Source organism: Panicum virgatum, chromosome 1K (assembly GCF_016808335.1).
Source record: "Panicum virgatum strain AP13 chromosome 1K, P.virgatum_v5, whole genome shotgun sequence".
Lineage (NCBI taxonomy): Eukaryota > Viridiplantae > Streptophyta > Magnoliopsida > Poales > Poaceae > Panicum > Panicum virgatum.
Window position 1 is genome coordinate 38974681 of NC_053136.1, and position 128943 is coordinate 39103623.

At 44.0% G+C, this 128943-nt stretch overlaps 12 protein-coding genes, 2 long non-coding RNA genes and 1 other non-coding gene across 22 annotated transcripts; 8 read left to right on the forward strand and 7 right to left on the reverse strand.

The window, feature by feature from the left end:
• Positions 1 to 4209: 4209 nt before the first annotated feature.
• LOC120655157 (protein FAR1-RELATED SEQUENCE 5-like) lies at positions 4210 to 6853 on the forward strand. Its single transcript, XM_039932897.1, has 3 exons — positions 4210 to 4653; positions 4780 to 5058; positions 6356 to 6853. The coding sequence occupies exons 1-3, from the start codon at positions 4210 to 4212 to the stop codon at positions 6851 to 6853; spliced, it is 1221 nt and encodes a 406-aa protein (XP_039788831.1).
• Positions 6854 to 7396: 543 nt separating this feature from the next.
• LOC120656979 lies at positions 7397 to 10127 on the reverse strand. Its single transcript, XR_005668048.1, has 3 exons — positions 9661 to 10127; positions 8094 to 8663; positions 7397 to 7996 (listed from the first exon to the last, which is right to left on the reverse strand). It is a non-coding gene; the product is annotated as an uncharacterized LOC120656979 (long non-coding RNA).
• Positions 10128 to 12299: 2172 nt separating this feature from the next.
• Positions 12300 to 12373, forward strand: TRNAI-AAU. Its single transcript has one exon. It is a non-coding gene; the product is annotated as a tRNA-Ile (tRNA).
• A 711-nt stretch (positions 12374 to 13084) lies between these two features.
• On the reverse strand, positions 13085 to 16136 carry LOC120655163 (nitrate reductase [NADH]-like). Its single transcript, XM_039932906.1, has 4 exons — positions 15110 to 16136; positions 14857 to 14997; positions 14517 to 14749; positions 13085 to 14431 (listed from the first exon to the last, which is right to left on the reverse strand). Exons 1-4 carry the CDS (start codon positions 16134 to 16136, stop codon positions 13106 to 13108), a joined length of 2727 nt encoding a protein of 908 aa, XP_039788840.1. The 3' UTR covers positions 13085 to 13105.
• A 5636-nt stretch (positions 16137 to 21772) lies between these two features.
• Positions 21773 to 24885, forward strand: LOC120706679 (ras-related protein Rab-2-B-like). Its single transcript, XM_039991376.1, has 6 exons — positions 21773 to 22107; positions 22331 to 22470; positions 23046 to 23128; positions 23218 to 23422; positions 23510 to 23578; positions 24523 to 24885. Exons 1-6 carry the CDS (start codon positions 22062 to 22064, stop codon positions 24610 to 24612), a joined length of 633 nt encoding a protein of 210 aa, XP_039847310.1. The 5' UTR covers positions 21773 to 22061; the 3' UTR covers positions 24613 to 24885.
• A 269-nt stretch (positions 24886 to 25154) lies between these two features.
• Positions 25155 to 28162, reverse strand: LOC120706688 (small nuclear ribonucleoprotein SmD1a-like). Of its 3 annotated transcripts, XR_005688399.1 has the most exons (5): positions 28000 to 28130; positions 27805 to 27913; positions 25611 to 25802; positions 25286 to 25524; positions 25155 to 25248 (listed from the first exon to the last, which is right to left on the reverse strand). XR_005688399.1 is itself a non-coding variant. In XM_039991396.1 (4 exons), the coding sequence occupies exons 1-4, from the start codon at positions 28011 to 28013 to the stop codon at positions 25463 to 25465; spliced, it is 345 nt and encodes a 114-aa protein (XP_039847330.1). In that variant the 5' UTR covers positions 28014 to 28162; the 3' UTR covers positions 25198 to 25462. The 3 variants fall into 3 exon arrangements, 2 of the variants coding, with proteins under 2 accessions (XP_039847330.1, XP_039847322.1); XM_039991396.1 differs by having other exon boundaries at positions 25198 to 25524; positions 27805 to 27881; positions 28000 to 28162; XM_039991388.1 differs by having other exon boundaries at positions 25198 to 25524.
• A 15983-nt stretch (positions 28163 to 44145) lies between these two features.
• Positions 44146 to 50607, forward strand: LOC120706699. 3 transcript variants are annotated; one of them, XM_039991409.1, is made up of 4 exons: positions 44146 to 44451; positions 44638 to 44781; positions 45649 to 45817; positions 47267 to 50607. In XM_039991409.1, exons 2-4 carry the CDS (start codon positions 44668 to 44670, stop codon positions 50311 to 50313), a joined length of 3330 nt encoding a protein of 1109 aa, XP_039847343.1. In that variant the 5' UTR covers positions 44146 to 44451; positions 44638 to 44667; the 3' UTR covers positions 50314 to 50607. The 3 variants fall into 3 exon arrangements, with proteins under 3 accessions (XP_039847343.1, XP_039847356.1, XP_039847350.1); XM_039991422.1 differs by having other exon boundaries at positions 44146 to 44376; XM_039991416.1 differs by lacking the exon at positions 44146 to 44451 and having other exon boundaries at positions 44461 to 44781; positions 47267 to 50548.
• A 169-nt stretch (positions 50608 to 50776) lies between these two features.
• On the forward strand, positions 50777 to 53990 carry LOC120706718 (protein FLUORESCENT IN BLUE LIGHT, chloroplastic-like). 3 transcript variants are annotated; one of them, XM_039991430.1, is made up of 5 exons: positions 50777 to 50986; positions 51065 to 51213; positions 51824 to 51983; positions 52085 to 52402; positions 53555 to 53990. In XM_039991430.1, the coding sequence occupies exons 1-5, from the start codon at positions 50878 to 50880 to the stop codon at positions 53758 to 53760; spliced, it is 942 nt and encodes a 313-aa protein (XP_039847364.1). In that variant the 5' UTR covers positions 50777 to 50877; the 3' UTR covers positions 53761 to 53990. The 3 variants fall into 3 exon arrangements, with proteins under 3 accessions (XP_039847364.1, XP_039847370.1, XP_039847380.1); XM_039991436.1 differs by lacking the exon at positions 51065 to 51213 and having other exon boundaries at positions 50778 to 50994; XM_039991446.1 differs by lacking the exon at positions 51065 to 51213 and having other exon boundaries at positions 50867 to 50986.
• Positions 53991 to 54460: 470 nt separating this feature from the next.
• LOC120706756 (glycine-rich cell wall structural protein-like) lies at positions 54461 to 55317 on the forward strand. Its single transcript, XM_039991474.1, has 2 exons — positions 54461 to 54630; positions 54780 to 55317. Exons 1-2 carry the CDS (start codon positions 54543 to 54545, stop codon positions 54971 to 54973), a joined length of 282 nt encoding a protein of 93 aa, XP_039847408.1. The 5' UTR covers positions 54461 to 54542; the 3' UTR covers positions 54974 to 55317.
• Positions 55318 to 59618: 4301 nt separating this feature from the next.
• LOC120706765 lies at positions 59619 to 61850 on the reverse strand. Its single transcript, XR_005688425.1, has 3 exons — positions 60679 to 61850; positions 60175 to 60277; positions 59619 to 59922 (listed from the first exon to the last, which is right to left on the reverse strand). It is a non-coding gene; the product is annotated as an uncharacterized LOC120706765 (long non-coding RNA).
• A 2290-nt stretch (positions 61851 to 64140) lies between these two features.
• LOC120706748 (glycine-rich cell wall structural protein-like) lies at positions 64141 to 64964 on the forward strand. The gene is made up of 2 exons (XM_039991464.1): positions 64141 to 64320; positions 64432 to 64964. Exons 1-2 carry the CDS (start codon positions 64239 to 64241, stop codon positions 64698 to 64700), a joined length of 351 nt encoding a protein of 116 aa, XP_039847398.1. The 5' UTR covers positions 64141 to 64238; the 3' UTR covers positions 64701 to 64964.
• A 7009-nt stretch (positions 64965 to 71973) lies between these two features.
• Positions 71974 to 73794, reverse strand: LOC120706739. Its single transcript, XM_039991456.1, has 7 exons — positions 73780 to 73794; positions 73607 to 73690; positions 73229 to 73344; positions 72485 to 73140; positions 72325 to 72384; positions 72118 to 72228; positions 71974 to 72015 (listed from the first exon to the last, which is right to left on the reverse strand). Exons 4-6 carry the CDS (start codon positions 73127 to 73129, stop codon positions 72202 to 72204), a joined length of 732 nt encoding a protein of 243 aa, XP_039847390.1. The 5' UTR covers positions 73130 to 73140; positions 73229 to 73344; positions 73607 to 73690; positions 73780 to 73794; the 3' UTR covers positions 71974 to 72015; positions 72118 to 72201.
• A 25362-nt stretch (positions 73795 to 99156) lies between these two features.
• Positions 99157 to 104097, reverse strand: LOC120656987 (fimbrin-5-like). Its single transcript, XM_039935231.1, has 14 exons — positions 104011 to 104097; positions 103743 to 103916; positions 103397 to 103644; positions 103109 to 103280; positions 102778 to 102816; positions 102580 to 102654; positions 102349 to 102465; positions 101959 to 102170; positions 101084 to 101233; positions 100806 to 101005; positions 100295 to 100452; positions 100110 to 100206; positions 99911 to 100002; positions 99157 to 99717 (listed from the first exon to the last, which is right to left on the reverse strand). The coding sequence occupies exons 1-14, from the start codon at positions 104095 to 104097 to the stop codon at positions 99532 to 99534; spliced, it is 2007 nt and encodes a 668-aa protein (XP_039791165.1). The 3' UTR covers positions 99157 to 99531.
• Positions 104098 to 113139: 9042 nt separating this feature from the next.
• LOC120706769 (glycerophosphodiester phosphodiesterase GDPDL3-like) lies at positions 113140 to 121065 on the forward strand. Of its 2 annotated transcripts, XM_039991502.1 has the most exons (12): positions 113153 to 113481; positions 114222 to 114515; positions 114711 to 114823; positions 114906 to 115404; positions 115632 to 115670; positions 115756 to 116043; positions 116175 to 116314; positions 116479 to 116965; positions 117078 to 117250; positions 119829 to 120182; positions 120277 to 120357; positions 120696 to 121065. In XM_039991502.1, exons 1-11 carry the CDS (start codon positions 113370 to 113372, stop codon positions 120292 to 120294), a joined length of 2517 nt encoding a protein of 838 aa, XP_039847436.1. In that variant the 5' UTR covers positions 113153 to 113369; the 3' UTR covers positions 120295 to 120357; positions 120696 to 121065. The 2 variants fall into 2 exon arrangements, with proteins under 2 accessions (XP_039847427.1, XP_039847436.1); XM_039991493.1 differs by lacking the exons at positions 119829 to 120182; positions 120277 to 120357; positions 120696 to 121065 and having other exon boundaries at positions 113140 to 113481; positions 117078 to 117631.
• A 2041-nt stretch (positions 121066 to 123106) lies between these two features.
• Positions 123107 to 124280, reverse strand: LOC120706782. The gene has a single exon (XM_039991514.1). It carries the CDS (start codon positions 123678 to 123680, stop codon positions 123366 to 123368), a length of 315 nt encoding a protein of 104 aa, XP_039847448.1. The 5' UTR covers positions 123681 to 124280; the 3' UTR covers positions 123107 to 123365.
• Between the last annotated feature and the right edge of the window lie 4663 nt (positions 124281 to 128943).

Below are 128943 nucleotides of genomic sequence, written 5' to 3' on the forward strand. Positions count from 1 at the left end.
TACGCAAAGGCCCCGTCGGACCTCACGCACCAACCTTTCCCCTCCCCGCCTCGAACTACAGGAACCAGCCCAACGACATATGGTCAGCCGAGCTCAACGTAAGACCACCAAAAGTAAACATATGCATCCCCAATTCTCCGCGACTACTCGACTCGCCCCAGGAGTTGGGTGCGGGTTCCTGTACTTTCGAAGCAAAGCAGTACTCGGGCTTACCGGTTTCGACTACCTCCTACTCCCGGTATGCGGCTAGTACAATTCAAATATGATCACAGGGCCAGACAACGAACGGTCCTTAACCGACACAGACGGGGCTAACCTCTCCCCGCCCGGTCTTCCAAATTCTTTTCCTTTCCTACATATGACAATATTCCATATATTCACAATAATGAGATAACCTACATCTCGCGAGTGACCAGAAATCATTCGACTTCTACCGAGATCTAGTAAGCATAGCGTGTCTATCGTCCTATTCATACTAGTATTCTCAAGGAAATCTAGGGATCATGCAACTAGGGTTCCAATCAATTCCTAAACCTAATGCACAAGTATTAGAAACACATATATAGGTGTCATAAATTTAAAATAATAGGGCATGCACCGGGGCTTGCCTTCGAGCTGCTGCTCAGAACTGGGGTGAGCTGAGCCTTGGGCCGGGGTCTCACGCCGCTCCTCCTACTGGGCCTGCTCTAGCGGCTCCGATGGCTCCACAATCACCTCGTACACAACATGCTCTGCCGCGGCTGCTACACGAGTGCATATGCATATGACATGAGAAGTGCAATTATAATTTGTAATGATAGATTAGTCATCAAACGAGTATAGATACTAATAATCTACATAAAAATACGCCCATACTAGTTGACAACATTTCCAGAGACCCGGAATATCCGGACCACTACCCGGAGTGTCCGGACCCCCAAGTCCGGAGTTTCCGGGCCTATAACCGGAGTTTCCCCCGGAGTGTCCCAAACCCGGAGTATCCGGGCTTATACCCGGAGTTTCGCCCGGAGTGTTCCAAACCCGGAGTATCCGAGCTTATACCCGGAGTCTCCGGGCCCGACAGCATTTTCGTCCCAAAAACTGAAATCTTGATTTTTGGCAAAACCAACCCACCAAAAATTAAAACCCTTTTAGATCCTAGTTGAGGGATGCATATAGAGGTGATTGACCAAAAGAAATCACTTAGAACCTCCTAGAAACATAGATCGGGCCGGCACAAGTTGGAGTACTTTGAACGAGTTTTTCCCCGCGCGAAGAACTTGAAACCCAAGGCTTCCCGGGCAGGAACATGTGGCGGAGAAGGTGCTCCTCGCCGTCTTGAAGCCTTCTTGGCCTTGAGCTCAAATTGGGGTGGAGGATTTGGGGTTTAGGGCTATAGGGAGAGGGAGAGCACTTGAGGGAGAGAGTGAGGGAGGGAGTGGATGTGAGAGAGTGAGAGAGTGACGTGAGAGAGTGAGGGTGAGCGTGAGGGGGAGAGAAATAAAGTGGTTATAATGTTTGTGGGTCACACATGTCATACAGGTTCGACCGGTCAGACCGGTTGTTCCGACCGGTCAGACCGGTCCGGCCCAAGCTGACAAAAAAACAAACTTTGGTTTAGTGATTTTGTCGCGTGGGTTTGAAACTAATGGCCGTGATTAATTTAATTACAAAGAATTAACACCTGGGGTGTTACAAGTTCCGCCAACATCTTCAAGCAATTTGAGTTAATTCAGTACTGATTGGTTTGGCCATGGAGAAGATGAATGCAGGTCCTCTGCAGCAGGTTTGGCCTGACTTATGAATATGTAGGTCCTCGTCAGCCAGGCCTGTGAATCCTTGCGGAGGCGGAGGCGGAGGCGATAACCTCCGACTTCTGCGCTGCACCTTGGCTGCGCCACGATGGCTCGCTTCCGCTACTCCCGGCGGCAGCAGGCATCCACACCTTGGGTGACTTGCCTCTCTGGCGTGAGCAGCCCGGGGATAGCAGCGCAACGCGGATTTTGTACCGCCCGGCGGGACGTACCACCCTCGATGGACGGTATCGAACTAGCCACATCTGCGCTGAGATTCGTTTACCGTTTGGGCGATTAACCAACGTGGACAAGATAACTAGATCAATTTGCCAGCGTGGCCAGTGTGCTTTCACGCAACGGTCAACACAGCACTGACAGAACTCATTCCCGATTCACACGTATCCAGTTCATCGGGGTTGGCTTCCAATGGAAGCATCCTAGACCGCCGTATAGACAAGAATAGATCGGGATTTGTTCATCCCTCTCATCCGCCTCCGGGGTTGGCTTCCAATGGAAGCATCCTAGACCATATACGCAAGAACGAGATCAGGATTTGTTCATCCTCATCCGCCATGGATCCAATTCAGAGCAGCCTAGCTCAGGGCACTTCGAGAGACCAGCAGTGCAGTAAGCGGATAGCCGCTGACTTCATCCCGGCCGCCGGCGAACCTACCATTACCTGGCAACAAGGGGATGCACAGGTCGCCATTGTTGCTGCGATTGCTGAGAAAGACCCTCTCCAAGTTCAGCAAGGCGATTGCCAAGCTCTGGACTGCAGTACAAGGACGGGAACACCTACCAATTCCACTAGCTCCCCAACGACAGGACCAAAAAGGTAAGATTCGTCACCACACTCTATGAAGCAAAAAAAAGAACTCATCTGCATGAGATTTCCCACTCAAACAAAGCATAATTCTTGGTAAATTCGAGTGCAACAGAGTGCCTGCTATTTGAACCCATAATACTCTAATGTGCTGAATTATTGCATACTATTTTGCAAGAATACGGCTGTAGTATAGTAAATGGCACCATCACAATAACACCTATATTTCCCCACTCATGCCACTACACCAATTATCAACACCAAGTTAGTCCAATTGAATTAAGTAGCATGGTCCTAGTTTCATTTTTCTAATCTTGCATTCAGACGGGCGCGAAGGGAGGGGCCAGATTACAGAATTGCTCCAGCAGAAGAAACAGCAATGATAAAGGCCCTGCGCCGTGCAAGCATGTCACCGGGTGAAGCGATCTTCTTTCCACATGAGGGTACAATATTTAACAGTCGTGAAGAAGCGAGGGATTTCTACAACCTCTACTCATGGGAAAAAGGGTTTGGAGTTCGATTTGGCAGAGGAAGGAAAAATGACAGCAAGTACCAAACAAAACTAGATATTGTTTGCTCATGCGAGGTAAACATGATACTGATATTCAACCTAGCACTCATACTCACTAAGAAAAATGTCATATGTGGGAAATAACATACATTGAATTGTCTATGAAATACGACTTGCAGGGACTCAACAAGAACAAGAGGTCAGCATCGATTAGAACAGATTGCAAGGCAATGATTAGACTGCACAGGCGAAGCGATCATTCCTGGTACATAAGCAGAGTGAATGACACCCACAACCATCGCCTCACAAAAGCTTACGGTGAGAACAAGCATTGGAAATCTCACAGCTATATAGACCCTAGCACAAAGGATCTCATAAAGAAGTTATGGGAGAACAACATCAGCCTTGGAAGAATATGCAATATATTAGGAGCAACAGATGGGGTCTCAAGATCAGGAATGAGGAAGGAATCTGTGAGATCAATTTGTGCAAAGATGGCTCAGGAGAACATGCGAGATGACATAGGCAAAACACTGAAGCTCCTAGACACCATGAAGGAGACTGACCCAGGGTTGGAGGTCAGATTTCAACTCGACGAAGATGGAAGGCTAAAATCAATGTTGTGGTGCACAGGGAAGAATAGGATAGACTACTCTAGTTTTGGTGATGCCATAACCTTTGACACCACATACCGCACAAACCTGTACAGCCTACCATTTGGTCTATTCATGGGCATTAACAATCACTTCCAATCTATCGTTCTTGGTGGGTTGCTCCTAACATCAGAGAAGACAGCAGACTTCGAGTGGGCATTTGCCAATTTCATCTCCATAATGGGCGGCAAGGCACCAATTACCATGTTAACAGGTAAACCAGGCTGAAACACCCTTCATGCATTCGCACCACTGCACACACCACTTGAATAATAAAAATGGTAAATTGGTCCATTTCAGCTTAATCTTGATCATTCTTCTATTTGCATGAAACCCATAATCCATCTATAGCCTGGCACGATTCATTTATACCTTTGTTCAAACTAAATAAACATATAAATCTAACCAAGTTTTCCTTCACTACTCCATCCAGACCAATGCGCAGCAATGGCTAAGGCGATGAAATCAACAATGAAAGAGACAAGACATAGATGGTGCCGGTGGCATGTTCTGAAAAATGCTAAGGACAGGCTAGGAAAGGTGTACTCAAAGCACAAAGGGTTCAAGCATGAATTCAACAAATTGGTAACTGATGAGATAGATATAACCAAGTTTGAAAGGACATGGGATACTCTGGTGAAAAAATACAGGCTGTCAAAGAACAAGTTCTTAAAGCGGCTATTCAAGTACCGAGAAAAATGGGCAAAACCATACTTCATGGGTATCTTTTGTGCAGGAATGACAAGCACACAGAGGAGTGAGAGTGCCAACCATATGTTGAAAAGATTCATCCAGCGAGCCGCGCCAATGCACCTATTTGTTTCCAAGTTCAATGAATTTCAAGGTGATCGAAATGACCAGGAATCAAAGGAGTCATTTGTCACAAACCAGGTAATGCCTAAAAATGATGGAACCACCAGTCTTATTAGCAGTGATCTACACACAAAAAAAAATCAATCTAGTGTTTTGTAGCCTTAAAAAGCATGCATGTTTATTTTTTCTTATGATCATGATTAGGTACCCCGCAAACTGAGAGTCGGTGTTCCAATAGAAAATCATGCTAACACAATTTATACAAGGGCTATGTATGAGAAATTCTACGATGAGCTCTTTGAATCAGGGAGATTTGCCATAACCTCAAAGATTAGTGAATCTGAATATCTCGTGACTGATACAAAACAAGACACTGAGGAAGCTACAACCCAATTCACCCTCACATTGCAAGGCACATCCAAGATAACATGCCAATGTGGCCTGTTTGAGCATATGGGGATGCTTTGCCGTCATGCACTTAAGGTAATGAGTAAAGTCCATTTTTGGCCATCCAACTCTTGCCTCGGTTTGGTTTTAGCCATCGAACTCCAAAACCGGGTATCTTTGACCACTGAACTATTAAAACCGTTCACATTTGGCCATCCAGCTGTTTTGGTGGCCAGTTTCGCTGACGTGGACGCCACGTGGCAGTGGGGCCCACTTGTCAGCATTACAACCCCTCTCTCTTCTCTCTATCTCCCTCTTTCTCTCTCCTATCTCATCTCCTTCCTCCTCTCTCTCCTTCCTGCTCGCCGGCGGAGGCCATGGCGCGGCGTCCTCGGAGCTCCGCCGGTCTCTCTCTCTCTCTGTCCCTCCTCCTCGTGCCCGGCGACCCAATTCCGACCTCAGCCGGCGGCGCCTCCCTCTCCCCCCTCTCCCTCTGTTGCAGCGCGCGGCGGGCGAGCTCGGATGGAGCTAGCGAGCGCCGTTGCTGGTCCAGTCGGCGGCGGCGGCGGCCATGGCGCGTGAGGGGCGCAGCCACTCGGGCCTCGCCGACGTGCTGCAGCAAGGGGATGGCACCACCTGCGGACGGAGTCGCTACAGGAAGCTCGCCGACGTCGTCGCGGAGAAGGCGGCAGCTCCCGAGATCGGTTCGTGCCGAGGCGGCCGAGAAGAGGGAGGCGATGGTCGCCTAGGCATGCGAGGCGGCCGGGCGAGCTCGAGCTCCGCCTCGGGCCTGCACCGCCGGCTTGGCGAGCTCGAGCGCCGCCGCGGGCCAGCGCCGCCAGGCAAGCGAGCTGCAGCCCCACCATGGGCCAGCGCCACCGGAGGCCCGCCGAGGCTCCCCGCCGTTCCTCACGAGGCCGGCCGCCGCTCCCGCATCGGCCTTCATGCCCGCGCCGCGCAGGCCACCAGCCGTGGGAGCAAGGGAGGGGGCCGGAGAGGAGGGAGGGGGTGGAGGGCCGCACACGCCGGAGAGGAGGGAGGGCCCTGCACGCGGCGGAGAGAGAAATAGGAGAGAGAGGGGGAAGAAAGAGAGAAATATGAGAGAGATAAAAAAATGACAGGTGGGTCCCACCAACATGTGGTGGCCACGTCAGCAAAACCACACCCAAAACCACCGGGATGGCTAAATGTGAACGGTTTTGAGAGTTCGATGGCCAAGGATACCCGGTTTTGGAGTTCGATGGCTAAAACCAAACCGAGGCAAGAGTTGGATGGCCAAAAATGGACTTTACTCTAAGGTAATTAATCCATTTGAAAATTCAATCATCTGCAAAGTGATTTGTCCATTAAAGATAAGCAAATACATTATCATTGCTTCCCAAAAAATTGGTAGGTACTTGTACACCTAGACAGGCCGGAGATACCTGCTGGAAACATAATGAGAAGATGGACAAAGGATGGCTTAGAACATTCGCTCTCAGTAGACACGAAGGCGACCATGGCTGCTCATAACGACAATATGCGCAAGAAACTCCTACTCACTAGAGTTTTCGAAATTGCCAACAAGGAAGCCACGTTGAGCGAGACAGCATTCCATCAAGCTATGGAAGCAATGAAAGACTCTACGAATCCACCTTTGGAACCAGCCCTTGCAGATATCACAAATACATCAACACCAGCCATCACCGAAGTGCGCCCAACAGCATGCCCACCTCGGACCATGCTTGGCGGCAGGCCGCCAAACACTGGCCTACAATCTTGGCTCGCAAGCAGAAAAAGATCCAGCAATAAAACAGCAAACTCCGCATCAGCTTTAGTTGCGGACTGGCTAGATGAAGAGAACCCTCCCACTAAGAGGCGGCGGTCAATTTCAGACATTCTATGCACGTGACCTGTCCCACTTATATCAGTATAAATGGAAGATCAGACATAACAAGGCCCAAAATACTGTCTATCAGAACCATATTTATGTTATTGACTAGCCCATCAACATTATGCAAGTACATGTGTTGATTAACCTTTAGGACTGCTATGCATGTACTTGACTTGTACTGTCCGCCATTCTACTCAATTCGACATTGCTGTATCGTGAATGAAACTTGTTCTGTTAGGATTTGCTATCATGTTGCAGTTTATTTGATACATTCCTGACCGATGTAGAATCAATTGTATATATGGCATAACACGGGGAATGATCCAATCATTCAATTGACAATTGGATAGCAAAACTTCTCAAAAACCACGCTACAAAATAATTAAAAAGCATGTATACGTGTTGTCAACCATTGACAAATCTATGTACATCTGCCAATACCAATTATTATGTACCACCAAAACATGATCGTGTAAGTTACTGCTTTTTCATGGACATATAAGGATATCACATTCAAATACCAGTTCCATTGGTCACAACCACATGGTGAGCTAACTTTAGAATATATTAAACTGAATACATATACAAGTTTACACAGGTTCACCTTCTTGTCATGATAAAATATAAACTTACATTTCCTCGATACGACTAGTGTTAATACAACGCTGCAACACAGCCTCTCCATAAGAACAAAACCAAATCCCATAACCTGCTCACAAATGTCCCATCTCCATCACCACGCACCCCCCCCAAACCAGCAACAATCACCGGCAAATGTAGACCCCAATGCAACAAAACTGCAATCTTTTCGATGCCTGCTTCACCAGTGGTGACCCATTGTTACAGTCCAGCATTTGAGTCATTCCCGCATCAGGTAGCATAGGCAGACCATCAGACAATCTAACCTCTGCATTGCACACATATAGTTCGTCACTCCTAGAGAACCCACAATCATAAGTTCCCTTGTCAGCATGGCCATAGATACATGCAGAAAAACAATCCTTCCCTGCAGCAAGATCAGACACATGCACTAATCCTCCATCAATGATACCCTAAGGCTGCCACTTCATACTGCTAGCAAATGAAGATTTCCCCAGGATGGAAACATTTCCCTTTCCTACTTCCTCCAACTCCAAAGATCACTCGACTCCATGAAACCACCTAGACAGCAAAAAAAAAACAAAATACTGACCCTCATATGTGAAACAAAATTTAAAAGCAGCTGCTTAAAATCTGAGGTGCACATTAACACAGTTACCTGGTTCAGTTAGATCAGAGCAAACAAAACTTCTCCTTTGCTACTTCCAACATACATACAACAATGGAGTTCACATCAAATATAATACTAATAATGCCACTGTCAAAGGTAACACCCACTAATCTCATTATACAGTGACCCAACCGCCTACAGCATTTAAAAAACCTCTTAATAAAGAACACCATATATATATATGCAATTTTAAAAAGAAATGAGCCATGAAACATAGGACAAATGCTGATGGTGTTGCAGGATGCATGAGTATGATGATTACACGAGAGTAACTAGGACTGGGTAGCCATGAAACTCAGGATAAAGGATGGAAATATAAAGTGCAATGTTTCTGAAATCAGAAAAAAATGCAAATGTATAAGACAACAGAGAGGCAGGGTTTGATTTTAGAAGCATCATATAAAACAAAAATATCTTAAAATAACAGTTACCAATAGCCCACTGCATTTTGAAGTAGATGACAAGGTGAAGATACTCACTGTAAGTGCAAGGAGGTGGACATTTGGATTTTTGTGTCCAATTCATTTTTTTAGCACCTTCACAACATCTTTTGATTCCCTGTTACAAAGAATGACATGAAGCATCAATAATTAACAGATAGTAGAACACCAACGGAAATAAATGAATTCTATTGTTTTTATGAGAAAAAAAAGTACATGTATGTATGCTAGAATCCTACATGTCAGATTATTTATTTGAGTCAGGTGTACTATTTGACACGGAGTCACAATCACTCACCACAAACCAAATAAAACAAATTACACTCATATATGGTTAAATTGCTTGGCAGCAGATTTCTAGCCTCAAAATAGACATATAAAAAATTTCGTATGTCGACCAAACCATTTGACTTGTACAGGACCACAAACGGTTTCCTGACTAGCGACTAACGACAGCCACTAGCTAATTACTAACTTTGGTCATTGTAAAATTGACAGTTTGGTTCATTTTGCTGCCTGTACATCGACAATTGACGGGATAAAAACGAGTCAATGTTTATACCAGTCTGGCAAATCAAAGCTACATAGGATGCAAAGGGCCCCCTCTACTTCAGAACAGTATAAATGTATAAGGTGGTCTTGTTGCCTCACCCAATCAAGCAATGAAGAACAAGGCATGAACGAGCAGCGACCGGTAATTCTAAATTCTCTAATTGTCATTCAACACTGACACAGGAGAAACTACTCTAATCGTCCTTAGGGGATTAGAATGGTAATTGATCGTAGATAGAAACCAGATTCAGCGCCCGCGACCCATGATCCTGGCAGGCAGCCGTCCTGATTACATCCTAATAATTGAAGCATTCAACAGTTTGGCATCATCAACCTCAAATTAGCCTGTCACCATTTCCGGAATGGCGAAATCATGCCTTCTCGCGATACAAAAATACATTTAACCACGAAAACAAGGCCACATGAAGACGGCCGTCACAACCCCCTCGCCGGGAAGATCAGGCACCGAATGCATCAAATCTGACAGCACGACAACATCGAATCCTCGGCCGTAATGGGCGGAATCTGGGTAGGATTGGGGTGAGAGAAGAGAGGGAGGGTACCCGGGGTCGCGGTTGCAGATGGCTCTCCATGTTCTTGGCCCAGCATGGAGCTCCGGGCGGATGAGCATGTCGCTTGTGGCCGTGCACCTTGGAGACCGTCATGGCGAGGGGTGGCTCCGACAGGGGCAACGGCGGCCGCTGGCTGCTCGGGACCGGCGCCGCAGCGGCTGCCGGGAACCACCTCCACCACCACCATCACTGCTGCAGCAGGTTCCTTGTTTTACCCCTTTTTTTTCTCTGGTGTGCCGTAGAAGGAAGAGCCGAAGAGCGGAAGAGGGAAGATGATGAAAATGGGAACGTAGTGTGAACACGGATCCTAGTATATGTTTGACTGGCAGCTTTAATCACTCAACGTCCAGCCATGTCAGCGTTGTTTAACACTCTCTCTCCGGCCACGCAAGCAAACATCACTTATCTCGAGGCGTGTATCTACGGTCGCCGAAATGGGTGGTACCTGCCATCCAGCGGCACCAGAACATTGCCGGACCGCCGCCGGCTGCGAGAAGCCTGGCATGTACGGCGGCAAGGACGATGACGTGGCGGCGCGCGGCGAGCGGCACGCGGGCGGGCGGCCGAGCGGCATGCGGGCTGGCGGTCGAGTGGGTGGCTGCCACGACGCCCGCGCCGGCGGCGCCCCCACGCGGCTGCGACGGCAGCCCCCCGCGAGGCAGCGAGGCATGATTCGATTGGGATGGAGGGGGTAAGGGCAATATAGACATTTTTCGATCCTAGATCCCAGCTGTTAGTGTTAGAGCTCTTCCACTGTTAATGGACGGAAGGACATAGAAGGAAAAAAAAACTTGACGGCAGCACATACAGGTAGTGAATTTTTTAAATATATAGAGGTCAAAAGCAATTTTGATAAGGACATATACATTAAAGTCTCAAGAGATGAAGATGAGGCAATATGTTATTTTTTTCATTTACACGCAACAGTTATTATTTATGAATAAAATTGGTAGCCGCCGGTGTTTCTTCATCTTTACAGTATCTCACAACGGATCACAAAGGTGTAAAAGATTTTGAAAGAGTTCAACTTTTAACAAAAAAAAAGAGTTGACAAGGGGGCACCATTTCTAGTTAGCTCATGAGAAGCAGAGGTGCTGATGGCACCCCCGGCTCCATGAGAGCAAACCTGAACATCCCCCTCCAGCCAACCCTGCCCCCCGAAGTGTGGGGTAACCAGAGTTAACCGAACCGACCGGTCCGGTCAAACCGCCGCCCTCCGGTAGCGGTTTACCGGACCGGTTTGACCGGTAACTGGTGGAAATCGGTTGAATTCAAATCCAAATTCAAATAAATTCAAAAAATCCCGTGCAACCGGTTCCGACCGGTTTACCGGCCGGTTTGACCGGTTTACCGGCCGGTTTTACCGGTTTACCGGTCGGTTTGACCGGTTTGAATTCAAATTCAAATTCAATAGCTCCCGTGCAACCGGTTTACCGGCCGGTTTTACCGGTTTACCGACCGGTTTGACCGGTTTACCGGCCGGTTTGACCGGTGGGCTTTAATGGGCCGGCCCATTTTTTTCTTTTTTCTTTTTGATTTAACTTTAAATCCCCGCAAACTATACTAAATGAACGAATTTTTGAGAAAATTTGACACTATTAGATTCATTGCACCTTGAAGTATTTTTAGGAATTTTTTGGGAATTTTTTATTTTTTGAATTTAAATTTAAATTTTGAATTTTGGCCGGTTGGGTACCAGACCAAACCGGAACCGGGCCGGACCGGTTTGACCGGTAACCGGTCAAACCGGACCGGTTCCCACCGGTTTGGTGAACCTTGGGGGTAACCAAGGTTAAAAAAACCAACCGAAACCGGTTCGAAAACTGCGGTTACCGGTCAAACCGGTCCGGACCGGTTCCAGTTTTAGTCGGTTTCAAACCGACCTAAATTTAAAATTCAAATTTGAATTTAACAAAATGAAAAAAAATTCCAAAAAAATTCTAAAAATACTTCAAGTTGCGACGAATCTAATGGTGTCAAATTTTTTCAAATATTCGTTCATTTAGTATACTTTGCGAGCATTTGAAGTTAAACAAAAAAATATGCATACAAAAGTATACAAATACAATGTAAAACATGTTATACATTGTATTAATGTAAAAGTAGTACAAAAGAGGATTGGAGGCTTCATTTAGGCTAAAATATATTATACAAACATTCATTTAGTATACTTTGCGGGCATTTGAATTTAAACAAAAAAAATTGAATTTGGCCGGTTACCACTCAAACCGACCGGTTACCACTCAAACCGGACCGATTTGAGTGCCAAACTGGCCGGCTAACCGGTCCAAACTGTTTGAACTGCCCAATTTAAATTTAACCGGTTTTTATTGGTAACCGGTCAAACTGGTCCGGTTTATCGAAACCGGTGGCCGGCGATTTGAACCGACCAGTCGGTAAGAAAAACCTTGGGAGTAACAGGCCTGCGCCACCAGGCCCGGGGTGAGAAGGGACAGCACGTCCTCTTTCATTCAGGTCTCAACGTGGCAGAATTTTCGGTTTGGCACTAAGAATCGTTGTGCCGTTCGTCTAGGAAGTACACGACCTCCGCTCCAAACAATTTGTATCAAAGAGGACTCGTGATGATAGTGCAGATTTATTGGTCATATTTCGTCGAACAAACAAACAGGGGCCTATTAGCTGAGTTGGTTAGAGCGTCGTGCTAATAACGCGAAGGTCGCAGGTTCGAGACCTGCATGGGCCATTTACTTTTGTTTTCTCTCTCTTGCTCTCTGTTTTTTACCCCCTCGAACGTCCGCCTCCCATGAACTGGACTGCAAATAGGCCGCATTTTTCCAACCAGCTGGGATCAGATACCCTGCCGACAAGTAGGAGGTCGACGACGTTTCATTCGAACATCGTCTCATTGCACATCTGTGTCTGCAGCAACGATCCAGAACCAGCTGATGAGCACCGATCCCCACCGGCCCTCGCTCCCTCTATTCTAAGCTACTACACTAACTAATTTGCGAACTCATCATCCATGTTGATGTTCGCACGCATCGATCTACTTGTGAGTTCAGTTTTTATGGTCCCTGTGTTGCCACTTTGACCATTGATGCAGTATGATGTATGTTTGGGTAATAAAAATAGGGTCTATTTTCACACACACGTATTAAAAGACTATGAAAGTACTCTTTAAGAGAAATATACACATATGAGTTTTATGTTTACAAACAAAATATTGACAGAGAGCTAGCTAGCTTTCAACAGTCAAAGATTTAAAAGTTTTATCAATTTTTGGTGAAGCATTAAGTATTTACAATCCACGGTAGTATATTACTTTGAGCACAATGCAGCACAATACTCAACACTATATTCCAAATTCTATAACAAAAATACATTGCAATATCCACATTTATTCGTCATTTTTCGGATTTATTAGTAGATGGATCGGAGATCCCTTTATCCAGCGGCACGGCACTTGTACACAAACTTAAAAGACGACGACGGAACTGGACGTGTATCCCATCTTCTCCAGGTTCGGCGAGACGGCGAGCTGGATCATGAGCGGCGGCCCGCAGGCGAGGGCCAGCGCGCCGTCGCCGCCCTCCGGCAGGTGCTCCCGCAGGATGTCCTCCGTCACGATCCCGACGCTGTACTCCCACCCCTCCTCCGGGCGCCTCACCTGGCTGACCACGTACCACACCTTGAACCTGCCGGGGAACTCCGCCGCCCACCGGTCCAGCTCGCCGCGCAGGAGGATGTCGTCCTCCGTCCGGTTGGCGTACACCAGGTGCATCACCGTCTCGTCCTCCGGCTGGCCGCGCAGCGCCGCCTGGATCACCTGGTACATCGGCGTGATCCCGCTCCCGCCGGCGACCATCGCGAGGCGGCGCGCCCTGCGCAGCTCGCCGCCGACCACGAAGCCGCCGCGGCCGAGGTACTCGACGCGGCCGAGGGGGCCCTTGACGCCGACGTAGGAGCCGACCGTGAGCGAGTCCAGGTGCTGGGACATGCGGCCGCCGCGGGGAAACTCGGGGTGCTGGTCCCGGAAGTACACCTTCACGAGGAGGTCGAAGTGGCCGGCCTCGTCCGCGGAGCTCGTCGGAGTGTACGCGCGCGCGCACAGCTTCCCGTCGATGTCGGCGCACACGAGGAGGTGCTTGCCGACGGGGAGGCCGAGCGCCTGGTCCGGCGCCGGCAGCGCGAAGCGGAGCAGGCGCACGTCGCGGGACAGCTCCTTCCTGCCGACGAGGCGGCAGATGACCTTCTCGCGCGGGTTGGAGAGTGCGACGGGCGCCCGCAGCGGCGGGGACCTGATCACGGCGGCCTCCTGGACGGGGGTGTCGCCGCCACCGCTGGCGGCGACGAGCTCGCCGATGCGGTACGCGCCGAGGAGCGCCTTGGCCTTGTCGGAGTGGATGGCGTCGAACTCCTCGGTGCAGTCGGCGCCGGCGTTGATGAGGATGCTGTCGGCGCCGCCCGGGTGGTCCTTGAGGTACGCGGTGCAGTCGTAGACGTGGCCGTGGACGACGATCCACGCTGAGTCCCGCGACGCGTGCTCGCGCACCTCTGCCATGGTGATCAACTTGCTGGTGGCGGTGTCCGCCAGCGTGGCCGACGTGCTCCGGCGGATCCCCGGCGCGGCGGCGGCGGCGGCGGCGGGGGCCTCCGCGACCTCGAGGTGCTTCTGCCGCGCCATCCACCCGCCCGGCTGGTTGCCCGGCTGCACCGGGTGGTCGAACACCATACCGATCTCCCCCTTGCGCGGCCGGCACACGTTGATCCTCACCCTGAACCAGCAGTTGGTCATCATTCCCTGCCAGCCAAATCGTGCGTGATCGTGATCAGAGATTCAGTCGGACACGGAGATGACAATGAGGCTAGCTAGCTGATCTGATTACCATGAGGTTCCAGGTGAGGTTCTCGGGCTGGGTGTTGAGCGACTGGTCCCAGGCGCGGACGGCGATCTCCCTGGAGGCGAGGAGGTCGGCGACCTCGACGTCGACGGACCAGAAGCACCAGCACCAGTACTTGCCGAACTTGGTGGGCTTCTCCGGGTGGTCGAGTGCGCAGAGGAGCCATGTCTCGCCGCCGTCCAGCGTCACCTCCACCCGCGTCACCTTCTTGCCGGCACCTACACGTACGAAAACAGAATGAATAATTAATCTGATTTTATTACTACAAAAAAAAGATGCACTTGATTCGAAAATTCGAAAATCAGACGGTGTAAAGCTAGCTCACCCGAGTAGGCGAACCCTCTGACGGTGTAGGCGCTCTGCGTGGTGGCGGCGTTGATGGGCAGGATGTCGCCGTGCGCCGGCGTCGTGATCACCGAGTTTGTGTTCATCTCGTTGATGACGTACTCGGGCTTGTACCACCACCCTGCTTTGTTTGTTGAAATAAACAGCAACCTAGCTCTTAATATGCATGTCCAATTGTCCATGAATGAAATTACTTGGTGGATCCAAGTGTGTTTCATTATGGTAATCCTGACCTTCGGCGTCGGCGAGCTTGGCGTCGACGTGGGACGGCAGGAAGCGGTTGTCCCGGTAATGGTAGTAGTTGTCGGACTCGGCGGCGGTGACGACAATGCGGCGGAGCCACTTGACCATGCGGCCGGCCGTGCAGCCGGGCACGATGACGCGCACCGGGAAGCCGTGGTCCGGCAGCAGCGGCGCGCCGTTCTGCATGTAGGCGAGCATGACGTCCATGGTCGGGTCCATGGCCTGCTTGAGCGCGATGCTGGTGCCGTACACGCACCCCCCGCCGCCGGCGCCGGGGAGGTCGTCGGCGCCCTCGAAGCACACGTAGCGCGCGCCGCGCTCGACGCCGCCGCACCGGCGCAGCACGTCGCGGAGCGGCGCGCCGCGCCACACGGAGGTGGACACGGCGCCGGGCCCCCAGTTGAAGCCTAGCGTCTGCCGCGCCATGTTCTGCTCCTTGCGCCGGCCGCTGGAGCAGGCGAGCGTCACGGGGAGCTCCAGCGCGCGGAAGTTGCCCCCGGCGAGGTCCGCCACGGTGAGCCGCGCGGGGCGCCGGACGAGGCCCGTCACCTCGGCGGTCCAGGTCTCCCAGTCCGCCGCCGCCCGCGGCACGGCGCCGTGGTTGCGCACGTAGTGGAGCGGGGCCGGGGTGACGAAGCCGTGCCGCGCGAGCAGCGGCAGCGGGGGCTCGCCGTTGAACGGGTGCCGCCCCGTGAGCCGGAGCAGCGACGGGCTGCGCTCGACCCACGCGTCCGCGGTGCCCTCGTCGCTGGGGTCGCGCACCGGCGGCTCCTCCACCGCCCGGAGATGGCGGAGGTAGTAGTGCGAGCCGCCGGAGAGCTCGTGGCGGCGACCCGGATGCTCGCCGTCGTCGCCGCCAGCCGCCTTATGGGGCGACGAGACGAGACGCACGGGGGAGCCACCAGCAGGTGGGTACGCCATGGCGGCGGCGTCGACGTCCGTGGCGAGCAGAGGCGGCGGGGAGCCCAGGTCGAGGCTGGTGGCCAAGTGATGCGTTGGCTCAACACAAGCTCCCATGATGGTGGATCGGCCGCAGCTGCAAGTGTAGAGCGTTGTAACGGTGATGACAAGGGAAGGCCGTTGGTGTCGCGTATATATACACATACACACCGCGCGTGAGCCGATGGAGCTCCCACAATCCGGCCAGCAGGTTGGGAGCCGCCATGGCAGAGGCTGACGTTGATCAACTGGGGCCTGGGGGACAGCGCCCAACCAAAACCAAAACAGCAAGTGGGTCGAGCGAGTTTCCTTTGAACTTTTGAAGAGATCAACTAAGATACTGTATATGGTTACAAACTAACTTACAGTATACTATGCCAGAAAATATATAAGGAACATATTAGGTACAAACCAACTTCTTCGTACAAACTATAAAAATTTCAATCTGGATCATCGGATCAACATCCACTTAATCTCCCTTGACTGGCAATTAAGTGATGACCGTTCCTGATGTAGCTACTGCATGCCGTGATGATGATCATCGTTTATTTTAGGGATGCAAACCACAGATAAATTATGTCTATGCTATATGCAACAAGAAACACCATTCACAAAAAAAAAATGCCAATGCAAGTGCCTGGTCAGCAAGGCGAGAATGCGTGCATGTTCTATCTCTTCCTCCTATCGTATGAGCTAATTAAATGAGGTGGGAACTAGTAAGTTCTTAACCATGTTTAGTTCCCAACAAATTTTCAACAGTACCCGTCACATCGAATGTTCGGATACATACATGGAGCATTAAATATAGTTGAAAAATAACTAATTACACAGTCTAACTGATTAGTACAAGATGAATCTTTTAAACCTAATTAGTCAATGATTAGACATTAATTGTCAAATAACAACGAAAATGCTACAGTATCATTGCAGGTTTTTACTTCTAATCGCGATTAAATCATTTTTGACCCCCCATAGCTTCTCCGCAGTTCCTAGGCTCACAAATTTGAACTCCTAAGACCATCATGTAAAGGCACGCCACTATATTTTTTTTTCTCGAGTACGCAATAGAATTGTGCATCTTTGTATTGAGAAGATAAAGTTGAACAATTAATAATAACACAAGCCCACGGTGAATGAGCCAGCCATCGTCGAGTTATACACGTAGGAGCAACCAAGAGCTAATAAGCTAATCGCATGATGTTATACTCCGCGCAATCCAAAACCTTCTCAATATATGCTAATACGGAGCCTTCAGAAGACGTTCATAGCTAGGGATCAGTGTAGGTGCATGTATCTGATGAACATATGCGTATGAGTTCCGTGAAAAGACAAACAATAAACATCCTCACATCATTATCACCATGAGGTTACACACTTGCAACAATTGGGGACTAGGTTTTCCCTTGACTTTGCCCTTGTCAACAAACAAATGAAAACATCTAGCTAGACTCTCTCTCAGAATGGGTCCAAGTAAAACACTCTGGATCAATTCTTTTTTTTCTCACACTACTTGGGAAATTAACCTAATTAAGAATCGTTGGCTACATACGGCACGTATATATACTATTTAGTCAAAGCATCTGCACCCAAAGCGCATGAGCACGTGTATGTTGCATTCGAAGTTTGAAGCTTGAACCCCCATTAGATGCTCTTGCACGTGGCGATATATACGTAGTGACGCACTAATGATAAAACGATGAGCCTTTTTACGGTGCACAATACTACCATTTAGTAGTATAGAGTGTATTGTGCACCGTAAAAGTCCTCTAAAATGATAGCGTTGATCTCTAGTTATCCAGATGTGAAATGCCTATTTATTGGGCAGCGCGTGTCCGCCTTGTATTCGCTTTGTCCATATCAACAAATAACTCGAATACCTTAGACTTTTCCGAACACAGCTCCAAGAACTCTCCAAAGTCAGACAGCTGTAGTTCGAATATATTTCAAAAAATTCGTATGGATATTTCAATCGATCCAAGAAGTTTTCACAAGCTGACTGCACCGTATTTATCTAGAGATCTACCCAGGAAATCTTTAGAGAAACAAAGGACACGCATCCACCCAGCTAAGATCCAGATCAAGATCCACATTGACTACATACTTTGAAGTAACAACATGCTATATTCCATCACACCAACAACAGCACACGTGTAGCGTTGACCGTGTACACAACTACACATTCTCTTATGCTGTACGGTGGTAAATTATAATCCAACAAAATGTGTAATATAATACTCCCTTTGTTCTAAAATGTAGATCATTTTGAATTTTCTAGATTCATAGGTTTTACTAATAGAGATACACCATCAACTCAAGCCGTGGTATTGTTTATAGTGACTAATTTGCAGGGAGATGAGCCAACTAATGCCGCCAGCGATTAAACTTGCGTGCTGTTACTATCACCGTAGTCACACACCTTATCGAAGGATTAATGTTGCCAAATAGATAAGTTAAGTTGGTCCACTAGGCCGGCGGCTACTTTTAATTGAATAAATGGGACCAAAGTTAGTAAGAGATCAACTTACAAGTTTTGTTCATGTACGTCGAGTGAGCTAAATCCATATGGAAGAGATGGGTACATATTCTTTTGATTGGAAATGATCCAAGAGAGGGGACAGATCGAGGTCTACAAGCAATATACTAAGTAATAAAGCAGGTCAGGGATATAGACACTTTCATTCATTCATTACGTGCAAACACTAGATTTAAGATTGACTATAGAACAGAGCCAGGTGTGCATGTGGCAGAACCAAATTTCCCTTTGACATAAAAGATGCCTCTTTGTAAAAATCTTTTGGAGGCAATTTCGATTCAATGAGTGGGAAAAACATGCACTAGGATTTGAACAGTTCTTGTGATGATGGAATGGTTTTTATTGGTTATTACAAGTTTCATACCTAGGTTGGAATGCCAACAAACACTAAGCAAAAAGACTACTAGTAATTGACAACAACCCATGTTTGAAAGATCTCACGAATGGCTGTTATCTACTTATCTCTAGGACATAACATGGCTTTCGAGAATTTAAACACTAAAGAGTGAAAACTGTTCGGCTTGAATGTAACCGTCTGAGTGACAGCAATAAACAATCAAGTAAGAGCATCTAGAATGGTCAAAGTGGACGATCTAGTAGGTCAACTCAGCATGGCCATGAATAGAGTTAGGATTAGGTTATGACACTTCCCAGCGGGCCATTGGCTATGCTTGGGCCGAGCTGGAGAGTTGTCAGGCTGGTACAGCATGGCACAACACAACTAGACCAGTGTGCTGACAAAACACAAAACGATGATGCAGAATGAAGTATGAAAATTTTTTGGTCGGCATTTGCTCGTAATTTGGCAAACTGCACAAATCATGAGAAGTTGGTTAGAAGAGCTACTTCATTATTTTGTTTTGGTTGGCATTTGCTGGTAGCCTAAGTGATGTTTTTTGTTACTTTGGCTATATAGACATTCACCTTCGAGTAATGTCCGAGGCGGAACTCTTTCCTTGATTAAAAGAAATGGCAGCCCCTTATGGCATTGGAAGCCGACTCACCCCATGCCTGCCGGGCATCCTCGTCCGATCAGGATAGGATATGGAGTAGGTTTCCCCTTTACTTTGTCTTTGTCAATGAAGAAACTTCAAACTGCATTGAGTTTGCAAACCAAGTCCCTGGGTCAAATAGCTCCTACTTCTGCTTAGCTTGAAACCATTTCTCTTAGCAACCAGGCAGAGTCCGATGACGTGGCACTAGCTCGCAAAAAGTGCTCAAAACTTGCCAGCTCTTGCCCCCCTGATCTGGGTCAATTCGCTGGACCCAATCTGCTGCTACCACTATCATATAGTTCTAATCCGATCCTCTCCCATCACTAGCATATAGTTCTATCTTCTCTGTCTCGCATATAGTTCTAAACTTTTAATAAAAACATTAGGCTAGTTTCGAGATTTTTGTGGGGGTTTAGAGAGGTTGCTAGGACGGTGAACGACCAAAGTGTATATGCTGGGGGAAGTTATTAAAGATGAAAAGGCTGGTAGAGTGAGAGAAAATGCATCTCGGAATGCTCGATGGACATGAAAAAGATAGTTGCCGCTTAATGAAGACATGAAGACAGTGTGATAAACACTCTTAGTCTGTCACTCGATTTAGTGAAATCTCTCTTAGTGAAATCGCAAAACCTTGTTGCGAAAACTGACTTTACATGTCAAAAGTCATTCTCGTTCCAAATTCCACTTCTCTCCCACTATTTGCTCCTCCAATTCAACCTGCACCATTGGAGCATGAGGTAAATCAGGAGGAGGAGGAGGAGGAGGAGAAAGGAAGAAGGAGAAGAAAGAGAGGAAAAAATAGATGATATTGAGGAGGAATATGAGAGCCTCCTAGCATGGAAGGCTGCATCCGCCTCTGCTCACCTTCATCTCTAAGGTCCTATTTGGTTGGGGAGCCGAGCGGGATGGAGCGCCTTCATTCTTTGTTTGTTGCATATAGTTGAACTGAGTCGTCCCAACGAGTGAATATTCGCTCAATATCCAGGACGGGCTCTTTCCGGAAGAAAGACCGAACGAGTTCATCCTAGTTCATCAACGTCGTCTCTTACCATCTCCACTTCCTCACGGTGTTGTCCATCTCCCTAAGATCATCTACTCCTTGCGACTCTTGCCAGCCCGGAGCCTAAGCGTCGAGCAGTTACTAGCCCAAACTCCGGCTCCCACAGGTAGGCAGTAGTGAATCGAGAGACGTAGCTTCGATTTGGGTGGCAGCATGACAAACTGATCTGGCCTGCGATGGACCAATTTTGAGAGGTGAGTGACAACCCCGATGGCGGCGGCATGATGAATCCAGTGGCATTGCAGGTGGCCAACGGGGCGACGAAAGCAGCGGTGCAGGCCGGCGGCAACGCGACATAGCCCGAGCAGCAGGCTACAGCGACGGGGTGGCAGAGCCCACACCAGCGGCAGGTAGTGCATGGGGGCCTGTGTCGGCTCTCAAGAAGGAAAGAGGGGAGGGAGAAGAGAGGTGCATGACAAATGGAACCCACAAAACAAACGGGAGTTAACAAAATAAGAGCCGACCAAATAAAAAGTGAAGATGTTCCATCCCTCGAACAAGACAAAAAGTTGTAGCCGTTCCATCCCTCTAATGTGGAATGAAATTGTTCCATCCTTACTCGCTCTCTAACCAAACGCTATATAAACTCCTCATCCCATTATTTTCTCCTATTCGGTTTGTAGGCCAGCGCACTCACCTTCGTCTTAGAACCTTCTCCTAAGACAGTGGCGAATTTAGGATTTCTAGTTAGAGTGGTCCAATAGAAGACGTTTTAGATATTTTAGTGAATAAGTCTATTTAATCTTAGAAATAATATAATTTGTTATTTTTCACCTTCTTAATTCAATTATAATTGTTGTAAAACAATAACCAGCATCTATTTTTTTTTTCTTTGAGTAATAAGGAAACATAAGAGAAAAGGAGAGCCAAATTTTAAGTTGGGACGGGGAATAAGAGTGCTTGGGCCAAATTTTAGAGTGGGGCCCACCCCATGCATTTCCAAACTTAACTTGAGATTTTTGCTTGTATGCTTTTATTTCACAACAGTTATCTCTACACGTGTGAAATGTGATTGTAACTTGTACTATAAACATGTGTTTAAAAGAAGTTTTTCCTAGTTCCATAAAATGGGTTCCACACTTACCCTGCATATCGGAACGAGTTCCTTGGCCGCGAAGGCTGGTAGGCAAACCGCACCCCGGCACCCCCGTTTGAGCACGCGCCCATCCAGCGAGGCGCACCCCCGTTGGAATCCTGGCTGTGGCTGGCCTCCGAGGCTGGGAGTCGGGACGCGTACCCATTAGCTGTCGCGTCGGTTACGTTTCGCTGCCCCCCTTCCCCGTTCGGCCTTCACAGCCCCGCACCCGGCAGCACCAGGGTCGAACCGAATCGAATCCTCCGGAACTCGCCGCCGCTTCTCCTCGCAGCCCGGGAGCCTCCGCACCGCCGCCGCCGGCCGATCCGATCGACCGACGATGTCGTACGCCTACCTCTTCAAGTACATCATCATCGGCGACACAGGTCCGTCGCGCTCGCCCCTCCCGCTCCCGAACCCCCCGCTGATCCTCCGATCCCCGCGCGGCCCGCGCCCCGGGGGGGGGGGGGGGGGGGGGGGCGAGATTGGGTGGGATCCGCGCGGCCGGGGGATCCGCTGCTCGGGGTGCCGCGTTGGCCGCCGGTGCCGGTGGATTTATGCGCGCGGCGGTGATTTGACGGGTCGGGTCGGTTTGTTTGTGCTTCGCAGGCGTGGGGAAGTCGTGCCTGCTGCTGCAGTTCACGGACAAGCGCTTCCAGCCCGTGCACGACCTCACCATCGGCGTCGAGTTTGGCGCCCGCATGATCACCATCGACAACAAGCCCATCAAGCTCCAGATTTGGGACACGGTCCGTCCTGTGCTCCTCTAGCCTCTCGCCCCTTCTGTTTCGTTTTCTTCCATCATCTGTGCCGTTTTGTGCTGTGCGAGCAGCTTGAAGATATATTCTCAATCTATCCTTAAACAATGAACAAATCATTGATTCAGAACATTTGTCCTGGACATCATTTATTTAAGGATGGAGGGACTGAGGGAGTGGAGATTGTACTTATATCATTTTTATTCTATGTGATTGCAATGCAATCTCTTCCTTTAGTCAAATGTTCTGATGGTCCGTTTGATATATTTCCAAGAACTGACTCTTGTGACTACAGCATGTTTAAAGCCTCTCTTATTACCATTTCCCACATAATTTGGATTTTCAGTTCATGTTTATCTTTGTGATCAGTTGTTTTGTTGTTCATGATATCATCATGTTGGCTTTGCTTATTTACATGACATGAGTTTGTGGTGGTGATTGCATAATTTGCTGCAACATGGTTTATGCTTGGAAGTGCCTGTTTCTGGAGTTCAGTATGTACCTTTCTTGTTGAGTTTGATTTCATGAAGCACGATAATCTCATTTGATTGTCAGTGAAATTACAGGCTGGCCAAGAATCATTTAGATCCATTACTAGATCGTACTACAGAGGGGCTGCTGGTGCCCTTTTGGTTTATGATATCACCAGGTACTTGTGGTTTTGGGGGTTACTTAATACTTATCTTATTTGTGCACATATAACCACTGGTGATGCTTACATTTGACACACAACTTTAGGAGGGAGACCTTCAATCACCTCGCAAGCTGGCTAGAAGATGCAAGACAGCATGCAAATGCCAACATGACAGTTATGCTGATTGGAAACAAATGTGATCTGTCTCATAGGCGTGCTGTAAGCTACGAAGAAGGTGAACAGTTTGCCAAGGAACATGGTCTGGTTTTTATGGAGGCGTCTGCGAAAACTGCACAGAACGTCGAGGAGGTAATCTTTTATGCCCTACACATTTTAACTACGATTGCCCAGCTCATGTTTTTGTCTGACCGTTTTAACATCATTTTTCTGATGTAGGCATTCATTAAGACAGCTGGAACTATATACAAGAAAATCCAAGATGGCATATTTGATGTATCAAACGAGGTCAGTTCTTAGCTGCTTGCTTTCCTTTAGCGTTTGTTCAAGGTTGGGCTAACCATAGATTACTGAGATTTGCAAGTTTAAAGTGCAGTAATGATTGATTTTAATGTGGGATTGGTCTTAAATCTCGTTGCTGCTATGAGTTATTTTTGCTAGCTTGCCACTAGAAAATTGCAAAAATGCTACCAGAACTGTGATTTGATTTAAGTAGTTTTGCAAAATAAATGAATAAGTGACAATTTTGCAAATGCCTCTAAACCCTTTCATCTGTGACTGTACAAGTCTACAGAAATGTTGAAATCTTTGTAGAAATATGCTGGAGACTGAAAATATTTGTGGGGTACCTGATGCATTTGTTTACTATGTAGTTCTTGTTCTTTTGTGTAGGATTCCCAGAATTCAGAAACATTTTATGATGCAAGAAACATCTTACAACTCGTCAAATTAAAACATTTTCTATTAGCAGTAGGAAGTGTTGCTATGCAATTCTAGATTTCAAGAATGATCATAGCATTAGCTTATGACTCAAGATCTTAAAGTTGTACTCCTAATTTATTGTTTCATATAATATTGAGTTCTTTCTTATCTACATGTGAAGTATGAATGTGTAATAATAGGCTTCCTTTAAGTTTTGTATTGATGATGTTCGAGAAAAGGAGGTTTTGTAATGATGATATTGCTGGTGTGATCTCAATTTAGAGTACTATAACATTTATCAAATACATGAACCAAGAATTTGAATATTCTTTTCGTATCTTTTGGGTAGGAGAAATTTTCTGTCACTAATGTGAATGTCAGGATGCAGGCTGGCACACCTTAGAATTCTCTTTATTTTTGTCGTTGGAAAGATGCAGGCTGGCACACCTTAGAATTCTCTTTATTTTTGTCGTTGGAACACTGGATCTTATATATTTTGCATTATATAATGCCTTCTCTAATTGCTGCAGTCCAATGGAATCAAAGTTGGCTACGCTGTCCCCAACTCGTCTGGAGGTGCTGCTGGCTCGTCCTCTCAGGCAGGTGGCTGCTGCAGCTGAGGGGGTGGCGACAGATCATACCATTGCTCAAGATTCTCCCTGCAAATATCTTGATGGAGCCTATAGCTGGCACCGGATGATTTGTTCTTTCAGCAAACCGTAAACAAACCTTAAATCAGTGTTAGCTGTCGTTTATACTGTGCAATCTTTCTGTAAATCCAAAACATTCACGATGTCTACCCTTTAGTGTCTGCTGTAACAAAATTGAAATCGGTTTATGGTATTCATTTGTTCAAAATGTAAATATGCTTCTCTGGCCTACCATTTTGTTTATCTTGGCTGATTTCCGCTATGTAATCTGATGATGCTAATGTTGTGCCTCGAGGATCTGGCAGACAATTTAGTAGAATCTCACCCGGATTGCATCAGCGGAATCTAACTATGATTACTTAAGAAAAAAAACAATTTCCCCGCAAAACACTGCATGAGTGATTCTGCATTTTCTTCAGAATACCTGCGGTGGAGGCATAGAACACCTGCGGCGAATAGATAGGTAACCATGGCCGTTGTTCTAAAGTCAACGGTACCGTTGTTGAAAAGAATCGAAGCTGTCTACCTTACTTTGACCTATTACACCAGTGACAGTGATCAGAAAGGTTGCATGGTTGACTTCACATGAATTTAGTCATCACGCAGCAAGAACATACTGATATGAAAGCAGATTACATTGCAAAGAAGTTCAGGGGAAGAGCGTATGGCGTGTAACATCTAACCATCAACTCAATCCACAGCAAGAACAGACGGCACCAACACCATTGCCTTAACAAAAGTGATACTCCGTACATACTGATATGAAAGCAGATTACATTGCAAAGAAGTCCACAATGCAATTTCCAAATGGGCAGCAAGCTCAACGTCCCCGACCCCGACCGCGCCCACGACCACGGCCACGCCCACGTCCCAAAGGCTTCCCTGGTTTCACATGAATGTTGGATCAGACACTGTTGCTGGCAGTAATCAAGTCTAAAAGATTCAAGGGAAGAAAAATAATTGCTGACCTGAAGTTGGCTTCTTAGGTTTGACCCTTGGTGTTTCCTCAACCAGCAAAGTCTCCAAGTTTAAGCTGTCAGGAAGGATATAATAGCGGATGTTGTTTCCTCTCACACTGAGGTGATCAAGGGTAACAGGATTTTTCCCTTTCAGTGTGAGCTTCACAGTCTTCAGATGAGTATTCATGCTGATATCAACGCCTACAAAGTGATCAGAAATTTAGAACACAGCACCAAATAATCTTATTTCTAGCTCAGTCTCAGGAGAGAATGACAGAGAACATTAATGCAATGTTAAATAAATAATTACAATAACATGGCCCCAAAGATGCTATCATATGGCTGTAAGGCCAGTAAAGACTGTCAGTGACATTTGCTGCCAAATCCTACTGAAAGGTCTAATTTTCATGTGGATTTGGACCCCATACGAACACAAATAAATCCCACAATGGAATTTCCTGCGCTGTTTCTAGAAAGTATTAATACATTCAACAACAGCCGGATAGCAAACTTCAAAGTTCTACCCAATTGAGGTTTTGCATCTAAATTTCACTAGTAATTTCCTTTTTCAACAGGGACACACCAATTCTACCAAAGAAGAAAAGTCCAAAAAATTTCGAGCATTTGAGGGGTGAATTCAGTGATACATTCTTATAAATCACAAATGAATGACAAAATGTTGTTTACTTTCAGGTGTTAATTACTGGATAGTGTAGTAAGTGCTAAATGTCACCAAAACAACTTACTACCTAAATTTAGTTGCTCGTATATTGTGTCAGAATCGATCGACAAGATGCAATTCAATTAAAATAAAGGCTGATAACTTGTGAAACATTACACTATGACCATGAGCAATTGATCCTAAGTAGCATTAGCGCAGTAGATAAAGAGCATTTGCATATGGCAAATATAAGTCCTTTAGGACATCAATACGGTCTCCTTTATGGCAAATAACAATATCTATAAAAATATCGTTTCAAATAGAAAATTTTCCAGGACGAATATAGTATTATCAATTTAATGCTGCCAATCTATACATTATTGATGGTACAAGTTAAAATGTGTTTGACTCAGGACAAACCTAAATGGACTTATATTTAGAATCGGATGTAACTCTTTATCCGATACCTTAAAAACCTGATAGCATGGATTTCTTGAAAGATTCAACAAGACAAGGACAGTAAAAATTACTCTTCAAGATTAAAATAAGTGCACTATTACACACTCAATAAGCCAGCATAACATGAAAAATGAAAGTTGAAACCTAAATTTGAACACCTATTTGAAAAGAAAAAAAAAGGTCTTTGAAGCCAAAAATAGATGCTTGGTTCACCAACCATTTTCGAGCATCTACCATAGGACAGATTTGTTTTAGGTTTAATTTTGCAGAGTCTTTCATTTTTCTTTCAACCTCATTTGGTTCTTAAGATCAAAAACCACCTAAAAAGTTGTCCTATCTCCGCATAACTTTTCTTTCAACCCCATTTGGTTCTTCAGATCAAAACCACCTTAAAAGTTGTCCTATCTCCGCATAACTTATGAAAACAGGAGAAGGCTTTATCTGACTAGAAGAAGAAGAGCAACATCATCCAATATAATGAGGCATTAGAAAACATGAGATCAACAAAAAATGATCAACACTTCCCATCAGACTTGGGTTGCATTTGACATTGTCTTCCATTTCGGCATTGGGCTTTTCAGACTGAAGTGACATCGGCAGTTTACAATATCTTATGAATGGAAGAGCAACATTACTCAGTGAAATCAAGCTTTAGCAACAATGCAACCAACTGAAACTAATCAATACTTCCCACTGAAACTAATCAATACTTCTCACTAGACTTTCCAACCCTCCATATTGTTAAAAGCTAGCAGCAATCAGCATGGACTACAGCAACATGACAAACCAACGTGTGTTACACAAAATGCTAACAAATTATTTCAAATCACACAAACAGAACAGCTATGAAAGGAAATTATCCGAATATAGAGATGGCTAAAATCCACTATTCGGACCAGGCAGCAACTGGAAAACAGCAAAAGATCAACCATTGCCTCTGCTAGTCACAAGGTCCTGATTTGCGTCATAAGCACAATACTAAGCCTATAATTTTCTAAAGCCCACACACCCAAAGTGCCCCCGTTAAAAAGAAGAAAAAAAGCAACCTAGTTCTCGCAGCAGTAAAACTGCAGGACGTCATACCGATGATGGTTCCGTGGACGACGGTGCCGTTCTTGAGCTCGATGGTCACCGTCTCGTTGTTCAGCTTCATCAGGAACCTACGAAAGCGCAATCCCCGCCCAAATCCGCACCGATTCGTGCGAAATTGCACCAAACAGATTCAGCGAAGTGAAGCGAATCGAGGGAAAAGAGAACCAACGGAGGATGCTGGCTTACCTGACAAGCTTCATCTTGGAGGCGCTTGGTGGGGGACGACGGGGCGGAGGTAAAGCTAGGGTTTTTGCGGGGGAGCTGCTGCCTCGAGCTGATTCGGAGCGGGGGAGGAGACATAAAACCCCTTCCCGATCTGCTGTGAAGGTGCGAGATGGGCTTAAATGGGCCGTGGTTGGTCCTATGATGGGTTTGCATGGGCTTCAACAACCTATTTCGGGCCGGCTACGAAACCCACATAGGAGACTTAGATACTTCCCACTTTTAACCCCTGATGCATTCAGATTGCATCAGGACCGAAGGGTTTCAGTTTACAGTACATGAATTGCGCTTCGAGTGAAGCTTCCACGAAGCCATAGAAGATGCCAAAATCAGCGGCCAACTGCATTCCTTAGCTTCAGAGTTTGGGCTGAGAAACGTAACTGGAAAAAAAGCTACTTTTCAATCACTTTCATAGCAGATAATCATTTTAGTTCACAGTTCACACCACACTGCATGTTGGCACCCCCCGACTTTCTGTTTGGAAGATCACGTGATGGTGAGGTCGTCACCATAGAACACGGAAAGGAAACAAGCTATGGATATGCTGGAAGAACTACAGTTTTACCGCCATGTCCTGTCCATAACTCGATAACATGATGATCTGTGACCCATGAATTCTCCCGGTAGGAGCAAGAAGAACCCAGTATCCCAGGAAGCTCCTCCCATTAGTGCCAGCAAGGCAAGTATAGGCAACCCCAGCATATATATATCTCAAACCTGCAAAGCTGCCATCGTTGCATATCTGAAACCCGATGACAAACTGCAAAAGAGGGTGAAGTGGATGGAGTACTTTATGATGCATGGTTGGTCTTGGTACGATCCTACTATTTATTGTACAAGATTTTTGAGGTTCTTGTATTCACTATTCAGACGATAGCATGCTGCGCCTGAAAATACATAAAGTTCCATGATGCATCTTGATTGCCTCCAGATAGCAAAAAGAAGTCCATATCTCAACTCTCACTACAAGTCAAGGGTTTCAGACAATTAATGTGTAAGCATTCTGTTTTACTATTTCCAGGAACATGGCAAAGTTAGGTCTGCATATTTTCTTGCTGAAAATTAATAATTGGTTGAGTTTTTTTCACCAAGGAGAGAAAAACGAGCTTTACATACTGTACCTGAACAAGAGATGGCAGCAGCGCAAGAAGATGATGTGCGAGAACAGCCTCACTAACTGATTAGAAAGTGTGATTGGACAGTAACCACATAACACTTCACCTACTCAGTTGCCTTGTCATATGAAAATGGATAGAAAATAAAGTCAATCCATCTTAGATGGTTAGTGTGGAAATCCACTAGGGATAAACTCCGACCCAGGTTTTGGCACTGCATGCATGTGTCTTGTTAATACGGCCATTTCTTTCAATGGCAGAGATGTGCACATGAACAACAAACAAAAGAACTCCAAAGAGATATAGTCTAATGTCTACATATGTGATCATTGAAGGATATACACTACAACTGATGCAGATCGATACAGTACAATATATACAGATCACTCACCGATGGATCACTCGATTGTCAAATCCTTAATTAATGGTTGTTCCTAAAAATTTTCACATAACTGTAATTATGTTTGACATGCTAAAGTCATATAACATCAAGAAGGCAACTTTTAATACGCACTATTACTATAAGAAAAATAAAAAAGAAGAAGGTCTAGGGGAGAAGACAATTGTAAAGGCACTTGTTACAAGTTAGCTATAGACTATAGTTGTCTTGTGTATCATTTAGTGATATAGAGGACAAAACAAGAGAGGAGATATCACGAAGGGATGCAGCGCCACATGACCTCTATCAGTGGCGAAGCACCCAGTAGGGCGAGGTACGGCGGCAGCCATACCTCAGATTTTGCTAGGAGTACACATGCTCTACTTTGGGCTAAGTTATTATGTTTGAGGAAGATTTTATCCTTTTAGACATTAGAACAAGTGTTATACTTGCTTCATCAGTTCAGTTGTGCGCCATACCTCAATTTTGACGCGCCCTCCGCCACTAACCTCTATGCCTTCACTTTTTCCTACTATAGAGTCGGATTTTGTATATCTAATTGTTTTAAGTCTTTTCATTTGTTCATTGATATATGAATTATTGAATTATCTTGTAGATATGGTAGATATGATGACATGTGTACATGTGTAACATGGCCGGGACCCATGTGACGGCGCGGCCGAGGCGGAGGTTGGCCGAGGGAAAGGGCAGCAGATCTGGCCGAGGAGCGGCGGCGCGGCCGTGGATGGGCTCGGCAGGCCGTGAATGGATTTTCTTTTTTTATTATTTTCCTATTCGATTAATGGAGACGGGCAGTCTAGCCACCTTCTAGCTCAAGGATTAACAGTGGCCTTTCATTGGAGGTGGTTGTCCATCTTAAAAAGATTTTTGTAGTAGTGTGACCTATAAAATTGATACGATATAATCTAATAAAACCTAAGGAATTTGTGTACGTAGATAGTCCCTCCGTTCTAAATTATAAGTCATTCCAAGAATCTTGGAGAGTCAAAGTTTTTCAAATTTGACCAAATTTATATGATAAGATAATAACATTTATGATACTAATTAAGTATCATTAGATTCTTTGTTAGCTATATTTTCATAGTGAACCTATTTGATGTCATATTTTTTTATATTTCTCTCTATAATTTTGGTCAAACTTTGAGATGGTTTGACTTTCCAAGATTCTTGGAATGACTTATAATTTGGAATGGAGGGAGTAACAATGCTCTTATTTTTTCCTTTGAAAATGTATAAATTAAAGTTTTATTTTGCTATATGTTGGAGCACCCCACAAGATATTGTTTGGGAGGACGGTGGTGGACCCAAACATGATCTCTAGTGTGGCGGGACATTTGGCTTCTTTTTCCAATTGCAGCTAGCTAAAGCATTTGCATAGCTCTCAAGCTATATGAATTTTCAACTGTGGTGTAAAAGAACTAAAATTTGTTAGAAAACTTAGAGCATATATATATATATATATATAAGGCAACATAGTTTTATAAAAATTATCTAATTTGTTTTGCCCTCACGGCACACCCTCACTCTTCCCCCATTTCATTTTTTGGCTGGCACGTGAGGTGCATGCCCCCTCCTTGTCGCTTCCATCCCCGCAGTCCACAAAGCAGGCTGCAGGCGGCGCAATTCCTCCCTCCGGGCTGCGCCGGAACGCGATTCCAACTCGGGCGCGGCGGCGCTCCCTTCTCCTCCTCCTTAAGTAGGGGAGGCGCGCGGGCACCACCATTCGGCATTCGCTGCTCTTCTCCACCTCCGCCTCCGGTGATCTGTCCGTGCCAAGTCGCGGAGGGAGCAGGCCGCCGCGGGACAGCGACCGTTTCCGGACGGAGGCGGCGGCCGGGGCCTGCGCGCGGGCGACGGCGAGATGGCCCAAGAGCTGGCCGTCCGCGGCGTCCGCTTCGAGGGGTGCCCCGCGCCCGCGAGGAAGGGCGTCCTGGTGAGGCGCGGCGCGTTCGGCGTCAGAAGGGAGGTCTTCGCGGTCGGCAAGATGTCCGTCCCGGCGCGGCGGTTGCTCCGGGAGCGGCTGGAATCCGAGCTCGGCGCCGTCCGCGACGCCCTCAGGAAGGCGGAGGTCTTGTCCTCCTATGGTGCCGGCGCAACCGGCGCGGCTGCACCCGCCGCCCGCAAGGACGGCCCGCTCGTGGCCGCCAAGGCTCCGGTGGGGGAGGATGGCGGCGGCAGGGCGGCGAAGAGGAGAAAGGTGGCTTTTTTCGAGGAGCAGGGAACGGGGAGGCCGAAGCGGATGAGGCAGGATGGTAGTAGGGAGCGGCTGGCCGGCCGCCTGGCCTCGCTGGCGGCGGCGCTGCCAGATCACGTCGTCGCGTTCCTGCTGAACCAGAGCGTTGGGGACGGCGATTCTTGTGGCGATGACGGCGGAATCAAGGACGAGTACGTGCAATCCATGAAAGGCGGTGCCCTGTTCCAGCTCAAGATGTTGCTGAACAAGTTCGCGCCGGAGAGCACACCAGAGAATCGCGGAGCACCGGTGGTCGCCTCCGGCGGCAGCTGCCTGCCGCGGCATCAAGGAGCCGGTGGCAAGACGGCCACGGTGCAAGAGGAGGAGGAGGTGGGCGTGAACATCTGCGGCGGCGTCTCTCGCATAGCGATCCGGGACATCGCCGAGGAGTACGGCGAGCTCGTGGAAGACATCGGAGTTGAGCTCCTGTCGCCGCTCCAGCGCAAGTACGTCGATCTCGCCGAGCAGGGCGAGTACGTTGACATCTGCGGCGACGCCTCGCCCGTCGTGTTCCCCACCAAGGCCGACGATACCAGCAGCAGCCCAAGCTTGAGCAGCAGCAGTGACTCCGATGCATCGTCGAGTGATTCCGACTCGAGCAGCAGCAGCTCGGACAGCGACTCCAAGAGTGATCCCGACAAGACCGTCGTCCCCAAGGAGAAATACACCTCTGCACAGCAGCCACCGGTGCCTGCGCCGGAGGCGGTGCACGCTGCAGAGCCAGATGATGTCCAGGACAAGCGCGCGCCACCCGTGCCCACGGTGCTCCAGATCACCAGAAGCCCACCGGCACCCGCAGTTCTTCTCCCCAAGGTGAACGACACCTATGCGCCGCCATCGGAGCCGGCGCCAGAGACGGTGCAGATCCCGCAGCAAGGGGAGCTCCAGGACCAGTGCGCGCCGCCCGCGCCGACGGGACACCCGGTCACCAGCATCACACCACGGCCGGCGGCGGCCGTTCCTAAGGTGAACGACGACACCTATGAGCAGCCACCGGAGCCGGCACCTGAGGCTGTCCGGATCGCGGAGCCGGAGGAGCTCCAGGACCAGCGCGTGGCGCCCGCGGCGACGGGGCTCCCGATCACCGGTAGCGCACCTCCGCCGGCGGTTCTTCCCGAGGAGAATGGCGCCTCTTCTCAGCCGCCTGAGTTGGCGCCGGTGGCGGTAGCGGCGCGGATTGCAGAGCCAGAGGAGGTCCACGGCGAGGGCGCCGCGCCCGCTCCCGCGGCGACCAACGACCTCAGCGACTTGGTCACCATGGCGAAGGATGAGGCGGAGCGGCGGCGGCAGCTGGCGAAGGAGCGCGCCAAGGCGAAGGCCCGCCAGATGCTTCTCGAGGTAGAGAAGGCCGCGCCGCCGGACGAGCGCGTCCACCCGCGGGACATGGAGCTGCTGGGCATCGCCGCGTTCGAGTACGTGGCGAGCACCGTGCAGGGCGCGCGCACGGCGGCGCCACCCCGGGTGAACGGCGGCGGCGGCGGCCTCCGTGTCTCGCCCGGTGGCCCCAGCGTTCTGCAGCAGTTGGGGTACTTCCTGAAGGCCGACGATGGCAGCGAGGAGGACGAGGAGGAGGAGGAGCAGCAGCAGCTGCAGCTCGCTTCTCATGGCGACGACATGGAGGTAGAGGACGGGGAGATTCGCTAGGAACGTAGGCACCATGCATGCATCAACGCAGCAGTGTAATTGGCTTTGTATACCCCCTGATTCCCTAACCATGGAATCATCAACCCTTAGTATAGCATGCCATTCTCAAGGGCTAGGAGTTTTGCAGAATTTCGGTTAACAGGCAGGATAACATGTTTGTTCAATCAAGTACTTGTTATGAGTGATTGTTTTTTACAAACTCCCACTTCGGATTGAATCATCTTGAAACTAGCAAGGTGGCCCGCGCTAATAGCGCGGGTAGCTAGTTTTTTATTTAATTCTTTAAAAATATTTACATTGACAGAAGAGATGTATTTTATAATTTATTTACCTCTCATTTGCTCTTGTTGAATATTATACTACTTGCAGCTTTCTATGCATAGGAGTTCATATCAATCATCACTTTTTATGTTGCTTTATTCTATATTATAGTTGCATATTTTAGTACTTAAACCTGCAAAATCTAAATTTGATGATTGAATTCAATTTTAGATCACCTTGAATACGGAGCAAATTGTACATAATTATATTCATATAAAGTTTTTTATAATTATGAAATACATTTATATGTATTTGATAGTTATGTTTGCCAACAATCTGTAACTTAGATGTTGGAGTTCGATTTGTATCTTGCAATATTTTGATTAATATTTAGCGAAAATATATCTAGTGTAGTTGTTAGAGCACTTAAGTAGCATCTAGCAGATCTAGACCTGACTCATCATCGGAGCGAAATAAAAATGATCATGGTTTAGACAAAAAAAGTTATGTTAAAAAATAAGTTGAGGCCTCCTGCTGGCTTTGGTAAATAAATGTTATGCAAAACTTATATATATGTGTGCTATGTTAATGCATATATGTTTTAAATTTTTTATTTAACCGAACCTATTATTATTTTCCCACTTTGGTTACTGCACAATTTATTTGTTTTTAGCCCATATGACTGCATATATTGGTCTACTTTAGAGTTTTGTTATCTCGGTGATAGATAGTTCCATATATATCTTTGTTGTTGTTTCTAACTCTTTTCTTTATTTTTCATTTTCTCTAGCAATTTTTATTGATTTCTCTATCTTTTATTTTGTTCCTCGGTATATTTGAAATCGATTAGTGTGTATCGCATGCGATGCATCTAATGGAGAAGTTTCCTGTTTAGTATTGTGCCTCAGGGTTTTTTTTTCTGAGCGGAGGAGCATCGACAACGTACATTTGTTTGAATCATTTGATTTTGTACTGTAGGCAATCGACTTTGAGATAGATTAGCAGGGCTTCAGGCCTGTATCTGTGGCTAAAATAATTTCAGTTGTGGCTTCTTTGATGGAGCAGCTTTTTTATGGATATAGAGCTGTTTTGAAAACCGTTCGGTAGAACCACTTCTTCTATTTTTTCATGAATATATGAAAGATGTCAAATGTCCAACAGGACATGGCTATAATTTAATATTTTTCTCATTCTAATGATATTATTTATAGACTAAACCAATAAATTCATTTCTGTCCTTTTCTTTTGCCCTCATTTTCTCATTTTTCCTGCCTTCTTTTTCTATTCTCCCTTTTCTACTTTCCTTATCCGTTCAATCTTGGTGCTTCTTTATCTTTTTCTCTTCTCTTTCTCTATACTTCTTTAGAGGTATCGATCACATTTGTGTTCCATGCCTAGTGTGTACTTATAGAAAATTAGATGGGGATAATAATGTTAATAATTATCTATGCTATTTGATTCCTCATATGACTAACTCCCAAATTTTTCCCATGCATCTATTTAGATTGAGCTAATAATAGTCACATTTATTTGTAGGTTTCGGTGCTTTACCCTTTTATCCCAGTGATTATTGCTTGTATGGAACTATTATATGCCCATAGAATCATAATTCTTTGTTGACCACCATCAGATTAGTTTGTATAACTAAAGTTGTTCAAGAATATGCAATATTTATGATGATAATTCTTGTTTGGAGAAAGCATTGGTTCTTTAGCGGATATTTCTCTTACATTAATTCGTCTGCGTATTCATTGGCCCACACTTACAATCATAAGATGCCAATGGTCTTGCAATAGATTGCAATATGTGAAACTCTGCGCATCATCATTATTTTTTCGTCCCTATCTTGATGTTTGGTTGCTCCAGAAGAAATGGATTGATTGAGTTCGGCAATAATTTTGAGTAGAATCCAGTGTGCTTCATGCAGCTGCATGTATTGCATGACGTTCTTGAGACTCAAAAAGTTGTGATTCAGAATATCGGGCAAAGACTATGGTCGCGTCGTAGTGCAGGGCGTTCCAAAAAATTTTCAAAGCAATTATCTCTTTCAATAGTACCAATACAATACAACTGTGGTCGTGTTGTCATGCTTATGCTGCTGCCATTTTTTTGCATCTTTATGGAAGGTTAATGCGAGACATAGATGGTAACATGAGTTTTTATGTCATGCAAACCCTGTATTTAACTTTAATTGGATACAGACACTTTTTGGTAGTTTAAAATATTGCATCTCATTAAATTGGACATGGACTCTTTTGTCCAATTTAGATCGTTAGATCGTCATTAAATCGAATGGTGTAAATCCTATACACAAATACTATTTAGATCTTCGTTAATTTGGAGTATTTGTTAACTTTATTTGCCATGAAACTCAAACTTGGATTTTTATTATTGCATTTGATACTATTTATTTAGCTATTTTTCTTCTTAATATGATTCATAATCACTACACATATCAACAATAATTTTTTTATTCTAGTTCTTGCATTTATCTATTTATTAATCATATTTGATGCCAATTTTTTTTATACTTTTAATTTTTAATTTAGCCATTTGGCTAATAATAATTTTTTTGTCGTGTGCCAATGCTAATTTTTTTAATTTTATAATTCCGAATTTGCTTATTTAGTAATTGTATTCAACATAGACTCTTTAGTTAAGTTCTAATTTCCTTATTTTTTAATTCCAAATTAAACTATATTTACTAATCGTATTTGGTATGGACTCTTTGTCATGTCTTTTTTTTATTTTTTAAATTTGAAATTAGCTATTTATTAATCGTATTTGACATCTCATCGCGTTTCTTTACTCCATCATCATCACGAAATCGTCCGTCCATCCATCTTCGACATCCCTTCACGTCGGGGCAGTGCCACGACACCGGGGGCACATCGCGTCGGAGGCTCCCTCTGCCAGCCTGTTGCCAGCGACCACCGTGCTGCTAGCTACCAGTAGTTGCTAGGAATTCAAGTCAACATTATCTCTTCTTCAATCGTCCAGAACGCATAATCCGTTTGCAAAACTTTTAACAGGTACTAACAATATGACATACTAAAAAATTAGTCAACTGACAACAGTTGGACAGTCATAGAATAACGTAGGAATTTCTAGACCCTCTCGACGAACGTGGTGGTTTGTTTTAACACTCCCTTAATAATATAATAGAATTTATACTTTTAATTTTAAATTTAGCTATTCAGCTAATATTAATTTTTATCTAGTGGTAAAGCTATTTTTTTAATTTGATAATTCAGAATTTTCCTATTTAGTAATTGTATTCAACATGGACTCTTTGATTAAGCCCTAATTTCCTTATTTTTTTAATTCCGAATTAAACTATTTACTAATAGTATTCAGCATGGACTCTTTGCCATGTCTTAATTTTCCTTAATTTTTAAAATCCAAAATTAGCTATTTATTAATCGTATTTGATATGAATTCTTGAGTTAGTTTGAACCGTTAGATTTTCATAAAATCCAACGGTGCAAATTCTTCTCTTTTTTAGATTAATGTGGGAATTTCTAGACCCTCTCGGCGAACGTGGTGGCTTCTTTTAACACTCCTTAGAATAACGTAGGAATTTCTAGACCCTCTCGACGAACGTGGTGGTTTGTTTTAACACTCCCTTAATAATATAATAGAATTTATACTTTTAATTTTAAATTTAGCTATTCAGCTAATATTAATTTTTATCTAGTGGTAATGCTATTTTTTTAATTTGATAATTCAGAATTTTCCTATTTAGTAATTGTATTCAACATGGACTCTTTGATTAAGCCCTAATTTTCTTATTTTTTTAATTCCGAATTAAACTATTTACTAATAGTATTCAGCATGGACTCTTTGTCATGTCTTAATTTTCCTTAATTTTTTAAATCCAAAATTAGCTATTTATTAATCGTATTTGATATGAATTCTTGAGTTAGTTTGAACCGTTAGATCTTCATAAAATCCAACGGTGCAAATTCTTCTCTTTTTTAGATTAATGTGAGAATTTCTAGACCCTCTCGGCGAACGTGGTGGCTTCTTTTAACACTCTTTTAATAATATAATAGATAGAATTTATACTTTTAATTTTAAATTTAGCTATTCAGCTAATATTAATTTTTATCTTGTGGTAATGCTATTTTTTAATTTGATAATTCAGAATTTTCCTATTTAGTAATTGTATTCAACATGGACTCTTTGATTAAGCCCTAATTTCCTTATTTTTTTAATTCCGAATTAAACTATTTACACTAATAGTATTCAGCATGTACTATTTGCCATGTCTTAATTTTCCTTAATTTTTTAAATCCGAAATTAGCTATTTATTAATCGTATTTGATATGAATTCTTGAGTTAGTTTGAACCGTTAGATCTTCATAAAATCCAACGGTGCAAATTCTTCTCTTTTTTAGATTAATGTGGGAATTTCTAGATCCTTTCGGCGAACGTGGTGGCTTCTTTTAACACTCCTTTAATAATATAATAGATAGAATTTATACTTTTAATTTTAAATTTAGCTATTCAGCTAATATTAATTTTTATCTAGTGGTAATGCTATTTTTTAATTTGATAATTCAGAATTTTCCTATTTAGTAATTGTATTCAACATGAACTCTTTGATTAAGCCCTAATTTCCTTATTTTTTTAATTCCGAATTAAACTATTTACTAATAGTATTCAGCATGGACTCTTTGCCATGTCTTAATTTTCCTTAATTTTTAAAATCCGAAATTAGCTATTTATTAATCGTATTTGATATGAATTCTTGAGTTAGTTTGAACCGTTAGATCTTCATAAAATACAACGGTGCAAATTCTGCTCTTTTTTAGATTAATGTGGGAATTTCTAGACCCTCTCGGCGAACGTGGTGGCTTCTTTTAACACTCCTTTAATAATATAATAGATTTGGATTTCTTTTGGCAGGAAAAGGCTGATTCCATTTATTTTGAAGTAGAATCCACACTCCTCGGGCGTACTGATTAGTGAGAATGTACAATCATGTTTAACTGACAGGAAGAAATCCACACAGCTGATACAGTGAGTTGTCTTTTCTATGGAAATAAGGCCGTGTTTAGATGTTTTGCAAAAAAAATTTGCGATGTAATTTTGCTAATTTGAAGTACTAAATGAAGTATATTTACAAAACTTTTTGTACAGATGGGTTGTAAATCGCGAGACGAATCTAATAATGCTAATTAATCCATAATTAATCAATAATTAGCGGATGGTTACTGTAGCATCACTGTTGCAAAATCATGGATTAAGTAGGCTCGTTAGATTCGTCTCGCGATTTACAGCTCATCCATGCAAAAAGTTTTGTAAATAGACTTCATTTAGTACTCCATGCATGTGTCGAAACATTCGATGTGACGTTTTTTTTGCGTTTACGGGGTTTATGGGGTGGGAACTAAACAAGGCCTAAGTGACTGAAGTACTGAAGTTAGACTAGGTAATAATGGAATCTCATCTGCTTCCACTTGGACAAGGATACAGTATCTTGGTGTAATCATATATAATGTTGATTTTCCCTGCTGTTGGGTGAGGATTTGAATGCCAACATTATTGATGCTATTTCTTCTTCCTTTTTAACCACCCTCTCCGGTCAAAAATACTTCACATTTTGGACAATGATACAGTCTCCAGCAGGCTCACTAGACCGTTCTGGCATTCTTTACATAACAAGTCGTCGCAAATGCTTGGTTTCTATAGTCCTAACAAATAAATCGAAAATAATCAATTGTCAACATATTCTTTTCTAATGAACACAATATTTGACTTATCTCTACTTCTGTGTCAAATGCTTGTTGAGATGCGTATAATTCTACAAGGATTTCGAGACATAGTTCATTCCTTCATTTGTACCCACAGCTATACCTCTGAATTCAGCTTCTTTTGTTTAGGACATCTGTGAGCAACCAATATTGCTGTCTTCATTACTATCTTGGAAATTCATTACCAGCCTACAAGGGAAGCAGAACTTTGTAACAATTGGTGGAGTTCAAGACGCTACCCTTGATTTTAAGCACTTGATCCATCACAGACTGCTTCTTCCACCTAATCACGTCAAGTCCATAGTGAAAGCTTCCTACTCCACTTATGCTCTCTAAATTTAGTATTAAATCTCTAGATGCGAATTGTTCATCTGAGATATATGCACTCATTTTCCTTTTATTTATGTTCAACCTTTGAGTTGAGAAAGATGTAGGAATTTGGATTCGCATAGGCTGGAAACTATTTTCCTTTTCTAAAAAGATATGAATTTTCCGGGCGTTGTTCCCTTCTGACAGCAAAAACTACCTGGCCAAACCAGCTACTCCAATAAAAACAAAACCAGAAAGTGGATAAGTGGAAATTGGACAGGAAAACTGTGCAATAGTGGAAGCTCAACTAATATTTGAGAACAAAATCAAAAGTAGATAGTGAAAACATGTGATACATAAATGTATAAGAAAAATAACTAATAAATGACAATGCAAATAGTGAAAGGTATGTATCGAGAGGAGCCACAATCAATTCCCACGAAGGGGCTTATCCAAGAATTTAACTTTGGGAGGGCTTTATTTCTCTTCTTCTTCCTCCTTCCTCTCATTTTCTTCTTCTTTCTCCTCCTTTTCCTTTTCCTCCTCCTCATCCATGGCTAAAAAATGTTGGGGGGATCCATGGGATGCATGGGGTAGGGGGTTGACCCCCCGGCCCCACGCTGGATCCGCCCCTGTTCCCACATGTAATGTTGTAGATTTTTCATGTATTATTATTCAGACTAAACTATTCTAGCTTCTAGATACATAAGCAGACAACTACGTGTGCATTATCAAATATTCAATGATGATATAACAGAGAAAGACATCCTTAATCTCTTCGATAATAAGTACTTCCTGCATCCACAAAAGGATGCAATTATAGGATCAGTGCTGGTCAAACTACTTCAAGTTTGACTAAATTTATAGTATATAGTATTATAGGATCAGTACTTCCAATATTTTAGCTCCAATTGTGTTGATAACTAGAAACTAGGTTTGCCTAGTTCTCTAGAGCATACATGGTTAATCATATTATCTTTTCAAGAACATCCACATAAAATCATCTTTTCTCTTTCTGTCCTTTCAATCCTTACTACGATGCGACACATTGACCAAGGCTCTCATATCCGCGAGTCACGGCGAATCGATCCGATTTAACCTTGCAAGGTGGACCTAACTCACACGACACGTGAAAACCCCATCGGGCCACACACGTCAACTGTTCCCATAATTACCCCGAAGTCTGAATCAAGCCCGCAAACACCCGGATGATGAGCCCCGCACGTGCGAACACCCGGTGAACCCGTGGGCCACTTCACCATCCGTCAACCCTACCCAGCACCGCAGGTCGAGACTCAGACCCATGGGTAGGGTAGGTAGGGTTGACCTGCGGTGCTGGGTAGGGTTGACGGATGGTGAAGTGGCCCACGGGTTCACCGGGTGTTCGCACGTGCGGGGCTCATCATCCGGGTGTTTGCGGGCTTGATTCAGACTTCAGGGTAATTATGGGAACAGTTGACGTGTGTGGCCCGACGGGGTTTTCACGTGTCGTGTGAGTTAGGTCCACCTTGCAAGGTTAAATCGGATCGATTCGCCGTGACTCGCGGATATGAGAGCCTTGGTCAATGCGTCGCATCGTAGTAAGGATTGAAAGGACAGAAAGAGAAAAGATGGTTTTATGTGGATGTTCTTGAAAAGATAATATGATTAACCATGTATGCTCTAGAGAACTAGGCAAACCTAGTTTCTAGTTATCAACACAATTGGAGCTAAAATATTGAAAGTAAGGATCCAGTATTAGTAGCTTTTCCGCAAAATAAATCCAGAGCCAGAGAGCTGTGCATGTCTAGATAATGGGCTAAGTATACCCATAGACGGGTAAGCCTTGCTGAGTATTAGAGTACTCAGGGTTTGGTTGTAACCCTTCTGAGCAGGCTGTATTCCGGAAGACTTCGAAGAGATCGGTGCGTCCTGGATTGGTCAGCCTCTTCCTCCAGGTTGGACGGTCGAGTGGGTTCCGTCTTCTCCATGAAGTGCAAGCAGGTGAGCCTCACATCAGTGGGCAAGATGTGAAGCTCTTCTTTGTCGTCGACGTTATCTACCGTATTGTATTTTGAAGTTTGTTTCAAACTGATCGTATTTTTCCGCTGCGTTTGAACTCTGTATACGTAATGTAACCCTGGCTTGTAAAACTTTATTGTAAATTAATTTGGAGACTTTTGTTTAACTCTGGTTGTGAGATAAGTTTGAAAACTTTTGTTGCTTGTAATCACCTGTGCTCGTCTTTTGGCGAGAGTTCCCGTGTAATCGATCCTGGTTATAGCAGGCAGTCTGGGTGTACTGGTGAAGTGCAGTATCGGAGGATTAAGTTAAATGGTTGATTAGTGCACTTGATCGGTATTATTTGGACTGCTCTGTGACAATATGTTATCACTTTTTTATATAACTTTATTTAAGGTTCAAACTGTTTGACTTATTGAAAAACGAAAATTGCATTCTTTTGTGGACGGAGGGAGTACATGATATTGATATTGGTTTGCGTGCATTCTACTATGCTCCGAGGGGATTCTCTGATGCTCGTAGATGAAGGCATATGATACCTCCATTGGTAGGAAACAAATTTAAAAAAGCTTTTTCTAGAAAAAAACACTACCTCGGCTATTATTGGTCTATATATATCTTGGATGCTCTGCAACTTCTGAATTACCAAAAATTCTAAAGTAAAAAAAAGCAATCAGTACCATCCTAATAATCACACATAAGGATACTCTTGTTCCTATACATGCCAAATAAATAAGGAAATTGCAATTGTAGTGGGACTTTCAGTACCGAACATTCCAGAATAGAGTTTATTTAACTTGAAAAATAGTGGTAATAAATGGTGTTTTAGTTGTGAAAACCTTTCATAAATTATAAAATCCTTTGATAAAAGAAACCTTAATAGCGGACAGATGGAGATTGGACATAAACCACATGATGGTGGAAGTTCAGATAATATTTGAAAACGGAATCAGAAGTAGAGAGTGAGAACTCCTATTACATAAATGCATATAAGAAATGTGAATAATAAATGACAATGTAAAGAGTACAAGATATTAGATATGTATTGAGAGGAGCGGCAATCAATTGAAAGTTGACATGTAATGTTGTAGAAGCAGAAATCTTTTCTAAATTATTATCTGAACCGAACTACTTTAGCTTCTAGATATGCAATGTCGAACTCATTATCAACTGACAAGATTACAAAGGAAGACATCACTCAATATCTTCGTAATAAGTACATGATATCCTTGAGCCTGGTTTATGCCTCTTCTACTATGCATCTATCCTCCGGAATTCTCCAAGAAGATAATCATACATCAATAGGGAGGAAAAGAAACATAGGACAACTATTTAGAGAAAACACTATCTACGCATTATCAGAGATTTATATTCTGTATGAAAATGTTGAACAGAGAATATATCAGAAAATTATTTTTTTATAGTTACATTTTTCTAATCACACAATAAAATACAACTCAGACGCTCACAGTATTGAACCGCACCGTGCCAGCGATGCTGCTGCTGAGGTGACGAGTCCACTGGGCCGCGGCGGGCCTGTGGCCCAATCTTAGGAACGACCTTCTTTTCCCAAATCGTTACCCTTTTTCCCCGAAAATCCTATACATCTTCCACTAGATTTGTAGTCCATATATCTTCCAGTGTTGGAGATTCGTGCTACGGATATAATTACATCCGAGATAGCGCTGCACGTGGGCGCCAGTCATATATCTACACACAGCAGCATGCGCTTGGAGCAGGGGGCAATGATAGAATATCCACATGTCACGATCCAAAGAGAGAGGATGGGAAGTTTAACAGATTCCCAAATTTCAATCGACGTTTTCTTTTCAACCATAGATCTAATTAAACATCTGTTTGAACCATAGTATTCGTTGGAATTAATCCAATAAAATGAGATCCAATATGCTATTTTTATTTTTTTAATTGAACAGTTTAACATTTTAATATACTAGTTCAACAATTTAATATATAATTATAACATTTGCAACATACTGTTTCAATATTTTTCTAAGAAATGTTGAATTAATTTTTCCAAAGTGTCAAATTATTTTATCTAAAATGTTGAATTGGCTTGACAATATTGTTGAATCCATTAAAAGAGTTAAGTAAAAGGACAAAGTACTAGACTAGTCTAGGTTCCGTGCTCGATGATAATATCATCACTGTTTGTTGGCTGCTGCTTTACCGTTGTAATGCCTTCTCTCCCCTCTCTCATTATTCTGTTGTTCTCGATACATGCACAAGAAGACTTTCTGTTGTTCTCGATACATGCACAAGAAGACTGAGTTGGGCTGGGCCGTGCGGACAGGTGAGCCGATCTGGACTGTGCGAAAGTCGATTAGATATCTTCCGGACGACACACCCCGCTTTTTCCCTTTTCCGTTTCCCCTTCCCGTCTCCCCTCTCGGCTCGCTTCCCAGTTCCCCCACACGGCCTGACGGCAACCGCCGTGGGGTCGCCGCAGTAAGCCGCGCCCTGCCCTGCCCCCGTGAGATAGCCGCTGCCTCAACGCAACTCTTCTGCTACCGCGGCGACCCATTCCCTGCCGCCGCCGCCGCCGCCGCCGGCACCCCGAAGTCTCCGCCGCCAGTCGGAGTGGCGGCGTGATTCCCACTGGTGCGCGGGGGGGGGGGGGGGGGGGGGGGTGTTGAGATCCGTCCGGCTTGGATCGATTAGCCTGTTCATCTGTTGGTAATTAGCAGCTCTGCCCTGCTTGGATGCCTGGCTCTCAGAGTCGGCTATCTCCTGCAGCATCTTTTCCGCGTCGTGATCGGTCAAATCCGAATCCGTTCCGCGCGATCCCTTTCTTTTCTTGCCGTGATTTATTAAATCTGATTCTTTGGCGGTGAAATTCACGCTGCAAGGTTTTGATTGCAGGGAGGAGAGGGTTTATTCGCGCTAGCAGCCATGCTGGAGAAGATCGGGTTGCCGCCGAAGCCGTCAATGCGAGGCGCCACCTGGGTGGTGGACGCATCCCACTGCCAGGGTTGTTCTGTCCAGTTCTCCTTGTTCACTAGGAAGGTGATCTCATGTTTCCTTTTCCTTCTTCTCCCTTGCGGCTGGGGTAATCATTTGTTTCGTGGGGATTTAATGATGTTTTGGTTCGCTTATGCTACTTGGTTTCGATCACTTTCTCCTTGAGCAGCATAACTAACGATGTCTAGGAATACAGATCAGATCCATTGAATAAAATTGTTGATTAATGCAACCAACTGCTGGCAGATAATGGCCTTGATGCTCCCGTCTCATCACAAAAGACCTTAACCCTACCTGTACCAGAACCATGGGTCCATGACCTTGCCACTCCAGACTTTATCCTCGTGCTCAGACACTCATGACTTATCCCTTGCAAGTCTCAAATTGATTGCTGCTGGCCATGGAAATCACAATTTTACTAGAGCTCAATTTATTTTTTCTTGAAGGCTCCGTTGTGTATGGGAATCAAGATATGTTGTTTAAATGTGATGTTATCCATGCTGATATATATCGTTTTGATCTGAATCTGGAGTGTGAGAGAGTCTAGTGCTAAGGTAAAATTAAGTGCACTGGTGGTAGTGTATTAGATGCTAAACTTTAATCATTGTCTTCAGTGAATATTATCCATTTTTTTCCTTCGTCATTTACTGCTTGTAAATATGGTGTATCATGAAGTTATGAAGCATGATTCTACTTCTCATCACTTGTTTGTTTCAATAAGTGAAATTCTTGCATTTACCATTTTCATGGTGCTTCTGAATTTACCATTCAATTATCACTTGTTTCAATAAATTAAATTCTTGCATTCACCATTTTCATGGTGCTTCTGAATTTACCATTTGATTACAAGGTGAAATTTTATTGTAAGGTCTCAGCAGGAGTTATGTTAACTTTTATGTATTTGATATGTAGCACCATTGCCAGAGATGCGGGGGCTTGTTCTGCAGCAGCTGCACCCAGCAGAGGATGGTTTTACGTGGACAGGGTGACTCACCTGTTAGAATTTGTGATCCTTGCAAAAAGCTTGAGGAAGCAGCACGCTATGAGTTGAGATATGGACACAAAAACAGAGCTCAAAAAGGTTTTATTTTTTCTTTTGCTGGCCCTTTTCTACAGTTATTTCTGCGAAGAACTACGATTTGGGTTATACTTGATACTCTGAAATATATCAAATTACTGTATATATGGAAAATTGTAATAGATCAGAAACAATGAACGCCTTGTTGATTAATAGTCTTATTGTCACTAGGGTTTTTTTTCCCAACCGGACACCCCAAACCGGAGCACTCCGGTTCCGGTAAACCGGACCGGTTTCACCGGAAACCGGTAGAAATCGGTCAAATCCCAGTGCAAATTCAAATCGTCCGGCGCATTTGGGAACCGACCGGTTTGGCCGGTATACCGGTCGGTTTGACTAGTAACCGGTCAAATTCAATTTTTTTTCTTTTTTGGTTTAAATTCAAATGCCCGCAAAGTATACTAAATAAATGTTTGTATAACATATTTTAGTCTAAATGAACCTTCCAACCCTCTTTTGTACTACTTTTACATTGTATTTGTATACTTTTGTATGCATGCTTTTTTTTGTTTAACTTCAAATCCCCGCAAACTATACTAAATGAACAAATTTTTGAGAAAATTTGACACCATTAGATTTGTCGCACCTTGAAGTATTTTTAGGAATTTTTTCATTTTTTTGAATTTAAATTTAAATTTTGAATTTGGGCCGGTTTGGTACCGGCCCAAACCGGAACCGGGCCGGACTGGTTTGACCGGTAACCGGTCAAACCGGACCGGTTCCCACCGGTTAGGTGAACCCTGATTGTCACCATGGAACCCATTGAAGATGCAATTTACATGTAAATTTGACTATCATCATAGTTAAAGCACATTTGAATATTTCAGCACTCTTACAAGTTTGAGTTGCAAGTCTATACTATTTGAAAATTGTTTGCTTTATCTTTATGGGAAGTGTATCCATATGGTCAGAAGCACAGAAGCTTAAGGACACTAGATCCTAACAACGATGCTTGCTGCCTCTCAATAGTGAAGAGTTAAACACTTCTAACATGTTCTGTGTTAGGGAAATTATATTATTTTATTCTATGATTTTTTTAGCTAAAACTTAAGTGCCTGACAACCTAACCAGTTGCGATAAAATAATTTTGGTCTTTGACCTGATATATATACAATTCTTTGTAGATCCACATATGTAAAGCTGTACTTTTTTCATAGTTCAGTACCATGTGCAGTATTTTTCTTATCATTATATTGCAAATGCAAATTTGTCAAAATACAATCTATGGGAGCTAACATCTCTAGTGGAAGTATGCATAAAAATAGTGGGTTATGCTTGCATGAGACTGTTCTATGATAAATGGTGCACAATCAAAATCCAGAAAACTTGTTGGTCTTGCCATGCTACAGACTTTACGTTTTTGGCTTCCAACTGTAGGTGTCATCTATGATTACTCATATTTTTTTGATAGATATTTAACTTAAAAAAATCTTTTCTACACTATTTCCACAGCTATCACAAAAGCAGCTTCAAAACCAGAGGATGAAATTCTAAGTGAAATTCTTGGAGGTGGAGTGCAGACTGAGTATTCTCACAAGGCATCTCTGGATTCTGAACTTCCTGGGAGAACCGCAAGCAGTGCCAGTGCCTCCAGTTCCAGTTCCAGAAGAACTTCTACTAATTTCAGTATGGATGCAAATGTTGACGATAGCCTTTCTGCTGAAGCACACAATTATGAACTCAACAACACTGCATCTATTTTTACCCCGGATGAGTTGCGCCAACAAGCTGTTGAAGAGAAGAAAAGGTACAAAACTCTGAAATCAGAAGGTAAACCAGAGGAAGCATTGCGGGCTTTCAAGCATGGTAAAGAACTTGAGAGGCAAGCTGCAGCACTGGAATTAGAATTGAGAAGGAGCAGGAGAATGGCTTCAAAAACTCCTAATGTAGGTGCTGTCAGTAGTGCCCCGACGACTGATATTTCTGAAGAGCCTGAAACAAAAAGGTCTTCAGCTGGTAAAAGGGTTAAGAAAGAAAATGATCTTGCTTCTGAGCTAAGAGAACTAGGCTGGTCAGATGCAGACCTTCGTGATGAAACAAAGACAGCCCCTGTGAGTGTGGAAGGAGAGCTGTCGCAGCTTCTTAGAGAGGTGGCCCCTAAATCATCGGATGGCAAGAAAACTGGTGGTATCGATAAATCTCAGGTTAATTCTCTGAAGAGGCAAGCCTTACTTCTGAAGCGAGAGGGTAGGCTGGCTGAAGCAAAGGAAGAGCTGAAGAAGGCTAAGATTTTGGAAAAGAAACTAGAGGAACAGGAGATTCTGGGTGAAACAGAAGACTCCGATGATGATTTGGCTGCAATTATTAGGAACATGGACGATGATAATGATGACATATTGATGGACGATCCAAAATTCCCTGCTTTCAACTTTGAACAAATTCTGGGTGCCTCTAATGATCTTGCCATTGATGGCCAATTTGATGTTACAGATGATGACATGAATGACCCAGATATGGCTGCTGCCCTAAAATCATTTGGCTGGAGTGAGGATGATGACAAACAATTGGAAAACCAGGAACCTGTTTCTTCTTTGTCAAATCAAGAGGCAATAAAGGAGCAAGTGCTTGCTCTGAAAAGAGAGGCTGTCGCAAACAGAAGGTCTGGTAATGTTGCAGAAGCCATGTCATTGCTTAAAAAGGCAAAGTTACTTGAGAAAGAAGTGGAAACTGAAGAGGCGGACTCTAAGGTTCCTTCTCCAGAAGGACAGAAAACTGCAAATGCAGAAGATGTCACTTTTGCTGGGACAAATGCACGACCTGTATCAGCGCCAAAAAGTAAGCTTGCAATCCAGAGAGAACTATTGGCTCTGAAAAAGAAGGCCTTAGCTTTGAGGAGGGAAGGGAAGGTGGACGAGTCTGAGGAAGAGCTGAAGAAAGGTAGTATTCTTGAGAAGCAGCTTGAAGAGCTTGAGAATTCTTCCAAACCACCTGCAGCCAAGGAAACCAGGAGTATTGCATCTAATCCCCCATACAAGGTTGAACCCCCAAGTCTCAATCTTGCTGATGAAGGATTTGAACCTGAGGTTACAGACAATGACATGCAGGATCCAGCGTTGCTATCTGTGCTGAAAAATATGGGATGGGAAGATGTTGATACCGATTCTGCGAAAACAACTGACAAACCATCAATTGCTTCACATGTGGTTCCTCAGAAGTCATCGAAAACTAAGGGTCAGCTTCAGAAGGAACTGCTTGGTATAAAAAGGAAGGCTCTTGCTCTCAGACGGGAAGGGAAAAACATTGAAGCTGAGGAGGAACTTGAGAAGGCGAAGGTCTTGGAGCAGCAACTGGCTGAGATTGAAGAATCAAGTAGCTTGACTGCTAGTCAACAAGGTGTTTCTACTGCTGGGCATCAGATTACTGAAAGTAAATATGGTATTCAACATCTCCCTAGTGTTGATGCAACTGTACCCCCATCTTCAGTAAGAAAACTAATGAAGGGGGACGATATCATGCCAGGGCTTGCATGCGAACCTGGTACGACAGTGGATACTCTAGGTGGTTCTCCAAGCAAACCGCAGACTGAGACAACTGGTTCTAAACAAGGCAATGTGGCAAAAGAAATTAGTGGCGGAACATCTTCAGCCTTGCCGCCGCCAGCTTTTGCTGATACCTTGGGGTTTGAAAAAGGGTCGCATTCGCCTTCTGAAGTACTTGATCATAAAGATCCTCAGCAAACTCATGGAGATTATACTCTAAAAGATGAGATCTTACTTCATAAGAGAAAAGCAGTTGCCTTTAAGAGAGAAGGGAAGATGGCAGAAGCTAAAGAAGAATTGAAACTGGCAAAACTATTAGAAAAACGCCTTGAAGGTGTTCAACAAGATAGTGTGGAAGGTGGTTATGAATCAACTACTGCTGTGCTACCTGCTAGCTCCAGCAACCACATTGATGCTAGCTCCAGCAACCACATTGATGCTGTGGCCTCTGCCCCTCCTGCACAAGCAAGCAAGTCGACGCAACCTCAGAAAGCATTGTCCAGCCGAGACCGTCTCAAAATCCAACGTGAGTCCCTTGCTCACAAGCGCAATGCCCTGAAGTTGCGGAGAGAAGGAAAGACTGCAGAAGCAGATGCAGAATTTGAACTGGCGAAGGAGCTAGAGAGCCAACTGGAAGAGTCAGACAGCCAAGGTTCAAGTTCTGGAGGCAGGTCGGGCGAACCAAATGATGCTGTCGTGGAGGATCTTCTTGATCCACAGATCATGTCCGCCTTAAAATCCATCGGGTGGAGCGACATGGATTTATCCATGCAGTCTTCTAGTTTGCAGCCTCCGAATCACACGCAGTCTTCTAACGCACAACCTCCAAAGAAAGTGGAAGTGAAACCAGCCATCGCAGCGACCAGCAAGCCTCATAGTGAGAGGAGCCAGCTGGAAGAAGAGATCAAGGCCGAGAAACTGAAGGCACTCAGCTTGAAGCGGGAAGGGAAGCAGGCAGAGGCCCTGGAGGCCCTACGCGCGGCAAAGCGACTGGAGAAGAAGTTGGCCTCACTTAGCTAATCTTGTCTTACCCTCCCAGATTGATTGTGCTCATCGTCAATTGTATGATTTCGTTACCTGATGTCCCAGCTATAACTTAGAAGCGTATTGCCACATTGAGAGGCTATGTCTCGTGAGCTATGAGCACAGAACTTCAAGGCCCTTTCTTGTTGTATAAATAAAAGATGATGGGCGACGATTCTTTTCACGAATTGGTGTGTACAATCATGCAGCTAGGATTAAAAAAAATAACTCACTCTAATCATGTAACTTACTGTACTCTTTTCTTGGGGTTTTGAATAAATATGCTTTTCAGTGTGTTTTTTTTTATCTGAACAAATGGTCATGGAAAAAATTGTCCTGGCACACAAAAAGAACTTCACAAACAAAATCCCTAGGGCCGAGCTGATCGTTATCTCCATAGGCTGACCAAAGACCCCACAGGCCCAGTCAAAACCTGCGTGCGGCCCGTCCCATCATCCATTCCCACGGGCCACCCACCACCGCACGCGCGCAGCACGTGAGGCCGACCGCCGTTACCCGACGCGACCGCGTCCCACTCCCACACCCCGCCCGACGCCGGCGATGCAGGCGGGAGTCGGCCACCGCGCCGCCAACGTGGGCTCCCCGTCACGCTCCATCTTTCGGGGTCGGAGTGGCTTCCTTCTCCCCGGCCGCGCCCGCTTCTTCTCCGGTAAGCCGGTAAACCCCCGAGGCCCCAGCCACCTTTGCTGCGTCGATTCACTCTCGTTCCGCGTTGATGCGAGAATAGAAGGCGCGGCGGCGGCGCCACTCCGCGTTGGCTCCTTGCCCCAGCCGCGGGCCCATGGCGGCGGCGGTTTCGCGCACCTCCAGGCCGTGGATGGAGAGGCGGCGCCGCGGCTGCCGCGCGTCCTCCGGGGAATCCTTCTCGATCATAGGGTGCGTACGTTTAACCTCTCGATTGCTGAAATGAGAAGCGAATCGATTCGAAACATGAACCAACTGCACGGCTATTTGCGTTTCGCGTGCTGCGGGGTACAGTAAATTTATTCCTGCGTCCTCGTCTTTGAGGTGACAAGCTGACATTCCAATTCCTCTAAAAAAAAAGCTGACATTCCAATTGAAAAATAAAAACCATGTGGATGTGGCTCTACGTACAATCTTAGATTAGATAGAATTTCCAGTTGCAGTCATTTGTGTTTTGCTTGTTCCTTGGTAATCTGTTTGATTCTTTTGCCGGCCACCTATAACTAGTTCTGTGAACCAGTGGTGCACTGAATCCAGCAGAAATTTTCCTGCACACCTGTGAGGAAGTGAGGCTTCTTGTGGAGTTCAATCTGGCAGTCTATGGGCACAAACTACATGATTTTCTGCAGTAAATTTGAAAAACTGAAGAGATAGGGAGAAGAGAGGGGAGGGGTTCTGCATTTGCATTTCACCAGTGGAGCATTTTCCTTCCCACCTTCGCTTTAGTGTGCTGTTCTGTTCCCTATCAGTTGTGTGTTGATATTGACCCTGCATTTCTCTGAACTAAAATTTACCCCCGCAGAAAATGGGTTGTCCTGACCTTCTAAAAGCTGCTCTACTTTCGACCATGTCATTACTTGCTGTACCACTTGAGGCATCAGCCGAGACGTGCCAGCCACCGAATTCTTTTGCCAATATGCCAATTTTTATTGCTGTGGCTCTAATTGGAGCTGCTGTTGGTGGTAAGACAATCGGACCTACGTGCTCGCTAGCATAATTGATGAAGAGGCACGTTTCTTAGTATTGATTATATTTTTTTTGCTCTGTGTTTTTTCACTTGTAGGATTGTTAGCACGCCAAAGAAAGGAAGAATTGAAGCGACTGAATAATCAACTTCGCCAGATCAATACAGCACTTAGAAGGCAGGCACAGATTGAGTCATTTGCGCCTGGCCTTACTTATGCACCTGTTGGGAGAACAACAGAAACTGATGTTGTTGTTGACCCAAGGAAGCAGCAGCTGGTCACAAACCTGAGAAATGGGAAGAATTACATGAGGAATCAAGAACTTGATAAGGCAGTAGCGGAGTTCAGGACAGCTCTGGAGCTTGCAGAGAGCATTGGCGATCGTTTCGAAGAAAAGAAAGCTGCGCGAGGATTAGGTTCTTTTCTCCTTGATAACCTCTGTTATTTATGTTTTTGTTATCAAAGTGGATGAAAGGTACAAAGTGATATTACCTTGCTGATCTTTTTAAAAAAAATCCGCTTATGCTTTCCTACCGCCTATATAAATGGACCATGGTCAGTTAGGCCACATAATCACCAAAGTGTAGTTAGACTGATACGATACCAGCTCTGCTGTCCTCAGTTTTGCGACAAGCATTAGCTAAGTGTAGTGGATAACAGTATTATTAGAACTTCTGAAAATGACTGGATGTTTTGTGCTATTTCATGCTGTCCCTGTATCTTAGTTTCTCCTGCAACAAATGTACTTCCGTTCCCTGTTTGAAATTTAAATGATTCCTTTAGTTAATCTTCTAGGAGAATTATTGCCAGGTAAAGATCTTATCTGCCATCCTTGCTTTAGAACTTGAGATTTGCATATCTAACATGAGATGAAGTAAACTGACAGCATGCGGAATGTTATTGATCAGCATATGGTTAAGTTTATTTGTTGTGAAAATTTTAATTTTTCTTCCGACCTTCTCCAAGTTGCCTCCAATGAACAAAATTCTGTGATTTGTTGAGGTTGCATTAGTTTAAAGTAGTATTTTGTTTGGGTCAACCTTCTTTATTGTTTCACTGTTTCAGTGAAAGCTTATGGTCTGGCCACGCAAAGCGTCATAGTTGAATCTTCTTTAGTTATCTGCACACTGAATACATACTTCAGATTTCTATTTTGATGTGTGCTTACTGCTTAGTCAGTAACTTTGGAGATTTGCATGTAGGACATTACCTGAAGCAAATTCTGTTGTGACAAGTAGTGGAGACTGTTAGTGCTCAGGATAAGATAAATTTAATTTTATCTCAAACCTCTGGTTGAGTCGTTCTAATGAACAAACTTATGTAATTTTTTTTGAAAAGACAAACTTATGTAATTTGGTCTGGCTGTATTAGCACATAGTGGTGGTTTAATTTTTTCAGTAGACAGAATATTTTGTCGAACTTCTTTATCACCCCCTAGAAGAATTCTAGTTTGAAGCTTCAGTCACTTGCACAGGCAGACACAAAGCATCGGTAGGCTGATTAATTTCTTACGAAGCGAATCTGTGACCTGAGAAGTTTCCTCACTGGGTACATGGCTTTTTGGTCAGGTGCGTCGCTGCAAAGGCAGGGAAAATACAGGGAAGCAATGAGGCAGTACGCCAGGGTCCTGGAGCTGTCCAGGGAGACTGGCGAGGACTCCGGCTGCACGGAGGCGTACGGCGCCATAGCCGACTGCTACGCCGAGCTGGGGGACCTGGAGCGAGCGGCCAAGGTGTACGACAAGTACATATCGCGGCTGCAGCCCGGCGAGTAATAAAGCGGCCGCGGCCACACCCCAAAACTCTTTGCAGGCGAGACTGTGGGTTCCTTTTTCTGCCGGTTGAGTTTTGCTCGGCGCAAACGCGAGTAGTGAGTTTTTGTCCGTCTGTTGAAGAACTTCACTGCATGGTTTCGATTGTTCTGAGAATGGCTTTGGTTCATCTCCGTTTGTACATGTACGGTTGAATTTTTGCTAAAGAAAGTTTTCAGGGATTGGATTGCTCATTTGCTCGGTTCGTTCGTGCGTGTGCGTATGTCTGTACACTGAACCTCGAGCAGCCAGCCCTTGCAGCGTCACAGTCTCACAGACACAGACACGGGAAGGCGACGGATGCGACGATGACGCGGGGTGGCGGCAGATGAGGGAAAACGAATGGGGCGTTCTTGGGTCAGAGCCCCGAGGTGTGCAACCAGGCAGACGACGTCACGTGCTGTCTCGTACGTGGCGCGGCAGCGGCCGCCCACAACCTCCAGCCGATTGCGCCGCTCGACACATGCACGCTGCTAGCTACGCATAGCACAGCAGGGACGACGAGCGACCTGCCCGGCGGCCGTTCGCCGCCGCCGTAGCGGAATAAAGAGAGCGCACGCACACCAACCGCCTCCGCCGCCGTCTCCTCCTCCCGTCGCCCACGTAGACGTCCTTATCTGCGCCGCCGTGCTCCGCTCCGACTCCGCGGCCGGTATAAATTGACGCCACCTCAACCTGCTACATGATCGCGCCATCCTCCTCTTCGTTACGTTTGCGCCCGATCGACGACGACACAGCTAGTAGCAATGGCGGCGGCGTCCAAGGGCCTCCTCCTGCTCGCGCTCCTCGCGGCGGCCGCCGTGCTCGCCACCGCCGCGGCGGAGCAACGAACCCGTGCGTGCGCCAGATTATTCTCGACCGTCTTTATAATTTGTTTTCCTTCTCTTCTCACACACGATCGATCGAGATGACGCTGATGTCTTTTTCCGCCCCCCCCCCCCCCCCCCCCCCCCTCTGCTGTTATTACCCACCACACCAACCAGATGACAGAAAGGAGAAGATGGCGAACGGCGCCGCCGGCGTGGAGCACTGGCACGGCGGTGGCGGCGGCCACGGCGGCGGGTCAGGTGATGAGCACAGCCACGGCTGCGAGTACGGCTGCTGCCGCCGCGTATACCACGGCGGCTGCCAGAAGTGCTGCCCGCCTCCCGGCGGCCGGCCGGAGGTGGGGAACTAGCAAGACCTCGTCCTACGCTGAGCAGGATCGGAGATCGATGCCCGGCGAGGTGTTCTTCAAGTTCATACTCGTTACGTACCCAACACGGGTGTAGCTTAGTATTAGCTTGGTTGTGCGTGGTAGCATCCTTACGAGTGAATAACGTGCGACGTGCACGTACGGATAGGCCCGTACGTGTATGGACGTACGCACACATGTACGTCTTCCTCTCCTTCCTGCCTCCTGCTGCTGCGGAATAACTGTGTGTGTTGTGCTGTACCTGTACTGGTACTGCGGTAGCAAGAGCTCATGTTGGTGCGCTTGAAATCTCAATGAAACTGCAACAAGTATAGTATCCTCTGCGATAACAGTGGCGTATTTGTAATTTTTAAACACAATATAGATGCGGACGCTCATGTAGATGCGAAGTTAAAAGATACTATTAAAGTTGATAATTAAATACAATACAGATGCAGACGCTCATTGTATGGAATGTAAAAGCCAAGAGTTTGCATTTTTTTTTGTTGAGGAATCAAGAGTTTGCTCTTTGAAGTGGTGAGCATGAGCGCAGGGGCGGATCCAGGAACGATTTTTAATCATGAATGAAGAAGAAGAAGAAGAAGAAGAAGAAGAAGAAGAAGAAGAGAAGGAAAATAAACTCTTGAGATTGATCCTCCGCTATTATTTAAGCAACTTTAATTTATTGCTGGTTCACCGTATACCAGTATTCCAGTACTACATCTCGTCATATTTGATAATGCCAATGTCGCCCGTCCTAGGGGGCAGCTTCTTCGGTTAAGTTTTGAGAAAATCTCGTTGAAATAACCCTTCGAGAATTCTTTTTTTTTCAAAATACTCGGTTCACATAATTTTTCTTTGAACTTAGTTTCACACCTGCATCCAGCTACTCTCCTGGAGACCTGCATCCCAGTAATTCGAATGTCCAGGTGTGCGGGCTCATGTGGGCCTGATCCAGCGGGTACAACGTTAATACGCACTGAAGCAATGCCTGTGGGACTCTTTTTTTTTTTTTTGAAAAACACTTGTGGAACTCTTAAGGATGAATTGAAGTGATATGAACTCAGCACGCGACACACCTTCCTTCCCATCTCCATCTCCATCTCTATAGACCTAAAGTTGGTGAAATTTTGGAGCTCTGATTGGGCCACGTCGCATCATTTTCATGGCCGTCGGATTTTGATGGAGCTGACCAGCGGTCACGTCCCGATCTTTTGCGAGCGCTGGACTCTCGCCGCCCTCGCCTCCGCGGTCTTACGCAACAGAAGCGCCCCCCCCCCCCCCCCCCCCCCCGGGGTGGGCTTCTCTTCCTCGCAAGGCACCATGAATCTCCACCGCGGCCATGGAGCCTCAATAGCTGCAGATCGACGTGACGGCGGGGACAAGAGAACCTCCTTGCTTCCCTCTCGATAAAAGCTGCAGTGCAGAGACGGAAGGTGAGCTCGACGAGCAACTCAAAGTCTCGAACAACTGCAAGTCGACGCCAAGACGGTGCGAGCAGCAGCTCCAGCCACAAGCTCCTTCGCCTGCGCCATCCGCCCACATCTCCAGTTCAGCAGTTGTCGTAGCCTCCACTGCCTACAAGATGTTAGGCAAAATGCCAAGCTTTCAGGCGTATAGCAACTTTAATTTATGAAGGTATCTCCTCCTCTATTCCCGTTCTGTGCCTTTGGTGGGTATACACTAAAGGATAGGCTGACAGAGAGTAGAATTTTTGTTTGCCATGAAAATTCCATCCGGTATTTTTACGGGGACCGAGTCTCTTTCTACCGGTGGTTCCTCATCCCTCTGACAACTTCAGCAGAAGATATCTTATCCATACCAGGGACTCAGGGAGCTCGCTAGATCGGTCGAGATCTAACAGGCCGGAGCCCACAATCTTGCCGTGTTAATGAACATGCACGAGTCAAACTTGACAAGCGTGTCTTCCACGGAGCAACATTATTTTTCAATCCCCATACGTGGATGGCGGATCGGACAGGCAGATCAACACAGATCACGCACGTTGCTGTTGCGCCTATGAAGGCGAAGGTGTACGTTAATGCGAGCTACCAATCCCGTAACCGATTTCATTTCCTGTATTAGGAAACTGTTTCCGATCGTCTTCATTTTTAGCAAAACATAAAAATTGTTATTTTTAACTAATTTTATGGTAGCGGAATTTACATTTATTCATTAGATAAAAGGAAGAAAGAACCAGACGGTTTCACTTTCGTTTTTCTATATTGTCGTCGTGCCATTTCCGATCGTTTCGGACTGTTTTCATCCTACGTCTTCATCTCACAGACTCACAAGAATAATTATTTATTATAGTTTCTAACCGATTATTTGTGAAAAGAAGATGATAATGGCATCAAGAGATATGCACGGCGGTTTGTCCGTTTTCAGTGAAATTGGAGCTGGGCACATAATACGAGCCAACAACCATGAGTCCCCAAATGTTATCTACCATTGAGATTTGAGAATAACTCCAAAACTATTCGTAGTGCCTCTTATTGTGAAAAAAAAAGAAAACATAATGTGGCAGGCCTAGATTTACCACGTGTCTATTGTGGGGCACTAGTGAGGAAAAGAAGCACAAGGTAAGGTAGTATACAAATTCATGATAAAATTAAGATTACAAAATAGTACATAGGACGGGGATTGAATTTGGACCCTTAATAAATGCTCCACAAAGCTAGGAAAACTTGTATCAATCTGTATATATCTAAATGTGCTTTAGACTTATCTAGTGTGTCTGCTTATAACGCCGAAGGAGACCCGTAACCTAGCGCCATTCCTACCCGCAAAAAAAAGAAAAGAAAAAAAACTAGTGCCATTCCTATCAACTACACATGACAAATATAAGAAAATAAACACCGTAGCAACAAGGCAAATAAGTAAATACAGCAAGTGAGCTAAATGAACACAACACAAAAAAAGTTGTCACATGGTATGAATGGTCAGTACGTGGACCATTTATCGTCCTAATTCACGTTACCCGCTAAGAGTTGTACGCTCACATGTCCGTCATCCACCACATGCCATGCCTCCTTCTCATTATGATAGAGACCGGGACATGTAGGTAAGAACCTTTATATATCTCCATACAAAACACTGGACACCCGCTCTAGACCAAGTCAAATGGTCCTCAAGCAAGAGTCATGAAGGTGTCCATGAGCGAGCCGTCAATGTTCCAAGGTATCAAGGAAGCACTAATAAGGATATAGTGATTACTCGTTGATCACTCCTCTAGGTCTTCCTGACCTTTTTTGGATTATTGAAAAAGTTTCGATCTTGATCATTCTCATGCCAATGACTACAACCAAAAGAGTTATAAGTTTAAGTCTTAAACGCGGGATTTCACAAATACAAGAAAGAAAGTTGTAAAACAAAGAAAGAAAGATGGAAGACTAAGCTCCAATATTCTTCTTCGTTCCTGCTTCAAACTTGCAATATATTCACGCGGGATCAATCAATCACATCTCTTGTCTGGTTAGAAACTTGATATCCAGATTATTTGTTGCTTGCAGAATCATTCCCGTAAATCTCCGCCCACCGCATGGGTGCGAGGAGATATCAACATCGCCTCTACGGAGATAGTGGCATCAAGAGATGTCACCAATGTCAGCACAAATGTAATGCCAGATAAGATTCCTCAAACAGTTTCTTGTAACACTCGACATCAACACGGACCTGCAATGCATCGGCAACACCTCCAAAGAGGAAAGCGGTGCAAGAAGCATCGCCTCTGTTGGCGGATTTCTCCCTACACTCCCTGGAGCCACTTTCGCACGACTGGACCCACCAGAAGCACCTACCACCAGTCTGTCTCCGGGGCCGACCCTCCCCAGCGCATGTTGATGCCACCGCCACCTCCCATCCCACCGTCTCCCAGGCGAGTCCAGACTCGGCTTCACCAGCCCTAGATCAGGGGCCTGGGCGCGTGCCCACGGTGGCGACGCTCCCCAGCACCGGATGCCGAATCTGGCCGCCACAATCACCACCAAGAGCTAGCCATCGGGTTGGGGGCAAGAGGAAAAAGAAAGGAGGAGAGTGCCCCGCCGCCTCACGGACTTCCAGCGTCCGGCTCTGGTGTCGGCGCAACAAGGGAGAGGGTGGAGGGGCCCCTGGTGGTGGCGGCTAGGGTTCCGTAGTGCCACTCGAGAGGGACGATGCGGGGCCCTTGTGGTGTTTTCACTGCAACACATATAGGCTTCCGCGACGTTTCATTTATGTCACTGAAAGTAGTATTTTCGTCATCTTTCCTAATCTGTGACACTTACGTGACGAAAATCGGTTCGTCGCCTATACCATGTTATAAAAGCTCTTCCCGACGAAAACATATTTTTTCGTCATAAATCTTATGATGATTAGTCTATCGTCACTAATTTGTGATGCTCATTTTTTGTCATAATTAATACTAAAAAACATCACAAAATTGTGTGCTTGGATGACTATACATGTGCCACGTAGGATAAAAAACGTCATAAATTTTTATCTCATGCAATGGGGCGATGACTAGGATATGACGTGGCACCTCCATTATGACAATTTAATTCATCATAAAATATTTAAATTATTAATTTCAGCCTATTTTTCAATCTTATTATTTGATTTAGATTGAGATCAATTCAAAACAATATATTCATTCAAAACACCATGTCACTTTACAAAATATTTATTATAGCCTGATATCACTTGCCCAAAAACCAACAAATTCATATGCATATTTCAGCCCACCATCACTTGTCAAGTCACTCCATAAACAGCCCAAAAAACAAAAAAAAGACAAGTCACTCGATAACAGGACAACCAAGACAACTCTACGAACTCAGAGCCAAAAAGTCTCTCCCCATGCTTCTTCAAACTTTCAATCTCTCCCCTTTGATTCTTCCTTGCTGCTTAGCTTCAAGTCTTCTAGCTCACTTTGTTAGTCATCCATTTTCTCATTTTGTTGCTGAACCTGCTCACTGGTAAAAAAAAGCAACGATTATAAGTATCGTAACACAATCATTAACCAAATATCAAACATACATATGTTTGTAACTTCTAGTCACACAAGTGCACATGCTAAGTTATAGTATGAATTTAAGTACCATAACACAACCATTAACCAAAAATTTCCACTAATTAGTAATCACTCTAATGAATGTAAGAATAACAGCAGTACCAACTAGAGATCCAACCCAATGTGCTGTAGCAATCAGGAAAGGTAGACCTACCTTACAATGTTCTATAGATCCACATCAGAAGGCAGCAGTTTACAATCTAAAACCTTAGTTCTTCCTAAAGGCAGCAGTTCACAATCTGAAACCTTAGTTCTTCCTAAAAGAAAAGGCAATGTCAGAAGCAGCATTTTACATTTTCATATTAGGTCTGTGTCTTCATATAACATCTGATTGCTCTAATAAACTAAAAAATACTAATTGCTTTAGTAAAGTAACAACTAACAATCAACCCTCTTCTATCAACCAAAGCTTGCTCAAGTCGTGTGCAAGAAAAACTAACATGTCAAGTAATGCTAAAGCACAAGTATTATTTGCTACCACTTGAGTTAGTGTATCACTTTGTACTTAACCAATAGATGCTTTAGCTTTTCAAGAGCCTAAGTATACGTGCAATTAGTTAAGAACTGCACAGGAGTGTAGAACAGCTAAGGATGCCTGCCCACAAGAAGGTCATTCAGCAAACAGGACTAGTAACAGAGTAGAGCATTAATTAGGTACCTGGTGGCTTGTTTCTCGCTGCTGGTGGAAAGAGATGGAGGTGGCCTTTGCTGCTCAAGGGAGGATGGCCACTTCTGCTCAAGGGAGGTCAATCTTTTTAAAGAGTGAATCACACTGACATTTTATACGACAGAAATTCGCTCTGTCACACAGTGAAGCATACACATCAGCAGCAAAATGTAGATCTGTACTCTAATCAAGTGTGTTCAGCTGTAGGCCTCTACACGAAAAAATATGGAGCAACACAAAGTACTCACTGCTCTTCTCAGTCAAGCACTATTAGTGCACTAGTGCTATACAAGCCTTTAGGTTTGGTTGAATGTACAGTCAGTAATCAGAATCGAGTAGTGCATTAGTAATCCTTCAAATAGATAAACTATTGCTCTTACATGAACATAATGTAAATGGATAGAATCACACTATCTTTGGTACTATCCAATCACATACTCATAAACAAGGAGACCTAAAAAAATAAAGAGAATGTTATCTCTGTACATGCTCAATCGATATCCCACCTTGAATCTAGGATGAGCTCATTTGCTAAAAACACATACCATTCACATTCATAGGCAAAGGCTGACATATGTAATGGTATGCAGGCACATTAATCTAGTCCTACAGAAATAAGCAGGGCACTTTACAGGAAAAAATTAGACCAAAACCAAATAGTAGGCATGAAAACTAAGTTACCCAATAGAACTGTGAAATCAACTTTCATGTGTTTGTCTAGCTTTAATATGTAGCCCCACTGTAGTCCTGTATGATTCAGCTGAGATTTGTGTTTCCTGTCAGCTGGTATTGTCTAAAGCTTATTCTAGTGGCAAAATTTTTAAATAGTGAGATAAATTGTTCCCGATCCTGTTTCTGGTGTTCTCTCTGTTTCTACTTACAGCTATGATTCTCTGCATGTTTATTCAGCACCAGTGAGTTCAGAACTAGAGCATATTTATTCAACAGAAGTGAGATGCAAAATCGAGCCATATGAACAGATATTGAGTTGTTATTTCGAAGCAGCCACGCACAGCCACACCAACACCTCATACTATCTTGCAGATTTCAACAAGAGAAGTTCAGAAACAAAAATTAGCATCCATGATCCTGAACCTAGCTAACTCTAGAACTGATTCTGACTACTAGTTCAGATATTTAGTTGTCGCAACTACTACTAATTAATTACTAATAGATCGAGAACTAATAGATCAAGAATTAACAAAACAAGACCTAACAGATCAAGTCCTAAGAGATCAAGAACAGACCAGGAATGCATAGATCGAGCACTAACAAATCACCGTTACTCAGGGAGCCACCAACCACGTTTGCCTCCAGGTCAGGCTACGCCGCCAGCTCCTCAGGAAGAGGCCTCGCTTGTCTAAGGGTTGTTGGAGTAGGGTTAGCCGGCTCCCTTTTTTAACTTTTTTTTTTATTTTAGCTCCTTCATACTTCATATCTTTTAGAATATTTTTAGCGGCAGAATTATAATAAAATGCACTATTAGTATAATTGTTGGTCCTTTGCTTCTATAGGGAGGTTGCAGGATTATTTATATAAAAAATTAACGGCAAAAATTAGAGTTAATGAAATACAATAGGAGCATAGTTGTTAAGTCAGGAATCAGGATGAGGTTAGAACCTTGTTAACAATTTCTTGTACTTTGTTATTGATTATTTTTCTCATCCGATCTCTAAGTTAAGAAAAATTCAAATCCATCTATCTTATTTTATTTACGATTAGATTTTTCACTTAACTTACATCGAATGGTTAGTGGGTCACACTTACTTTTAAATAAATACATGTGTACGTGTAGAGCCTAGTAGTGCGTGTCGGTCCCACATAATCAAATGACAATTTGGACTCGCCCCGCAGGTGAGCTGCGCTTGCTAATAGAGACGACATAAGTATTTATTTTAGAAATAATTATGACGAACCAGGATTGTCGTAAATTTTGTCACAAATGTAGCAATGGAATTGGTTATGACAATCTCTGATTGGTCTTAGTGACGCACACTATATTTTCGTCGCTAAATTGTATAGACTCCTACAAAATGTCGCAAATATAAGTATTCAATGATGAATAGCTCTATTGTCACGAGAAATTCATCACAGAAGGTCATCTATGTTGTAGTGTTTAGAGAGGTCTGTTGCTGTCTGTTGTGTTTTATTAGGTTTTCCAGACCTAGCACATGTATAGTCTTTAAACCTAAAATGGCGCTAATATTGTGTTAACTGACTTGGATCAATATTTTTAGCACTTGAGTGGCTTGGATGTTTTCACAAGTGTATGAGAGCTTATCTGAAATCCAGCACCATAAAATGGCCAAAGTGGGGGTGTATATAAGCTCGACCCTTTAACTACACACATACAAGCCGCCCATCCATAGTGCGCATAATTTCCCTGTGACTTATCTAATTCTCAATCCAATCCATGAGAGTAACCATAGTCCCATTTTTTTTTTGAAAAAGGTTCAACCCTGCTTTTATAGAAAGCAATAACGTTTGTAGCGTACATGAAACGCTGGGGATGCCAGCACAATTTGAAGACCATCAGAGGCACGCAGGCCTCGAACAAACAAAAGCAAAACCAACAATCCAGGCTAGGAAAACACACCCCTCTCATCTAATGTTCCAGGGCCTAACACCACCCAGAAAGGATCATCGACGTAACAGCCACCAAAACATGAAGTAGCAGCTTCACATGAAGAAGTCATCCTGAGGTCTATTGCGCAGCCTCTCCAGGAACATCTGCACCCAACTTTTAGCTTGATCAGTCCAGGCTTCGACCTTGCTTTGCTCGCCTTCGCGTAGCAGGGCCTTCCATTTCTGCAGAAACGAGTTACAATTGTACAAGAGTTCAGTAGGGGATCGAGGGAACTTACCCTCAATCATCCGTTTGTTTCTTGAAGTCCAAATCGACCACAAAATAATCACGAAGGTAAACAGCTTGGAACCATAGTCCCATTGACTATACGTGCTCGTTATTTAACACTAAAAAACCATGCATTATGCCGAAATTAAACTACGGCCATATATATTTACTGCACATGAACACTTAAATTATCATACTACAGTACGCAAATATTGCACAGTCGCCGGCCATCCCATGAGGTCAAACTTGGTATGCTGCATGCATGCAGGGACCCATGTTTAATTTCCTCAGAGAGAGAGAGAGAGAGAGAGGGAGAGAGCCATCCCATGCGGTCAAACTTGGTATGCTGCATGCATGGAGGGACCCATGTTTAATTTCCTGAGAGAGAGAGAGAGAGAGAGAGAGAGAGAGAGAGATTTCAACGGGCACTCTGGCAGATCGATCCCTGCACCCTGCAGCAACTGGCTGCGCTGCTACTTGCAAGCACGATCGAGGGCATCGTTAATGTCGTTCATCTCCCAACTCCGAACGCCTCATTCAAGCATCCATGGGGCCAGCCAAACAGGCACTGGTCTAGCCTGCAATCCCTATCCCCTTCCTTGTGCCCTATAAATACGCTTGGTTCGTAGCTTCTCATCACACACTCGCAGCTGATTCACCGCTTAAGTAATTTGCAGATCGAGAGAGAAGCGAAACCATGGCGTCCAAGGCGCTCCTAGTGCTCGCGCTCCTGCTCGCTGCTGCTTTCCTTGTCGCCTCAGCTAACAACGAGCACACCCGTGAGTCCATGCACACGCACTCTAATAAAATAAGTCTCCAACAAGCTAAGTAGCTAGCTAGCTAGCTTTCATTTCGAAGCTGCTCGGCTCACAATAATATTTTCTGTGCAGAGCCGAAGGAGGAGGAGAGCAAGCAGGCCGGCGTGCAGGACTACCACCGCGGCGGCGGCTACCCCGGCGGCGGCTGGCGCGGAGGAGGCGGCTACCCCGGCGGCGGCCGGCGCGGGGGCGGTGGCTACCCTGGCCACGGCGGCGGCGGCGGGTACTGCCGGTGGGGGTGCTGCAACCGCGGCTACTACGGCGGCTGCCGCTGCTGCTCGCGCCCCGACGAGATCCCGGAGCCCATGTACCGCCCGGAGTTCGTCGAGGTCCACGACTGAATGAACAATCTAGCTGCACGTACGGCCTCGTTGCCATGTACTACTACTACTACTAAGACTACGTACACGACCTACCTAGCTAATAAAGTAATAATAAGCAGTCGATCGGTAAAAGTATGGGTTCAACAATAAAGGATGCATGTATGCAATTGTGCGTGTGATGAATGTATGTCCGTGTGTGCTTGATGCAGTAGAATGTAACTCTCATGCATGTATAATCATGCATGCCGTCGAATAAAGAATAAGAGAGTCGTTGTTGCTATAGTGAAGTTGTTGGAATTGATCTCCACCAGTTGGCCCAACGGCCAACTGGCCCCTTGACCTTGCGCCCTGATCGGGGGCCCAGCCCAAGACGAGGCTGGTGGGCCCCCGTCGCGCAGCCTATAAAGAGGAGGTGGGGACTGATGGCTCTAGACACGAGGTTCGCCTGTCGCCGCTATTCCCCACCTCAAAACCCTAACCCGATCAGAGAGGGAGGCTGCAGCGGCGGGAAGCGCCACCATGCCATCGCCGGAGCGCCGTCACCACCACGTCGCGTCTCCACTGCACCGGCCGTCGCCGCCCCTGAGCGGATCTTCAGTGCGGGACACGCCATGGAGGGGCTACGAGCAAGGTGATTTCACCAACAGAGAACACTTTAACCACTCGATCTACGCCCTAGTCGATCCAATAGTTTTAGCAATGGCATCAAGAGCCGATCTAGTGATGTAGATTGAGATCGAAAAAAAAAGAGGATTCGTTCATGAATCGAAAGAAACAAAGACAAAAGAAAGAAAACCTCGATTCAAATCGAAGAACACAGAACGGGTCTTGCCTAACCCTAACCCTAGCAAAGCGAAAGGGGCCCAGATCCTACCTGGATCTTGCCAGCCACCATCACCACCGTTGTGCGGCACAGACCGCCGCCGCCGCCGCTTGCCGGGGCGCGGTACAAAGTACAGGTGCTGCTCGCCGCTGGGGGCGCGTGCGCGCGGACTCCGCAAAGGGCACCACCGCCAAGCCGCTCGACGGCAGCGCGCTCGCACATAGGTGAGCGCGCGCGCCGGCGAGGGGGTCGGTGGCGGCGCCGCCACCGACTCTGACGAGTCCCCAAAGGACGGCCACGACTCGGTGCGCTGTGCAACAGAGAGAAAGGGGGAGGATGAAAGAAAGAAGAAAGAAAGGTCCGGCCATGCGTGCGGCCATGGCGTGGCGGCCGGCCTGCCGCGGCATGACGGCGCAGGCCGACGGCGGCGCCACTACTCCTCCGGCCAGAGGCCACCGCTCGCTGTGCACAAGGAAGATAGAGAAAAGAGAGACGCTCGCTCCGAGGTCGCCGGCCTTGGACAGGTGCCCGGACCTGGCGGCATACCGGCGTTGCACGCGCTGGTCCGCCGGGGGGAGGAAGCAGAAAGGCCAGCCGCCGCTCGGTGGCAACAGAGAGAGAGGAGAGGGAAAGAGTGGTCTAGGGTTTTGGGAGGAGTCGGTCGGCTGGAGGTGTTTTTGATCCAGCGAAATCAACGCTCGGCCGTCGGATGGCAGTCAACGGCGCACGCGCTGAAAGCCTAGGCGAGCTGTGCTGCGCTTCTACTGGGCCGAGCCAAGCTGAGAGCAGCAGACTGGGCCGCCAGGTGCTGCGTGTGAGCAGCTGAGTGGGCCACGAGCGTTGGCTGGGCTGCGTGCACGCAAAAGAAAGTGGAGAGCCGAGCCCGAGCTGTGCAGAGGCATACAAGCTGAGCGAACACGGTTTTGGGATGCTGTAGCGCTGCACGCTGCTGGGCCAAATATGTGCACAGTGAGACTTGTGAATTAAGTCTAGTTTTGATGGTTATCTCTAATTTTTTGGAACCAACGGGAAAATCAATTAGAGAAAAGTAAAGCCAAAAGAATACTTCTAAAAAGAAAGAAAAGTTTTCCACTACCATAAAGAAATGAAAAGATTTCCGCTGTTATACAGTTGCTATCTTCCAATTAAATCAGAACCAACGAGAAGATTTAATTGGATGAATGGTCTAAAAGTCTTAAATGAGTTTTTCCCTGTGGGTATAAGATAGAAAAGCTTTCGCTGTTTAAAGTCAAAGTTCAGTTTAAGCATTGTTCTGTCATTTGAAGTCTCAAAGTTGAGCATCATTGGAATCATAAAGATAATTCTCAAAGGAGAGAAATCTAAAGTTAATTATAGTATTGTTATTTTCTGACCAACGTTGATGGTAACAATATTATAAGTTTTTTTTATGAGTTATAGCTTAAAGTTTAAAGTCTCTGGTTAAATATTGCACCAAAATGACCACTTTCAGAGAATAGCTAAAGAACTGCTCTCAAACTAGAGAAATGTATTTTCTAGTTTGCGATACAATAAAGTTGATTATCCTCTAATTAAATTCGAACCAATGGGAGGATTTAATTTTGAGGAGCAGATATATGGTTTTAAAGTTTATTTGAGTTTTTCATATGTTAATTTCGTATCTGCCCAACGGTGATATGAAATTAATGTAAAATAAAGATGTTTGATTCTATTTCTGCCCAACGGTGATATAGAATAGAACTTAAAGTTTTAATTATTGTCTTTTCAGACAAAGTTTTGCGTGTAGTCCTTCTTGAAGGGATAAAAGAACATGAACTGATTACCTGTGACTCAAAAAGAAAGAAGACCATCGCATGAGAAAGTGTATTCTTTTTAAAGAATGGCTTGAAAAGAAAAGTAATTATACATGTTGATCCAAGAAAAGAAGATAGAGCAATAAGAGATCGTATTGAGAAATATCTCTTATGTACTCTCTATCAAGTAGGATTTATTTTGAGTTTATTCAAAGTTGTGATAACTCATACATGTTTAATTTGACCAACGTCGGATTAAGCATGTGTGTTATGGAATATTCAGATTTATTTCTGAATTTGATATGAGCCAATTCTGACATTTATGTCTGGAAAAGTATGAAATAATACCCGCATGACGGGGTAAAGTTGGCATAGTGCCAATCCTGTATGGCAGGAGAAAGTTGTGATGACTCATGTGCTGGTTTATCTCATACTGGAAGAAAAGTTAGGAGTAGCTTTGCTATTCTAGAATTGATTGGGCACTTCCATTGTGTCACAGTGATTAAGCACTCAATGAGTTTAAAAAGAATGAAAAGTTACATACGAACCTCAAGATAAGAGTGATATGCGAGCGTGACTTGCAAAAGGTCTTAAAGTGAAACGAGGAAAAAGAACTGTCATATGAAATAAATGACTATGTTGAGTTCTTAAAGTGAAATGAGTTAAAAGTACTCCCATACGAACTAAGAATTACTTTGTTCTACATGACGTAATCATGTGAATGAAGTAAGTAATTGAAATTTACTCATTCACAAAAGTTGTAAATAGTTTTCGAAATTGTGGCAGAAAAGTTCAAGCCACATTTCGAGGGGGAGATGAGTCAGTTAATACAGATACTCCCCTGTAATGTGCATTGAAAGCAAGAGATGATCTATTAAAGAATGAATGTGACCGTCAGGGGGAGTGTAATGGTCACTATACTGATACCCCTATATAAAGAAATAGCTAAATTTTAGTATTCATACTGGATAACCCTCAAAGATAGTAAGACGGTGCTTCAGAGCATATATAAAGTCTTTAACAGATGGAACCCAAACAAGAGATTTACTGATATGCCATCTTTACAGAAGATGGAATAGTCTGGGGGAGCATGGTATGTAGAGACCTAAGCCTTGAAGAGAAGTAGGAATGTGTGTCCACTTCGATGATTCAGGAGCAATAAGTTTCTCATACTTGTTGATGTTGTATACAACACATGTTGTTAGCTTTTTAAATAAAATGAATAAAGTAAAGAAGGGTCTTGTTATGCAAGAGCCTATAGAGTCCATTGTTTTTTTGGCAAAGAGCAACAACAGCCCTATACATAAAACAATGTGCCAAGAAAAGAAATGGAGGTTGATTCCACCTCATTTGAAGAAGTCACGAGAATTCTATGGGCTAAGTCCATGGAAAAGGAAAATGATTCCTAAAAGAGTCATCACAGTTGGTTGTAATGGACCTACAAAGAGAAATGTGACTCTAGAGGGAATGGTGAAAGATATAACGTAAGGCTTGTGACAAAAGTTTCACACAAAGAGAAAAAATGTTTACATGACACTACTTGACGTTTTGTCATGGAAAGAAAGAATATATGAGATACCACAATAAGAAACCCATTTAAAGCCTTGAGATGGTGGTGTCTAAAGTTCATAAAAATAGTAAGAAAATTTGGGTTTAAAGAGATTGAGGAGGACAATAGTTTTAAGGAAAATTTTAAAGAAAGTTAAAGAATGGGAAATTTTATTTCCACAACTTAAAGATAACACCCTACCCAATAGTAGTGGTGTTAATATGCTATTTCAGATAAAGAATTCTTGTCCTCAAGTTTTGATCTCGGTGGTTGGTTTTCGTTCTAAGAATTGAAACTCATTGAGATAAAAAGAAAGGGGTATTGTGGTTACAACAAATGCATACTTAGAAAAGATTCTAAAGAGATGAAGTATGCATATGAGTAATCCTACGCCTGTTCCTATCGTCAAGGGTAATAGTTTTGGAAATGTTAGTGTTCCAGGAACCAATGAGAGACGGAAATGGTTCCATAAGCTTTAGCTGTTGGAAGTTTTATGAGCGCGCAAGTAAAGAATTTACCCTGACATAGTTCATGTATCCGGGTTATTTTGGCAAAAGGTCAATCCAGATATAGATCACTGGAATGAAATTGAGAATATCGGCCTCATGCTAAGAAAGAAATAACTAGTGCTCTCAAAGGGTTGTGAGTACAAAAATAGAGCTTGTGAAATATATAGCGAAATCCACAATTGTCGCTAACTTTCACACTTGGAGTTTTTGTGTGGAAAATCTCCAAAATTAATCAATTAACATCAATGTGATGCAAAAACATGGTATAGCATGATACGAGGCCGAGGGACAGGCAAAATGGTTAAAGGAACATGTACCCGGAGTTTTGATAATGGTTGACAATAGCGATAACCATTTAAGTAGTTTGCTCCTATGACAACGAGTCAAGTGTGGTGCCAAACACATTGACACAAAGTTATACGTTGTAAAGGAGAAAGTCCGGAATTATGTTGAAATGCATTGAGTAAAAGAATGACAGACATGTGTTTGTGGATCCACTTATTAAAGGCTTGCCGCCCAGTGTGTACAGAGAACACACAGTCGACATGGGTTTATGGTGTAGCCTATATTTTCCGGACAATAAAGGGCCCCAAAGTTAAAGTATCTATTTCAGAACAGAGACATGTATTGTAGCTGTTGAATCTATCGGCAACCGACTGTGACGATGAAACTGCTCTATGCATTAATCTGTGATGAAATATAAAAAGAAGTAAAAGATATGAAGGTGAAAGTATAAGAGGAGATCAAGGGGGAGAATGTTGGAATTGATCTCCACCAGTTGGCCCAACGGCCAACTGGCCCCTTGACCTTGCGCCCTGATCGGGGGCCCAGCCCAAGACGAGGCTGGTGGGCCCCCGTCGCGCAGCCTATAAAGAGGAGGTGGGGACTGATGGCTCTAGACACGAGGTTCGCCTGTCGCCGCTATTCCCCACCTCAAAACCCTAACCCGATCAGAGAGGGAGGCTGCAGCGGCGGGAAGCGCCACCATGCCATCGCCGGAGCGCCGTCACCACCACGTCGCGTCTCCACTGCACCGGCCGTCGCCGCCCCTGAGCGGATCTTCAGTGCGGGACACGCCATGGAGGGGCTACGAGCAAGGTGATTTCACCAACAGAGAACACTTTAACCACTCGATCTACGCCCTAGTCGATCCAATAGTTTTAGCAGAAGTGACTTTATTTAGGGTTTTTCTTTCTAATCTGAGAGAACTGTTGAAATCGATGAAATGCTCGATTAGACACGTTGCTGTTCGAAAGATTTAAGCCGTAAGCAGCATGTGCATGTCTCCCTGATGATCGAGCTAATTAACAAGACTTGAGGAAGCACGAAGTTGCCTAGCTATATATAGCTGATTAGCTGGGGATGTCGATCGATCGATCGAGAATAATGAGGATGCAATGGTACACCGAATTATTGAACGAAGATCATGCCCCGCAAGATCTGTGCAAGTTATATTACCTCATAGACGAAGTGTAAAACGCAATCTTTTGGGGAACCTTGACCCACTAGTCTCTCTAAGAGGTTGTCTGGTTGGATGCTAAAACGTATCATTAGCACAAATTTTGTTTATGTTTTGGACATGTGGTTCCGATCCGATCCGGCAAAAATTTGATCATGCTAATCTTTCCTAAAGAGTAAGGAGGAGGTTCCATGTTTTCAGTAGCACCAAATTAGTTAGTTGTATCCGTCCGTTCCAAAATGTAGATTGTTTTGACTTTTTAGATTCATATATTTTGCTATGTACCTAGACATATGTTATATCTAGATGCTTAGCAAACATTATGAATCTAGAAAAGTCAAAACGATCTATATTTTTGGAACGGAGGGAGTAGCAAGCTATGGTTTTCGTTCTTTTTAGGCAATTCTAAGTTCTGGCACCACTTTATTGGGCACAAGTTAGACACTATTGTTAAGTGTAAGGGTTTAAACTTGCTACAGATATTATTAGACGAATCCTAGTTTCTTAGAGGAGTATATATATGTTTGTCGGTTGCTTGGCTCCTTGCCACTACTACGGCTTGCATTCTTTTAGCAAAACTAACCATGTGATCAACAAACTACTAGCTATCAGCTGTTAGCAGAACCATGTGGCGGTGCTTGGACACGAACCAAACGCGACGAAGTTGCTACAAGTCTATAAAACATCAATGCATGGACTAGCTAGTGACTTCTACGTACCGGGTTCGAAATTCATTTTTCAGGGCCAACCACACAGAGGACTTAGCTGCTACTGCCTACCATATCAAAGCACGAGTACTTTGTGCGCGCCAGCTACCTCTTGTAGTTATTTTTCTGTGAGACATGTGAGGTAATAAGCATATTTATGATAAGTAATATTACAGGTTGGTATGATTTATGTAGAACATTGTGTATGATGCGTTGGATTATGACCTACCAGTATAAACTAATAATATGAACGATATTTTCATTGACTGGTGAGTTCAGATGTAGATATCTAGTTATACACACGGTTATAGTTGTACAAACATACATAAGTAGAGACACAGGAACAGATTCCGACTTGCTTCACTTGGAGAGGTCTCAAGCTATTGGAGGGACTGCAAATTGAGAAGGCAGTATTAGTTTTTAAAAAAAAATGAAAAAAAGGAGAGTATAAGATTGTATAATGAATACACATCTGGTACGTTAGATTACCAATTTTTTGGCTCATGATCAGAGTCTGTAATTTTATAAAACATATAATTCATAAGTCAATCTGCATAGTTTATATGTCATAAAGTAGTTCTGTTATTTCAGGCTAGCAAAGGATATGTATGTTAACCTGCATAATAATAGGCGTCGTTAGGGTCGTCCTCATCTGAAGTTTCTTCAGAGTATGCAAAGCCATGAAAGGTGAGTGGATTATTCATTCTTCTTTCATCTTCGAGTTCAGCTGGAACATACATAAATAATAAATCTGATTAGTATTTTTAACTAAGTTACGGAGTACATTTTTATTTTGCAGGAACTATGTAAATGTGGAACTAACCTTCAAATATGGCTCTATCGCATTGCCTGACCATGTTAGAGTCTTCTTATTGTTCCCGTTCTAGAAGAGAAGAGCTATGGTTGAAGTTATAAATATAATAGGATATGTGGTAGTATTACCATAAGAAAGTAGAGTTGGAGACTGTGATCTATACACATACCTTCGGTCTGGGGTTATTGCAGATTGGTTGTATATCAAAGTGTGGAGGTTGATGCCAGTCAGAAGAATACCTTCTAGGTATAGTTAATAAGCTGGTTTGCATGGTGACAGGAAATGTATGTATGACTATCTCATATCCAGTACGCTGTGGATATGAGAGGAAACCTGTGACTGGGATAGAGCTTACACTTCGTGCAGTGCCTTTGACAGTACAGATACCTGATTTTTTGTCCATGGTATATGCTTCAATGTCACAATATGGATCTAGTAGTACTGAAAGACTTTTAGGGTGGAATGCATGGGGAGGTATGCCATGAATGTCTATATTTACTGGAATTTTCCATGCTTCTAGGTGGCATCTAGCATCATGAGTCCAAGGTGCCAAGGAAAATGTGTATTTGTTATCAGTAAGGATTTGATAGCTGAGCACTATGTCATAGTTTTTTTTGTTATCAAATTGGAGAACGAAATCTGGTGGGAAGTAGGATATTTCTACTGGTTGGGGTGATGCCTGATAATGGTTGGCAAACATTGCTTCAACATCTGCAGTTGTTGGTACTGGTGGAGGAGCTGTTATTGGTTTTGCAATAATGGCTAACTGTAGTCTCACAATAGTAGCTTCCATCTCATCACCAAGGTCAATCATTCCACGGGCAACTGTTGAATTTGACGCCTTTAATAACAGAGTATGTATTTATTGTCAGTAAAAAAAAGTCTAACCAGAAAGAGATAGTTTGTTTCTTACCATTGTAATTTTTGTTGTTGTTGTTGAAGCAAGCTGTGCTTTTATACTCGTAAAGGTTCAATATCAGAGTGTTTTTTTTTCCCTCTTGCTGCGGCCGTAACTGGTAGAGGAATGTACTGGCTAAATAATTAATAGGCGATAATAAAATTTAAACAATAGAACGCCAGCTATTATTCTGGGTAGAATAAGGAGAATAGGATCTTAAATAGTCAGTATACGCATTTGATTAGCAGAAGATTTTTTTTCGCCTCTTAAGAATATAGGAATAGATCTGAGTACGAAAATGATAAGAAAAAAGAACAATATAGAAGGAAAGGTTCACTAAAACGTCTAGGGTGGGAGAGGCAGCTGCTATTGTGCTGGAGTTGTGTTTCTTACTGTTTAGTTGAAAGGCGAGGAGCGTTGGTGAAGATCCACTTTGATGGGAGTGGGTGATGCCGAGGGATGGCGTGCACTGGAGGCCTAGGCAGTAGACAAAATATAGCATAAGAAGGTTCAAACGTGAAGGGAAGAGGATGAGAAAAGTACAGCTCGGGCGAACCGTAACTGACCTTGCCGGAGATGACAACGACGAACGGCGGCGAGCTAGAAGGAACGGTCAGGGAAGAAAGAAGTCTATACGGTTTGCACTGATGTGGTAGGGTGTAGTAGATTGCGGAAGCAAGTAGAAGATACTCGATAGTTGCGGAGTATCGTTGGGCTGGGCTGGTGGATTCGAGATTTGTGTGGAGCTAATGAGCTGGGCCAGCTTTACCTTTTTTTCGTTAATAGTACCTGTACATGTTCAGAGAAACTGATATAATAATCATAAGATCTGTTAACAATTTTTTTAAAAGGAAATGATATATGCAAATATTGTTCCGAGGTAAAGGTAGTGGCGAATAATTTATAGTGTAGCTCAGTAAAAAGTGCTACTAACATGGCATTAAAATGGAACATATATTACAAAGTAGGCAACAGTTTCCTGCGATACATAAAGCTAGTACATATAACTACGAACTGTACAATAGATTACAAGGTGGATGGCGAAGGTGTCAGCTACATAATTACATAAAGCTAATAGTAGTTTTCCTTAGATCTACTAGGAATTTTGCTAGGACTGCACATGGTTCATTTGGATTTGCTGGACCTGTGTACTGCACATTAATAGGTACTTGTTCGTTGTCTTCATCTGGCTGATGGGATATAGTTATTGGGAGAACATCAGAGAGCTTCATGGATATATCATCCAGTTTAGAGAGAATAATATTGTAGCCACTCTTAACGTGGCTTAGTGACATATCATATTCCGTCTCAATAAAATCAGCCATCATTAAGCGCACAACTGTCTCATCCAAGTCCTTCTTTGTGTGCAATAGAGCAGGGTAATTGAAGTCATTGATAGCAATAATATTCTCGGAGGTAATTCATTATATGCATTCTCTACTGCTTGGCTTGGCGTTGGAGCAAAATCACCATAGAAAGTCTTTGTAGTTCTGTCACAGCCATCATTGCATGGTATACCAGATACTTGAATTTTGCATGAATAATCATTAGGTTTGATCTCTAATATTTCTCTGTCATCGATGATTAAGGCTAGCTTCTTGGATACGGCATCAAAGAGAACTTTCCTATCAATATCGATGATGTCTGGTACCTGGATTGATTAAAAGAGTATAGTTAATGTTTTTTTTTTGAGTTGTCCTATTAACTACGGTGCCAGCTATGCGTTAAAGATAATTGTGATAAAAGTTCAGAAATTTCAATTTACACGACAGTTTAAAAGTGAGTTGCAATTAGAAATAAATAGAGTATTGTAATTCATGTGCTAAGATTTGTGATATTTAAAGTAAGCAAGGGAGTTAAAAAATTGGCTCCGCTTGCATATGCGAAACAAATATTATTTAGCGAGGAGTTCCATCTTTCCGTGCTAATCTATATGAGAAAATCGGTGTAGTAAGGAAAAGAATGAAAATCAATACGTATTAACAAGGATGAAGTAGCACGGAATGGCCAAAGTGGTTATATGTTAGTTTAATATTTAATTGGTAAGAACGGAAGGAAGGATAGGTAAAAGAAGTGATCGTACCTGTTCTGAAGTAGTTCCTGTTCTTGCCATTGCGTGGGCACTTGTTGAGGTGGACTGTTTTTTCTTCTCCTTCATTTCAAGATGGACGTCGGCAGCAGGATTGCTTGTGTATTCATAGACAGTGGAAGAGGTTTGGAAGCCAGAAGTTTCTAGGGTAGTCAGTGAATTAGTGTGTAGAAAGTTCTAGGGCTGTGAAGCTGAGCAGCATGGATTTTTTTTTTGCCTCTACGTTGTTGCTGGTCTAGTGGTGTCGATTTTACATTTTTTTTGTTCTTTTCATTTTTGTTGATCGCAGCAGATTTATTTTAAGAATAATAAGAAACACCAGCAGCATCTATGATTAAAATATTGATTTCATATTTGAAGTGCTCGCTTATGAACGAAGTAGCGATGTTATATGTTTTATAGTCATGATTGCAATTGACACATAAGCACAAGTAATAACCGACACAATTCCTTGATAGGCTACACTAAAGTACATAAAAGGGTTGTGCCTGATTATAGGTAGTATTTGCAAAGTACTTAGTTTTGCAAACATTTAGGTACATATCATACAATTGTCATACTAAAAATTCTTCATACATAGTTTCTGCTTCTTGTTTTGGTTGGCAAGATCAAAGTCCAAGGTGCTGCCACTGCTTTTTTGAGGTTTGATTGGTAGATAGTCTCCAGTAGCCGGCCTGTAAAAGCTGAAAATAAACATTGATCTTGTCAGTTAAGAAATTGAGGATGAAACATTGTGCATATTACTGCATTATTTGCAAGTGTAAAGTACTATACCTGACGAAATTTTGGACTTGTCATTTTTTCGGGCCCTTTGAACTCCAAGGAGAACTGGTTTTTGTTGTTGGTGACGACACTGATTGCTGCACGGGCCTGGTGATTTATGGATTTGTATCAATAATATTTATAGTGTGTTGGATTGTCATTTTTGTATATGGTTTTTACAAGAAAGTAAAATTCAAAAATCTTGTAATTAATAATTAGGGATATTGTTCCTAGTGATAGTAAGACAATAAATTATTAGAGAGCAAGTTGCATAGTACCTTTGCAAGTCAAAATTTGTTTTCTGGTGTATCTCTTTGTCAGGAGTTGTATCAGAAGGCGATTCTTCTTCATCCTAATAAATTAAAACACTAAAGAAATCTTTTCTATCAAAACTCAGATATTAGGACAACTAAGATTTTGTGGTTCAATGTGAATATTTAGGTACATACATTTTCTTCATCTTTCTCTGATATGTGCAATCTTTTTTTTGCTGACTTTGCTCCAGATGATGGCATAGAATTGTCGATTAAAATTTTGTGATCAGGTCAATGCGATTTGTTAGTAACACAAAGTCTGATATCTTTTAGATAGAAACTGTGTAAATATAGGGAAAGTTCGAAACTTACATGATATTGTCGTTGCCTTGGTTGCTTTTAGGAAGCTCTGTAGTTTTCATTGGGGTTTTGTAACATCCCAGTTTTCATCATGATTAAGGGGGAGTGTTGAAATTTATAATGCAAGCTTCTAGAAGGTCCTATAAAAATAAGGATAAACAATGGCATAATTTTGTTCACCATGACAAGATTCTAGAATGTTCCACAAGAATCATAAGAAGACAAGAAGTTTGGATATTTTCTTGTCATGGTAAAATTTAGAATTTTCTAGAATTAGATATTTGTAGGGAACTTAGATATTTGTAGGGAGCTTCCTAGATTGTGACAAGTGTCACTCATCCAAGAGGGTATGGGTGCCTATATAAGGAGGGTGCCACCCCTTGCCATGCCATACTACTCCACTCCATCCCACACACATCCAAGGGCATGGTAGAAGTGAGCATAGGTAGAGTGTGCTAGGTGTGTTCCTTTGTTGCTTCAATAAGGTAAGCGTCTTTATAAGTGTTAGTCTCCCGGTTAAATTTAAGTACTTAGTGTATAAGTTGTGATCCATCGAAGGTTGGCTCTGCCACCCGGGATCACAAAAGGGTCTGGGCTTCATCGAAGGTTGGCTCTGCCACCCGGAAGCCAGCTTAATCTGTTGGTAGGCTCTGCCTCCCGGAAGCAAAAGGCGGCTCTGCCGTCAAAAGGACCCGGTACACTAAGTAACTAGAAGCTGACCGACTCTGAAGTGAGTTGGTGTAGATCCTTAACTTAGTAGGGCCACCTCAAATTCCAGCAATCACTAAAATAAAACTTAGGATGCAATTAAACTAGTAAGGTGAAATAATACTAATGTTATACGAGGTATTACATAACTATTAGGTAAACTATTTTATACTCTTGTCTTGCATTAGTACATTCGTTCCCTCCAGTAACCAGCATACGCATGCTTACACCTACGACAAAAATCATCTCGTTTCCATAAAAGTCTCTCAAGTCACCGTACCATGCCATAATTCCCAGACAATCATGACAGCGCCTACCTCCTTTGCCATAACTTCATCATTCCCTGGAAGCCACAGAGTACCCACACCACTGACCTTGAAAAGACCCGTCATGGCAGCACCCACCTCGCTAAAAAAATCGGGGTCGCCACGAACAGTGCCGGTCGAGATCTTTTTTCCGCCGAACCGCCTCACCCGCTCGCCCTCGCTCGCGCACGCGCGACACGCCGGCCCCACGACGGGACCGCGCACTGCCGCCGGCACCATGCCGTGCCGCCCACCCCCACGTCCCCACCTCGCCCACGCCGCTGCAGCGCCCTCACCGGCTTTGCCGCCTCGGCGCTCGCGCCTTCAGCACTGCCACTGTTCGCGTTGACGACGAGCTACCACAGCCCACGCCGTCGCCGTCCTTACGCAACACCGCTCCTGTTCTCCTCGCCTATAAAAGGAGCAAGGCCGTGACGAGCCCCGTCACCAGCCCAAGCGCACCGAGCCACTTCGCTCCGCTAGCTAAACCACTCTTCCCGAGCCCAGCTCACTCACTAGACGAAGCTCCAACAATTGATCCTCTTCCTCGAGCTGTTCCGCGCCAAGGTGAGATGGCAGGCAGCTCCCCCGACCATTAACTCCACTAATAAAGGCCCAAAACACCCCCAGGCCGTGAGCACTTAATCCAAATCATTCTACCAATCAATACTGTAAACTCAAAATCTCCTTCATATCAACTCCTTTTCACGTAACTCTTTTTTCTCCTATTTTTATCTCCATTTGATCTTATTGCTTGCTTGTGTTTGTTTGCCGGTTGTGCCGTTCTCGCCCGTAGATCACGGAGTGACCGAGGAGGAGCCTGCCAAGGAGCCAGAAGACCCGTACCGCGAGCAGGAAGCCGCCGCCGCCGCCGCGTACGAAAGCGAAGGCAAGTTTCATCGACCCCTACGTGAGCGGTTGCATCCATCTGAGGACGTTTAGCTGTAGCCTGGGTCTAGGATCGATTACATATACCAGTACTTGAGTGATTGAGTGTGCTCATACATGCATATGAGTAGTTATGCATATCCAGAGTTGAGACTAGGATATGAAGGGTTTTGGATGAGGCTAGGGCAGCTGGGTATGCTGGAGCCGGCGCTACCGTGGTGGTAGACTGGCAGGTGAGTGCTACTGTGGTGGTAGGCTCGAGTTGATATGTTGAGGGATGATTGCTGCCCTGGTGAACCATAAGGACCGAGTTGTTTTGACATCTCACCTAGCTTACTTTCAGTACGACCACATGAGTTTGTATGGGCAAACCCTAGCCTAATCCCACTGGCTAACCTGGTAGTCGTCCGAGGTGGATATGTTTTGGGGTGAGACCTGGATTGGTCCAGACCCGAGGGTTTGGGGGCGACTAGTCGGGGTTGAGCCACGGCTGGGTGTCGGCTATGTCGGTTGTCCGTTCGGGCAGCCGAGCGTGTGGGTACAGTGTACGACCTCTGCAGAGTGTATAATCCATTCGAATGATCCGTGTCCACGGTATGGATAGGCTACGGTGTGGTCCTGACAACTAGTGAGCTACCTATTGTGAGTTGTGTCGGGAAGAGTTGCATACCATTAGTTGCATTGTTAGTAGAATGTGCTTATTATGTGTCGTGCATGTCAGTCCCCTCCCGTAGGGTGAGGTGGAGCTTGCTGAGTACTTTTGTACTCACCCCTGTTGATTTTTATCCAGAGGATCCTGACTTTGTGCCAGAAGACTACGAGTAGATCGTGTCCGCACCCAAGCTGATCGAGTGGAGCCGTGATGGATGAAGAGCTAGTCCTGCATGTCGCTATGCTAGTTGTTATCCTATGGTTGTTCTGTGTAGCTTTGTGTTGTCACTTTACTCCTCATGTACGTGTTAAATAAAGCTCTGTATGACTCTGGACTCCACTTGATGTAACATGTATTATGCCGGAGACCTTATTCGGTAATTAATACATGGTTTAGCCTTGATCTTCGGGTCGGGGTGCTTCAGGGGGTATCAGAGCCATGCTTGGCTGTAGGACGTGAACCGGTAGTAAACGATGACCGTAGGAACCCTAGGATGGTCAATCCTCGAAAATATATTACTCCTTAAACTTTATCCTTGTTATGCTAACCCTACCCTTGAAAATCAGATGGCGGATGACTGGACCACCACCTACTGCATCAACGAAGATGGATTCCCCAGGGTGCTTTATGCTGCCACAGTGCGACTTGGTATTCCGGAACGACCGGAGTACGTGGGTCGCGAGTTCGTGGAGCATGGCACCGAAAGTTGTGAGGTCACTATCCATATTGGTGCCAGTGATAAGTACTTGGAGATGCAACCCTGGAGCGTCACCGCCACTGGAGCTCGTATGCCTGACACCATTCAACTTGCAGCTCGCAAGGCACTGCGGTACCTGTGCCAGATGTTTGAATGGCACTTGGGTTCCACTCCCATGAAGTACTTTCCACCGCTGGACCGTAGCCGTCCTGCTTGGGCGGCGAGGATCCGCAACCTGGAGAGCCCCGCAGGGACAGAGAAGAACCCCACAGTTGTCGCTATGTCTGGCTATTTGCTTAGCCTCGACGATTTGTGCGACCAACTGCATCAGCGTGTGAGAGATTTAATCCAGCATGCTGAGGAAGCGGAGTCCCGTTGGCGTAAGGCTAAACTGGCCGTAGCCCAGGCAGAAGCCCGAGCAGCCGAAGTTGAAAGCCGCCTTGCCATGGCCGAAGAGAACCTTAGGGAGCAGGCAGATCGCCACAGTCAGCTCCTTAGGGGTGTCTACCTAGTGGACCGTGCCAAGCGCAAGGAACGCCATCCCAGGACTGCCGCGGAGCTGCCAATCCTAGAGGGAATTCCGCTATGTTCCTCGTCCCAACCACGCAGGAGGATTTGTGAATCAGTGCCGCCCACGCCTCCCGCATCTCCCCGAGATCCCGGAAACAGTGACCCCGAAGACCGTGTTTTTGGGTTCAGTAGTCGAGTCGTCCCGGCCGACCCTTAAAAGTCGAGCCGCATTATTGTAATCCGTCGTGTCATGTATCCCTGCTTGTTTGAATGAATGCTTCTTTGGTGCTTGAATGATTTGTTTGTGTGCATTGTGCGGTACAAAATATTTTATATATACAAATATACCCCAGCATTATACTAGGGGAGTTACCTAATCTTGCCCTCCTTGACCGTAGATGTCTCGTCGCTCGAGCCGAGTCCAGGGACTCCATGCTCAGGAAGACGGTGACGAGGTCAACCCGAGAAACCAAGCCCCTCTGAATGTAGCCCCAGAAGCACCAGAAAATGGACAACTACCGCCGCTACCTCCCCGTGCCCCGGCACCCATTGACTTGGCAGCCATACTGCAGCAGCAGAACCAACTCCTTCAAGTTCTTGTGACCACTCTCATAGCACAAGCTCAAGGCAATCCTGGCAACAATAGACCTGCAATGCATCATAATGGCAATGGCAGTAGAATTGCAGATTTCAACCGCCTGCAGCCACCTAAGTTTGGAGGATCTGATAACCCTATTGAGGCAGATGATTGGCTGCGAGAAATTGAAATGAAGCTTGAAGTGGTCCATGCAAATGATAGAGACAAGGTTTTGCTCGCTGTACAGCAGTTAAAGGGACCAGCCCTTGCTTGGTGGCAGAGTTACCGGGAAATAAATGAAAATGCTAACGAGATGGTATGGACTGACTTTGTCAAGATCTTCAGAGAACATCACATTCCCAGCAGTGTTATGAAGCTCAAGAGGGATGAGTTCAGAAAGCTTCGTCAAGGTGGTATGACTGTGACAGAGTATCTTCATAAGTTCACAGAGTTGTCTCGTTATGCACCAGAGGATATCAATGATGACGGGAAGAAGCAAGAAGCCTTTCTTGGTGGGCTTAACCCTGAAATCAGGACCTTGGTTGAAGTCACCACCCATAGTGACTTTAATGCTATGGTCAACAGGGCCATCACCATTGAGAGAAACAGGAAGGCAGAGCTCAGTGAGCGCAAACGTCGGTTTGAAAGTAAGAAGCCCCAGCAGTTGGAGAAGTTCCAAAGGACCCAGTATCCGGCTCACTCGGGCCCAAGGAGCCAGGGTGCCTTTTCATTCAAAGCGCAGCCCGGTTCTTTCCAGAAGCCCACTCAGTCAGCTCCTGTTATGAAGACCCAGAATACCCTCCGTAACCAACCGTCTGGTGGAAGTCAAGTGACCGATGCGAAGACCTGTTTCCACTGCCGCGAAGCCGGACACTACAAGGCCAACTGTCCGTATCTTAATCAGCCCGCCCCTTCTGTTTTCTCCAACTCTGTTCAAGGACCAAAGCAGTCGACTGGAGCCAACCGTACAACACCAGCTAAGAGCCAGCAACAGTCCTTCGGCAAGGCAAAAGTGAATCATGTGAATGCTGAAGAAGCAGAGGATGCACCAGGAGTGATTCTCGGTGAGTTTCTGGTCCAATCAGCTCTAGCCTCAGTGCTTTTTGATTCTGGAGCATCGCATTCCTTTATATCCTCCCACTTTGTGGAAAAGCATGATATACCTACTATAGCCCTTAAGAGGCCACTAATAACCCGTTCCCCTGGAGGTCATATACCTTGCCACTTAGGTGTCTTAGATATCCCGATAAACCTAAGTGGGGTAGTATTCCTTGCCGACCTAGTAGTCCTTACTTCCAAAGGGATAGATGTCATACTCGGTATGGACTGGCTCACCAAGCACCGCGGAAACATAGCCTGTGTTGAGAGAGCAGTGACAGTCACCAACCGCCAAGGGTTAACAGTCACATGCCAAATCCAGCCTAGCCTGTTAGACTCCATGGTGAACCACATCCAAGCAGAATCCCCCGAAGATGTGCCAGTAGTTCGGGAGTTCGCAGATGTGTTCCCAGATGAATTACCCGGTATGCCTCCAGAAAGAGATGTAGAGTTCACTATTGACTTAGTCCCTGGAACCAAGCCTATAGCAAAGAATGCCTATCGGTTAGCAGCCCCAGAGCTTGCCGAGTTGAAGAAGCAGCTTGAAGAGCTTCAACAAAAGGGATTTATTAGACCCGCTGCTTCTCCTTGGGGAGCCCCAGTGCTCTTTGTGAAGAAGAAAGATAGAAGCATGAGACTTTGTGTAGACTATCGTGATCTGAATGCAGTCACCATCAAGAATAAGTACCCTCTGCCTCGGATTGATGACCTGTTTGATCAGCTGAAGGGAGCTAAGTTCTTCTCCAAGATAGATCTGAGGTCAGGTTATCATCAGCTCAGAGTGCGACAAGAGGACATATCTAAGACAGCCTTCAGGACCCGTTATGGCCAGTATGAGTTCACAGTGATGCCTTTTGGTCTGACCAATGCCCCTGCCTTTTTCATGACCCTCATGAATAAGGTGTTTATGGAGGAGTTAGATCGGTTTGTCGTGGTATTCATAGATGACATACTGGTCTACTCTAAGAGTGCTGAGGAGCATGGACAACATCTCAGAGTTGTGCTGGGAAAGCTCAGAAAACACCAGTTGTATGCCAAGTTTAGCAAGTGTGAATTCTGGTTGCAGAGAGTCAGTTTTCTGGGTCATGTCTTAACAGCTGAAGGTGTTGAAGTGGACCCAGAAAAGGTCAAGGCAGTATCAGAATGGAAGCAACCAACATCAGCCTCGGAGATCAGGAGTTTCTTGGGATTAGCCGGCTATTACCGGAGATTCATCGAAGGTTTCTCTAAGATAGCCCGGCCTATGACTGAGTTACTCCGGAAAGACACGAAGTTTGTTTGGTCTGAAGCTTGCGAGAGAAGCTTTCAAGAGTTGAAGAGGCGACTAACTTCTGCCCCAGTGCTAGTTTTGCCAGATAATCAGAAGAGCTTTGTCGTTTATTGCGACACATCCCGACAAGGATTGGGTTGTGTGCTTATGCAAGAAGGAAGAGTTGTAGCTTATGCCTCAAGACAGTTGAGAACACATGAGCAGAACTACCCCACCCATGACTTGGAATTAGCCGCAGTTGTGCATGCCCTCAAGATTTGGAGACATTATCTGATCGGGAACAAGTGTACACGGATCACAAGAGCCTGAAGTACATTTTCACCCAGTCAGACCTCAACCTTAGACAGAGAAGATGGTTGGAGTTGATCAAAGACTATGATTTGGAAATCCATTACCACCCTGGAAAGGCTAATGTGGTGGCTGATGCGCTCAGTCGTAAAGCATATTGCCATCACCTAGTCACACAAGCCCCAGAGCTGAGTGAAGAAATGAGGAAGTTGAACCTAAGGGTTGTACGCCGCTCTTGCAACTATAACCTTAGTGTCCATCCCGTCCTGGATGACCAGATAAAGGAAGCTCAGTTGGAGGATAAAAGATTGGTATGGATTAAAGGTCGCAACAGTGAAGGCAAAGCCCCAGATTTCAGAGTAGATAAAGATGGAGTCTTGTGGTTCAAGAAGAGATTATGTGTGCCTAAGCAAGGTCATTTCCGCAGGACCATCTTGGATGAAGCCCATAACTCAGCCTATTCCATTCACCCCGGCACTACAAAAATGTACCTGGACCTTAAGGAGAAGTATTGGTGGAATGGTATGAAGGGGGATATCGCTCGATTTGTCGCTCATTGTGATGTGTGCAATAGGGTTAAGGCAGAGCATCAGAAGCCCAGTGGATTACTCCAGCCGTTGCCGATCCCAGTATGGAAGTGGGATGAAGTTAGTATGGATTTTATCACCGGTCTACCAAGAACCCAGAGCGGTCATGACTCAGTTTGGGTGATTGTTGACCGACTCACTAAAGTGGCACACTTCATTCCAGTGCGTACCACTTATGGAGGTGATAGATTAGCCAAATTATATATTGAGCGTATTGTGAAGCTGCATGGAGTACCTAAGAGGATTGTGTCAAATAGAGGCACCCAGTTCACTTCGAGATTCTGGAGCAGGTTACATGAAGCAGTTGGTACAACGTTGGACTTCAGTTCAGCCTATCATCCTCAGACTGATGGCCAGACCGAAAGAGTTAATCAGATCCTTGAAGACATGCTAAGAGCATGTGTTCTTACTTATGGCAAAAATTGGGAAGACAATTTGCCATATGCAGAGTTCTCTTACAACAACAGCTACCAGTCAAGCTTAAAGATGTCGCCGTTTGAAGCCCTCTACGGGAGGAAGTGTCGCACACCTCTCATGTGGACCGAAGTCGGTGACCGCATTATTGAGGGCCCAGATTTTATTAAAGAAGCAGAAGACAAGATAGCAGAAATCAGAGAGAATCTAAAGGCAGCTCAATCCCGCCAGAAAAGTTATGCCGATAAAAGAAGACGTACTCTCAGCTTCGAAGTTGGAGACTATGTGTACCTTAAAGTTTCCCCAATTCGCGGCACACGCAGATTCCAGGTACGAGGAAAGTTGGCTCCACGTTACATTGGACCTTTCCCAATTATCAAGAAAGTGGGAGTGGTAGCCTATAAGCTTCAGTTGCCAGCAGAGATGTCAGATGTACACGATGTATTCCATGTGTCCCAACTCAGAAAGTGCCTGCGAGTACCAGAAGAACAAGTGGCCCCAGAGACAATCGACTTGTAGGATGATCTCAGATATCAAGAGGTACCAGTAAAAATTCTGGACACTGTGATGCGAAGAACCCGCAACTCAGAAGTCAGGATTTGCCGAGTTCAGTGGAGCAGGCATTCGGAAGCAGAAGCAACTTGGGAGAGAGAAGACGCACTCCGAGCCGAGTTTCCCAGTCTCTTTAGTGGTGAAGCTGAATCTCGGGGACGAGATTCAACCTAAGTGGGGTAGGTTTGTAACATCCCAGTTTTCATCATGATTAAGGGGGAGTGTTGAAATTTATAATGCAAGCTTCTAGAAGGTCCTATAAAAATAAGGATAAACAATGGCATAATTTTGTTCACCATGACAAGATTCTAGAATGTTCCACAAGAATCATAAGAAGACAAGAAGTTTGGATATTTTCTTGTCATGGTAAAATTTAGAATTTTCTAGAATTAGATATTTGTAGGGAACTTAGATATTTGTAGGGAGCTTCCTAGATTGTGACAAGTGTCACTCATCCAAGAGGGTATGGGTGCCTATATAAGGAGGGTGCCACCCCTTGCCATGCCATACTACTCCACTCCATCCCACACACATCCAAGGGCATGGTAGAAGTGAGCATAGGTAGAGTGTGCTAGGTGTGTTCCTTTGTTGCTTCAATAAGGTAAGCGTCTTTATAAGTGTTAGTCTCCCGGTTAAATTTAAGTACTTAGTGTATAAGTTGTGATCCATCGAAGGTTGGCTCTGCCACCCGGGATCACAAAAGGGTCTGGGCTTCATCGAAGGTTGGCTCTGCCACCCGGAAGCCAGCTTCATCTGTTGATAGGCTCTGCCTCCCGGAAGCAAAAGGCGGCTCTGCCGTCAAAAGGACCCGGTACACTAAGTAACTAGAAGCTGACCGACTCTGAAGTGAGTTGGTGTAGATCCTTAACTTAGTAGGACCACCTCAAATTCCAGCAATCACTAAAATAAAACTTAGGATGCAATTAAACTAGTAAGGTGAAATAATACTAATGTTATACGAGGTATTACATAACTATTAGGTAAACTATTTTATACTCTTGTCTTGCATTAGTACATTCGTTCCCTCCAGTAACCAGCATACGCATGCTTACACCTACGACAAAAATCATCTCGTTTCCATAAAAGTCTCTCAAGTCACCGTACCATGCCATAATTCCCAGACAATCATGACAGCGCCTACCTCCTTTGCCATAACTTCATCATTCCCTGGAAGCCACAGAGTACCCACACCATTGACCTTGAAAAGACCCGTCATGGCAGCACCCACCTCGCTAAAAAAATCGGGGTCGCCACGAACAGTGCCGGCCGAGATCTTTTTTCCGCCGAACCACCTCACCCGCTCGCCCTCGCTCGCGCACGCGCGACACGCCAGCCACACGACGGACCGCGCACTGCCGCCGGCACCATGCCGTGCCGCCCACCCCCACGTCCCCACCTCGCCCACGCCGCTGCAGCGCCCTCGCCGGCTTTGCCGCCTCGGCGCTCGCGCCTTCAGCACTGCCACTGTTCGCGTTGACGACGAGCTGCCACAGCCCACGCCGTCGCCGTCCTTGCGCAACACCGCTCCTGCTCTCCTCGCCTATAAAAGGAGCAAGGCCGTGACGAGCCCCGTCACCAGCCCAAGCGCACCGAGCCACTTCGCTCCGCTAGCTAAACCACTCTTCCCGAGCCCAGCTCACTCACGAGATGAAGCTCCAACAATTGATCCTCTTCCTCGAGCTGTTCCGCGCCAAGGTGAGATGGCAGGCAGCTCCCCCGACCATTAACTCCACTAATAAAGGCCCAAAACACCCCCAGGCCGTGAGCACTTAATCCAAATCATTCTACCAATCAATACTGTAAACTCAAAATCTCCTTCATATCAACTCCTTTTCACGTAACTCTTTTTCCTCCTATTTTCATCTCCATTTGATCTTATTGCTTGCTTGTGTTTGTTTGCTGGTTGTGCCGTTCTCGCCCGTAGATCACGGAGTGACCGAGGAGGAGCCTGCCAAGGAGCCAGAAGACCCGTACCGCGAGCAGGAAGCCGCCGCCGCCGACGCGTACGAAAGCGAAGGCAAGTTTCATCGACCCCTACGTGAGCGGTTGCATCCATGTGAGGACGTTTAGCTGTAGCCTGGGTCTAGGATCGATTACATATACCAGTACTTGAGTGATTGAGTGTGCTCATACATGCATATGAGTAGTTATGCATATCCAGAGTTGAGACTAGGATATGAAGGGTTTTGGATGAGGCTAGGGCAGCTGGGTATGCTGGAGCCGGCGCTACCGTGGTGGTAGACTGGCAGGTGAGTGCTACTGTGGTGGTAGGCTCGAGTTGATATGTTGAGGGATGATTGCTGCCCTGGTGAACCATAAGGACCGAGTTGTTTTGACATCTCACCTAGCTTACTTTCAGTACGACCACATGAGTTTGTATGGGCAAACCCTAGCCTAATCCCACTGGCTAACCTGGTAGTCGTCCGAGGTGGATATGTTTTGGGGTGAGACCTGGATTGGTCCAGACCCGAGGGTTTGGGGGCGACTAGTCGGGGTTGAGCCACGGCTGGGTGTCAGCTATGTCGGTTGTCCGTTCGGGCAGCCGAGCGTGTGGGTACAGTGTACGACCTCTGCAGAGTGTATAATCCATTCGAATGGTCCGTGTCCACAGTATGGACAGGCTACGGTGTGGTCCTGACAACTAGTGAGCTACCTATTGTGAGTTGTGTCGGGAAGAGTTGCATACCATTAGTTGCATTGTTAGTAGAATGTGCTTATTATGTGTCGTGCATGTCAGTCCCCTCCCGTAGGGTGAGGTGGAGCTTGCTGAGTACTTTTGTACTCACCCCTGTTGATTTTTCTCCAGAGGATCCTGACTTTGTGCCAGAAGACTACGAGTAGATCGTGTCCGCACCCAAGCTGATCGAGTGGAGCCGTGATGGATGAAGAGCTAGTCCTGCATGTCGCTATGCTAGTTGTTATCCTATGGTTGTTCTGTGTAGCTTTGTGTTGTCACTTTACTCCTCATGTACGTGTTAAATAAAGCTCTGTATGACTCTGGACTCCACTTGATGTAACATGTATTATGCCGGAGACCTTATTCGGTAATTAATACATGGTTTAGCCTTGATCTTCGGGTCGGGGCGCTTCAGGTTTGCAAAAGCATCTGCTCTAGTGGTAGTATCTTGGTAGGAGTTTCATGGAGGGGATTTTGAGAACTGCCAGGAGGGATGTGTGATGGAGAAGCACTTCCACTAGGTTGGCCAGGTAGTTGGGCATTTTCATTTAACAGTTGAGCTTGACTTGGAGCATGGAATGGAAGGACACGCTGCTTGCCACAGCTATGCAATATACTATTGACTTGATAGGATTTTTTAGGTTTGTGGAAGCTAGATTCTGCCATAGTGACAGAGAAAGTGAATTTGGAAGATACAATAGCTGCAATGTCAGGGGGAATATTGTCTCTGTTTCTTGAAGATCTCATCACAGTTTCAACTGGTTTGCCAACTATATTTTGTGCAACAGCGGCAAAAGCAATCATCTCTGATTCTTCAGTTCCATCGGATGCAATAAATAGCAGCTTGCATCTTTTTTTGAAATTGTATTTTAGTGTGGTAGCAACATACATTAATGTAGTCAGAAATTGACTATTGATATAAATAATAACATGCTGATATGGAAAAGGGAGAGAAGGAAATAGATATGATTGACACAGAAAAGTATCCAGTGACATGTGTAAACTTACTTGTATGAATACTTATCAACAAGGTTGCATTTACGACATATGTATGATGAACCATCCCATAAGCATGACTTCCGACATAGATTGCAAGCTGGGTACCACCAACTTTCTGCTTCAGCTAAACGGACAATTGTAGCAGTGCAGCGACATCCACTTGTCTACATAAGAAATTATTTATATCAGATTCAGGATTAAGTTCAAAGAATAAAGTTCAGAAGTAAGTATATGATTAAATATGGTGACTTTATTGAACAAGGTATGTCACCGGAAACTCGTAGGGGTCTATCGCTTCCATCACTTGTAGCATGAGAAAATCAGGTACGGGTGCAGGCTGTGGTTGACTCTGTTCAGCAATTGGGATGCCAGCTCTCTTAATCTTGTAAGATCATCCACGTGTTCTGCAATATTGTAGTACATGAACAGAATTATTAGTGATCAACTATGGAAGAATGTGATAAATGGAAATGTATATATATCACGAAAAACTTAAAAATGTTTTTTTATTTACCTGTCTAAGAGAGTTGTTGCTTCCGGTATGTCAGGATTTATATACCAATGGCATGCAGAGTAGCCACTAACATAGAATTATTCTGTACAGATAACATTTTATAAAATTTTAATTTAATAGTACTGATATGAAAGTGACAAATATATTTAACAAATTTTGCAGAACTGCAGAAGAGCGCACCGCTGAAGATTTTGACAAGGCACCCTGTGAACAGCACTATAGTTGGTCTGTCTTTGACATTTGGATCTTCAGGTACAGTAAATTGTGTTGCTCTTGAACCCCAAAGAGCCAATTTTATCTCCTGGCCACTGTTTTCATTTTGTTACTTTGTGTTTTTTTAATAAAGGACATGGAAGATTTTAGTAATGATACATGTTCTGATTGTAGAGTGGCTTACCATTCATCTGTCAGTTTGATGTCGCGTCATAAGGAAGGATTAGGTTGATTGGAGAAAGGGATCCACTGTGGTTCATTAATTTCTGTTATAATGCCAAGGATATCTGCAAATGAAATTCGTCACAGTTGGCATCGGAATGTAAATATATTTAATTAAGTAGAGCAGAAACTGTAGTACATATACTAACCATGGAATTTCCTATTGTCGTTGATGAACTCTGGAAGTTTTTCAAAAGGTGTGAGGCTGTAAATGTACTTAGGCTCTGTTATTTGTTCATTCGCAACACTTATTTTGGTATGGCAGGTGAACTCGAACATATATTGCCCTGGAACTGGTTTGAAAAAGCTTTTTGCATTGTAGACTCTGAAGCGACTTATAACATAGGTTCTATCTGCTTGTATGACAGGTCCATGTTTCTCTGCTTCTTTTGCTGGTATCTCAGCATACATGGTGTTGCCCTATAAGCAAAAAAGCAAATAACAGTGTTGCAATGTTTAGTTCACTGGAGAATGTGATCAAACTAACAGACAATGAATTTTAGATACAACTATGGAGTTTTGCAAAAGAGAATAATACTGGAGAATTCGATCAAACTAACGTACAATGAATTTTAGATTTAACTGTAGAATTTTGCACAAGAGAATAATACTGGGGAATGTGATCAAACTAACACCGGAGAATAACTGTTCTACACAAGATCAACTATGGAAGAATGTGATCAAACTAGCAGTGAATGAATGATTAAACAAAATTGTGTACGCATTAATGTTTAGTTTACCTGGCTGTCCACAAGGAGCATATCAATGTGTTGCAATGGACTATTTTCATTGGTTTCACGGAATTCCCATTTTCTGCATACACGTACGTGGATTGTCTTGTGCCAGTCTCTGGGTTGTAAAGTGGAAAGTGGACTGAATACCATCTTGATCTGCAAAAGGAAAAAAACTGCAACTATTAGAACAGTTCAGATATTTTATTATGGATGTTTTTTGATCTATTGTAAATGCACAGTTTAATATGGAAAAAAATTGTGATAGATGCACAAATGTTGTGCTGTGTTTAATTACCTAGCTGATATTGTATGAAAAGGAACTTAGTCACTGTATAGGTTTGGCGCTCATATTCTCAAGTCGTTTGCATGGCAATTCATTGCAGCTAATACTTCAGGGTAGACGATATTTTTGGTTGTGTTACAACATTGGCCATTCTCATCTTCGATAAGAATTTTCAAACCTTTTTTAGATGTAACTCTGGAGATTGCCACATATAGCTGGCCATGAGTGAAAACTGGTGTCTTTAGATATATTCCAACCTTGGCTAGTATCTGACCTTGGCTTTTGTTTATGGTCATTGCATAACATATTCGTACTGGAAACTGCCTTCGTTCAAGAACAAATGGCAGTTTTTGATTTTTTAGTGTCAGCCGTATTCTAGGGATGAGAACGCTATGACAAGCGAATGAGCCACTCATGATTGTAGCTTGTATGACCATATCACCTAGAGCTGTTACTCTCAGTCTTGTGCCATTGCATAGGCCAATTGATTGGTTCAGATTCCGTAAAAGCATAATGGGAACGCCCACTTTCAGATTGAACTCATGAGTTGGGAAGTTAGAACCATTCAATGAGTTGAGCAGCTCAATTGGATATAAAATGTCATATGACTCGTGGCTGTCCGGTGCTTTCACAACCTTATCACAACTTAAATATTGTTTTATTTCCGCAGGAAGAAGTGAGACTATGTATGTGTTAATTTCATCAACTGTGTCATTTTTGGGGCACAATATTGCTATGTTCCTTAAGTAATCTATATTCTTGTATTGATTTACCAGATCAGTATACACAGCATCAACTATAGCAGCGATGGGTTCAGTATAATCCTTAATAAGAAATTCCTCTGGTATTGGCACTAGCGTTTCGTCTGGAGTATCCATTGGCATTTGTGATGGAACACTTCCCTCTCCAATGGATAGTATCCACTCACTGAAGTTAGCTAATTCATTTTGTGATTCAGCATCTGAATTTGATGCCTGTAGCCTCATATTTTTATGCAGTGTAAGAATAGTAACTGCAGACCATAATTGGGAGTTTATGATAGCAGCATCTATGATTTGATTATTCGTTCCACCTTCTATGACAGGTAGTATTTGTCGTGGATCACCACCAAGGACAACAACTTTACCACCGACTAGGATGTTACGGAGGTCAGAATTGTTAATGGATAATAGATCTCGAAGTGTTCTATCAAGTGTTTCCAAGGCTCTTCTATGTGTCATAAGAACTTCATCCCATATGATGAGCGATGTTTGTTGAATAAGCTCCGCTAACATAGTTCCCCGTTTGATGTCACAGACTATATCATCATCTAAATCACATGGTATTTTAAATCTAGAGTGGGATGTACGACCGCCGGGAAGAAGCAGTGAAGCAACACCAGAAGAGGCAACAGTCAGAACTATTTTCTGATTACCTCGTAGATAAGTGACAATAGTGTTCCATAGGTAAGTTTTTCCAGTTCCACCATATCCAGATACAAAGTAAAAAGTAGGTCTGTTTTCATTTACGGCAGATGTTATTGTTTTGAAGGCATGGAGCTGCTCATCATTTAGGCTTGTTATCATTTCTTCAGATTTTAATAAAAGATCACCAGCATCATAGCTTAACTCCTCTTCAGTTAAACGATTGCCACGAGAAGCAGAACATGGATTACTCCTGGTAGGGATGTTGTGGTCTCGAATGTTTCCACCATTACGTGCAAAAAGTGTTGTTAAGTCATCTAGAAGGAAATCTTTTAGAGTGGATTCTGGTATTGTGTACGATTTGTTATTAATGTTCTCTCTAAACTGATATAGGATATCATCTGCCATTAATCTCCAAACATTTTTGAAGAAAGCGTATTCATCTGCAACTTCACAGTAAAGGAGCATTGTGATAAAAAGCTGCCTAAGCTGGGCTGACGTGGCCCATGCTGCAGCTTCATCAAAAGCATGATACCATTCTTGATCATTGCCAAGTAAACCCCTAGCATTGCACGCTGCTCTAAAAGTAGGATAAGTTATTCCATTGTATGTTCTGACATCTTCGTAGCTTCGAGCACCCTTAACAGTCATAAGTAGAATTCTAAGATAGTATCTTTCACCAACAGAAGGATGCACATAATAAAGCCTACCAATTTTGCCCTTCGAAGATTGTCTAGCCTCCCAGGTTCTTGTGTTTGCATCCCAACGCCATTCTAAAGGAAATTCAAGGTATGTTAGAGTTCTTGCTGCTTCATATGCTCTATTGGCAGCAAACCATTCGGTAGGCATAGTTCTTTTCAAGAAGTCACTAGAGACAATTTGAGCCATGTTAGAATTTATGTGGTAGAGGATATTGTTTTCATCAGGTAGATGCACTGGTAGTCTTTCCACTGCAGGATAATGGCGATGGATATCAAAACCAAATATCCACCAACATGCGTCTTGTTCACATATGTAACGGCAGTCAAGATATTCTTTAACTTCATTTCTGGTTTGTGTGTTCTCATCCTCAGGCACATCTTCTCCATTTCGTAGGCGCTGAAAATAAACTTTGCTGCAATCTGGTCCCTTAGTGACGTACTTGAATAAATATTTAATAAATATTCCTTTGTTGCACCATTCCACATTGATATGAGCTTGAAATTTTTTAAGTAAGTACATATTGTAAGGTACAACCCATTGATTGGATAATTTGTGTGGACCTTTCTGTACAAAACGGCTGTTATCAGGCCTTTTATATGTGGCAAATCCATTTGGATCAATTGATGTTTCATTCTGGAATGGCTTGGGATAACCTTTCGAGCATTTTTCCATTTTTCATACATGGGGCATTAGGATTGAGAGGTCCATGAATCATATGTTCTGCAACAAGAGCATATCCTAAGGGATTCTCATTTGGATCAGGAATTTCAGCACTTATAAATCGATCGATTAAAGATGGTGTTGGATTACTGGTGTCCTCCACTAACCAGAATATAAGATGAGCATGAGGCAAACCGCGTTTTTGGAATTCAACTGTATGTAAAGCTGTTATAGAATATTGTGTATGAGTTAGTAAGGCACCAAGAATTCATATAGATCTAGATCATATCTAGCTTTCTTGTTATAGCCTACTATGAATAAATATGACAAAGTATGGAAGAATATTTGAGTATGCTTGCTGCTACAGGTCCAAATATTCTTCCACTCCGTATGTCATCAAGCATTTCTTCTAATTTCATATTATATACTCGAACAACTATATCAGCTCTATCTGATGGTTTTTGACCAGGTTCAAGAATCCCCAAACTAATTTCGTTCCAATTTATAATGCATGTAAATGTAACGAAGAAGTTTGGAGGGCCAAAAACTCGGCAGATGGCAACACCATCATGGTAGTTTTGTATCATATATCTTCGACCACCGGTGTGTGAGGCTGGTAGCACAGTTAGCTTACCCATCTCACTGCCATCAATACAACCACGACCAATAGCGTCTGCTATGCCTTGGAGATTTTCCACTCTAAATTTATCTTGGTTTTGCAGTATGTACCATAGTCTATTTTCATCTATTGCAGCTCTAGCATCAACTTTAGCTTGGCTGGAAAGAAGACCGTAACATAAAAAAGGATTTGGCTGTCCTTTTCTATAATGGAATTGATGTCTATAGTAATCTTGCATTGTCATAGTGCACCTTTTTCTGCGCCTTCTAGATTCAGCACTACTGTATAAAACCCCAACTTGAAAGCCTCTTTCACCAAATGGAAATGAAAGTGGATACTATAGTGCCATGTAAGCTGGGTGCAGACTTGAAATCTAGTGTAGATTACCATATTTGGATTGTATTATAATATCTCTTTTGAAATTATCAAGAGAAAAATCACCAACAACAAGCATAGCCAGCTCATCTGTACTTGGCAAGTTGTATTGAACAGGGTCACCTTCAGCAGCACCAAGGATTCTAATAATGAAATCCTCACTTTCATGATCTTTTAATCTATCTCGAGCAGCTCTAAATTTCTTTGCAAGTGGATTATGTTCATCGAGCATTTTTATTAAACTCTCTATTATTGAAGGGTCAAGAGATTCGTCGCCTTGATTAGTTGGATGCAAAGCTTGCATTCGATTTCGTACTTCATTGGAAGTATCATATATAGAGAGCTGAAGGAATTTTGGTGTAGACCCATCAAAAGGCAGCAAAGACCCAATGCTATGGTGAACCTGGCCATGTATTTTAAATACAGGAGGGCCGCGACCATCATTAACAGTTCTGTCTATATTTGCACCCATAGATGTGAAAGCAAACAAACAATTGTATTGGCGGATATTGCGCATAAATTTGTTGCTTGTAGGACCACCATTAAAATCTTGCCAGTGAAGCCAAAGGTTCAGGACGGTCACATGGTCGGGGTATTTTTATTTTACCGCCTTTGCAGCATGAGTTGTAAGTAATTCTATTTTGCTGACGTGAAGAATCTGATTTAATTCACTCTTGGTACCAAAATATAGCATTGCAATGCTTGCATGTATAATCAGGAGCCCCCAGATTAGACCTTTCCGGATAGGATGCTGTTTTTTTTCTTCAGTAAACATAGTTCAGTAATATTTCCATTGAAAGCGCCAGGAATATACCATTTTGCATCAAGTTTGGTTTGTAGTCCAATAGAAGTAGTCAGCAAACAGAAAAGGTTAGGTACTGAAAAGTTAAGTTTTCCATAAATAAAGTATTAGAAGATCTAGTACTTGTGTAAAATCATCATGATACCTTTTAGTGCGTCTATATATTCTTGTGTGAAATACCCACATTTCCGGGATGGACTGCCTTCAAATGTAGGATCTAATGGGAAGCCAAGTATAAGTGCGATGCGTACTTACGAATTAATTATGTACCCAATGAAGGATGTAGGCGACTAATACCTGTCGTAGCGGTACGTTTCTTTTTTAAGATTTTCATTCTCTTGGCACGACATTCAGATGGTGTTGATGTAACATGATCATAGGTTCCTGTATCGGCAAGTGTTCGCGGTCGCTTCAAGGAACTTCCATGATTAGTTGGATTGTCATTACATGCATTCCCTTGATGTAGTCATCACTAGAATGTTTCTGAGTTCGTATATATTTATATATATATATATATATATGTGGCCTGCAACTCTTATAGAATATATAAGCTGCAGGTATTGTAATCCACACAAGCAGTAATAAAGTACATAATTAGGACTGGCATATAATGGCTGAGTCTCATTAATGTCATTAGGAGTGTTAGTTGATAGTAAAAACTATATCATAGATAGTAATATATTTATTTAAAAAATAAATTATGCAAACATATGTTTAGGAGAAGGAAGTTGGTATGAAATGGGAAGGTAAAGGACAATAAGTAACTGTACAGAAAAGTTTACAGACAAGAGGTGTAAAAAATACAGATCACAAGAAAAGATATCGAAAACTTATCTTGTTAAATTACATATTACACATTATGAGAAAATAAAAGATGAAACAGTTACAACGTACATAGCTAAGGGAATGGAAAAAAGGCGAGAGAGGTTGGTGGTAGTGTGTAGTATTCAATAGCTTAAGCGCAGATAATTAACAAATACAAATCTAGTTATGCCTTTGGCCATGGTGTGATTCTGGAGTAACTTGTGGAAGGTCATTCACTTTTAATGGAAGATTATGTGCTATGAAATCGGGTTTATGTTCTATGTTCAGCTCCCTATAGATAATTATGCCATTGCAGTAATAGTTTGTTATTTTGAGATTGAAAAAAATTTGCAGAAATGACACTGCTTTTACACATGCTTTGACATAAGATACGTAGGGATCTAAAACTACAGGTTCCTAGAAAAAAATCACGACGTGGGGCCATTAATTCCTGCGGCGGCAATTCCAATTCAACACCACATAGAATTGTCTGATCACTTGCTATCTCAGTGATGAGAGATGCATATTGCAGACTGCATTCTGAAGCCGCAGCATGGAGCAAGGCTATTGGAGAAGCTCCCTTTGTGAACATGGTATGGTTCGTGCAATATGACAGTGCTGATTCCTAGGACTTATGACAGTGCTGATTCTTGGGACTATTTTACAAAGAGGAGGAGAAAAAAGGATAAAAAATGGGTACAGTAAAATGGAATCAAATAAAAAAACAAAGAAAAGAGATAATTAGGTAAGATTGTTGTTGTAAATATTAAATAATGCAGTATTAGTAATACAAGGTATTATTATCCAACCAAGGAAGAGTGAGAAAGAATGATTTCACTCTTCATGTGGTTGACTGTGTTCATTTTTTTTATAAGAGTCAAGGATAGAGGTGAGATTTATAAACACATAATAGTCACTTTAGTGTAATAGAGTACAGATCAGAGAGTAGTAACACAAGATAATATAGTTAATGATTTTGTTAAAAAATAATTTGTAGTCATTTGATATGAGACATTGTGCCTAAAATTATTGCCAGTCCAGGGTTGTCAACTGTTAGCATTAAATATTATGGCAGTTACTACTGGCAATCTAATAGTTCTTTTTTTTCTCAGCAGCAATTGATTAGCTTTTGCTGGCTGACTATATAATTTCTGTTTGGGAAATAGCAGCAGAAGCATATGCAATAATTTGCTATTCGATCTGGTTTAGACAATTATATAGTGAAGCACGTCCAGATGCTAAACAAAACGAATAGTAAAACAGGGAAGAAGGTGTGCCATCATTGAATAATTACCAAGAATGTTTTAGGTGCTTCCTCAAGCTCGGAAAGGCTCCAATGTGTTCCTTATATCAAGAGGCAATGTATTTCTATGAGGCAAGCAGAGAGAAGAAAGTCACACATTTGTGAAGTACATTATGCTGGGAAAAAAGGGTAAAGTGATATTATGTTCGTTCATAAAATCAGAAGAGTAGGAAAAATGTAATTAATGTATATAGGAAACACCTGATGACGTAAACAGTTGATGCTTGCCTATATTTAAGCAGATTTGAAGAAACCTCCAGTTGTGGCAACAACCTGCGAGGCAAAAGCACACTTGCCATGAGTATTTAAAAGGCAACACATTATATCAGAGCAACCCTCAGTAAGATAATAGATCTATGTCAACAGGGGATGAGCTAATCCTTTTACCAGATTGAATTAGTACATAAGTAGAATTTAGCATGCTTTGAAGTGTAGGAAATGAGGAAAAATTGTTGCAGCAGCAACAATAATCTGTCAGATTTGTGGACAGGAAAGATACCTGTGAAGGAAGAGTACACACGGAGAAGCAACAGCCAGAGATGAGCATCATTGAAGCCACATTGGTGTACCTGGAGCTAAATGCACAAAATAGGGTTTAAGAATCATTTGTAGAAGTGCCTATCGGAAGGAAGAACAAATTGTTTTGGGTGGATCTGCGTAGCTACAGTAGCAGGCCATACCAGATTGATGGAAGAGGATCTGCGACCTAGATACTGAGGATCCCCTTGTGCAAAGGATGGAGATGCGCCGGGTGGAGCTCGATGGGAGGAAGAGCGAAGTGTAGGGCCGGCAGGTCGGTCGGACGGAAACTAGGAGCATGAAGAGCACGAAGAAGCTGGAAGGAGGAAGAGGGAGGCAGGAAGAAAGTGGAAGGAGGAAGAGAGAGACAGAGGTAGTCAGAGCCAAAAGGTAAGGTCAAGGCTCACGGGCGACGGTGGAGGCCGGGAAAGTTCCAGTGAATGCAAGAGTGACACATATCGCGCCGTCAGTTGCAGCGAATGAGCTGTGCCGCGCGCCATTGGATGGAAATCGTACGGTGTATATGTTTTTTTTGCTATCGTGGCCTACCTGGCTGGCCGTAGAGAGGTGCGCGAATGACATATAGAAATGGGCTACTTTCTAGTAAGTTTTTTAGGACATATATCCAAGGGCCACACACAAAATAATACAAACAATGTTACCCAGTGCAACGCACAAGTTGCGTTTGGGTTGTGTCTCTCTGAGTGCCCATGCGACCATGCTGTTTAATTTGCAGAGACGTGTCCTTTTCCTGCAGCAATACACTGAGTCGCTGACACAGAGAGACATCTTATCTTGATGAGGTGAGCCGATCTAGCAAGTTTGTCAGCTCCAGCAATTTGGCCACGTGTATCCACCGATCCATCCAAAGCAGTTCGCTCCAGGTTAAATGCTGGCAAGGTCAACTCATTTTTTTTTTGAGAAAAGGTGGACTCAATTTGGAGCTGCCATTAATTCGGCAGGCCGGCAGGACCGCAGGACAAGCCGGAGCCGGGCCATTCCAACCAAACCGCGCAACGCAATGAGAATGACACCAGCCCGGCCCAGAAGAAGACTCCGCCTCACGAGTCTCAATTCCATGGCCCGCTGAGATGAAATTACCTTTCACGCAAGATGATTTTTCATGTTGTTCTAGTCTTGCAAAATATGTTGGTATTATTCTCACATTTTCTTATACATTTGGCGTACAACATTAGACTGTGCCATCGGCGCACAATCTTAATTACCTGCTAACAAAAATTGAGTTGCTGCAATCTGGCATGCAAAGAATGAAATCAAACTATATTTACTCAAAACTTTCTCCTTTGCAGCTGCTGTTTTGATTGTCTTGCCCCCTTTCACTTTGGACAGCCTTGACTAACTAGGGTTTTCCAAAGCTGTCATCAGGAATGATATATGTGCCGGTGATTTCCCGAGCAAACTTAGTCAATTGTGGTGGTTGGTTGTAATGTTTCTAATCAAGTGGTCAGATTGGAGACTCAATCTTCGATGCCTCCTTCGAAATCCTCCTCTTCCTCTTCTTCTTCTTCCTCCTCCTCCTCCTCCCCTTCCCCTTCCTCCTCTGGAAGAGCATCTTGTGGTCCAGGGCTTTGGTAAGGACCATGCTTCTGCAGGCTCCAGTACATGATGCTTGCAGTGAGGGTGAGGGTCATCTTCGGGTTCACCTGCCACAACAAACAAGAAGAGGAGACATTAATGCAAGTTGCACAGTATGCCTAGTGTCAATCTATAGAATCCGCTCAAGAAGGTGAATTGGATATCATTTCTAGCACATCTTTTCTGCAAATAAAATAACTCGTAATTTTATGAACATGTGAGTTCATGTACAAGGAAACCAAACTGGCATTCCCGTCTTACCTCCATTATGTCTTCTGGCAACAAGAAGACAGTGCACCCTATCTTTCTAGCAACACTGATGATATATGTTGCATTCATCTTCTTCTCCTCATCTGTAACCATAAAAGCAAATGTCACAATACTCTTCATGCTAAACAAAAGCTTATATGGTATTTAAAATCGATATGGGATGGGTGTGCATAGGAGTAGAGGTATGCACCATCCTCCCCCTTCTTCACCAAGCTCCAGTCAACAACCCTGCTCTGCACAGCACTTAAGAGCTCAAGGAAGAATATCCCATCAGCTATGCTCTTGTCCTAGAGAATCAAGATAAGTGCTTAAGGCTAAGCGCATAATACAATAGCTTAATTTAGATAAATGGCTAAGAAATCTTGTTTGATGAACCTTGAAGCTTTCAATGTGGGAAGTTTTGCCTAATTCCTTGACCTTATTGTTAGCCCATATGAGGATGTTAGCATCTGTGATCTCTTTCTCTTTAGAGTGGGATCTCAGGTTCTTTAGCAATTGTAGGATACTGGTCCTCATGAGCTGCCACAGAAAAGCTATGAACAAGAAAAAATTTCAAAGAAATATTAGTCCAAGAAAAGAACCATTTAGGATCTTGAAGAATTTTTCTTCTTGAATGAAGTAATAGCTAAAAATAATTAATATTCTTACAAAAGCAAGCCATCTCATGTATGTTTATGTCTTCTCTTCCTTTCTTTCTATTTTTCTTTTTTATTCACAGGTATATGTTACTACAGTACACAGTAAACTTTGGAAGAGTAATTAAGACAAGTCTATCCAGGATAGGTAACAGATGAGCAAAAGTTAAAAAGAAAATGGTATGGAGAGCAAAATCAACAACTTGAGTAAGATATCAAAAAAATGTGTATTTATTTGTGCATATATTTACCTAGAATTAGTTTCTTATTTCCTTGCACAATGTCATTTCCTGCTACATTTACCAGAGAAAAATTTAACTCCTTCCCAATTTTGATAACCTGATTGCAGTTCTCCACCTTTCTAAATGGCATAATAATTGGCGGTTTAGATGCATGCTTCCAGTTAACTGACCCAGGAGAAATTTTGTCAAGGACCTCTAGCAGGACCCATCTGCAAATGAACTTTGTAAGATAGAAAAACATATACAAAAAATTTTGAATTATTCTTAAAGTTAAATGAAGGGCTTACCCAGTCCTAACATCTTCAAACAAATTGTTAACATAAGTTGCAATTCCAAGGCTATTAATCCATAGGCGAAACGCTCTTTCTTCCCTGGATGCCTCGACATCATCAGGAGTATCTTCAACGGGAGCAACCGTATTGGTTGATAGACCATTTCTGCAAAAAGTTTGCAATCATTCCAGACAATATGCACTAGTAAAGGGGCTTGCCAATCATAGTTTATTCAGACATTTTTATGAGTCATGCTCTTTTTTTTAGAAAGAACGATTCAACATTAAATGCATGGCAAGGGTGGTTTCTCAGTCCATGCAGATCCATACTAGTGTATGAAAAATTGAATAGAAAACTTAAACCATAGAGAAAATATGTATTTTAATTTACTTTCCTATATTTGCACTTTGACATGATAATCAAGTTTAATGACAGTCATCCATTCATAGTCCTACAAAACTTTTCTAAAAATAAAAGTAAGAATAAAATTTTGGGTGCTTGGAAATATTGTACAGCTGACAATCCTCCCATATGTGACTGATAAATACCCATTCATGGTTGCACCAATATATTTTTTAACAAATATTTTCCATTTAATTTTAGTATCACCAAAATATTGAGAAAGTGCAGATGTTATAGATAGGAACAGGAATAGCTAGGTAGATAATGCATCCAAAAGCAAGTATACTATCTTATTTTGAAAAACCAATGGGTTTTTAATGCAACTTGCTTTTTGAATGGTTAAACTTTGGCAATATCAAATTATTATAATCATTCATGGTGAAAATATAGGTAGAGGAATAACAAGTCTATGCTACAATTAAATTATTGACCATTATCGCCAACCTAAAGAATGTTATAGATAGAAGAGGACGCTTCGCTTTGGTTACCTGTTCTGGAATATTTGAGCCACAAATGCCAAGTTAAGATTTGCTGAACCTTCAACAATATCTTTCGATGTCACATATCTTGTACAATCGAGCTTTTCTGCAGTTTCAAGTACTTTCTTTGCCCTTTCCTTGGGATCTGAAGTTTCTATCATGGTTTTTGAGCTATGCTCTGGTGCAAGGGTACTGAGAAGGTAAGCGTATGCTTCACCATCCTGCATATAGAGTACCCATAAAATATAGACCAACAAAATTACCCACAATCACCATTTATTGTTAGGGCATTAAAAACATAGGGTTAATATGTAAATAGGGTATATGATTTCTATTGTTCAAGACTAAGTCATATGAATGTGTATGACAATGCATAATGTTCAGATGTACTATACATACCTTCACATCGGTAGAGAAATTTGTCACAGTCTTTTTATACCCTGCTTTTTTTAGATGGAAATTCATCCATTTCAGCAACATCTTATCTGGCGCTAAGGTGACTAGCTCCTCTGCCTCCTACATAGTATTGAGGAAACACCAATTAGATATATTTTGAGGGTAAACATGATTCAACTCTTTCACATGCAAATAATTAGGTCTGGATATGCATGCATAAAAATTTATACAAACCTTGCCACTATCACCAGCCACAATCTCTGCCAACTGAGGTGTTTTCTTAAGATTCAGATCAGCCAGTAGTTGTATCTAATATAAGGACAAAATACATTGTGAGCCATTGTATTTACTAGCAATTACCAAAAGTACATCACTGAAGACTTTCTTAGTAATTATTAATTGATACATTAGTGTTTGTTATTGCATACGCACCTTTATGATTTGGGATAACAAACCAAGAACAAGATGAGGCTGCCAAGAAGCATAAGATATTTTAGTTCACCAAATGATGCATATTGATTGAGTAATTACAAATTGACTACCAAAGTGATAATGTTTACCCTAAATCAAGATTTTATTAATATAAAACTTTTTCTAATATTATCAACAAAGGCTGCTCCTCGAACTTTTACTTCGAAAATTTTGCAGTGATCGGCAATATACATGAAGACATACATAGCTTGTATCCTTATCATTTACAAGTTAGATAGGAAAATAAATAGGGAACAAAATTATAATTAGCGCACATCAGTAAAAAACGTACTCTAGCTTCAATCAAATCTTGTGTTCCAATATTAACGACGGTGCAACCGATGGCCTTAGCAGAATTGAGACAAAGAGTATGGTTTTCGTTTCTCTCCCATGGATTAGGTTCCTTCTTTGTATTGATTGCTCTCTCGTCGATTGTGCCCGGAACAGCAACATTGATCAACTTACTGATTCATTACAAGACACGGGACAAACATCTTAGTGGGTTGTTAACAAAAGTTAAAAAGAAGAAATGAAACAGTCAGAAAACATAATGGAATAGCCATGCCAAGGACACACTCACCAAAGTAGCACACCATCCCGAACAAGGTTAAATAACTCATTTGATGCGGGATCCAATGGCAAGAAATTTTTTAGAAAAGAATCATCTCCCAGAAAATTGTTGATATGATTGACATAAGAAGTTTTTTCAGACTCATTAATGACATGCAAGAGGGTAGTAGTGGAAGATTTCAAAAATGACACAGAACCCTTCAATTTCTTTTTGCCTCCATTTTTGCTGGTCCCCTTTGCTTGCAGATTTAAGTATTCCTAACAAAATTTCAAAATATACTTGTAAAAAACTCATTTGCAAGATGAATGGAAACTTAGAATTACCTATTGGTATTCCAAAATGATCCTCACTGTACCTTAAGGAATGGCTCAAATTCTATAGGTTGGCTCATATCACGATAGGTCTCATTTAAAAAATTGTTGATCTCTTCTTCAGACAAAATCTCATGTATGCCTCGGAGTTTCTCCATCACTGGGGGCAAATCTTTTATTGTTACATGATCTGCATCCGGTTTCTTTGCAGCAATAAACTATTATGACAACATATAAGAGGTATCAATATGATTACAAACACTTGCTTACCATCAGAATTTAGACGTGAATTAAAATTGATCGGTTGCTTACTTTTGTTTTGAGGGTTCGGAGCTGAACTTGGGTGAATTGGCTTTGCAACCCCGGATCGGAGACAAGAACACCAACGAAGGTAGACATTGTGTTCGAAAATCAATTGTCTTTCTCGTGATGAATTCCTTTTTGCATTAATACCTCAAATCCTTAAGGCCAATGACAAACAATTCCAAGGACAAGTTGCCATCAACCTTCCATTACAATGCTCTGAATACATCCAAACAGACAAAGAAAGATCAAAACGATGAGTAGATAAGAATTGAAATTCCAACACCCTAAACGGCAATAGAATAATGAATCATCACTAACCTTCCCGAGAGAACGATAAGAATCGTGAGTTTTTTCCTTCCCCTCTTCTTCCGCGTCTTCCTAGTCTGAACGCTCAAATCACTCGCTCCTCCACACACAAGATTGCTTCCAAGCAAGCACCAAGAATCGCGGAGGAGCATACGGGTGGTTGGATTGCTAGCAACCATGCGAAGAAAAGGAGCTAAAATTTCTCCCTTGTTTTGCCCGCAACGAACGCCTCACCTCCCCTAAAATAGAAGCTGAGTCACCACCGCATTTCTCTAACATTTGTCATGATGGGCGATGGGTGACAATTTTTTGAATCTTGACCTCAAGAAGGAAAAGGTAGCCTGTGACCACCAGCCAATCACATCTTGCCACATAACCATTAGTTTGAATGAGAGACAAGCATGTGCATGCTTGCAAATATGATAAAATTGATGACCCCATCCTGGATGCAATTAGGTTCAAAACTAAATGTTTGATAAATTGCAAATTGATCATAAAAATTAAATTTCAGTTGCATCACTGTATTTTTTTACGACAAGATCTTCTAAAAATCACACCTGACTACATTTGAATAATGATTTTTGCAAATATATTAAATAAAATTAGATCATATTTTAATACTGGAAACAAATGCTCAAACAACAAGAACATGCTGTTGTTTGATGGCACAAAAAAAGATTAAACGGGATGCGTAGAAGATTTAACATCGATAATAAATTAATCTACAAACGAAACAAATAATATGCCAACAATTTTTTCTACACGTAGCATAAATGCGTTTGCATCGTGAGTAAATTATTTTTACGAATGAACAATTTAGTTATTTTGTTCAATCAATGATGCTTGTTTGCTGTCGTGGATGCGTTGCTGGTGAACATGGGCTTTCGTTTTCTTGTTCATGGGCCTTTTCTTTTGAGACTATCATGAGGTAATGGGCCTTAGGGAATATGGCCCCCGAGAGAGATTGATGATGTGTCGCCTTATCGACCCATGAATAATTCCGGTGAAGCTAAACAACCGAAAGGTATTATTTTGTTCTATTCTACGGCAGCTGTGAATTTATCATCACCACCACCAGCTTCGGCGTAGTCTGTGGTGCAAATGAATTTTGGCGAGTAACAATTAAAGGGCAAATGTTGCAAAGCTTCTTTGTTGGTATAAAAATACAAGAATCACTACCCTGACGATTGTGTCTTATCAGGCTATCCTTGATCGAAATCACGCTCTTATTTAGCTTTTAGAGGAAATTCAAGCTGAAATTTATTTCTAGGACGGTCGAACTGAATCACTACTAGCATTATATATGATCCATTATTATCAGTTTTATTATCACTAGCATTAGCCTGTCTGACCGTCGTTGATTATCGGGCGGCTGAATCGCCAGGTTGTCTGATTAATCTGTCCATCCATCAATCATTGTCTAGCTCGATCCTGGACTCGTATAATTCCTAGTTAATTAGTTCCATTTTCCTTCCCTGCTTGAGCCAAGTATCGATCGGAGTTTGACAGAGTCCAGGCCAGGGCGCCGTTGGGCAGCTGCAGACTGCATCTCGTCCGACCGCGTGCTAATCCATTGGCCGATTCAGTTGGACCGTCCAATAACTTGCCGGCATGCCTGGGAAAAGCGCCTGCCCCAACGCCGCTGATGTTGTTGCTGCCCGCGCCCGAAACTCCAGCACGCCAGAAACAAACCAAAACCAAACGCGCACACATCACGGCTGTTTGTATTATTCTCTCCGTTCTAAATTATAAGTTATTTTAAAAATCTTGGAGAGTCAAATCATCTCAAAGTTTGACTAAAATTATAAAAAGAAATATAAAAATTTATAACATCAAATAGGTGCACTATGAAAATATAGCTAACGAAGAATCTAATGATATTTAATTGGTATCATAAATATTATTATCTTTATCATATAAATTTGGTGAAACTTGAAAAACTTTAACTCTCCAAATTTCTTAAAATGACTTATAATTTAGAACGGAAGGAGTAGCATATATATACATGCGTCCAGGCCAGGAAAAAGACTGCTTTGTCTCTGTGCACCTGTTCGCATTTCCATCTTGTTTTTTTCTTTGTAACTTGTAGAGAGAAACAAAAGAGTTTGCGGCGGTTTAGTGCGCTTTGATTTGATGCCTTCAAAAGCTTCGCGTTTTTCAACTTTTCAAAAAAAAAACTTCGCGTTTTTGCACGGGAGATGGATGGCTGGGCGGTTGGGCCTTGGGCGGCTGGCTAGAAAAGCACACACAGCACGAACCCGTCGACGTCGGCGGCGCGTCCTTCGCGTTCGCGAGTGCGAGCCAGCCCGGCGAGGAGTTGCTGTCGTGCCGTCGTGGCCTAGCCGAACTCCACAGCGGGAGGCGGGGAGCGCGCGCTCGGCCCCGGCCACGCTGGGCCGCGTCCACCGCTCCCCTGTCACTGACACGGCGGCCCAGCGCGACGCCCGTGTGCTCGGCGCTGTGAGACTCGAGAGGCCGCGCGCGCGGGCAGGACCAGGACGGAGGAGACCGAGCCCCACCCCGGTGCGCGTCGCGCAACTGCTACGCGGCGCCACCGCTGGGGGTAGAAGAAAAAATAGAAAAGAGAAAAAAAAGAATCGAACAAGCGAGCACGATGATGGGTGGCCCCACCGCGGGACGGATGCCGGCCCGCCCGGCGGTCGTTGGGGCCCACCACGGGAAGCGGCATGCACGTAGAGCCGCAGAGGAGGAGGAGCGCGGGCCCACAACATGGGCGTCATGTGGGGGGCGCGGGGCCCACCTCTCCTCTCCCGGCGGGCGACGGCGTCTCGGCCTCTGCCTTGCTGGGCCACCTGGGATGAGCTGTACGGCATTTTCTTCTCTCCAGCCAGCCCCCGCGGCCGGCGTACACACACCTTTTTGGAGCCACAAATAATTCCAGTTCTAGAAAACCCGCCCTTTTTGCTGCTTTTCCAGGGCGGTCATGGGGAGAGTTTGCCCCGTGGACGATTTTCACATCCATCCCCTGATCAAGAAACCACTTTCTCCAGCTGGTCCCTCGCCGTACTCTTACCTCTGGCCGCAGAAATAAAGAACGGACATCTCCTCGCGTATTCTCTGTCCCGTCCGCAATGGAAAAAAATTCAGCAAATACGGTAGCTGTGACACTGTTACCCTTCGGCTGCAACCAACCAATAGTACTTTTTTCTGTACTAAATCGGCACCCGTCACCAACATTTGTCAGGTAATATTATTTTTCTCTCACAATAAATAAGCACCAACCACCCGTCACCTCCAGCCGAATAGAGTCTGGCAAGCTAGAGATTTACGGATGCCACCTGGCAACCTGCAGGAGATGCCCGTGACACGTCGTCCCAACAGCGTGCCCACAACAGTTGAACGTGCCACCAGCTTATAACACCGCGTCGGGGACGATCGGACAAGATGCTCAAGAAACGCGAGTGATTCGATCACGATCAGGATCATCTGTCAGGCACCTGGTCTCCTCGCAATACCAACGCGAAAATTCTGCCGCGCCAAATGGAGGCCTAGATTAAAAACATCCTTTGGTTTGCTAAAAAAACCTGATCTGAGGGGGTGAGACCGCTCCCACGGCATTATTTGAGAGGTAGAATGACCTTCTCACAGCAGGCCAAGAAAACCCACGAACCCCTGCCCCACCCGTACACGGAGGCCCGTCGCCTTGTGAGTTAGACCGGACTCCACAGTGCTTTGGACGTGGGACAAGCGAGGGAGTTTTTTTAACCCAAGAGCTGAAATTCGCCCCCGAGGGAGATCGAACCCAGGACATCTGGGTAGTGCCTCCAGCGATGCTACTATTACGATAGCAGGCATTTGGCTCCTTTGGTTTGCTAAGAAAACACTCGATGGCCTCTCTGCAGCGCGCCGTCGTTGGCCACTGCTAGTACAGTTCTTGCTTGCCAATTTTTGGGGTACCGATAGCGAGCCGCGCACGGCATGCGCGTAACCGCCTCAACCGAACATTGGTAGCATGACGAATGGAACCGAACCAGCGAAGACGAGCACAACTGGAAAACTGGTTAAAAGCAAGTATTATAGTATAAGCAGACTGAATCCAAGTGGAGGAAAAAGAGGAGAATAGAAAGAAACAAGCGGACACTTTGCATACCGCCAGCTCGGGTGGGCAATCGACCTCTGTTTGTGGGCCCAGATGGAGGAATTCCTCGGTAAACAGCCTGCAACCGGCGCAGAAGCAGGCGCCTGCGCACGCAGCCCGCGAGCCAGCTGCATTAGGCCCCGTTTGGGACCGCGAGCCAAAAAAAAGCGAGGCGTGCATAAGGTGTTCTCCAACGCCTCCCCCAAACCACCCTCCCCCTGTGTGGGGGGAGCTTTACAGGGGAGGGTGCCTCCAACGGCACCCCCTAAAGCTCCCCCTACATAGGGCTGGAGTTGAATCTCCCCTCACGTATAGGGGGAGATTACAACTCCCTCTATATTGTAATCACGTCATTTGTTTATGATAAAAAAATTATTTGAATTTTGTAACTTGATAACAATATGTATTATAGTAGTACAAATACAGTACTATTTTTTTCAGAATTTAAAAATGATAAATAAATAGTTAAAGAGTGAGGTATAGTGTATAGGGGAATGGATATGGGGGGAATGGTTGGAGAGAAGGAGTTATAGGGGGAGGAATCTTTTGGAGGGAGGTAGTAAAATATAGTAAATAGTACGTTTGGGGGGAGTTGGATGTGGGGAATGGTTGGAGAAAGCCTAAGCGCAACACGGGTCGGAGCTCGCTTTTCGTGATTCTGGCACTGCACGTTGTAACGGCCGTTTATTCAACGCGCGGCGGACGGGCAACGCGCGTCCGCCGCAGCCCGTTTGGTGGGTTTAATTCACTTCTTCGGCTCAGAAGCGAAGCAAACGCGGTCCCAAACAAAGCCTTAGACCTGCTCTAAGAATGTGCGCTGCACACTTATTAGGGGTGTGTGTGTGTTTGGCGCAAGAATGGATTAACATTAGGTCAATGGCGCCACCGTGTAAAGTTTGCTCCGTTTATGTATGCCACCTACGGAGTACGTGCCATGCATACCGATAAGTTTAAACACTAAAATTGGTAGTACGCGCGTGGTATGGATTGGAAGTAGCAAGCTCCACACGCTGATAGCACGAGTCTAAATATTAGAAAGCAATGATCCTCGCCAAAAAAAAAAGTGCAATGGTAAATATCGGATTGTAATTGGCACGAACCTAATCTTTCAATTTTTTTTTAATTTCAGAGCTCACGTGCCTCTTGGGTGAGGAAGATGACTCGCGAGTCTTGGACATGTACCCTCGTATCCTCATTGCTCAGAGATCTTGATCGTTGAATCGCCGTGGCTCGTGTGCCCCGCGGCTCAGCCTTAGTATCGGATCCGGGCTTATCCTGTGGGGTGCAGCCGGGTAGCCAGAGGGCACACTGAGATGAGGGGCAATTTTTTTTTCTTGTACTGCGCGCCTGGCGGTAGCCTGCAATGTGCGCTCGGGGGAAAAAAAAATCACGGAGCAGTTTGCGCCAACGTGATAGCGCCGTTCAAGGCAGCTGTTGCCGGCGTTCTAAACTCTAAGGTATGAACGGCAGCTGTTGCCGGCATTCTAAACTGTGAGGTCAGTTTAAGTGGGAATGTCATTGACACAGTTATCTAGAATGAAATCTTAAGAACTGTATCAGTAAAGGGTCATGGTGATGACACTCCTATCACATTTCATAACACTCCTCTCTTCTCTCTTATCATATTATTGGTATATGTTATCAAATTTGATGTCATGACACTCTTATGATCCTCCCACTGAAACTGGCCTAAGCGACTCCTGAGTCCTCTCCGGCAGGAGGCACAGGAAAATTAATCTAATCGCCGTGATTAAATTAACACAGTCGGTAAGCGGGTCGCCTCGTTCGCGTTACACGAGTCAACCGCCCGTTGGCTTCTGGGCTGATGCGCGCGATCGAGCACAGGGCGGGGGGCTCGCTCACGCTCAGAGCAGGTATTATGGTCGCCGGTTTGCCGGCTGGATCCGACGTGGTGGAGAGAGAAGGCGACTCGCGATGCGCCCGCGGCAGCCGGATTAGGGCCCTGTTTGATTCTTACTAGTACTAGTAGCACACAATTCCTGAAAAAAGAATCTTGCATGCATGGAGTACTAAATGAAGTTTATTTGCAAAACCTTTTCACGGATGGGTGTAACTTTTCACGACGAATCTAATGATAGTAATTAATCGATGATTGACTACAGTGATGCTACAGTAACCATCCTCTAATCATGCGGTCAAATACCTCATTAGGTTCGTCTCGCGAAGTAGAGCAGCGCTGTGGAGTTAATTTTGTAAATTACCTTTATTTATTACCCCTAATTATTGGTCAAAATTTTTGTGCTACTAATACTACTAAGAACCAAACAGGGCCTAGAAGCACTCCGTGCGCCTGCTATTGGTGGAGCTGGCTGCTGGGACTTAAATTTGGCGGGCCCCGCCACCATCGCAGCACTTCTTCTCGCCAGCAAGCCGGCGCGACCATAAAACTTGCTCTCAGGGCTCCCGGCGGGTTCCCGGGCCCGGGTCGCTGTCGCCGAGCCAGCCAGCACCATCCACAGCGGCAGCCCCCAGAGCAGAGCACGACGCGGGTGCCTTCCCGAGACCACACGAGTCCACTTGCGCCGTCCGTTTGGCAGCAGGCGCGCGCACGCACGCGGGCGCGCGGGCCCCAGTAGACAGTCACAGGGGGCACAGCCAGAGGCCAGACCGCCAGAGCAGCGCATCGCGGCTGGGGAGTGGGGACGCGGACGCCCGCGTGGCTTGCGTATGTTACGGCGAGACGGGACGGGGCGGTGCGGGTCGGGTCGGGTCGGGTCGCGACCAGGGTTCACCTTATCGTTTGCACTGTAAATTTTACCGTTTTTACTGTAGCGGCAACTGTTTTTTTGACTTTTATATTTTTAAATTTTGAATCGGAAAACACCGGTTACCACTACCGGTAAGTGTTGCCGCTAAGTAACGGTAACGGTAAAAATCACCGGTACCCGGCGATTTACCGCCGGTAAGGTGAACCCTGGTCGCGACACCCCGCCGCGGCCGCGGCCACGGGCCACAACAGTGTATGATGAGCATGAGCTATGAGACCGGTCCGAAGTTTTATGGGCATAGTTATCTAGATTAAAAATTAAATAATTGTGCCCGATATGTTTTATAGTGATGAAATTCTTCTCACATCCCATAAATTCCACTATTCTCTTTTTGCCATATCAGCAAAAATAATGATATTTAATGTCATAAAATTTTCCATAAAACTCCATTAAAACTGACGATACAATCCGGTCCGGTCCGGGGCACATGCCATCTTTTATTGCCCTCGGAGGAACCATAAATCGGCACGGGTCCCCTGGATGAGCCGGCGTCGCGTCCCCCACACCCAGACCCAGGTCGATTGGTTCGCCACCAGCTGTTTAACTGCTAGTCAAAGGCTGTGACTAGAAATTTGGACATGGATTTGTTTTAAAAAACATAATTTCTACAAACAAAATGAATTTAGAAAAAGATTCAAAATTTCAGGGTATTTCCATTCTTGAAAGTCGATACATGGCCTCAACAAGCTCAAGCGAGTCAGCACTTTCGACAAACAAATTTTGTCGGCCCATGCAGGAGTCGCATCTATCAAAACTAAAAGTGTAGGTGTACATACCATCATTTACCTTTTTACCCCCCTTCGGAACTACGCAAGCTCAGATTTCTCAAATCGTGCACATCACAAACATCACCGCGAAAACGTCAAAGGGTGTGTTAGTTCCCACCAAATTTCCAAATTTTCCATCACATCCATCACATCTCCTATCACATCGATACATTAAATATAACAAATAATCTATGCATGGAGTATTAAATGTAGTTAAATAAAAAAAACTAATTGCATAGTTTTGATGTACGTTGCGAGACGAATCTTTTGAGCCTAGTTAGGTCATGGTAGGATAATATTTACCACAAACAAACGAAAAGTGCTACAGTGACTGATGTGACTTTTTCTCCCCTTTTCACCTCATCTAAACACAGCCAAACTAAAAAATGGGGAAAACATACGATTTCAAACAAGAAAACTAAAAAAAACAGGAACATCATTTTTTTCTTGGGAAAGGTTGGGACCGACTCGGGAGCAGCTCCCAGACGATTCTCTGACCACCTTCCCCTCTCCCAGGCTCTCCCCTGACCCTGATGCCATCTTCTCCCCTCCTATCCAGGGTTCACCAAATTGGTGGGAACCGGTCTAGTTTGATCGGTTACCGGTCAAACCGGTCCGGCCCGGTTTCAGTTTGGACAAGTACCAAACCGGCCCAAATTCAAAATTCAAATTTAAATTCAAAAAATAAAAAATTCTAAAAAAATTACTAAAAATACTTCAAGGTGCGATGAATCTAATGGTGTCAAATTTTCTCAAAAATTCGTTCATTTAGTATAGTTTGCGGGGATTTGAAGTTAAACAAAAAAACGTGCATACAAAAGTATACAAATATAATGTAAAAGTTATACAAACATATTATAAAAAAAACGTTCATTTAGACTAAAATATGTTATACAAACATTCATTTAGTTTACTTTGCGGGCATTTGAATTTAAACCAAAAAAAATTAAATTTGGCCAGTTATCGATCAAACCGGCCGGTAAACCGGTCAAACCGACCGGTATACCGGTACGAACCGGTTGAACTGCGAAATTTAAATTCCACAGATACCAACCGGTTTTCGGCCAAACCGGACCGGTATACCGGTACTGGACCGCGCCGGTTTGGCCGGACCGGTCGGTAAGGTTAACCCTGCTCCTATCACACACGGGACACAGCTCAGCAGCATCATCGCATCGCGCCCCGTCTCCATTTCTTTGTCTCTCTCCCGGTCTTAAAAATCCAACGCGGCCGCCGGACGCGCATTGCTCTTCCTACCTCCCTCCCTGGTTCGCCTCCCCGCCCCCTCTTCCCCCCTGCTCCTCCCCTTCTTCCCCGGGGGGCGGGCGTTCTTGGAGCCGGAGCTTCTGGAGCTGCTGCTGCTGCTGACGCCGCCGGCGGTGGTCCTGTAGGTGGCGGTTCGCAATGGGGAGGAGCAGCCGCGCCTGCTCCGTCCTTGGCTCAGCCCTGCTCCTGCTGCTGCTCTCGCTCGGCTCCGCCGCCGCGCAGAAGGGCTCCACCTGGAAGACCCTGAGTGGTAGGCTCGATTCGCTGTGCCTCACTTCCTTTCTTGCAAGGTTCGGCAGCATGGGCGTATGTGATCTGTCTATCTGGGCCGATTTGCTGCTACCCTTCGCTTAAAGATCAGTTTTTTCTTGGAAACTGCAATTTGTACTGCTGTTTGAGCTGGATCTTTAGGACGAGAACAAGTTGGATGCGCATTTTTTTTATTCCTACTATCGAAGCTCAAGCTTCTATTTTTTTTTCCAGCAAAATAGTTCTGCTGGTCATAAGTGCTCTTTGGGAACTAGTAGATTTCTGATTGGTAGCTTAGGGGCCGGCCATGATGCTTACCTTTTTTACTTTCTAGAAAATTTCCACGGTAGCCTTTCCAGCTGAATGACATTTGGTTAGGATACGATAGCAACCTCTTTGGGATTATCTTACATATCCATGCTCTAGTACAAAGCCTATGAGCAATCATTGTCACCCCTTAGTGAGAAATACGTGTAACATAACTAGCTGTAGGCATTTTACTATTCATTCGGTTGGTTGCTTATGGCCCATAGGGATTGTTTGTTGCGAGAAGAATGGATCACTTCGATGGATATGAATTCGAGCTTGATTTCACTCTTAACAGAGATAATGGCTGGTAATCTGAGAGGGTCATGCTCATTGACCGTCTGGTAATTTGGGTTATCAATTACCTCCTATGGCAGTGCGCTTATGGCCTATTGGCCTTCCTCAAGTCTACTCACAATCATCTCATTGTTTCAGGCAAGGCTCCAGCAATTATTGCCAAGGGCGGCTTCTCAGGCCTTTTTCCAGATTCCAGTGGTAATGCTTATCAGTTTGTTGGAATTGCTAGCTCTCCTGACACAGCCATCTCGTGCGATGTTTGGTTGACCAAGGATGCCGTTGGCATCTGCCTTCCAAACATAAATATGGATAACTGCACCACCATATCTGATCAATTCCCACAGGGGAAGAAGACCTACAATGTTAATGGTGTGTCTACAGCAGGCTGGTTCTCTGTCGACTTTACAATCACTGATCTGCAAAATGTAACCTGTAAGTACAATCACAAACTTGTACTTTGCTAATGTCTTGAGCATTTAGATCTTCTGAAGTTTAATAGACTAAGCTTTTTTTTCTTCTTCTGTGTACATTCGAAGAAAAACATTCCGATGTCTGTGCATATAATCTTATACTGTTACTTTACCAATGAATCTGTCTTGCTTGTCTAACTCAGTTTGTTGTTTACAGTGAAGCAATCAATCTTGTCCCGTCCGTATTACTTCGATGGTTTATGGCCAATAGTTCCTGTTGATGCTGTTTTGTCCCAATTTAAGGTCCCTGCTGTTTGGTTAAATGTGCCGGTAGGGTTCAAACTTAATCACTTGCATTGAACTACAAATTGGGATTTCTCTCACCTGAACATTTGTTTTCTGCACATTGCAGCTTGACAGTTTCTACAGCCAGTTTAAGCTCAACATGAGAAGCTATATCCTATCTCTAACAAAACAATACATCGTTGACTACATTTCATCGCCTGAAGTGAACTTCCTCACAAGCATATCTGGAAGAGTTAGCAAGAAGACAAAGCTTGTGTTCCGATTTCTTGATGAACGCTCTATTGAGCCATCTACAAACCAGACATATGGTTCAATGTTGAAAAATCTAACTTTCGTCAAGACTTTTGCTTCTGGAATACTTGTCCCTAAAAACTATATCTGGCCGGTCACACCTGATAATTATCTGCTGTCCTATACTTCAGTCGTTGATGATGCTCATAAAGCAGGGCTAGAAGTCTATGCTGCTGGTTTTGCAAATGACTTTGCTATCAGCTACAACTACAGCTATGATCCATTGACAGAATACCTTTCCTTCATTGATAATGGTGCCTTCTCTGTTGATGGTGTATTGTCCGATTTCCCTATTACCCCTTCAGAGGCAGTCGGTGAGTCCACGTTTTATCGTATCTTCATGATGCAATAAGAAAATATTTGCTGGCCACTTAATGTAATCAACCTGGCATATTTGTCAGTTTGATATTTCATTCATAATAGTTTGAATATAATAATGGTCCACTTTTCAACTTTCTCAAGCATCTTCAAACAAGTTAGAAGAAGCAGTATGGATCATGGCTTTCGCTAGTCTTGATTCTTTTTTTTTTTATCTGTGCAGGTTGCTTTAGTAACCTTAACGACAGCAAGATAGATCATGGTATGCTTGCTTCCCTTGTCAGATATGTTTAACTTCACCCATATAGTAATGTTATTGAACTTCAGCTTTCACATTGATGCTGCAGCTAAACCTCTAGTAATCTCTCACAATGGTGCCAGTGGTGACTACCCAGACTGCACTGACCAAGCTTACCAAAAGGCAGTTGCTGATGGTGCAGATGTCATTGACTGTCCTGTTCAAGTGACCAAAGATGGCATACCAATATGCATGAGTTCCATTGACCTGATGGATGTTACTACTGTTGCAACATCACAATTTGCCACTCCAGCAGTTACCATAACAGATCTTAAGCCTGTTCCTGGAGTCTTTTCCTTCAACCTCACTTGGGATGATATTTCGAAGAACCTGAAGCGTAAGTCTATCTGACTTCTTTTTTGTTTCTTGTTCTACAACTAATTACCTAGTGAGCTATCAATGGCCCATCTGTGATGTTTCTACAATTTTCGTGCATTTGTTTCGAGATTGACATTTTCATATTTACAGCCATGATATCAAACCCATTGAGCAAGTTCCAACTATATAGAAATCCAAGAAACAAGAATGCCGGGAGTTTCATGAGACTATCAGACTTTTTGGCCTTTGCAAAAGATAAGGATTTGTCTGGAATCATGATCACTGTAGAGGTAAGAATTTAATAACGCATGCTGGGTTATAATTAGTATGAACCTAATTTGAGTGACATTTAGCTAATTGCGGTGCTGGCTTTTAAATGGCTTGGCTTTACAGTTCCATAACTCCAATGATGAGCACTTCATCCTCAGTTTTATTCCCTTTTTGATTTTTGCAGCGTGCTGCATTCATGGCAGAGAAGCTTGGATTTGGTGTGGTAGATGCAGTGATCAAAGCCCTTGATGACTCTGGTTACAGCAAACAGACTGCCCAGAAAGTTATGATCCAGTCAACGAACAGCTCAGTTCTAGTGAAGTTCAAGCAGGAAACCAAGTATGACCTTGTCTACATGATCGAGGAAGATGTCAGAGATGCTGCGCCTTCCTCCCTTGCAGACATTAAGAAGTTTGCCAGTGCTGTTTCTGTCAGCACCAAATCCATTTTCCCAACAACCAATCAATTCTTGACAAACCAGACCAATAATCTCGTCACATCCCTTCAATCTTCTGGCCTCCCAGTTTATGTTTATCTGCTCATGAATGAGTTTGTTTCTCAACCGTATGACTTTTTCTCAGACGCCACGGCACAGATCAATGGTTATGTGCAAGGTGCTAAAGTGGATGGAGTCATCACAGATTTCCCTGGGACTGCTCACAGATACAAATGTATGTTCTTGATTACATTTTCATGTATTACCTTGTCCTTAAGCATTTCAGATCCATGCAATTGTCACTGAATTTGTTGCTAACCTCGTGCATTGAATTTTAATTTCTGCAGTGAACTCTTGCATGGGAAAGAATGCACCGGACTTTATGCGGCCTGCGCAGCCAGGGGGCATCCTTTCAGTCATGGACCCAGGTGCTCAGCCACCAGCGGCAGCCCCAATGCCGCTCTTGACAGACTCTGACGTTGCAGAACCACCCCTACCTCCGGTCAGCAACACCACCACAGCTTCGACGCCTTCCCATGCTGCCCTCAGAATGAAGACCGATGCCTCCATCCTCATCACATTGCTGGTGCTATGTGCTTCTCTCCTGATTTGAAGATAGTCCTGCACATTGCGGAATGGGGCGTTAGATCTCTAATGAATGCATATCGAGCTGCTAATAGCTATTCTTTTCCACCACTTCATGTAGCAATTCTTTTTTTTCTTTTTTCTTTTTGTTTTGCGGAATTCGGGGGATGTGGATGTTCAGCTTGATACCCCAACGGTGGCACTTATGTGTGCTGCGCGTATCAACATTTTGGTACATATGTGTGGTGATACATTGTTCAGTGTTCAGGTCATCTTTTTCCCTGACAGTCAGCGTGCTTTTGAATTCTGATTGTTACAACTAGCCTACCAACCCGTGCAATTACACGTTAAATAATTTATAGTTACATGTCCCTAGTTAATACACCCTCTGTTTTAAATTATAATTTGTTTTATCTTTATTTTTAAAACATTCATCTAATTTTAACTAAGTTTATGGAAAATATAGATGGATATATATTTTAGTTTATCAAACGAACCTAGTTTAATACCGTAGATATTACAATTTTTTCTAAACTTGATCAAACATAGAGAAGTTTAATTTAGAACAAACTAAAATGACTTATAGTTTGGAATGATGGAATTATGTAAATAGAGTTTTTATTTGTACACCATAATACATTTTTAATATATTTTAACTCTTTTGCAAATAAATATACTTTAACTTGTATACATCACAATCATGATTAATGCGCTAGTAAGCCTAGCTCTATCTTAGTGCCAATTATTTATCATGATTAATGCGCTAGTAAGCCTAGCTCTATCTTAGTGCCAATTATTTATCATGATTAATGCGCTAGTAAGCCTAGCTCTATCTTAGTGCCAATTATTTAGGTTAACACAACGACATGTAGCTCATCACAAAAGCATCAAAATCTATTATCTTATTATTTGGCCAATAAATGGAGCCTTCACGTTCGCTCTCAAGACATAGACATTCCCACATTAATCGGAGAAAAATAGAAAAATAAAAATTACCCACCACAACAATTACGATAAAAATTAGCCTAAAATACCCTTGTGCCTAATTAAAAATCACCCACCAATGCCATTATGAAAAATTAAATATAAAATACCATTTAGCTATGCATCAGTTACAAATATATACTATTAATAAAACTATTAATAAAAACTAAAGCTAACAACAATCAATCAAAATAAAATGAAAATAAGAATAATTATCTGCATAATATTATTAAAGCTCAACAAATCAAATTGCTATTATAGGTAGATCATAGTTGAATTGTTTCAATCAACAATAAGACATAATTTACGATAATGAACAGGATGATGTATGGTAAAAAAAATAGTATGACCTTTAAGTAAGGATACACATGCAAATTTTTGAATTTTCAATACTAGCCGCGCAAATACGCGGGCTATACGCCTAGTTTATTTTTGAAAAGGACAACATCTCTTTTTATACATAGATAAATGTACAAATATTTCGGATTAGCTGTTTGGATAGACTCTCGGATTTAAATTTTAAATAAGAAGAGATTAAGAAGGATAGTTAGGGTAGATATGACTGGTACTATTTTATAGACTTAAATTTTATAAATATTTAAATTAGGCCGTATCTTTTTTTTTCTGCAATGGCAGATATGAGTAATTAAGATAAAGATATAGGATCTAAATTATGCTGGTTCTAATTTTTTCTATAACGGTAGATGTGGGTAATTAGGATATAGATACAGGGGTTATTTTAGGCTAATCCTTCATAATGGTAAAGATGGGTAATATTTTAGACCAAAGTAAACCCAACTGCCATTATCAATGAAGGTTGCCATATATTGATTAGTGGTTAGATATTTTGCTTTTTTCTAAAAAAATAGCATTTCTCTCTCTCTCTCTCTAAGATTTCCACTGAAGGTTTCAAAAGGCAGTAAGATTCACATTTCAATAAGTAGTGAGTACTTGGTATTACATCTAGTATGTAGTCTGAGCGATCATCATGTTCTGTTCGGCTGGCTGTGGCGGGTGACGGGTATGATTTGCTGTGAGAAAAAAATGCTGCTGACTGGCCGGTCACGGGTGTGTTACCGAGTATTGACTACGAGACGATCATTGAAAATTGAGTCTGGAGCAGCCATTGATAACTCAATTTCAAGTTGTGCAACAAGTATTGTTCGTTTGAGATGATGCACAGAGTACCTAGCAACCGTCAATCAGCATCCAAAATGGCTGGAGCAGTGGAGCTGGACATCACCGTCCACCCTCCGTCGGGACGCGGTGCTGCTGCGCTCACTACGAACCGTGGGTTGCGCGTGTGGCCACGGTTGCCGCAGCCAGCCGCCGTGCCCGTCCGCCCGTAGCCCATGCCGCCTGCCGCCTCGACGCCGGCGCCGGCCACGGCCGTGTACGTGGCGGCGGTGCCGCTGCGGGCGCCCAAGGGCCCCGGCCAGCTGCTGATGTCGGCGGGCTTCTCGCTGGGCCTGTGGGACCTGCAGCACTTCATGGTGGTCCTCCGGCCCGACCCGGCGGCCCGGGCGCAGGCGCTGGTCTTCGATTTCCAGCCGCGGGACCCCGAGGACGTCGCCGCCGCGCTGGCGGTGTTGTCGCGGGGCGAGATACCTGGTGAAAGCTCTCCGGCCATCTCGATCGATTCATTCATGCAGGGGAGACGAGGTTCGCAATCCAAGAACGGTGATATTTATTCAGATTTGCCTGCGATGATGGATGTTCAGGCGTGGTTCGGAGGAGAACGCTGCGGAGGGTCCCCGGCCGGCGGTGCTGGCTCGTCGGGCACTGCCGCGAGGGGGACGCCGTCGGCGCCGCCGACAGGTTCAGCGAGCGGTGGCCGACCGGCCTGGTCGTCGGGGAGCACGACTGCCGGGACTACACCAACGGTAATAATCCGCCATCGCCGCCTCAGAATTCTGAAAGTGCGATCCGCCTCACCCGTTTACTAATTATCTTTTTTTTCCCCTTCCTGATCGCAAGGGCTGGTTGAGGCCCTGACAGGTGAAAAACGTGTCCTGGAGACGCTCAGATCGGCGGCGGCAGCGGGGCGGCGCCGCCGTGGTGCGACTGCGAGTGCCTCTCTCTCTTTTCCTTCCTTTTTCCCGCGCCCTTCGTTCTCGTGGCGCACTAGCTCTCTGCTTGTGCAGTGCGCGTACTGAATCTCGCCCGGGATTCGGGATATGGTTTCCAATTCTTTGGTGACGTTGCGTGCGCGCAAGTTAGTGATGCAAGTGTTTGCTGAAAAAAAGAGAGAGAAAGCTAGTGATGCAATTTTGTTGCGGTAGATTAGATTGCTGGTGTTTTTGTTGCTCAGCCTTTTTCAGCATGTTTGATACAGTTAGTTCATCAGAATGTTTTGCCAGCATCCTTCTGAAATAACTTGTCACCTTACTCTGCAGATGGATGATCTGAATACCACTGCCAGTGTGTAGTACTAGTACATGGTGAAGTATCTACCATAGTCTTGCGGATTCTAACCAGAGACACCATGGTATAAATTGCAAGGGAATGGGGAGAGGAGCTAAGAAGCCGCACCGCCGCACCGGGCAGTGTGGTATCAGAGAAATGAGGACACTTTGCTTAAGATGAGGCAAAGATGAAGTAGCAATGGTGATCCATGAAATCAGGTGAAGTTCACTGAACAGGAAGAAGGTTTCGGTTCGATCTGTTGTCCGTATCTTTTGCCCTATAAACTATCTGAAGAATGAAATACTACAAACCGTGCATAGCAAGTATACTACCTGAACCTGAACTAAACAATTGTCACCCTGTCCAAGTGTCCATTGTGTGAGACAAACAGAAGTCAATTTTTCTAAACTTGAGAGGCAAAACAGGGCCATCCTCCTCCATCACAAGCGACAAAATGTATGCACCATCCATGACAAATATATAATAAGCCCAAGCTTTCCTGTAGCGATCCTCCTGTTGGAGTGTTGACCTTTGCACCAAATGCCTTTCAAGCGGTGGCAAGCTGCCCCCATGGTGTCCTGGGATATGGTACTGATCGCCATTGGTGGCCACCTTTGTTCGTCGCCACCAGCTCATCCATCTCAACCCCAGAAACAACGAACCAATCGCGTTCGCCGTGCTGACTTGCGCAATGATGACGCCGACAAATGGAGGTACCTCCGGTGCTGACTTGCGCAATGATGATGCCGACAAATGGAGGTAGCTCTGGCGTTGACTAATCGTGATGACTTCCTCCATTAATCCTAATCTGAAGCCTGAAAGGAGGAGACAGGGCCTGAAGGCGAGGTCTACTAATCCTTATCTGAAAGCCCCTTGTGATCGAAAGGCTTACCACGGCTTACCACCAACTCACAGGCTATTGTCGACCAACCACACATGGATATTGGATGGTGCATGCCCCTGCCCTACCTGCGCAGGCAAATCAGGCAGCAGCTAGTGATACGCATGTAGCAGAGGAAGAAGACAGTGTCCGTGTTTAGCTGGCCACCGGTCTGATCCCCACCACCATCGACATTCTTCTCTGAACTTTCTGCCTGCAGCTTAGGTTCTACCAGCGGCACTAGGTAATCAATCAAGCACTATCTTTAGCTCGAATCTAGATTCATCAAGATATGGAGAGATGGCACTTGCATTGAAGATCCGCTGGGTCGACCGATGTTGGTGAATCAGGAATGCTCTTCGTGGAGATAGATCCACAAGCCTTTTTGCGTCAGTAAAGATTTCTGAGCGGCATGTTCGTTCTTCAGAGCTTCAATGTCATGCGGCGTGACTCATGCCGATCGACATTTCAGCATGATCTGATGATGATGCCCTCGCCCCAGAACTGACAGGAGGCACCAACCATGGGCCTCAAATCTGTTCAGACTAGGGGTTCTCTCTCTAAGCCTTAAGTGATCTCCAACGGATCTTCTGGCACAGCCGTTAATTTTGGCTCGCCTCTCTGCGCGGTCACCGTCAGGTCCGATCTGCTGAACGAGGAATGCACGATGAGCAACCCTGCTGCGGTGCTGCCTAAGTCAAGGCTCACGAACCTTCTACCATCTGGTGGCACATGTTGAAATGGCAGCTCCTAAGTACAGTGTATTTCAAAAAAGGTACTCCTTCCATTTCAAATTATAAGACATTTCAACAATCTTTAAGAGTCATTTTTTTTTATATTTAACCAAATTTATATAATAGAATAATAATATTTATTATATAAACTAAGTTTCATTAGATTTTTTATTAGTTATTTTTTTTATAGTACATCAATTTGATATCATAAATTTTTATATTTCTCTCTATAATCTTGGTCAAACTTGAGATTGCTGTCTCTCCAAAATTATTGGAATGTCTTATAATTTGGAACGGATGGAGTAGATCGATGTAAGATTTCTCTTCGTTTTCAAAATTCTACACTTCTTTGCTTCCTTATCATCACAACATTGCACATACTTTGGACAATTTATATATCAGGCAACTACAGTGTTCCGCTTCTGATCCCAACCTCAACTTCAATTCCCCATATCTCGGCATGCCGACGACTTATCACGGCAGACCTGTCATCGGGGCCAGAAGTAATCGAGCATTATTTTGCGAAGGCAAAAATATTTTGGCCGACAACCAACCTTTTGGTGCGAAACTTTAAAACTCGTAGTATTTTTTTAGCTGAAATTACAAATGAAACATGGGAAGTTTCTGAATTGCGACATCCGATAGGTTATCATGGATCATGCCTGTCGTCTTCATGCATCAAAAGATCTGTCAAAGCAGCAAAATATTTTTGGACCATATTCTCGAAACACAGAAACTTCTTCTACCTACAACTACAAAGACTCCAAAGGCCAAACACCACGAAAAGGGAACAATGAGTAGTTACCATGGAACTTTTAACTTTATATGCTACTAGTAGACTACTAGTAGTGACCACTGCGTACATACGTACAAGAATAATACGAGATACAGTACTCGATCTCTACACCTCTACGCACCAACTCAACCTAAGTACATATGCTTAACACCTACCACTACCAATGGTACATGCGTGGATACGCTGTACGTATGTATATACGGACGTAGAATCCTACGTACGCTAGTACCACACAAGCAAATACGCACGGCTACGCGTAGATGGCGTAGCGCATGCTCTCGCGCACCATGAGGTGGCTGACCTCGTCGGCGCGCGGCCGCCACCCGCTGGCCGCCCACGCCTCCTCCGTGGCGCCGCCGTCCTCGCCGTCGAAGCGGATGGCGCACGCCATCGCCAGCAGCGCCCTCGCCAGCGCGCCGCCCAGCGTCGTCGTCGCCGCCACCGCCGCGCCTCCCACGGCCGGTGCGGCGGCGCCGTCGTCGCCGCCGAGCGCGCTCTCGTCGACCACCCGCGCCGTCCGCCGCCGGCGCCCCCACCGCAGGCCCTGCCGCACCAGGCTCCACATGATGCTGATGTCCTCCGGCGATCGATCGAGCAGCAAGCAAGAAGCCAATCGATCAAGAACCTTCTCGAGTCCTCCACGATCGATCTTTGCGTGCACGGACGCTCCTGATCTCACTCCCTAGCTAGGTTTGTTGGGTCACGCGGCTCGCGCCATGTCCATGGCACCTCCCAGTATGCTTGCTAGCTTGTGCGGGCTTCTTCCTTGCCTCGGCCACGCCATCATCGACCAGGGCGGAGCCTCACAGGTAGTATATATAAGGGAACGATCGATGCAGCTGGCTACACTACACGAGATTGCTCGATCAGGTTATTATTAGCTCATGGAATTGAAGCAACCAGCATCCTTGGGACATGTATATATGGAAGAGAAGAGGACGGAGAGGCAGGGGACGGAGGAGGCATTAGGCGTGCGTGATTAGCAAGGAGGGCAGGAGCAGGGAGCTGATGATGGTAGTGGTGGTGGGGAGAGGGGAGCACTAGCTGGCCTGGGTAAAGAAAAGGTTAAGCTAAGCTATCACGAACTACTCGGTAGTGGGATGTAGGATTCTTGCTGGACTGGGTGGTGGTGCTGGTGCTTGTTTCTTTCACCCGGGTGCATCATCAGACGCGGACCGGGCCAACGGGCCTGCCTTTATATGGCAGAATAATTCAACCCCGGCCCTGTGTTTGTGTGTGCTGTTCCTAATCCTAGACTAGCACGGATAACCCTCGACTATAGACGAAGTTCGGATAACCCCTAAATTATGATTTGATTTATTTTACCTTCCAAACTATGTCTTTTGGTTCAAATTACCCCTAACCCTAATACAATTAGTATTTTTTATTTCTCCATGCATAGGTGAAGTTTTAAGTTGAAATTTTATAGAACTATAGTCACATCATAACACATGTTAAAAACATATATGCATCATAATATTTTATCATTATATTGATAGATTAGGATATTTAATAACAAATTAATCATTGGAGTTCAAACTTATATGAAAAAAATGATGAAATAAATTATAATAATTTTTTAAAATATGCATTGTGATGTGCACTACTACCCTGCAAAATTTGAAATTAAAATTAATCTTGTGTATGGAGAAACAAAAAAATAAGACATATTGTATTATGTGGTAAAATGAACTAAATTGTATAGTTTAGGAGGTAAATTGAACTAAGTTATAGTTTAGGGGGTTATTTAGACTTTAGCTATACTTGGAGCGAGTAAATTGAAATTTTTTCTTTTAATTTTGACGCAGCTAAAATCATGGTAACGACCTTCAGTGATGTACATGCAGTTAAGTAATTCATTCATGGCTTCATCCAGTGTTCGTTGTCAGTAGCTGTAGGTTGTGGCACTTGCGAGCCTAGCCTAACAAGTCGAGTCGAGCCAGCTTGTTATGTTTACAGCGGTTTTTGTCACTACTATATGTCTATATATATAGGTTGTGAAAAAAATTAATAGGCTCATTATGCTGTTTTCTTAAAGGTCAACGGAATGTTTGCATCCGCCCATTACACGATCAAGATCTCATGATCAGAATCAGAATAACATCTTATTCCGAGCGACCACATCCATGCCGATCGTCTAATAACCTAAGTCGTCGTCGTCTGCTTGTTTCTTTGGATGGCTGCTGTTACTTGTTTTGCAAGCCGTGTTAGGTGCGCGCGCGTGAAAGTTCAAAGCGATAATCATGTCATGTCATGTCACGCGAAGACCAATTATGTTAATGAATAAAAGATTAATCAACCGCCATAAAAGAAGATTATCCCATAAAAAAGATTAGTCATGCATATCCAGGTGCTTTTCCGCCCCCCTGTTTTGGTCGTTCTCTGCTTCTTCAGATAACTCTCTAATTCCTTTTTCTCTTTGGTTCTCTCTGAGCTCATCTGCTCAAGGTTAATCATAAACTAGTGAACCACTATCAAGGCAAAAAAAAACTTGCCTAACTTGTGCTTTACAATGTCATATTAGGATCAGATAAAATATATTTTCCTGCAGGCAGGAGCTGTTGCTAGCCAGGAACAGGTAAATCTAAACATTGCGCTCAACAGGATCTAAACATGAATGGGTAATTCTCAAGCAAGGTCCTATGACCGCCCCACCCTCCCCCCCCCCCCCCCCCCCCCCCCCCCCCCCCCCGCGTTCCCTAGCAGTATCTATGCATGATTTATCCTAGTTTTGTTCAGAGGTTCAAAAGTGATGGCATGTAATGTGATGGCTGAACGTAATTTTAGAGTTTGTATACTCACTCAACTATTCAATAAGAATCATTTTTAGGATTTTTTTGTATTTATATTTTCTCTTAAATGGAGGTCATCATGTGCAATAATAACTGTGTTACGTTAATTAATTAAACTTCTCTCTTTGAGAAACCAAGAAGAACTATCACTTTGTTCAGTTTGTTGGGTGCTAAAATTGTATCCATTTTTTAGAACAGGGGAAGTATATTAGATATATATGTGGTTTACGCTACAATTCAATTTAGTAGTTCATGTGTGATTAGACTATCTAGGTGGAAAACGCAGGAATACTAAACGGAAATGCTATTCTAAAGTAGAAAGAATAAAAGGGTATTATTGACATTCCCTAGGACTTTTCAAAGGAACTAAAACATGAGTTTGAGTTAGTGCTTTGAATTTTCCAAATCTTGGGGAGAAGTGATGATTCTTTTTCAGGGAAACATCTATCAAGCACATTTGTGTGACCCTAAAGGCTACACAAGGAGAACACTATTTATTAGAAATAGCTGGCTACCTACCATTCCTCAGTTTATTACATAAATAAAAAAATAAAAAAATATGCACAAAAAGGTGAAAACCCATTGGCTGTTAGATTTATGGGCTTGGCCCATATAAATAATCCTAATAAATCTCAAAGGCCCATTAGCGCTAAGAGGACGTACACAATCTATTAGTCCCGTATTGCTAATGGACGAGGGTGTAGGGGATTTGTCTCCCAATAAATACGGACCACCTCCCTCATGAAAAAAGTGCACCATAGATAGCTATATGTTGAGTCCCCTAGGTTTGAGAATTCATAAGAAGATCTAATCTGAGTTAGAGTTTTGGCTCCTATCGCTGTGCGCCGCCACCGTAGTCTTCTCCATCCCGAATGCCGGCGTGCACCGACGAACGGGAGAGCAGGTCTCCGGAACCTTTCTCCTTTGGGATCCTGCACCGGGAGAGGGCGAATAAGGTTTTTGGGAAGCGCCTAGCGCGACTGCTCAACGATGTTCGCCACGGCTCGCCCTCCGTCCAAGTCTGGTGCTGCGGCGTATCGTCATCTGCGACGTCGTCTGCTACACTCCGTTCGCAGGACCGTCTTCGTCCCGTTAGCGCCTTTCGTCTTTCCGAAGGCTAAAACTCAGTACGCATACTTTTGTTTAATCCAGTTCTTCATCATGTTTGCTGAGATGATCATGATCTGGTTGTGTCTTGCTACTAGTATGATAGAGTTGTTCATGCTAGATCTAGTCATGGTTATGATTTATTTATTTCGGAATTTAATCATGCAGTTGCCTAATTTTTCAACAATCCAAAAACCTTATTATAGGCAATCTGTTGATTTTACTATGGCTGGTTTTGCTGATGCACTGAGGCCCAGTGTGCACTTCAAGAGATGGCAAGTCAAGGTCCGTCTCTGGCTTACTATACTGCATGTATGGGAAGCAAGACTTGGTATTCCAGCAGGTGATCATTCTCCTGAGGAGAGGAGAAAGCTCACGGATGCCAATCATGTCTTTGTGGGATGCGTGATAAGTGTTCTTCATGATCGTCTGGTTGATGTGTACGTGCACATAACAGATGCAAAAGAATTGTGGGATGCTCTGGTTGCTAAGTATGATGCAACCGATGCGGGCAGTGAACTGTATACCATGGAGAGCTTTCATGACTTCAAGATGGTGAATAACCGTTCTGTTGTAGAACAGGCTCATGAGATACAGGTTCTTATCAAAGAGCTCGAACTTCTGAAGTGTCCTTTGCCTGACAAGTTTGTAGCTGGGTGCATAATCGCCAAGTTACCTTCCTCATGGAGGGATTTTGCCACTATTCTAAAACACAAGAGACATGAAATATCAGTTGAAAACCTGATAGCATCTCTTGATGTTGAAGAGAAAGTTCAGGCTAAGGATGCTTCTGAGAAAGGAGACGAGGGTAACTCTAGCGCCAACATGGTGCAGAAGAACCACCCACACAGCAAGAACAGAAAGGCAACCCACAAGCATGTCAAGACTACTACCTTCAAGAAGAAGAAGAACACAAATGCCAAAGGTTCTTGCTTCACGTGCGGTGAAGGGGGACACTTCGCAAGAGATTGTCCTAACCGTGCAGATCGCAAGGCAAAGGCGAGTCATGGATCAGCAGGATCCAAGGATGTCAACATGACAACTCTAGGCACCACTGAGGATGGGTACATTAATCTATCTACTGTTCTTTCAGTTTTTCAATCCACGAGTTGGTGGTTTGATACTGGTGCTAATGTTCATGTGTGTGCGGACATCTCTTTGTTCTCTTCTTATTAGGCCGTCCAAGGTTCAAGCGTGCTGATGGGAAACGGGTCACATGCTTCTGTTCATGGTGTTGGTATGATAGATCTGAAGTTTACTTCGGGGAAGATCGTGCAACTGAAGAACGTGCAGCATGTCCCAACTATCAACAAGAATCTAGTGAGCGGCTCCTTTCTATGCAAGGACGGGTTTAAGGTAGTGTTAGAGTCCAATAAATTAGTTGTGTCGAAATATGGACAATTCATTGGTAAAAGCTATGATTGCAGAGGCTTGTTCCGCCTTTCCCTTGCAGATTTTTGTAATAAGTCAGTGAACCATATTTGCGGTGTTGTTAATGATAATGCGAGTGTTTGGCACTCTCATTTATGTCACGTTAACTTTGGCTTGATGTCTCGATTATCCAGCATGTGTTTAATTCCGAATCTTACTGTTGCCAAAGGTTCAAAGTGCCATAGTTGTGTGCAATCGAAACAGCCTTGAAAGCCTCACAAGGCAGCTGAGGAGAGAAACTTGGCACCTCTTGAACTCATACATTCTGATCTGTGCGAAATGAATGGTGTGTTGACAAAAGGTGGAAAGAGATATTTCATGACTTTGATTGATGATGCGTCTAGATTTTGCTATGTTTACTTGTTGCAAACTAAAGATGAAGCGCTAGACTACTTTAAAATCTATAAGACCAAAGTTGAAAATCAACTAGAGAGAAAGATCAAACGTTTAAGGTCAGATCGTGGTGGTGAATATTCTCCCAAAATCTTTGATGAATTC

Bases quoted from the DNA above. Each gene is read 5' to 3' on its own strand.
- LOC120655157 (XM_039932897.1), top strand. From the start codon at position 4,210: ATGGCTAAGGCGATGAAATCAACAATGAAAGAGACAAGACATAGATGG. The intron at 4,654-4,779 runs GTAATGCCTAAA...GATCATGATTAG, and splicing joins AGTCATTTGTCACAAACCAG to GTACCCCGCAAACTGAGAGT. The intron at 5,059-6,355 runs GTAATGAGTAAA...AAAAATTGGTAG, and splicing joins TTTGCCGTCATGCACTTAAG to GTACTTGTACACCTAGACAG.
- LOC120655163 (XM_039932906.1), bottom strand. From the start codon at position 16,136: ATGGGAGCTTGTGTTGAGCCAACGCATCACTTGGCCACCAGCCTCGAC. The intron at 14,998-15,109 runs GTCAGGATTACC...CAAACAAAGCAG, and splicing joins CAAGCTCGCCGACGCCGAAG to GGTGGTGGTACAAGCCCGAG. The intron at 14,750-14,856 runs GTGAGCTAGCTT...TCGTACGTGTAG, and splicing joins CAGAGGGTTCGCCTACTCGG to GTGCCGGCAAGAAGGTGACG.
- LOC120706679 (XM_039991376.1), top strand. From the start codon at position 22,062: ATGTCGTACGCCTACCTCTTCAAGTACATCATCATCGGCGACACAG. The intron at 22,108-22,330 runs GTCCGTCGCGCT...TGTGCTTCGCAG, and splicing joins CATCATCATCGGCGACACAG to GCGTGGGGAAGTCGTGCCTG. The intron at 23,129-23,217 runs GTACTTGTGGTT...ACACAACTTTAG, and splicing joins TTGGTTTATGATATCACCAG to GAGGGAGACCTTCAATCACC.
- LOC120706688 (XM_039991388.1), bottom strand. From the start codon at position 28,113: ATGTCTCCTCCCCCGCTCCGAATCAGCTCGAGGCAGCAGCTCCCCCGC. The intron at 27,914-27,999 runs GTAAGCCAGCAT...CGCACGAATCGG, and splicing joins TCCAAGATGAAGCTTGTCAG to TGCGGATTTGGGCGGGGATT. The intron at 25,803-27,804 runs GTATGACGTCCT...ATCACTTTGTAG, and splicing joins CGTCCACGGAACCATCATCG to GCGTTGATATCAGCATGAAT.
- LOC120706699 (XM_039991409.1), top strand. From the start codon at position 44,668: ATGCTGGAGAAGATCGGGTTGCCGCCGAAGCCGTCAATGCGAGGCGCC. The intron at 44,782-45,648 runs GTGATCTCATGT...TTTGATATGTAG, and splicing joins TCTCCTTGTTCACTAGGAAG to CACCATTGCCAGAGATGCGG. The intron at 45,818-47,266 runs GTTTTATTTTTT...CTATTTCCACAG, and splicing joins CAAAAACAGAGCTCAAAAAG to CTATCACAAAAGCAGCTTCA.
- LOC120706718 (XM_039991430.1), top strand. From the start codon at position 50,878: ATGCAGGCGGGAGTCGGCCACCGCGCCGCCAACGTGGGCTCCCCGTCA. The intron at 51,984-52,084 runs GTAAGACAATCG...TTTCACTTGTAG, and splicing joins AATTGGAGCTGCTGTTGGTG to GATTGTTAGCACGCCAAAGA. The intron at 52,403-53,554 runs GTTCTTTTCTCC...CTTTTTGGTCAG, and splicing joins GAAAGCTGCGCGAGGATTAG to GTGCGTCGCTGCAAAGGCAG.
- LOC120706756 (XM_039991474.1), top strand. From the start codon at position 54,543: ATGGCGGCGGCGTCCAAGGGCCTCCTCCTGCTCGCGCTCCTCGCGGCG. The intron at 54,631-54,779 runs GTGCGTGCGCCA...CACACCAACCAG, and splicing joins CGCGGCGGAGCAACGAACCC to ATGACAGAAAGGAGAAGATG.
- LOC120706748 (XM_039991464.1), top strand. From the start codon at position 64,239: ATGGCGTCCAAGGCGCTCCTAGTGCTCGCGCTCCTGCTCGCTGCTGCT. The intron at 64,321-64,431 runs GTGAGTCCATGC...TTTTCTGTGCAG, and splicing joins AGCTAACAACGAGCACACCC to AGCCGAAGGAGGAGGAGAGC.
- LOC120706739 (XM_039991456.1), bottom strand. From the start codon at position 73,129: ATGATTGACCTTGGTGATGAGATGGAAGCTACTATTGTGAGACTACAG. The intron at 72,385-72,484 runs GTATGTGTATAG...CTTCTCTTCTAG, and splicing joins GCAATAACCCCAGACCGAAG to AACGGGAACAATAAGAAGAC. The intron at 72,229-72,324 runs GTTAGTTCCACA...TGTATGTTCCAG, and splicing joins CGATAGAGCCATATTTGAAG to CTGAACTCGAAGATGAAAGA.
- LOC120656987 (XM_039935231.1), bottom strand. From the start codon at position 104,097: ATGTCTACCTTCGTTGGTGTTCTTGTCTCCGATCCGGGGTTGCAAAGC. The intron at 103,917-104,010 runs GTAAGCAACCGA...TTGTCATAATAG, and splicing joins TCCGAACCCTCAAAACAAAA to TTTATTGCTGCAAAGAAACC. The intron at 100,207-100,294 runs GTTCATCAAACA...TTGATTCTCTAG, and splicing joins CCCACATTGAAAGCTTCAAG to GACAAGAGCATAGCTGATGG.
- LOC120706769 (XM_039991502.1), top strand. From the start codon at position 113,370: ATGGGGAGGAGCAGCCGCGCCTGCTCCGTCCTTGGCTCAGCCCTGCTC. The intron at 114,516-114,710 runs GTAAGTACAATC...TGTTGTTTACAG, and splicing joins TGATCTGCAAAATGTAACCT to TGAAGCAATCAATCTTGTCC. The intron at 117,251-119,828 runs GCTTCGACGCCT...GCCCGGGCGCAG, and splicing joins CGGTCAGCAACACCACCACA to GCGCTGGTCTTCGATTTCCA.
- LOC120706782 (XM_039991514.1), bottom strand. From the start codon at position 123,680: ATGTGGAGCCTGGTGCGGCAGGGCCTGCGGTGGGGGCGCCGGCGGCGG.